Genomic DNA, 124,086 nt, shown 5'->3' with positions numbered 1-124,086 from the left:
TCAAGAGGCGGGAAGCAAAGTGAAAGTGACAAGTCAGCAGCACGTTTAACGCATAAGCCACTTAAAAGAGCCCCATCGTTTATTTTTTGGGCCGCAATATTCCACACCGGGTAAAAGGACTCCATCCAGAGGGAAGACACGGATTGATTAGAAATAAGGTCACGTTAGCGCGGGCTGCTTCCACATTTGACGGGCTGCGCTCCTCGTCTTCTGATCATCGAGCGAAAATCCTTTTTTTTGCTGACATGAATATTTTAACGAGTGATGTTGAAATCCAGTTGCGTGCTGCTTTGTATGAATGTCAGGGACAGCGCCGAGGAGCAATTTGAATGCACGTCAGGATTCGCACTGCCGGAATTCAAGCGCACGGATACCGTACATGGATAATTGAAAAATGCATTTTGATCATCCCAAATTAAGATGACAATTTAATACAACAAGGGTGTCGCATATAGAGGTGCCTTGAGTGTGCTTCACAACCCCGCCGCTAGATGGCGCCAGCAAAATTCACAGCCCCAAAGCCACCATCGATTCAAATTGGTTTCCTTGCAGTGGAAGGATAATGTCGCTTGGTGGTGCTAATGAGTCATTAAGATGGTTTGCCAAAGACAAATTAGACACCACAGAAGAAGACCAGCGAAGGACAAACCTCTGTGTTACTTCTTAAGTAGAGAGAAAAAAAAAAAAAAAGTGGAGAGCAAATATTTTTTATATAGCACAAAACTGTTGGTTGCAATTTTTCTTCGGAAAAATATTTTTGGGTGTGCTTCTTAGATGGGCTGGAACACATTAGAGTGGACCCACACTGTTTGTAACCCTACTTTGAACCCCTTATTTGAAACCCTCCTGATCACATTATTTGCACCTGAGTCCAGTCTTCTAATACCAAGTCTCGATCCTCTGCAATGTTTTGAAGAAGACAAGGAAGAACACATCCAAATTGCCTCAGTTCTCTCTTTAAAAAAAATCAAATCAAATCAAATAACGGCATCCCAAAATGATTTATATGGCTGTAAAACAGAAACGGTTCAAATTAAGTAAATAACGAAAACATTTTATCTTGCGGCTCGGATAATGGACGAATGGATAAAAGGCTGATAATTTTCAGCTCATACGCATCTTTTTTTTTCTTTCATTTTTTTCATGTTTGTTGGATTTTGTCTCCATTTTGATTACACACTACCAAGATTGCTTGTGGCGGTCAGTTACCTACCGCTGTACGTACCGGGTTTCATTTGGTTATTTATATTTATTTATTGCATTAGTAATAAGAGTACGCCACGTTCCGATTTACGTATAAATTCGTGTTAGATAGCCGTCGTAGTTGGTGGACTCCTTGTGATTGATGACGAAATGGACTGAAAATAAAGGAAAAAAACATGGAAAAAGACAAAAAGTGCACCAAAAAAAAGTCATTTTTTAAATGACAAACTGACCGATAAAAACAGCAAAGATGTCAACTGTTTTTTGTCATTGATTCACTTTGCAGTATATTGTTGCTACAGTGCCAGTCCTGAGGTTGTGGGTTCAAAATCCCGGCTCCGGCATTCCTGAGTACTTTGCATGTTCTTCTTGTGTTTGCTTACTTGGCCTTCCTCCCACATTCCCAAAACATGTTGGCTTGTGAGTGTGAGTTGTTTGTGCTCTGCGATTGGCTGGTGACCGGTCCAGGGTGGAACCCGCTTTGTGCCCCAAAGCCACCTTCAACCCTCATGATGGTTGACAGTGGGCTCACCCTGTACCGGTCGGTCGCCAGTCAGTCAGCGCAAGAAGACCGAGCGTCAGCCTGCTGTCTAAAGTCACAAAAGCAGAAGCAAGAAAGTGAAATAAAGGCACTCTCTGAAACCTGGTTTGGCAAAATAATTTCTATTTTTTTTTTTTTTATTAAAGCAAATGCAAAAAGCTACTGGAGGGGATAATGATGATGATGATGATGATGGACAGACAGACAGCGTGCCAAGTGAAAAGTCCCATTCGGGACGGTCGGGGACATTTGCGGCTTTCAAGTCTGCCAGCGCAGACCGTTGATCTTTAATAGTCACATATCCAAATGAATTACAAACACAAGCACAGCTACAGTATGACCCGGGCACAAAAACCAGACACCACGCACAACAAATTGGGAGCGGCGGAGCCCGGCGGAGCCCAGCGGGCACGGCCCTCGCACGTTTGAGGCCTCGGCGGTAGCGACGGCTTCAAACGGGATGTTCGCCGCGTTTGGGGCTCATCCCCGCACTGTTGCGCAAACTATACCAGGGAGGGAGTCAAATAAAATACAAACTGTTCAATTTAAAAAAATGTACAGAAATTACAGAGCATTAAAAACTCATACCTGAAAATGCAGCCTGCATCAAGTCGAGTGCCAAGAGCCCCAAAAAACAGCACTTGCCTTGAGGATTTGTATTTACATTTATACACTGGGGCGGGCTGGGCTGGGGGGGCCTAATATGTACACTGAAAGCAAGGATGACGAAAAATCTTCTTTGTGAGCATTTTGGTGAGAAGATGCTGGGCTAAAAGCCTTTTTTTTTTTTTTTTTTTTTTTTTAACCCCCCATGTTGTCCAGGCTAACATTCATCATTAAAAATCCTCATAAGTCACTCTCAGCCATTGTTTTTTGTTGTAGTTGTGTTTTTTAAACTTACAGCAGTGCCAATGGCTCCTTCCAAAAAAATATGCCCCCATGCCCCCCACCCCACACACACATGCACGCACGCACGCACACAACAAAAATGTGCCTCTTTGCATAGATTTAATGGGGTTTGTGTTTCTTCTTCTTGTGTTTCTTGTCCTTCTTCTTGCTGGAACATTTGACACAAAACCACTGCTGGTCTGCGGGGGGCGCCGTCACAATTCCCACGCAAACCCTGAACACAGACCAGAAGACATCATCATAGTCTTAGTCGTTGTCGTCATCGTCATCGTCGTCACTGTCCGCAGCAGCGGCAGCTTTCTTTTTTTCTCTAATGCAATCATTTCATGTTTTAGGATGTTGAATTTGACTGATTTGATAGCCGTGAGCTACAATCATCCCTGTCATGAAAACATTTCACTCTGTGTGTCGTGACTCTACCAGTTTCACTCTGCAAAATTTTGCACGCCATTTCCATTTTTTGGGGGGGCGGGGACACATGTGTATGCCTTCAAATATACATCATCATTGTATCATTATACTTCATCACTTTATACTTGCAGTGTTGCAGAAATGTGCTGCACTGTACCACAAGGTCCTTTTTTCAACATTTTGGCTCCCAAAATCATTTGGGCAGGCAAAATATCCCAAATTGTTCCACATGGCAAATGTGTCACTGGACAGAAATTCAATCATGGGGCACTTGCACCGGCAATCTCCGAAGTTAAACGCAACTCAAAGTGGACCATCTCGATACCCGGTGCCGGTCCAAAAATGTTTACTACGTTTTTGAATCTGAGATGCAAGTGAACGTGTCGAGATGAATATGCCTGTTGTTTGTTCGCCAGCACATCAGCTTTCATAATACAGTGGCACCTCTACTTAGGAAATTAATTGGTTTTGGAAGAAATGTCTTCAGTAGAAGTTGTGCGTAATATACAAAAAAAACAAAGAGTAGAGTATAGAAGAATAGAGTAAAGGATAAAAATGATGGTGGTTGACCTTTGAATTGCTGTCCTCATGGCTTTTTGCCCTCTTTGGTTCATGTTCTCTCTCACAAGTGCTTTTTGCCTGGCGTTTTGTAAACGACTGATTTAATAACGTGGCGACTGTCATATTCTTTGGCGAGATCAACCAAACGCATCCCTCTTCCATACTTTTCTATTGTCTCCTGCTTTGTTTGTATGGACAAACAAACGATTTTCTCCTTTTTTTTCTTTTCCTCGTTTCTAGTTCGGAACACCTCATGGGCCGAGCGGCGAATGACGAGGACGCCGCGCTGACCTTTCTATCACATATGTATCTATCTACCGGTCCATCTGCACGCACACATAGACACATACGGAAGAGGTCCCTCCCATTAGCCAACGGGACGCCGGGAGGATGCCCGCTAATAGCCAATGGCAGAGCAGCTACGAGTATGTTGCGTTCAGGAAACTCCGGAGCTGCGAGTATCAGCCCATACTGTATTGTTCCCTTTCGTATCCTGAAACTTCTTTCGGAACGAGAGGCGATGTTTTCCCGTCGAGGCGTTTCGTAACTTGAAAATTTGGCATGAAGAGACGTTCGTAAGTAGAGGTACCGCTGTAATAGTAATCGTAATAATAATATCACGTCGCTCGCTGGTGAAGGGCCGAAACCTCCTCAGTGACAACTTGGTAAATGTCATATTTTTTCAATAGTCAGTCCACATGTGTGGAAACGGATTTTGGACCAATGTAAGGTGTTGAAAAACGGCTTGCTCTCTTTGATGATGACCCAATGTCAACAGGCGAACCAACATAGCGGTTTTGGGGTCTCCTGGGACTATTTTGAAGGGGCAAAGATTCGGCCCGATGCCAGCAATACGTATTTCATCAATGAGCGGCAGGTGGACTTTTTTTCTGCGAAGCGTCATCGCTCTGAATTCCAACACATGGCAAATACGCTTTTCTAAGTCAACATCAAAAGCAAAAATGAAAATCGGGCTTCAAATTTGCTGGGCGGCCAGCGTACTCGGCACGTCGCACGTGAGAATCAAAGCTGCGTACCAGTGATACCAGTCGTCGCAGTCGTCGCATCCAATCATGGGGCTGCCGTCGTCCGGCTTGTCGCATCCGGGACAGATCCAGATCTGATTTCCGCTTTCGTCTCGAATCTGAAAAGGGGAAGCCAGGGGTGCCAAAGGTCAAGGTGGGCGTGGCCCCGTCGCGGCGCCCTGGTGTTTGCGTGCCAGTCCACTCACCACGTACGTGCTGACCGTCTCGGTGACCACGCTGCGAACGGGCATCTTGAGGGAGGCGGCCGGGGACAGCAGCGGGGCCGCCGCCGCCGCCGCCGCCGCCGCCAGCAGCGACGACGACGACAACAACGACAACGAGGAGGAGGGCGCGGGAGGCGGGGGCAGCGGCGACGGGGGCGGCCCGCCCGCGCACGGCAGCGCCGGCAACAGGACGGGAGGCGGCGGGGGCGAGCGGGGCCGACCGGCGGGGGCCGACTTGGCGGCGGGCGTTTTGGGGGCCGGCGCTTTTGCTTCCGAGTTGGGAAGCACCTTGCTGATCACGCTGGAGGGGGCGACAGGACAACAGAGGACCACTTCATGGCATGTCGCGAATACGATACGGCAAAACAAACTCAGATGCCAACCACTCCGACGCAGCGCAACTACCACAGGGGTTATGAATAAAGAGTTTGCTTCGCGACGTGCTCCATGCGTAACGTGCCTCGAAATAACTTGCGTTGGGAATGGGTGGCGCTACGTGACTAAATGGACTCGGAAATGGAAGATTATTTTCTTGAACGGAATTCACTTGACATGCGTCGATGCCGCTAAAGAGCCAAAGCTCAAAGCGGAATAGCCAGTCACTTTTGGGACACAGGTGTCAAACTCCGGTACTCGAGGGCCGCTGTCTTGGGTGTTTCCCTCCTCCAATACACCAGAGTCAAATGATCGGGATGAAAACGAAAACCATCGGGCTCCCGCTGAGCTGAGCCGATCGTTTGAATCGGGCGTGTAGGAGGAGGGAAACATCGAAAGCATCCAAGATAGCGGCCCTCGAGGACCGCAGCTGGACATTCGAGTGACATTTAAATTTCCCCATGAGCTGTTTGTAATTGGTCTCATTTCAAATGAAGTTTGAAATAAATTAAATTAAAAATAAACTCATTTGAAGAAAGCAAGAGTTTAATGAAATGAGAAATAAACCATTTGAAATGACCGTAAATACAAATACCAAAAAATGACATTTTCCAAATGTCATTTCAGAGATGAAAAGGAAAAAAAAAAGTGTCCGGGCCATTTTTGGGTGCGCTTGAGCCGACAGTCCAACTGTGGATTCTCTCGTTTCGTCAGATTTCAAAGACGTCACGCGAGCTGAGCCAGCGAGCGGCATCCGACCTCATGCACCAGCGCGGCCGACAGAAAACAGCCCAGTGAAAAGGTAACAAGGAGAGAGAGAGAGAGAGAGAGGAAAAAAAACAAATGTAAAAGGGAGCCTTGAGCCGGTCTTACATTTTGTCCTGGCCTCCCACACGCAGCGTCAGTCTGGGAATGACCGGAGAGGGAGTGGCCAGCGCGGCGGCGGCGGCGGCGGCGGCAGCGGCAGCGGCGGCGGCGGCGGCAGCGTCTGCCTTCACCTGTGCAAACGCAACACAACACATGCTCGATTGAAAAGGCCCGTTAGAGCAGCTGAACTTTAGGCGGGGCTATCAGAGGCCCGCCGATGACTCCGTCCGTCCGCAGCATCTCTGGAGTAGGAAAAGAGGCCAATGATGGGCATTTGCAATCATTGGGTCATCGCCTACTCCCAAATTACAACAACAGCACGAATTGGAGCTTCTACTTGACGCATCAAAAGAAAAGTCATTCTTGGAACACCACTCGATTAGGTTTTAAAAAGCAAAAACACTGCATGTTCACTTCTACGGAGCCGCCTTCATTAATTGCCCGCACGGCGCTTTCCTTGTGCTTCCCGGTAGTCACATTCCGGTAGTCACATTGCAAATGCAGAATATTCTGCCCTCTAGTGGTTCAACGCACGCTGGCCAATGAATGCCACACGACGCCCGCCATTTCACCCACCGACCGAGTGACACGCCCAGCCTGTCTTGTGCGTGGAATCCGGGACGGCAATTTTGGTTGGTTAACTAACTGTTAACATTTAGCACCTTATCCCTTTGCGTGACAAGTATGTCCTTGCGCGGGACCTTTTTGGACCGTAAAGATCTCGACTGGCGTATACGTTTCAACGAGCCGGAAGTAGAAGTCTTTGTGTCTTCTTCAAAGAACCTTGCGTTATTTTGCAATTGTTATTTGACAATACCCGAAAAGGTCTTTTAACATTTTGCAATAAAACGCTATAGTAGTGTTTATTACTCAATCTTAAATATTCTCCCGAGGTCCCCTGGCTCGCTCCAGTTGATAACATCATCATCATCATCGTCGTCGTCGTCATCTTCATCACATCACGACAGTCTTGTGTTGTCGCTAAATGCCATCTTGGCTAAACAATTGGAAACGAGATCCTCCAGGCCGGTGAGTGGACGTGCACAGAACGCAAGGACGGAAGCGTTTGGGCTAGTTCAGATGAACGCGCACACTTGAGGCAAAAACGGAGCCAGTAATAATTCAGTAACTCGATACAAACGTCCGCGTTTCTTTTGCGATACACGGTGCTTAAGTTCTGATCAAGTGGGCGACTTCGCCCCCAAAATAATGAAAATGGAAATGGCGGCCAGAGGTTTAACGCGACACCCCCACATTTGGGCCCAACCTCGCTGTGAGTTTTTGCGCATTTTCAGCAATTACTTTGAATCTTTCCAGGGTTCAAATCGCCGCCTCGTTTCTGAAGGCCAACGCCGGCCGGTCACAGGCCTCCAAGTCGACTCTAACGTCGGGCGTGCTTTGACCAGCCAAAGGCGTTTTGGAGGTCCGTTCAAAAACAGAAAAAGAAAAAAACAAAGAACGAGAAGCGCCGAGCCCTAGCGCGGCACGTGACTCATTTTGAAAAGTAAGAAGCAGAAAAAAAAAGCACAACAAAGACCTTCTCCAATCTCAGTCTGTCCTTCTCTTTCTCCTTCTCCTTCTCCCGTTTGTCTTTCTCGCGCTCCTTTTCTTTCCTCTTGTCCTCCTTCTCGCGCTCCTTCTCCTTGGCCTTCTCGCGCTCCTTCTCCTTCTTCTTCTTCTTCTCCTTCTTGTCTTTCTTCTTGTCCTTCTCCTTGCTCTTGCCGTCCTGGAGGACGGGCAGCACGGAGGGCAGGCGCTGGCAGGAGGAGGGAGCGAAGAGGGTGGCTCCCTCCCCCAGGGCGATGGGGGTCAGGGCGCCTTGTTTCTGCCGGTCGTCCTTGCTCTTGTCTTTGCCCTTGTCTTTCTTCTCCTTGTCCTTCTTGCCTTTTTCCTTGTCCTTCTTTTTGTCCTTGTGCTTGTCCTTGTCTTTCTTGGCGCCGGCGCCGCCATCGCCGTCTCTGGCTTTGACCTTGACGGAGGCCTCCGGCAGCGCAAAGTCCCGCTGGCCCAAGAAGTCGTCCTCCTTCAGGCCAAACTCCTTCCAGAGAATCTTACCATCCTTGGACACGTCCTTGCCCTTGTTCTTCTCCTTGTTCTTCTCCTTGTCCTTGTCCTTGAGCTTGCTCTTGTCCTTCTCCCGCTCCTTGTCTTTGGGCTTCTCCTTCTTCTTCAGCTTGGTCTTCAGCTCCTTCTTCAGCTTCTTCTTCACGTCCACCGCCGACAACTTGGTTTTCTCCTCGAAAACCTTGAGCAGGGGTTCGGGCGTCGGGGGCGAGGCCGAGCCGGATGAGACGTACTCTCCGCGGTTGGGCGGCTGCGCCGAGGGCCCGCCCTGGTGCACCTTCCGGATCACCTCGTTGATGGAGTCGTCCAGCGTCCACTTTCCCTGGCCCAGCTGCAGGTGGAGCGGCGCGGGCGCGGAGGCGGGCGCGGGCGCGGGCGGGCCGGCGCCCGGCGGCGCTTTGGGCTCCATGATGGTCAGCCTCCTGGGGCTGGAGAAGCCGTTGCTGTCCGAGTCGGAGCCCGAGGAGAAGGCGAAGGGGTCGGGCCGGCGCTCCGAACGCGCCTTGGCGATGACGGCGCTGATGGAGTCCTCGATGGCGCCGTTGTCGGGCGCCGCTTTGAGCAAGGGGCCCTCGTCGGGCTCCTTGCCGTCCGCGTTGTGCCGCGCGTGGATGTTCTCTTTGCCCATGCGCTCGCTGAGCAGGGACACGGGCAGCTTGTGAACGCCGTCCGTCTTGCTCGGGGGCTGAGGGGCTTTGGCCACCGCCGTCTTCGGGCTCTTGGGACTTTTGGGACTCTTTGTCCTACCTGGAGACTTCTTCCTCTCCTTGCAGGTTTTCGGGGGAGAATGAATGGGACTGCCACCCCCCGGGGCAGGAACGAGCCCTTTCGGGGACTTAGTTCTTTGTCTCGCAGGCGATGAGACTTTGGGCTTCCTTCCGGAGGCGCCAAGGACTTTTTGGTCGGGGTGTTTGGGTATGGTCGGCTGAGGTCTGAAGGAGGGCGGGGCTCCGGGCGGTGTTTCGGGCGACGGCGGGTCAAGGCTATCGTGAGAGGGCAGCACGCCCGGCGGAGGCACGCGCTGGGGGTTGAGGGAGGTGAGGGGCTCCCGGGGCTCGGCGCCCCACTCCGGGCTGAGGCCGGGGAGCACGCGAGGCCGCTTGGACGTGGGCATCATGCCCAGCGCCTCGTCGGGACTGTCCAGGGGCCTCTTGAGCGGGTGGTTCTCGTCGTTGACCGTCTCGTCCTCGTCAAATTCGTCCTCGTCCTCCTCCATGGCTACCTGCATGGCTTCGGCTGAGGTGCCCATGTCGGGAAGGACCTCCTCCTCCTCCTCCTCTTCTGGAAAAGAACGGGGACACGTGTGTCAGGCGGGCTAGGTACACGAAAAGCGGGCCCGGTTTGACCATTTTGGCTCACTTGTGTCACGCTCGGCGAAGGTCTATTTTCTCGTTTATTGAATAGTTCAGAGCCGCCGGAAAGTTGCGACTTTCCAAAGACAAAGGATTCGCTCGTCCGGCCGACTCGGCGGCGTGCGTGCCGGCCATCGCGTTCAGCGACTCCACAGGGCTTTGTTATTTCAGCACGTTTACCAGCGAGTCGGAGCAGACGCAAAGTTGATACATTCGGCCGGCGAGCCAATGTGACTGCGGCGGCAACAAAGCGGCCACGGAAGTACGTCCGCGAGCTGTTCTCTCGCTTTCTCCCCATCTCGGTGGCTGCTCGGCGCTAAAGGCTTTCCCTTCCATTCCATTCACTCTTTCTTCCAGCACTTTGTTACAGTCGTCGAGCTTCTCGAAACACGTCTATGTCCACCCGGGCCTGCGTGCGCACAGTCAAACAGCAAACGGCTCATTCAGTCCCACGCGCTGCCTCGATCGCTTCGCGGACGCTTGGATAACTGGAGCAATTAGAAAGGCAATGCGTCACGTATGATAACGTGATGGCATTCCGGGAGACGGCGAGTATCATTTCAACAGTTTGATGGCGTCAATCTTATCCATAATCAAAACCGCTGCTTTTCGTCACAAAAGGACAGAAACAAACTCTCTTGACTCACTCTTCCCACGCGTTCTGATGAAAATCGACAATACGCTCGAGGTATCGAACAACTGAGCCGATCATTTGACGTCCACGGGGGCGGGGGGGAACTCACCTTCTTGTAAGGACACCAGAGGCGGCATGTAATCTGGAATATAGTCCTTGCGCTCTTCGGCAACAAGCGCGCCAGACTGAGGGAACTGCAGCACATTGTTCTTGCCGACGGGGAAGGTGGGCAACTGTTGGGGGAAGGCCACGGGTTCCAGGTTGTTGACATAGTCGTCCAGTTCACTCAGACTCACACCCAGCAGCCGGAAAGCCTGACTCACATCGTCCAGGACAGGATCCGTCCTCCCGTCTGCCATGTCAATGCAAAAATGCTAATGTTAGAACAACCACGCTAGCTAGCTGTACGCGGGCTTTAACTTTAAACTACGACACGTTTCGCTGGTGTTGGGTGGAATTTTTCTACCGCCAAATCGCCACTCTTCAGGAGACCCCAAAAACGCCATGTTTCTTCAATCATTAATATGGCATCGTCAAAGAGCAATAATTTGTACAATTAACACTCAGATGTCTGGACTGACCAATTGTGAAAAAATATGAAATTGACCAAAATTGTGACGGGAATGGAGGCTGCGACCCAAATCTTTTAGAGTTTTTTTTTTAAAATCCATTTACAAACATTTTATTTGAATCGTGTACATTTTTTAAAAATACTAGATTGATTAGTGGAATGTGTTTTTCAAAGATTAGATAGATTTAATAATCACAAACACTTTATTTGAATCATGTACATTTTTGAAAATATATCATTTAAGAGTAGAATGTGCAGATATAGATTTACCAAACATAGGGAGTGAGAGTAAAGCGTCGTCACAAAAACAAATAATGAAATAGAGATGCCTGAAAAATAGCCTGTACTTAGGTACAGTAACAAAGTATTTGTACTCGGTTACAAGTCACCACTGCTATTGACCAAGTGTCATCTTCAATGGAAAAATGTAATACTCAAGTAAAGTACAGCTACCCGAAAAATGTACTTCACCTGCCTATTGAGTTATTGGTCACATTGACCTGGTCTAAAGTGTTATTGTTATTGTCATCGTTTTGTTTATTGTGTGTGTGTGTGTGTGTGTGTGTGCGTGTGTTTTTTACGTGGATCTCGTTTCTTGTGGTAAATGCTATAACAGAGGCAAGTTTATTGTTAAGTTTGATGTAGTTCTGTCTTTTTTTTTTATATTTATTTTCACGGCAACATTTTTTTTGAGTTTTAAAAAAGAAGACAATGACCGATATTTAAAAGTGATTGGATGAAAAAAGGATTTTCATGCAATGATCCGTTGTGTAATGCTCTACGTTTGGAGACTCGTCAACACGCATGAGTGAGGGAGTACGACAAAAAGGTTCGGGGGTACACAAGCCCAAAACTGTTGGGAAGCACCGGTGCACAGTGCTGCACTACTTTCCCTAGAGGGCGCTAGTCTGAGGACAACAACGTGATCGCGTACTCAAGCACGAGAGCAAAAAAAAAAAGAAAAAGAAAAAAAGAAAAAGAAAAAGAAAAAAAAACCCGCTGTACGTAGAGTGGTAACGGGGTCAACTCGAGATGCACTTACACAGCTCGGAGTAGCGATGGCAGACTCGGCCCATCTGCTGGATGTATCGCTGCAGCACATCGGCCAGCAGGTCGCAGGCGGTTAGCTGAACGGCGTCCCAGCCCAGAGCCTGGCAGATCTGCGCCACCGACACACGCAGCAGCGAGCGGCCATAGCTCTCGCACATCGTCGTTCGCGCTCCTTCAATCCCGCTCAATCGCGTCTCCCAAGCTCGCGCCCGCTCGTCATGGTTCACCAAAGGCTCGCTGGGGCGCGAGCAAAGCCGCTCAAGGGGCCGATTGGGCGCATCTACTTCGCTAGCTGTGCTGGCGCTTTTGCCAGAGTCGCCATCTTGAGTCGCTCGACAGACCCATCCCCGAAATGCTCTGTGCGCATGCGCGAAAACACTGGCGGGCCGAGTGGGCTGCGGTCATGATGCGTTCGGACTAACTGGGAATCCGGAAAACCCACGGGCCAATTTCTCTATTTGCAACTTCCTTGGTCTTCGCTCCTCTTCTTACATGCTAGCGTCTCCCACTACTGATCTATTTAGGAGGTCAACAGAGGAGTGATGGGGAGGAGGAACAAATGTGTCGAGAAATGAGACGGTCCTTCCTCGATGACGCTCTTTCATGGAGACGGCAATTAAAGATGACGTCACGTCATTGACGTGCGTCACAAATCAGTCGTCTCCGTGTCACAATGTCCACTTTATGCTGTATTTGTCAAGTGGAATTTTAAAAGGCCAATATGGATCAACCCCGCACTCTTCACAAATTCGATCGCGAGTGGGCTTCTGAAGGAGAAACAAAACAAAATGGAATATGATGGATTCATAAGCAGCAGAAATTGGGATAGCGAGTCTATACAGTCTTTCTCTTTAGAGAAAACACAATATGTATACACTACTCACAAAAACTTGGAGGACATTGCACCCAAATTTTAGGTTGAACCTGAAAAGCACTAAGTAGAAACTTGTGCTTTTATCGACTTTGGAATATCTAACTGTTGAATGTTTCAACACTAGAATTACCTCATGTGGTTAAGGACGACACAGTTGCTGATGCATTTCCGTCAGTCGCTTTACTGCCATGTGGCGTAACGGAACTGCCCATTCATACAAGAGTTTCTTTCCACTACGACTCACACGCAGACGACTCCCCTACATTGAGCCAACATTCCAGATGAAATGTCCCTTTAGTCTTTGTTTACATCACAAACGGCAAGCATCAGGCCCGTCCGTCCCAAGCAGCCAATACTCAAGAGTTCCACAAATACCACTTTTTGCGCAACTCGCCCTTTCTCAAAGTCTGATCTTTCACTGAGCGACGAATGCTTGCAAACTAGAGCATTTGGGTTTTCGTCAAAGTTTGTAAAAAGCTGCAAACAGATTTTCTTGTTGCAAAGAAATGTTGACCATCTTTTCCTTGAAAATGTATTATCCTGCTAACAGTGGCAAGTGTTTGCAAAATAGTCGTGAGCGTTTGCAAATGGTTGTAACACATGTCGCCAAAGTTCTTTTTGATTTGTCAATTCTAGCTAGAGACTACTTGACCATGGTTCCTTGATGAAATCGATCCACTGAGATCATTAGCAACCGTCGTGCCAGGCAAGAGGAAACAAGGTACTAAGTGGGAGGCAAAGACCCCGCAGGGGACTTTTGGGGAAGTCGTGGACATCCATGCCGAGGAATAACTCCATTCAGTCTAGGAGGGTGCTGCAGAACCTGGCGCCGCTGCCGCCGCCGCCGCTTGCTGCTCAAAACCGCTGATGTTAACTTGAAACATGCTAGCTCCTCTTCCCCATTGTCCTCTGATGAGGGTGATAAATAACATAGCCGGTCCCATGTTGGTTTCGAATGCTGGGGAAGTTTTGCAAAGTCGATGCACATAATTTGTTTTCGCGGTCCATATTAAATTATGTAACGGACCAGATCATGACCACAGTCCTTGAGTTTGGCACCTGTGGTTTAGTCAATGATTGGGCCGATACAGGCGGCACGGTGGTCGACTGGTTAGCACGTCCGCCTCACAGTTCAGAGGTCGTGGGTTCGATCCCGGCTCCGGCCACCCTGTGTGGAGTTAGCATGTTCTCCCCGTGCCTGCGTGGGTTTCCTCCGGGTACTCCGGTTTCCTCCCACATTCCAAAAACATGCATGGTAAGTTGATTGGACTGTCTAAATTGCCCCTAGGTGTGATTGTGAGTGCGGATGTTTGTCTCTGTGTGCCCTGCCTTTGGCTGGCAACCAATTCAGGGTGTCCCCCGCCTACTGCCCAAAGACAGCTGGGATAGGCTCCAGCACGCCCGCGACCCTTGTGAGGATAAGCGGTATGGATAATGAATGAATGAATGGGCCGATACATTTCCAAGGACGCCCTTCTGTGACTCATGTTGTGATTTTTGCCATTTGGCTCCATGTTAGAGAACAGCAAGTTGTGCAAAAAGTATTGAAACATTGAGCGGTTTACAGACATTCAAAAGTGGCAAAAGAAGTTCACCTGTAAAGGTAAAAGTGCATTTTAGGTTCACACCCCAAAACCTTTTGTGAGTAATTTATACAAAAAGCGACAATTGTTCACCGAGTTTGAAAACAAAGTTCACCTTTAAAGTTACCGAAGTCTATTTTTTTTTCTAGGTGAGTATTTTGCAGATGACCTTTTACTTGTACCTACATTTTTAAACATATCTATATTCTCAAATGATGAAAAATGACAGACTGCTTTTCTTGGTTGTTAATAAAAAGAGGAAAAGTATTTTCCGTGCAGATAATTATTTAAAATGACCAAAACAGGTATTTTATATAATTGCCAGTAAACACATAGTTTTACTTTTGTTCTTAAGTACTTTTCAGAGTCTGTATACTTTTAATCAAAAAGAGGTAAATCAGTACTTGGATTTTTGCCAGTCCTTTTTCTTTCTTTTTTTTTTTCCACAAGTATATGTACTTCTACACGCACGAACTATCTGTTGCCTCGCCTGCCTTCTTTACAACGTGATCGGTATAATTCCATTTAATGCACTATTCTCAACGCGGGTCGCCACTTTTGATGCAACGAGCCACAATCGTGATCCCTCGAAACTTTGTGACGTATTGCCAGCTATGAGCTCTTGTTTTCGGGGGGGAAGTGAACGCAGCATAAAACTCACGTGATCTCGCCGACGAAGAAGAAATTACAATAAAACTCAAGTAAATCTGCTAACTTGCGTTTCGTACTTACGGTTGAAACTTTATAAGATTACATCGCTGATAAGAGCTCCGCCGAAGTTACGCTCCGACAAACAGTTGAGACTTCAACTTTGTACGTTTAGCTGCATCGTCCATTTCCTGTTCTTCCTCCCGCCGCGTGACGTCAAAACCGTCGACTACGACCGGAAGTACTCACAATCTATACTTACGTACAGATATTTGCGTAAAAAATACTAGTAAAGTAAAGTACTAATTCGACTCCTTAAGTAAAAAAAAAAAAAAGTATAGGCTATGCAATTTTGGGCTTGAAGCAAGCAGTCTCATGGAGAACTGTGCGAGCAAGTCATTTTTTCATTTGCCCAAAGTGATGTTTTGTTCCATTGTTCCTGGTCCATCCATGACCCTTATCTGTTCCATGTGTTGAGGTCTTACATTGCTAGTGTATCGTTAGCATTTTTTGGTGAACAAGCTAACAACATCATCGGCGACTATTGAACTAAAGTCTATGGTCCTGGGTCTGGTTCAAGTAACTGGTCTTCAAGTACTAGTAGTCAAGTCAAGTTTTTTTATTTGCAATATCCCCCCACTAGGTATTGTGATTAATATTGCATTTGTGGACCCACACATTTTCAGCCATTTAAGGAGGCTGACATCTTATGGAGCAACTGTCAAAGACAACTGTCGATGTCAAAGAGTCCATGGGCTCCCCTTGAAGGTCAGTCACGGATTGTCTGGGTTTGCTCATGTGACGTTCCTAGGGCGAGCCATGGGCAATTTGATGTCAATTTCAGTCGACAGCAGGGGGCGAAGCTGCATAAAATGTCAGCCCCCTTGGATGGCTGACAACGGGTCTTCTGAATTGTTATTCCACAGGCGGCATGTTTATCAGAATACCATGTTTAGACGTGTAGGGGCACATAGAGCATATTATTGCAACCAAAAAAAAAATGGACTTCTGCTTTAATCATAATCCTGGTCCATCCCTGTCCATGACCGAGGCCTCACATTAGTTGCAGGGACATCCGTTTTGCTAAGGAGCGAACAATAGCATCGCATCATTTCAGCTCCTCAAATCCTGCGCAGACCAGCTGTGTGGAATTGTCCAGCACATGTTCAACCTGAGCCTGAAGCTGGGCAGGGTCCCCCAGCTATGGAAAACATCCTGCCTGGTCCCGGTGCCAAAGACCCCCCACCCGAAGGAGCTCAACAGCTTCAGACCGGTGGCGCTGACGTCTCACCTGATGAAGACCCTGGAGAGACTGGTCCTTGTCCACCTGCGCCCCCTGGTGAGCTCCTCAATGGACCCACTCCAGTTCGCATACCAGCCTGGCATCAGTGTGGATGATGCCATCATCTACCTCCTCCACACTTCACTCTCCCACCTGGAGAAGGCGGGGAGCACTGTGAGGATCATGTTCTTTGATTTCTCCAGTGCTTTCAACACCATCCAGCCCACCCTACTGGGAGACAAGCTGGAGCGGGCGGGGGTGGCGCACCACCTCACCACATGGATCCAGGACTACCTCACAAACCGGCCACAGTATGTGAGGACACAGGACTGTGTGTCTGACGTGCTCCTCTGCAGCACGGGGGCCCCACAGGGAACTGTCTTGGCTCCCTTCCTGTTCACCCTCTACACCTCGGACTTCAACTACAACACCCCTACCTGTCACCTGCAGAAGTTCTCTGACGACTCTGCGATTGTCGGCCTCATCACAGGCGGAGATGATCGGGAGTACAGAGAACTTACTCAGGGTTTTGTGGACTGGTGCCAGCAGAACCGCCTCCTGATCAATGCGGGGAAATCCAAAGAAATGGTGGTGGATTTCGGTAGGCGCCAGCACTCTTCACCTGCACCAGTGAACATCCGGGGAACAGATGTTGAGAGAGTCTCAACTTACAAGTACCTGGGTGTTCATCTGAACAATAAACTGGACTGGTGCGACAACACAGACGCCCTCTATAGGAAGAGTCAGAGCAGACTCTTCCTCCTCAGGAGACTGAGGTCTTTTGGGGTTCAGGGGACACTCCTCAGGAACTTTTATGACTCGGTGGTTGCATCGGTCATCTTCCAGGGAGTGGTCACCTGGGCAGGCGGCGTCTCGGCCCGGGACAAGAAGCGGCTGGACAAACTGGTCAAGAGGGCCGGCTCTGTCCTGGGCTGCTCCCTGGACTCTGTGGACTCGGTGGGGGACAGGAGGATGTTGGCCAAGCTGTCATCAATGCTGGGCAACCCGGACCACCCCCTCCAGGGCACCCTAACAGCACTCCACAGCACCTTCAGTGACAGACTGTTACACCCTCGCTGTGCAAAGGAGAGATTCCGCCGTTCCTTCTTGCCTGCTGCTGTCAGACTCTTTAACAAGAACATTGTGTAGTCTCTACAAACTGGCGGTCATTAGTGCAATTGTGCAGTCCTGCACCTGAGCTCGTATCGTGCAATACCCAATATTCCCCACTACTGTAATACTGTGCAATACTCAACATTCCCCACTACTGTTAGTCTAGTTTTATTTTTATCCAATGCTGTTCCTTACATTTCACTACAGCACTGCAGCACTGTCACTTAGAGTATTTTTTCCTCTGTACTATGTACAGGCCGAAATGAGTGTTCCTCATATTTTTTATGTAGATGTAGGTTGGTGTGTATACACATGTGTATATACACATGTTACCGCGTATATCTACATAGGTTTGATTCTAAATGTTTGCCGTCAATGTTATACATTAATGGCCACATTATGCCGCCGCCCCTGTGTGACCTATATCTTTGCTACTGTAACAATGAAAATTTCCCCACTGTGGGATCAATAAAGGCATTCTTATTCTTATTCTTATTCTTATTCTTATAACACAAATACATGCATGGAGTCAAATAACTACCCTTGACAACCACATGACTTTATCCTGAGTTGGCGTTGTGACTGAATTCCTGTTCTTTTCTGTACTGCACTGTCATTGGCCAATATGCCTCTCGTAGGTGTGGCTTAGCTGCTTCATTGGTTGTCTGTTGCCAGGGTAACTGATGATGTCAAATTCCAGCTCCCATTTCTTGGCACGAGAACAAGCACTAAGAAATACATGAAATGTTTTTGGATCCGCTTAAGATGGATTTAAATTGTATTTCAGGGTTGCACCTTGTTTAAAAATAAATTAAAAAAAAAATCAAATAGACTCTGGACACGGCCGCACGGCGGTCGACTGGTTAGCACATCCGCCTCACAGTTAAGATGTCATGGATTCGATCCCGGCTCCGGCCTCCCCGTGTGGAGTTTGCATGTTCACCCCGTGCCTGCGTGGGTTTCCTCCGGGTACTCCGGTTTTCTCCCATATTCCAACAACATGCTTGGTAGGTTGAGGCTCCAGCACTCGCTGCGAACCTTGTGAGGATAAGCGGCGTAGATGATGGATAGATGGATGGATGGACGGACGGACGGACTCTGGACACCCTGTACTCGACTGACAAGCACACCTGCTAAAGACGCCAGACATTTCTGCTACTTGTGAATCCAGCATACGTGTATATATATATACACACATGTCTTTTATTCAATGAAATTAGTCAAAATATATATAGAATACTGCATTTTAAATCAGACCTACACAAACAGTCAGAAAAATATTTTAAATCTTTGACAAACCATTAAATATAAATCTATATAAATCATACATAATGGCAGCTTGGTACTACTCATCACACAACTCATTAGCTTAGCTTAGAAAGACGTGAATACAAAAAAAAAAAAAAAAAAGGCACAACAAAACAGCAATACTTTGTACCGAATATACAAATTTTGCTCGGCTACAGGTAGTATGTTCTCAGTGAATTAAGTAATGAGGTTTATTGTTTGAATTGAGTTGCCAAGTGCAAGTGCGCACAAAAGGCTTGAGGTCAGGCGGGACATGCGTCACGAAGAGAATCGCATCAGGAAAGAGTCAACGGTTGCAGTCAGAATTCCATTCTTCTCAAATTCGGCAGCTGTCCTATCTGGAAGAAGAAAACATTTTTTGAAGGTCTGTGTTAAAGCTACCCCTTTAAAATAGAAAATGTAACACATTTTGTAATCAACGGGTGCCGTGATACTTCCGATTTACCGCCGCTGACCTGTATTGAAACCATGACAATATCTTGTGTGCTGTTGTGCCACGAGAACGCCCCAAAATTCCTTCAAGAAAAATCGAAAGTAACCCAATGATACAGGTATCTGTTCATCGTTACAGTGGTTTCCAAACTTGGTAAACACAGCCGAACTAGGCGAGATCCTCCTGCGTGCATTGAAAAAAATGTACTTGACTGTAATTGTCGATGGCAGTTAACGGTTCGAGTCCAGTTGACGAAGACAAACATCCTTGGCGGTGAATAAGTTAGCCAGTCGCTCAAGGATCATGTCAACTCTGTCCGAATGTTATTTTCGAATCAGCTTATCTGTTCAAATGTAAATCATGGCTATCGTTTGCTCAAGTTACCTTCAAATATTCCATCTGCAGCGGGCGAGAAGGCAGCTAAAATCCATAAAAGCCACCAACCTGTTTTCTCAATCGCTCTGCCTTGGTCAAATGACAGTGAAGAGTTTGCTTGTTTTTTAACTAGTGGTGGAAATGACTCGTTTTGTCTGGCACCCGAACGTTATGTGTGACAGCATGACGAAATGTCGCTTTTCACCATGAACGTCACATGTACGTCTTGATGTTATAGCTCAGATTGCATGCTTTTGTCTTGCTTTCAGTTCAGCTCAGCGCTAGTCAAACGCTTTCAGCCACCCAGTGGTATCATGTCGCTTATAATAAAAAAAAATTAAAAAAGGTTATACAGTGCCACAATAGCTCACCAGTTACAAACACAGGAAAACGGGCTGCAATATTCTGGACCTGCAAGTGCATCAGACACGCAAGATAGTCAGGATGATCCCTGGACTTGGCGTCACATTCATGGTACGGCAGAACCGTACACAGTCCTGTCTCTTGAGACAAACTGAACAAGTGCTTCTTGGCTTCTGCTTCTGCACTGAACCTGGACGTGGGAGGAATCTTTTAGCCTTCAACAGGTCAAGGAGTCACGTTCTAAATTTTGAACAGTTGAGGACCGACCCTACCTTGCGTTCTCTTTGAATCGCCGACTGTCTCTGTAGTGTAACAACCACTTCCACTTTGCTGTTTTGTTCAGCTCTTGCAGGACTTCCAACAATCTTTTCATTTTGTCTAAACAGTCAGCAGCAATCAGATAGGGGTGCATTTTGGCATAATCAAGATAGCAATGTCAAGTCACAAATAGGAAAAAGAAGACATACCCAGGCCGAGGGATTCCAGGGACGGCCTATCAAACGTCACAAAGCCGCCGCTGAGAAACAGTTCCTGATGGGTGAGATTCACAAGATCGTGTGGTTCGTCAATGCCGGCAAACAGCACTTCCGGCAACTTTTTCAACTCGAGTAGATGCGGAACCTGAGATGACAAGAGACGTCAAGACTTTGTGCTTCCAAACAGAGGTACTTCCTTCAGTAGGCAGTTCCATCATTCACTTGATACCTCGGAGAGGTGCGTCGAGATGTCTTCATTCCTGACGATGATGAGCAAAGACCAACACGCTTCAGCGAGGAAGAACTGGCTCGGCTGTACCGCCGTGTGGCCTGCCGCTTCTAAAGAAGCCTTTGCGAAGTCGAAAACAAAGTTGTGTAGATTTATTTTCTTAAATCGCCGGAAATGATTGACAACTGTTTCGTACCTTTGTTTCCGCAAAGAAGGAATCTTCTGATGTTACTAATATGTAGAATCTGTAGTGTGTTTTCCATGATTTCATCCTGGAAGTTGGTACATCCAAGTGATCCTCATCTGGTTTGCTTTTTAACGGCATTGTAACAACTAAGCGATCCGAAGGATCAGGTGGTAGGCTTTCGGATTTTGACGCTGCCTGGGTTGGCTTTGCGAGCTTGTCCTTGGTGGCGTTGGGGTTTGAGGGTGGACCGGGGGTATGCGTCATCATCTGACTGCATTTATCTGTTGGGCTTGACTTTATGTCTATCAACGGTTGAATACTAGGGTGAGAAACATCTGACGAGACATCATTTTGAGCATCAGAACAATCTACTCCCTTTGGTTTATCATCCAAGGATATGGGAGAGGACCTGTAGTCAGACCGGCCGTCTGGAATAACCGGCTGGCTGCTTTCACCCACCTTGAGCACTGATACTCTGCACGGCGACCGTTCTATGATGCTCTTTGGAGAACCGGTTCCCATGAGAAACTCTCTTTCTGTCTGATTCCAAACAGCCTTTTCAACCGAACACTGGGGGCCTGTGGGTGGAGTGTTTTCTCCAGAAAAGCCCCCTAAGGGAACTACAACTGCAAAGTGGACATCTTTCACCTCTCGCCCTCCTTCACTTAATTCTGCATCAGATTCCAAATGATTTAAAGCTTCATACTGAATTAAATGACTTTGTTGGTGATTTTGAGCAATGTTAGAAACCTTTTCATCTCCTTCAACGGACATGGTGCCATCTGTGTCGCCTGCCGCATCAGGCTGGCTGGTTTCACTAACTTTCAACCCTCTGCATGGCGACTGGTCTACATCACTGTTGGCAGAAGTTGTGGAAATAACAGGCTCTGTTTCAGTCTGGTTCCAAGCGGTCCTTTTAATCTGAGTCTGGGGGCATGTGGGTATAGTGTTTTCTCCAGAAAGGCACCTGAAGGGAATTATCACCCCACAGTGGATTTCTTCCACCTTACAATTTTGTCCTTCCTCAATTAATTCCACATTAGTTCCACGTTTTACAGTTTCACACTGAATTAAATGGTTTTGGGCAATGGTAGAAGGCTTTTCATGCGCTTTTATGGATTTGGTCCCATTGGTACCTCCTACAATATCATGCTGACTGGTTTCACCACCCTTTAGCACTGATATTCTGGACATTGACAGTTCTAGGATACTTTTGGGAGAACCGGTTCTTGTATGGTTATGAACAACCTCTTCATTCTGACTCCGGGTGTCTGTGGGATTAGTACTTTTTCCTGAAAAATCCCAGAATGGAATCATCACCCCACAGTGGCTCTCTTGAACCTTAGTTGGTCCCTCTTCAACGAGTTCTAAAGCTGATCCCAAATGTTTGACAGTTTCACGCTGAACTAAATGAGATTGTGGACTAATTGGAGCAACGGCAGCCGCCTTCTCGTCTCCACCTGTACCTACACTAAAAGGGAGCGTACCTTTTGCTTTGTTTGAGCTTTCTGTCCCACCTGTTACTTGCGGGGGGAATACCGCCATCCTCAAGTTTACCAGAGAGATATTTTCAGATGTTGAGGCCTCATCAGTAACACCCACTTTTGACACAGAGGCACAAGTGTATCCCGAAGTGGCGCGATCCGCCATTGCGTTACTTTGACACACCATTGTCGACTGTAATTCAGTATTAGTCTGGGGTAGCCGATTTTCTAAAAAATCTTGATGAGGTTCTGCAGTGTGCCCTCTTCCTGAATCTTCGCAGGCAAGGACAATAGATAATGGCTGATCGCTCAAATCACTACTATCTTCAGCAGTTGAAATGCGGGTAACCTTCTCGTCAGATCCCTTCACAAAGTGATTATTTCCTTTGCAACGATCCTGTGTCAATCGAAGGCTCTCATTCTGCTCTGCTTCTGGTTGATCCCTCGCCAAGACATTGAGGTCGCAGAACGTATTTGATTCTTTGTCGTCGGTTTGACGCACTGGAGGGGAAGCGTCGCCCACTTCTTTGTAAAGCTCTTTTTCTGTGAAAGATGAGCCTCTTCCATGTTTTAGCAACATGATCAGCTCTGTGGCATCTGCATTTGTAGATCTGCCTTTTAAAGCCGTCTCATCTGTGTTAGATTTGAGTAACCCATGGTCCATTCCAACAATAATGCCGTGATTCTTTGTTTCAACGGAGACCTTTGCCATCTCTCCTTGTATGAGAGTTACATCCTCTTTTAGAGAGGGTGCACCAGTGGCCAGCGCGCAGTGTGCTTTATTCAGAATCTCTGCAGAGAGAATCGTCGTTTGGTAACTCTGGAAGAAGAAAGAAAAACACGCTTTGCTCAGGGTAAGACAAATCGTTGAAACGAAAACTCTTTGTTTTTGATATAAAAGTATGATCGGAACCAACCTGAAATGTTAGTTGCTCTTTTAGTCTTGTTGGTGAGCTGGGTGAGTCAGCCGCTTTTGGACTGTTGACTTGAGGATCTGAAAGGAGAACCTCGAATCTATTAGAGTTCCCATGGGACAAGTCCAGAATATCAGATTCTCGATCCAAAGAGGAGGACCCGCTAAGGTCTGAAGTGTTGGAAACGGAAAGTTCTGAAGTCTCTTCCGCACCCAGTGGAAGAGCAAACGGATCCACCTTGAGCTCAGACTGAGCCTGGGTTGTCATCTTTGCTTCTGAACAAATACCCGCATCTGAATGCGGCTTTGCATTGTGGTCTGAGCCCAAATCAATAAACCTTGCTGTTGAGCGGCTATAGAAGAAACCAATCCACATGTGGACAATGAGCTGCATGTCTTCACTGGTGTCTCGAATCGAGAAATCCCAGGGGCTGCAAAAAGAGAAACATGAGACGTGCACTGAAATCAAGCAGTTAAGACAACACTTATCATTTGTGCGTACCCATGCAAGGCCCGGATGATGGTTCTGTCCTTTGGATCGCTTGAAAACCTGCCGTCTCGACCAAAGTCGTACTTTTCTTTCCATTGCCGCGTCACTTGGATAGATCCATCTTTGCACACAACGCTGCGGTAGCGTTTGAACACATTCATCCATTTCCTTGAGTAGTCTGAAGGCTGACAATTCTTGTTTCCATTTAGCTCTTCCAACCCATCGGAGGCCTGTGGTGTTCTTGCATGTGGCCTATGAAGCAATCCAGTAGAACCACTTAAAGGGGACACCTGGAAGGGTGTTCCCGGTAAACCAGGGGGTAAAGAGGCAGACACGGGTAAGGAGTAAGCATGTTCTTTACACAACAAACGAACCAACTCAATGCCTTCCACCAGAGGGCTTGATGGCGGTGTGGGTCTCGGCTGTCCTAGCAGAGTATGAAGAACCGACACTTCACCGGCACCAGGGATATTGTTGGGATCGTCGTTCTTTCTCAAACCTGACTGAGGCAGCCTCTCAACCTCTCGGTCCGATTGTGACGAAAGCTGCTCATTATTGGCCCCCAGTGCCAGATCCGCAAGTAAATTCAAAGCATCTGTTGATGGGCTAGAGGTTGGCATTTTTTTCCTGACAGAATAATCCCGAACACAGTTTTTGACAGTTTCGTTGGCACCAGATGGGTGTTGAAAGTGCATCCACCCTGTCAAGGAAAAAACAGGACAGTCAAACGCATGAAAGTGATGAATGGTGAAAATCACCATGAATGAACAAAAAAACAAAACACAATAAAAACATATGCGTACACTATAAAAGTAAAAGTTCTGACTTACAAGTCTTTTTAAAGTGTTCCCGTGAGATGTCGATGTGTTTCCTGAGTGTTTTAATTCTATTCCACTTTGGGTAAATGGAGGGAGGCCTGCATATGATTTGCCCTTTCTCGCCTTGTGCCTCCAACATGCCTTTCCTTATACGAGCGTCTTTCAGCCCCCTTCGCTCTAACCTATTTGGCATTTCTTCAGAGTCGACAGACGGCACGGTCGAGTCTTCCGCGGCCTTCGCCGCGGTGTCGGCTACACTGGTGATGTCGGCTACACTGGTGATGTCGGCTCTTTTTTTCTTCAAACGAGGCTTCGCCTCAGCACTTGGATCTTCGGGATTTTCATCTAAATCCAGGTGATGTTTTGTTGTCTTCCTCCTCGCGAGGACGCACGTCGGTTTATCCTTGGTAGAGGCGGGACCGGTGTGTTCATGAACACCCTCTGGTTGAACTGGATCTTTACCATCCTCCGTGTCTCGAACTGTGCAGTGGACTGGACTTGCTGTCTGGGATCCCATTGTGGTCCCGCAGGCTGCCAGTTCTGGAGCCACGCTGGGCCGCCGCTCCGCTCCAGCTGTGTCAGGAGTCGTCGTAGGGGTTGGGAAATGTTCAACATTGGCCGTCTCCTTGAAAGACTTGGCCGAATGAGCGGTATACCTTGAGCCGTGAGGAACTAAGACTCGTCCACATTCACTTGTGACTGGCTTTAAGTTCCAACGCTCAGATTTCTCTCTCAGGGGATCTTCCCGGTCAATCACGCCGGTGCTATGCATTGTCCGCTTTCCTGGATGTGTCTCTTTTGCTTTGACTGACTCAATAGTAATAGTTCTAACGTTACGCCCTTTCATGACCCACCTTCTGAGCTTCTCCCAGTCTATATCTGAGGCTGCCTTTTTTTGCTCAGCCTCACTACTGAGCCGATCATCTTCTGAAGGTTTTTTGAATTTTTGTAACCTGGGAGTCTCAAACGATGCTTCAGCTGCCTGTTTTTTACTTTTGGAATGTTTCCGCAGCAGTTTCCTTTGTTGCTTTTTTGTGGGAGTAGCACTCTCTGGACAATCTGAAGCCCTTCTACGTTTGGCAGACAAAGGCTTCTTTGTGGGGACAGGACCGATCGGACTCTTCTCCGTTACACATTGCTCAGAGGTGAAGCTCACAATTAGCTCTGCTGGAACGTCAGGAGTCTTGAGGGCTTTCACGACTGGATCATCGGCTTTGTTCTGCACTTGCAAATCATTTGGTGCGACTGTTGCCACAGCATTTGCTTCACCAGTGCCTGTCCCTAACTTTACAGGATTGACTGTGCTTCTGTCAGAGGTGAAGCTCACAATCAGTTCTGCTGGAACGGCAGGAGTCTGGAGAGTTTTCACGTCTGGATCGCCGGTTTTGTTCAGAACTTGCAAATCATTTGTTGCAGCTGTTGCTCCGGCTTTTGTTTTGCCAGTACTTGTCGTCTCCAACTTTGCAGGCCTGAGTGGACGTTTCTCCGTGACACTTTGCTCAGAGGTGAAGCTCACAATTAGTTCTGCTGGAACATCAGGAGTCTCTTGGCTTTTCACTCCGGGATCATCAGTTTTGTTCGGCACCCGCAAATTATTTGGTGCAGCTGTTGATTCCGTTTTTTTGGCTTCGCCAGTACTTGCCTCCAACTTTGCAGGAGTCTTTCCACCAATCAGCTGATCTTCTGATCCGGTCTGCAGAGGACTAGCTAGTACCGCCTTAGAAGATGACAGCAAGTCGTCTGTGTCATGGATAGCAGGTACCAGAGAAGGACTCGGTGCCGGTCCGGGATTTAGCATCACACTGCAAGTCTGCGTGTGGTTTGCCACAGCATCACACAGTCCTTTGTTTTGATCGGCGTTTGTTTTCTTGACGTCGCCTTCTGCTAAACGCAGAACTGGCAGAATTCTGAGAATTTCATATGAGATGAAGCCACAAGGTTTGGGCTCTGCGATGATCCAAGAAAAGCACATTTAATTGAACTTGCATGTGACAGTGCCAAATTCTTTGCACCTACAGTGACTTACCCTTCATCGCCAATGCCCTGAAAAAGGAAAACAAATGCTTAAATATCTTTCTTTAATTGAGCAGACTGCACAGTGGAACCTGTAAAGTGCATTTTGACTTTACGGGGCCCCGTAGGGGCTATCATTTTTGGAAAACGGTTACGGCATGAGAAACCTCTTTAAGAGTCACTCGACCAGTATATTTTCCTTTTATTTTGTTGTATTGCTACTCAACACACGCGCTGACTTTCAATTGTCACTAATTGCATGTCGAGAATGCATCTTGGAGGTTCCACTGTTCATCACCCCAAAGTACGATAGATTCTTTGTGTTCAATCACCTTCTTTTTTTGTACGAAAAAGCTACCACAGCAAACGGGCAAGTGAGGCTGGGCGAGGGCGCCGTTTCGTTACTTCCGTCATCAAGCAGCTCATATATGTAACACTGCGGAAAGCAAACGAGAGGGACAAGGCTTGGGATGGAGTTCCACTAAAACGCCTTCACCGTGCTGATCTCACAGCGCCGCCGCCGCCGCCACCATTACTTGGGTTCTCTCAAATGCCAGAGAGAAGCTGGTCCGGGTGGTCACAGAGGCCAGGTGCCGCGACACGTGACAGTCAAAGCCGGCGGTGGGGGCAGCCAGATCCTCCGTGCCGTTCTCACAAACTCTTTTGACTCTCCCCTGCGGAAAGGAGAAGGGCTTGCGCAATTCATCGACATGTCAACTGACGCCTTGTCAGCCGCCACCCGCCCGATTTCCCAGTACCGTCGTCAGCTTGATGATGGCGATGTATCCCGATTGTCCGTCCTGCCAGCGCTCGGGGCCCAAGCAGTCAGAGAACATTGAGATGTAAACACCTGAAAAACAACATTGAAATACAAGTCATGAAAAGTCCGACAGTTTTTGGCCTTATTTTCCACTTGATCCCACTCCACTCTCAAGTAGATCGTTTTAAAGGAAAAAACGTTACATACATACAACTTGTTTTCAAATAAGTGCCATAAATTCAGTTGTGATCCGTCTAGCAAACATCTGATAGCCTGCATCTCGGGTGCATCTTGGGATCAAATACAAAGTCCGTGTTTTACAACACAAAAACCGGTATGTGAATATTCTCCGCATGCATCTACAGAGTACATGACAAATACCGTAGATGACTGGAGGCTACTTGACAGGAGATTTGTTCATTTCCACACGGAGTACTTTGAGGGCTCATACACTGGGCAACACATCTTTACTCCATTTTTTTTAAACCACAGATGCAAGTCAACTTTTCTGGATGAATTTTTTGTATTGCTTTCCGAATCCCTTGTTTTTTTCTCTGGCACATTAGGTTTTCATACTACGAATAAAAAAATGAATATATATATATATATATATATATAGAAATATATATACACACACACACATAGTATTGTACTTAGTCATATTCATGAATTAATGGTTGGTTCAGCAACAGGTGGATATTGTTCTCTGAAATGTCCTGAAACATGTATGATGAAAAATGAAATATTAAGAGAAAGCATTTTGTCCTTATTTAAAATGGCATTTTTGTGCTCCAACTGGTCGTGTGCTCCTATTTGCCCCCGTAGCACTGATGAAACATTGTGGCCCCCTCCAGCATTGAAGATGTCCATCCATGAGCTAGACAGACGCAATTTTCGACGAGGAAGAGGATATCAATGAGTGAGTGAGTGAGTGCGTGCGTGCGTTTCCATGAGGTTGAGATGAGAAAGCATACTGTACGTCAAGGCAACACCCGATAACCGGTCGGGTGACTTTCCTTACTCATGAAATGGCCGTTTTAGCAAGTTGCTTTTTTGGGGGGTAAGCCTGATAAATATTCAAGACCTTTCAGGGAATGTTGATGTTTTTTATGCATTTCCGCGTCACAACTTGTGCAATGCTGATTGTGGCAGTGAAGTGGGACACTTTTGCCCGACAGCTGATAGCACAGCACTGGACTTTGACAGCTATGCTACGGCTGCTCATCCCATGTGACTTGGGAGTGAGCCTCCACAATATCACAATATTTATTTATTTATTTATTTTTTTAAATCCAACCTGGGCCTCTTTCGTATGCGGATCGAAATCTTTAGTAGACGTCGCCGTGACGTGACGTCATGTTTTATCGACGTCTCCGTCAAAAAAAAAGAGATGGAAAGGCGGCGCCTCATTTCCCGATTTAACGTAACGAAAAAAATGTAATTGGGCATAACGCCGTGCCGTGTGAACTTTGCCTCAGAGAACAGCTGCCCGTGAGTGCTCTGTTTGTATGCGTTGCTGCTCCATGTGTGCTAAAGTAGAAGTACGCTAACATACATTGGTATTGCCTCTTCCAGTTGGACTTTACTGCCAAACCTAACCTGAAACCAAGAGAATTACACTTTGTGTATTTTGAACAACCACATAAATGTCCTTTTCAAAATCTGCCTGCTCAATGCTAAGACACAATGCAAAACACCATAGATGGGCTAATGAATCAATGTTACAATGTTCTAGCAATGGATTGTTGAACGAAAACGGTGTACGTATACTTCATCATGGGCGAGAAAAAATAAAAATCAACAAATTGTACTGCTGCTTACTGAGTCAGATGTGAAACTCTTCTTCGTGTGTGTATTGTATTTGTATTATACTGTGCCCTGGTGGCCGAAGCATGCACACTAGAAGGAGTACAATGTGTGGCTGGAACAGATTCATGGCATTTCCATTCAATTCAATGGGGAAAGGTGATTTCATAAACAAGTGTTGAGAATTCAATTTGTCAAGGCACCCCTGCATATGCAAATTTTCCTTCAACAAAGTTTGGCATTAAGCAAGCAGACTTTTGTTGGGCAAAATGACTTAGTTTAACATTTCCGTGTTTCTATACAATGATAAATTCTATTTTGGTTTGTTGTTTTTACAGTAAACGTCAACTTCTAGTGACAAACAGCTTGAAGCAAGCACACCGGACATCTTCTCAGGAGCACCTGTGCAAGCTATTCCCGTCTCTGCTCTCAGACCATTCGTGCAGGAGGACCAATGCTGGGATTTGAACCCAAGACCTCCTGACTATGGTGCTGTTGAGCTAACCACGAGCTCACCGCGCTAGTTACTTGTAAAGTGCAGTGTAAATACAGTCTTTTTGTTTATGTGTTTGTTTGCTCGTTTTACCCTTGAGGGGGTCTCCCAAGCTGGAACAGGAGCTTGTCCCAGTGAGTACTCCAGTTTGCCCAAGTGAGTTGGCCTGTGAAAAAATGAAACAAAAATTTAAATACAGTAACAGTAACATGAACAAGGAAATGTATTCGAACGGATTTAGCACCGATGTTTGTACCTTATTGACGTCATCAAACAGCAAAAATCCGTAAGTCTCCTCCAGGTCATCTTCTGAATATCCCGCTTGATTTCTCTTGGCTCGAAAAGCAGCGTACTGAAGCGGGATACAAAGATGAATGAATTCATTTGTGACTGACCCTCAAATTGTCAACATTTCGTGGGGCTTTAGACCCTAAAATGACATTCACCTTTTGGTTCAAGACTGCGTTTTGAACGAAGGAAGCCGATTTGTATCTGAAAGACAGCTTGGACTCTTCGTACAAGTGCGCATTTTGGAGTGGAGCCAAGATTTTCCGTTTGAAAGCGTCAGAATATTCCGTCACTGGTATTAAAACACCTGAATGTGAAGGGGGGGCAGAGTTCACATTAGGGAAGAAAGAAAGGGCGAGCTTGGAGAATTGCGAAATGCACAACAACTTCTGTGCCCGTTTGGTCTCACGAGTCGTACTTTGATGGCAATGAACACAGAATGAGGCGATCAAGTAGCTTCTCTTTTGAGGGAAGGGGCACGCCAGTTGGATTGACGTTTGTTTATGAAGGCGAAAGTGAAAGTTAAATGTACTCAACTCGAAGCGGAATCGGTTCCACTTTCCATTTCGGAACTTGTCAACCGTAACGTCGTCCTCGTGTCCTTTGTCGAAGACCAATGGTTCTTGTTCGAAACATGACCCTCCTCAAAACAAGTCACATTTAATCTACTCCCAACCACCCAAATCTACTTTCGCTTCGCGCCCGCCTGTGAGAGGAAGACAAAACAAAACCAAAAAAAAACATTGTTGCTCGGCAGCTTCCCAACCAGGAAGTGGGGATCCGGGCCACGTAGCACATATAAAAAAAACAGCAAAAAAAAAAAAGAAAAAAGAAAAAAAACACACCTTCGATTAATTCCACTTTAGCTCGTCAATCCGACGCGAGTGAAAACAAATTTTGTCCCGACGGAGAGCGACGCGAGGACGAGGGACAAGAAACGAAAGCAAACGTGCTGCCAGCAGCAGCAGCAGCAACAGCAGCAGCATCCATTTTGAAACTTGTCAAAGGCAAACTCGAGCGTCGTGACTCGCGTCGAAGCGATCGTGGGAGTTGCTCAATTCCCACTCAAGTCCTCCCCAGCCAGCCAGCCAGCCAGCCAGCCAGCGCTCTCCACTTTCCGACCGGCCACATCGAGGCTCGCTCATTCCACATCGATGTTGACAATTTAATGCACGTTCACAATAGAACGAATCCTTCACGTGACTGACTGCTTGCCTTCAGCACCAGTGGAAACTTTGGATCCAATTTAAATGGTTTGATTTCGATCAAGTGGAGCTGCACGACACCCACAAACGACAAGAATAAATCAAATAAAAAGCAAGGCGAGGCAGCTTTATTTCGAATATGACTTTACTACTGCGTTAGAGTAGGTTAGTAATAAATAGCACCACTACATGTTCCGGCTTGTGTACAAATGATATACAGTATGCTACATTAGTGCCGTAAGATCAGAACTCCTGTGACCGATAAAATAATTACTGCCAAAAGATTGCAAATATTTGGCAAAAAAGATAAAAATAAATTAAATTTTAAAAAAAAAAAAAAAAAAAAAAAAAAAGTGACAAAAAAATCTGAAAAAAACCCTGACAAACTTGAATACAAATCAATTACTGGAGGGCCAAAAATGTACCTCTTGCAAAAATTAGGATAAAATGTAAATCTTGCAAAAAAAAAAAAAAAATAGGACAAAAATGACACAAATCTGACAAGTGGCAAAAAAGAAACCTTGCTAAAAGATGAGACAAAACTAACAAAATTTACCCCCCAAATACTGTAATGGTTGGCAAAAACACTTTTTTTTTTAAAATTGCGCAACAATAAACAAATCTATAAAAGAAACCTATGAAAATCTGACAAGCGTTGAACAAAAATACCAAAATTTGGCAAAATGGACAAAAAGCTGACAGAAATATGACAGAAAATGTTCCTTTCGGCAATTAAAAGGCCAGGACCCAGGAGGCAGAGAGCAGTAATCCAAAAAAGATTTATTTTGGCATAAAGTAACAATACAAAATCATTGGGTTCAAAAGTAGGGAAAACTAATATATATTCAGGAAAACAAAGTAGCAACTAAAAATCACCCAGGAAGACAAAGTAGCAACTGAGAATCACCGTGCGCAGGAAAATACATTTAAACAACAAAAGGGAGTAACTAAATTCACCAGGAGTTGTCAACTCAACAGCAAGTAGCATGGACGTCAAGGAATCATCCGGCACAGGAATAAGGGGAGAAGCTGGTTGAATAACGTAATAAGTATAATCTATAATCTATATATAAATAATCTAATTAGTTTGATGCAGTTCAGGTGAGTGTGTGAGTCTCTGCTGCAGAGTTAAGCTCCCCCTACTGGCACTTTCCGGCACTGCACAGAGAAGGAAGGGGAGAAGCAGGAACTGCGGCGCAACACAGCAACAGCGAACACGGACCACGACAAAAAAAAGTGTGCAAAAGAAGAAGGCACGTTTCTGCTCAATCAGTTGTTTTTCGTTTGCTTGTTTCAACATACGTGAAATGACGGCGTAGAAAGTCGGCTTGCTTCGTCGCGGCTGTAGGAATGAAAATAGTCGCAAAGCGAGGACGTCAAGTTGCATGCGAATTGACTACATTACCCAGAGTTCCTTGCTTTCGCCCTCTCTCACTTGATTGTCCAACGGAAAAGTAGTAGCAGCGGCGGACGAGCACACGCACACGCACACGCACACGCACACGCAGACTGTGTATTTTGCAGCAGCGTCGTCCGGTTCTGCCACTCGACGCCTTTTGGGGGTCGCGATGACTTCCATCGTCCGCTAAATGTTGCAGTTGACGTTCGAAGATGACGACATGGAAATAACGCGGAGCAGGCCGTCCTTGTTCGGAGACATCGGTAAGCAGCTTAGCACTCAGCAAATTGCTTACTTGACAACTTCTGCACACTCGACACTAAATGAAAACTTCAAAGCTCGTCTCCCGCCACTTGCGACAAAGTCACGTTGAATTCAGCTCGCAAGTGCATAGTGTGCAGTGCGAGGCACACGTTTTGAAGCCCGTAAAGCATTAGCTTTGACTTGGTGCTCAACTGTCTACTTTATGACGTAGTTATCATGCATTGTTCCAACACTTGTGAAACAGCAGCCCTGCTTTGACTTATATCAAATGTTGTAACATGATGGCAATGTCATGCAAATAAAACTGTTTTTAGAAATGGTTTACAATGGTAAAATAAATAAGGCTGTCAAAAACAACAACTGGATGCCAATAAGCAAATGAAATTGCAATATAATGACAATACAATTGTAATTCAGTAATGCGAGAATAACATTTTAATCAGAGATATACATCGACATTTTCAAGGAAAAAGTTGCAAGGTCTCAAAAGTTAAGATGCTTAATTGAAAAAAGTTAGAAATGAGTCACAAAGTGGAAATGTAAAATAATGAAGACGTTTTGAGAATAACATGGAAATACTTATAAAATGTATAAGTAAAACTAAAATGAAATTGAAACTGATCAGAATTATATTAAAGTCTTTGCAAGAATAAACATTTGATAAAAAATACATTTGCATTCTTAAGGAAAGTTGTAATACAAATTCGACCTTTTTCCACAGAAAATAATGTCATTAAAATTTTGGGGGGAAAGAAAAGTCATAATGTTTTAACAAAAAGGCACATGTTGATAAGATTGCAAAAGTAAAGTTCTACTTACTTTAAGTAAGTTAAAACTACTCACATAAATGTAAACGCCACAGTCCGACCGTCGAAAGGCCTAGCTGGAGCAATCCGACGTTGGCCAACTGTGACCGACGCTCACCCCGTGGCGTTGGGCCGACTGTCGGCACGTCACGCTGGCAAAGCACGCCGCGACGACAGACGGCGACATAAGATGTAATAGCCTTCCATACCCTCGGCGGCGGTAGTCACCATTTCTCATGGTTGGAAAACTCCCACCGGAAAGCTGTTGGCCGGGGGGCGGATTACAAAAACGTAAACAATGCATTCGGCTCTATTCTTCGCTCACGATGAACTCCCACGCAAAGTGAATCCTCACGTTCTTGACACGGCGGTATGGTCAAATATTTCAATGATACTTCCATTGTCAAGCCTCGCTCTTGTACTTGGAAGAAGATGAAGGCAGCGGAGGCACGCTCACCGTTTATCCGCATTAGTCACTCCCCGCTGGTGCTCCGAGCGCTGATTTGCTAGCTGACAGCCAATCGGAGTGAGCAAATGTCATGACAGCAATTCAACATGCTGAAACGCCCACCAGACGCTTCCTGACGGGCTCCGACGGTGGCCGCTACGCCAATCGGACGGCGCATTCAGACGGCACGACGCGTCGTCGCCTCGGACGGCGCTTTGGTCGATCTAGGCCTTAAGGCAGATACGTCCAAAGTCCGGCCTGGTTGTCAAATGCGGCCCCTGGTCAAATTTGACCCGGCCCGCAGCCTCTCTCATGAAATGAATAACGTGTGGCCCCTAACCCCCCTGCCCCCCCCCCCCCGCATTTACCCCTCACCGAACCTGTCCCTCTTTGCAAAACGTTTGGGCAGCCCTGGTCTAAAGTGACAACTATAAATGTTGTCAAAGTTGACATTTCTTTCTTATTGCTACTTCATTTGACGCTCAACCGCAATCAAAACATATTGTTAAATGAACACTTCTGAGCATTTTTATCTGGACTAAGGAAAAGTATAAAAAGGCGCATACAAGACTTGCATTGTTGGCGTTTGCAGCTCACGGTCTGGGCTTCTGGACGGAGCGCTCGGCGGTGCACGAGGCGGCGGCGGAAGGCCGAGCGGCGCGGCTGCGGCAGCTGATCGGCGACGGGGCGGCCGTCAACGCCGCGGCCGTCGACTCCATCGCGCCGTTGCACGAGGCCTGCATCCAGGGACACGCCGGCTGCGTCGCGCTGCTGCTGGCCGCCGGGGCGCAGGTCGCAACGCCCCACTTCAACTTTGCACTCTGGCGCCGCTCGGCAACACGACACCACGTGGATTTACAAAGCTGAAAGTGTTTTCAAAGTGGAAATGTGCTTTGGTTTCTCTGTCAGTTTCATACATGAGCTTTTATGCTTTTTAATGTTGCACACTAGAAATACCCTGTATGATTAAAAAAAACCAAAAAAACAACAACCTCAAACTAATACTAAAACTAATAAAAGCTCAACTAAAATGAAGCATTTTGATAAAAATTCAAAAGGAACAAACATGCGCTAGAAACAAATTCAAAGTAACTGCACATGATGTGAAAATCCCAAACGATTGGAACGGTTGGCGAAAGTCGGCGCGGCGAGCTTTGATGTGGCGCCAAATGACGCGTGACTCGGCAGGTGGACGCCCGCAACATCGACGGCAGCACGCCGCTGTGCGACGCCTGCGCGGCCGGAAGCCCCGAGTGCGTCAAGCTGCTGCTGGAGTACGGCGCCGCCGTCAACCCGCCGCTCTTCACCTTCTCGCCGCTCCACGAGGCCTGCCTGCGCGGTAAGACGCATTTGGCCCCCCGGCCGGACTTTGGACATACACTATCTGCTGCTATATACAGTATATTTAAATCCCCCCCCCCTCCCCATATATACAGGTATATATTCCACTAGTTTCGGGAGTATGGCTTGATTTGTTTTTGTTTTGTTATTTCAAAAGGCAATTTGGATTGCATAGAGCTGCTGATCAAGCACGGCGCCTCCATGGAGGCGCACGACTGCCACTACAGAACGCCGCTGCATGTCGCCTGCGCCAGCAAACATTACCACTGCGCTAAACTGCTCCTCAACGCCGGTCGGTCTTCCAGGAATTTCAAAATGTTAAAAAGCTACGCCGGGTCACCTTGACTTAGCAATGCTGCGATTTAGCAGGGTTTTTTTTTGCATTGTATTGAGAACTAAAATGTGAGAATTTGTTAGCGAGCTTCACGTGCACGAGTGAAGCGCAGTTAAGTGATGCCCTTGCATGTGAGCAAGGAGAGTCGCAGTTGCAGATGTATTTGCTGTTAGTTTGGTCAGATTCTTTTTAAAAAAATTTTTAAAGTAATTTTCATATTATGTACGAGTTTTTTGGGGTTTCTTATGGTTTTTTTCTTGATTTTTGTAATTTCTTACATTTTGTCTATTTTTGGGGGTTACGGTTTGCCCATTTTTGGTGGTCTGACTTGTTAGTTTTTTTTTTTTCCAATTGTTGTCAACTTTGTCAGTTTTTAGTTCGTTTGTCAGATTGAACTTTTTAATCAGAATTTTACAATTTACTCTGTTTTTTTTTTTTGTTTTTTTTGTCATATTTCTGTCCAATTTTGGTAATATTTTTGACGTCTGCTTTATTGTGACAGTTTTCTCATGTCAGTTGTTTTGTTTTTGCTACATTTTTGTATTTTTTCTGTTTGGTTTTTTTTTTGGCGGGGGTGCATGTTTTTGTCCATTGTTACATTTTTGTTGCATTTTAGTTGATATTTTGTAGGTTGGAGTGGGTCAGATTTTTTGTCATTTCTTTCCCCTCAAATTAAGTCAACATTTTTTTTGTAGGTTTTTGTTAGATTTGTCATGTTTGTATCAGGTTTTCCCCTAAATTTGGTCAGGTTTGTTCCCTGTATCTCGTCGACGTTGTTTGTCCAAACGCGGCTGACGTTTCCTTGCTTTGCATCGCTTGAAGGCGCGAACGTAAACGCGGCCAAGCTCCACGAGACGGCGCTCCACTACGCCGCCAAGACCCGCCAGGTGGACCTGATCGAGCTCCTGGTGGAGTTCGGCGCCAACCTCCACGCTCGAGACAACGCCGACAAGAAGGCCGTCCACTACGCGCCGCTCGGATCGCCGGCGCATGTCTGCTTTCGCTTCTACGAAGGTGCGTCGTACGCAAGGAACGTCCGAGCTGGACGTTGGTCGTACAATTTTCGTGCACTGTTGCCTTTGCTCAAGAGTGTCCCAACATTTCTTTAAAAAATTAAATGATGTCATTTGTTTGCCTTTAAGTTATACGTTTTTGTCAGAAATGTGTCCCGTTTTTTGGGGTGAGATTTTAAACTGTCAAGGTATGACTGCATATGCTAATTGCTAATGCTATCAAGGAGCATTGCCACTGTTGGGAGTGTTTTTGTGTACCTGTTGTGCTTTGTCCCGCAGACACGCCGCTGAGCCTCCAGCAGATGGCGCGCGTGGCCCTGAGAAGGATCCTGGGCGTGAAGGCGCTCCACGTTTTCTCTCAGCTGGACTTGCCCAATCGCATGGTGGCGTTTCTGTCGTACGCGCCGCCTCCCGTCTTCGACATCTGACGAGCGTTTTTGCCCGCTAGCGTCGGCTATGTCGACACAAGCCTCTGCATGATCAGTAGTAACACGTCCATATTCATTTGCTTTTGACTGACTGGCAACCAGGCCGAGATGACCCAAACTCACCATCGGTGAGAGGTGCTTACGATCCAGGCCACACCAGCAAGAAGTGAAATCCATGTTCGAGAAATACCCTATTTAAATACTCCCTCGACATATTTTTTTGTTGTTGTACTAGTTTCTTAATGTCGTTGAATACCCTTCTAAAATAATCCAAACATTTAAATACAGATATTGAAAGAAAACAAGGGTAATGGATAAGACCAAATATTGTACAGTCTTACCGTGATCCCTCTGTGTTTAAAGTAAACAAACCCAGCTTTGTCCAAATTAACAAACTTAACTCATTTTGCAATATCCTGCCCGAAGATGTACATTATGAAATGAACCTACAGCCATCGCTATCTGTAGGCGTAAAAACCAGGATGAAAGAGGATTTTGCATGATCTTCAGTTGGGGGGGAAAAAAAGGGGTCATCTTTAAATGCTTCCAATTTTCACTCTTTTGCTTCCAAATTTATAGAGTCAAACAGTGTGCCATGTTTTTGGAGCACCTTTCAACTTAGGTTAAAGACAACTGGGGTTATTTCATGCCCATGAGCATGTTCTGCATTTTTTAAAAGAACTGCACACCTTGTGTTGTTTGAACACTGTTATTGCTGGGTAAAATGTGCAAAAACGATATCAAATTTGTGTTTAAAACACTTTCAAAATAGGATTTATTATCAAGATAGTTTAGAAAGAATAATAGCTGCAAACAAAAACAAATTATTTGAGCATAAGAGGAAATGGAGTATATTTTTTTTCCCCCGAAAGTGCTTATTAACATAATTGTTACTGGTATTATTATTATTATCTTATTATGACAAGGTCAAGGATGTTCGTGTGAGTACGGGGTTGATTGTTGTGTGAAAAAAAAAAATTGCGATGGTGAGGGGATTAGTTTGTTTGTCTGTGTGTGTTTATATATACATATATATATATACATATATATGTATGTATATATATATATATATATATATACATATATATATATATATATATATATACATACATATATATGTATATATATATATATATATATATATATACATACATATATATGTATATATATATATACATATATATGTATATATATACACATACATATATATGTATATATATATATATATATATACACATATATATATATATATACACATATATATATATATACACACACACACATATAAATATATATATATATACACACACTGTATATGCTGTAAATATGTACATTTGTAAATGACAAATGTTTCTACCTCTAGGTAATTTGTGTATAAATAAAGCTCCTGCTACGTGATTGTTTTGGAGATCATTGTTTATGTTTGGGATTTATACAGAAAAAAATGGAAGCAAAGATTGGCTCACTTGCTATCATTTTGTACGGTTAAGTACTGTATTGCCCATGTAGCGAGTAGTGACAGTACAAACGCCAAGCAATTACTTATACATTTTGACAGAAACCAAAGAAACTAATAAGTAATATTGTTTTTAAAGTGACAAAAAAATCTAGGAAAACAGACACAAATATGTATATAAAAACGCTACAAATATGACAGCTGTTACAACATTCCCCAAAAATGCCACACAATGAAATAAAAATCTGTGGGTCAGATAGATAGATGAGAAAAAAATGCTTCCAAAAATGTGCCATAAGTGAGCGACACAAACGCCACGCACTGAGTTGCTAGAGCAAAATCTGTCTAGAAAGTGACAAAATGTGAACGTCAGATCAGTAAATCCCAAATCAATGTACTTTGCGTTAAATCTACTCGCAGCAAAAGTCTCCTTCGAGCCGGATTTGAACCAGCGACCTAAGGATTTCCACTGGGCGCCTCTACAGTCCTCCGCTCTACCAACTGAGCTATCGAAGGAACGGCGAAGGAAAACAAAGCGCTAAACATCAAGTTGTCCTACAGCGGAAGGCGGCTGCAAATACCAGCAGCGCTCAAAGCCTTTGAGGACGAGCGCAGCGGGGGACAAACTCCATTGCTGTCCCTCGGATGATTTGTCATCGAAACCAAGTGTTACGCCGCGTTGGTGGAAGGTGGCAAATGGGACTCACCCCACTCGGATCGTCCCAGTTCGAGCCGAATGTCAACAACATAGATGGCTGATTCCGATCATTTGTTTGCTGTTCTGGTTCAGCGCAAGGCATTTTGACCTCCGGCAAACCTTCAAGGCATTTCGCCCCTTTTCCCCAAATAGCTTCAGCCGAACGGCAGGCACGTCTTCGCGCCGCCCGTGCAAGTCATGTTGCGTTACGTCACGCGAAGGTATCTCCAATAGCTACATTCGTGTCATAAATAAATACAGGAAATCTCGTTTTTCTACTCTTGCAAATGATGTTTTGACATTCACTATCTGTGCAGGGCGGCGGGTCAGCCCTTGCCGAGTGACGTCACATTGAAGCCGGTCGGCGAGCTCCTCGATTCGAGGTCGGGCCATCCTGAGCGCACCACGGCAGCATTATCCGATAAGATTATTTTTGGAGAGTCGTCCCGACCAACGATTGTCGGGAGGGGAGATTCGGGGCTAACGTCGGGCCGATGAACCAGGCTTTAGTTTCAACGTTGGCGCTTTTCCCGATTCCCCGGTGCAACACTGGGCCAACTCCCATTTCCAAGATGGCCAAAACATCCCAGAAAGGGAGCTTCACAGACCGAACGCTCTCATCTCTCAAGCAGTATTAACGGATGTTTGGAGTTTGACCACTACCGCACTAAACTTGGTCTCGTGATGCCAAAGTATGAATGGCGTGACTAGGAGGATTTTTTGGGGGGAATTCTAATTGAAGCAGGAACCTGCTCAATGTCGTTTGGGAGCAAAGACAAGCAGTCACACTCATTTCAAGGACGTACTAGCAGGTTTTTATTTCCTCAGACATGAATACTCATGTTTGCTACTTCTAGGTTTGTTTGTAAAAAAACAAAAACAACAAAAACACCCGAGGCTTCCACGATGCAAACCTGCTGTCTGCAAAGTTGCAATGTCATCAAATTTACATGAGAAATACGAAGTGGGACTAATTGACAGACATAGAAAACCCGAAATGTGACCAGACCAGGGGTTCCCAACGGCGGGAAATGATCCAATTTCACTTAGTTGGTCTGAAAATCATGTAGCCACCGCCTTGATTGGGTTGCATCAGGAATTGCATCCGACGTAAGAAAAACTCCTCCTAACAAGTCATGCGAGTGACTCGCTGTGACCCTGGAAAGCCCAAAGTCACTTGTCCTTCAATCTTGTTGTTACTCTATGATGGTGACTGGCAGAAGAATGCCGCGCTCTTCGTCTCGATGGCTAAACTTGTGTAGACGCCCGCTGCGTTCATATAACACAATTCTAGCTAAACAGGCCCACAGTTCACACCGACTAAGTGAGCAAATAGAAACAAGACAAGGTCATCATGAGTTCAGGTTTTGTGGGAACATTCTTGTTTGCTGACATGCACTGACATCTTTGCTGATGCAAAGCTTTTGCCTCGGTTCAATAATCAAGCCCCGTCAATATGACAACATTGATGGGATCTTGTTCTGATTGGGCCCCAATGAGTTTTGAGGCACGCAAGGAAAAGAAATAAAATGAAACACGGCACACTACCAGACAGAAAAATCTGCCCCCCCCCCCAAAAAAACCCAAACAAACCCTAGTGGTCTCACTCAGAACTACAGTGGGCTAACTCCATGGTTGCGTTTTTGTTAACAAAAATTGAACCAGGCAGAAGTTTTACATTAGAAAAAAATATTCTCAAAGCACACCACCAAATTAAAAATGTCGCAAAAATGGAGAACCGGACTTGACTTTCAAATAGGTATACTGTATTGAGATGAAATCATTATTTCAGTATAGTTTTTTTGCTGGGATTTTTCTCAATTATTAACACAATTATGACTTAGCCCACTCTAGGTATTTGTTGACGTTTGAGGCACGCATTTTATAAATCTTAAATTAAATTCTGCCACAAGGAAGTGGAGTGGGCTAATTCCATTGTTGACCCAAATTTGACTTTAGATAAAAATGTCATACAACCAAACAAATATGTCACTAAAAGTGGCTGTACAAGGTAAAGTAACATCTGCCATCTAGTGGAAGAGCATGAAACTGTCCTGCCTGTCACCACATAACTGGCATAATATAGATGAAGAAAAGAAAAGGATTTTTTTTTCATAGTGAATAAATAATTTTCAGACCTTTTAAGTGAAATTGAATAATTCCTTGCAGCATACACTGGTTGCGAATCGTAAACTTAGCTGACACAAAGACATCCGACTCACTTCTGACAAACACGGACGGAAACAACTGGACTTTTTTTTTTCTTTTTTTTTTTGTGTGGTTATTTTCTTTTATGTTCAGTCTGCTAAACGCATTTAAAAACATGAAATCAGTGGTTGAGCCATTCACCTCTAGACTCCCGTCTCTTTCCTGTTGATGGAGATCCGAGACCTTTGCGGCCTGAGCTGAGGTCCCGGCGCCGGCGGACAGTTCTCGTCTCCGTCGTAGACGGCCGACGAGCGCCGCTTGACCCGCGCGGTGCCGTCGGCCGCGGCGCCGGTCGCGGCGCCGTGCTGCGCCATGGCGCCGCGCAGGCAGTTGAGCCACTGCTGCTTGTGGTAGACGTCGTTGACGTGCAGGGTGTGCGACTGGCCGTGGGACGGGTCTGACGAGCTCACGCGGAAAAAGTTCTTTGCTGGAGGGAAAGGGGGGGATAGACGTTGAGAAAATACTATTCCAAAAATATATGCTGTATATAAGGACTTGCTGCAGATGGATGACGAATCTCGGATGCTCAATTTGGAGTCAAATGCCCAGCTCTGACAATAATAATACAGTAGCAATAATATCAACAACTATTTGACTGCACGTGTCTCACACAAGATTGAAAAAGTAACAGTGATGGAGTCTTGGGTCTGCTTGCCCAAATTGTGAAAAGCACCAAAACGCCAAGCAATCGCCACACCGTATCGTAACTGTCCCGTGAAAAACACGCATGTTTAAAAATGTTCACATTCGTGCGATGTCTGTAATGCGGAGAGACCATTCACGTAAAAATAAGAAAAACGACCAAAAAAAAAAGACATTTCTTACAGGACAGCGACGATATTTGAATTCTCCATTTGTCAGCAAAGGCTGGAAAAAAAAAAAAAAAAAAAGAAAGACTTGCTTGCATGTTGACGTGCAAGTGTTGCAAGGGCACCTTTGTCGGCGGCGTTGGTGAAAGCCCCCCTGAAGGAGCCCCCCAGGCGGACTTCTCCGTCCTGCAGGTCCTCCAGCGCCAGGTCGCGCACCCGGATGGGCTGCCTGTACACCTGGAAGCAGCTACGCTCGTTGCGCGTCACCGGACGCGTCAGGACCAGCAGCTCCGAGAACAGGAACACGTGCAGCCTCTGCCATGACGACGTCGTCGTCAACGTCAACGTCATCGTCATCGTCATCATCATCATCATCATCATCATCATCATCAATATGCTGATAGCGCCTCATGTTTCTTCCAAGGGCCGCGCACAGAATAATATTATTTTGAATTGATCTGGGATGAAACTAAAAATGCCGTTCATAATCTGTTGATTATTTTGTTCACAAAAATGTTGATCATTGACTTCCAAGTAGAAGCAGATGCGCGCAAATGTCTTACTTTGAAAAAGTCAACGGCAATCAGTCTGCTTTCATGAAGGACTACAGAAATGTAACAATATTTAGTGTTAGGAGGCAGAAATTTGGAGAATTTGTACAATTATAAATTTAACAAGCCATCTGAACGATTCATCAAAAACAATTAGCGATACATACGTGCGATAGTTGATCAATCAATGAATTGTTGCACCTGTAAATGTATCTAACGTGCCATAGCCAATCAGTGAGTTTAGGTCGAGTGTGCGAAGGCACACACAAACGCAGCAGAGGGGGACCGAGGCGCACAAACGTCATGGTTTGGACGCCTGTGCTCCGTGGAATTGAACGGCACGCTCACCGAGCCGCTCTTGTTCCTGAGCTCGCCGTGACACAACAGGCTGCTGCAGCTGTCGATCAAAGGGTCGCGCTGCTTGTCGTCCAGATACTCCAGCTTGCTGACGTAGTACTGACACTCGCACTCGCCTTTCCTCAAGTTGATGTCGGACAGGATCTCCTGGATGATCGTCACCTGCAGGGGCAAACCGCACGACAACCGACACATTTCAAATCATTTTCACACAACTGCTATTCCTGTGGAAGGATTTCATAGGACAGAGACATTGATGTACACTGATTTTTTCTTTAAAGTCAGCAGGTAGAGAAAATATGACGTTTTTGGGAAGTGCCGGCCTGTGAAGCCCTTTGAGACTCTTCTGTGAAGTGTCAAGGGAGAGATACGATAGATACAGCAACTGGACTCTTGAAGAAAACAAACCATTTTAAAATGGATTGTGACAATAGTCATCTTTATAATTAACCGCACTGGAAACGGACACTTTACAGTTTGACCTTGAAGTGTCAAAATGAAGCTATAGAGATGATTCACTTAACTATACAGCGCCATCATCGTTTTATGCTTTACACAAAAAAAAAAAAAAAAACACCAACATTTTTTTACTCAGTGTACAAATTCAATTCCTTTTTACTACTTCAATTACATTTTGGCAGTATTCAATTCAATTCAGATAGCATGCTAGCTTAAGCATTGCAAAATTCTCGCTTTCAAAAAGTCTCCATTTAAACTAACTAATTCAAAAAATACATACGAGTAACATGTATTTTTGTTGTTATTGTAATCTAACTGATGATTTTCTGTGTTCTGTTTTGTTCTTGCGTTTGTGATGTTTTTCCTTCTTTGTCAGTCTGAGCACTAGAAAAGTATTAAATATTAAACGTTGTACTTTTCTCTAGTTTGACGTTTGCACTGAAGTCCATTTCCGCCATTTCTCAAATCAGTGCGTCGAATCAGCACTTGTGCTGTTAGCAAAGTTGTTTTTCTGCGTTTCTGCTCCAAGTACTTTTTCCAAGCGTGCTCTCGTACCGCCCTCTCCAGCTTGGCGACGTCCGGGTGGTCGGCGGGCGTGTGCCTCAGGATCTCGCGCAGCAGCAGCGGGTACTTGACCAGGCGCGAGCGCGGGATGTCCAGGAAGCTCCACAGGTCCAGCTTGCGGCTGAAGGGCGACTCCAGGCAGCGCTGCAGGAAGTCCTGCACTCGCCGGTCCTGCTTTTTCTGGTCCAGAAGCGCCTTGGCCGCCAACTGGTTGCTGCAGTAGTTTCTGTACGCGTTCAGGCCCGGAAGCTGCGGTGCGGGACCGCCTCGTCACGTCACGTCACCTCACCTCACCTCACGCTTTGCTCGCGCGCAAACAAATAGCCAGCCTTGCTTGCTTGCTCGCTTTGCATCACGCTCACCCAATCGATGACAATTTGTCCGATGTGAGCCACCGTCCCGTCGGGGCTCGTTCCGTCAGTCAACTTCATCAAAAGATCTGGAAAAAAAAAACAACACACACACACACACACACACACAAATCAAAGTTGCTTGCATCTATATCAACTTGTCAAGACCCGACAAAGGCAAATTTGGATGTTTGCAATTCTCAGAAAATCAAAATGGCTGGAGATGTGAGTGACCCAACTTAAGAGTGTGGCTGATTTTTTGCTTTGATTTGCGTGTAAAAATTTCTAGCGATATTCACAGGCTTATTTTCTTTATGCTTGGTCCAAACTGACTGCAGCCTCATGTGGCGAGGGCTGGGGGCGGCCCAAGGCACGCCTGTGTTCTAATCTCAGCATGTGTATATGCCACACCTGTGAGGCAGATGGACTGTCTCGGCTCACTAACAGATTTCCAGCAGTCTTTAAGAGGAAGGGGCATTTTGTGTCACCTTTGAGCTCAGATTGTGAAAAATGGAAAAGACTAATGAGGATGGTGATGTGGCTTGTGCGACTGACCCTCATGCAGCGGGATGTATGCATCCAGATCCCCGAAGATGTGCGCCAGCTCCTCCCCCGTCATGATGGCCAGCTTGAGCATGGGGTCGTGGTACGCCTGAGCCAAGCGGCCATGTCACGTTAATAACAAAACCATAGAATTTCTTTTTTTTTTCCCCCCCCTCTCCTCCTGGCACACTCTAACCTTTCGCGCGAGCTGGAGATCCTCGATGAGATCCTGCTCGCCCCTGAAGAGCTCATAAATAGCCTGGTGAAGAAGAGCGCTTGGGTTACTTCGTGTGACCGAGATAATTCCTAAAATGTCCACTCCTCCGTATACCCGCATAGTGATTTGGGAGTAATCGGGATTTTTCCACTCTATATCGGAGCACAGTTGACACCGTCGCGGTATCGGATATATATATATATTTGTATATAGTGGACTATATGGTTTACTTCTCAGTCAAAAAGGAAAATGTGTTTTCCTCATCGGATCAAGGTCAGCCGGCCGACCTTCCGAAATGAGTATTCAACAAATAAATACAATATCGCGGAAATGGAAAATGATTTTTCTGCATCGGCCCAAAGCCTCGCAGGGCGGACGGTGCTCCCCTCGAATTCATTCATGAAGGATTTTCAAGCCACGGCTTTGTGTTTTTTCCAGTACGGAGGCGAGCGGAAATGAGTTGTGCGTCTTCAGTGTATGTTGTGCCACAACATTGTAGGCAGCACTCAAGTCTGAAGAGAGGCGCAGGAATTGGCAGCAAGGGGAGACAGAGAAGGTCCCCAACAAGTAATCTTCCTTGGCCTTACAGCGCAGTGAGAAATGATGCCGCGGAGCGTAGACGACTGTTTGCATGCGTTGCTGCTCCGTAGCAGTTGATGGAAGCTTGAGCATTTGCACTTCCATGAGCTCATCCTTTGCGTCGGGCACGATAGCATTAAGCTAGTGGACTTTTCAGGAAACGAGATGACTTTGGGTCAACATTTTGGCATTACACAACTCCATTTTATTCATACGGAGTAAGTGCCCTTGAATACGTTAGAATGTGCACGCTTGTTGCTTTGTCGTGTTTGCAATGTTTTTCTTCTTTCGCAGTGTGAGCATTAGGACATTTTTTTAGATCATATAATTAACAGTAAAACGTACTTTTTGCACTTAAGTCAATTTCAGAGTTAGTACTTTTTGTATTCTCAAGCACGAGGTGGGGCTAAAGCTATTCCAAAAAAAAAAAAAGAAAAAAAAAGAAGATTTGTGTTCACTCTTTAGCGCAGATTTTGACCTATCGAGGGTGCATCTGAGTCGTACCTGCTGCGATTAATTGCGGTTCAAGCATTTGCATTTGGGGATGCATTGACGATAACGTCCACTCACTAAACATTCCGACGGCACTACAAAACGCCAAACTGACTAAACAGGTCCCGATCAGGTGGATGGGGTGGGGGGGCGTGAATCGTAAAACCGCGTGAGCAGAGTACAGCACCTCCTGTCTCTTGATCTCCTTGGAGGAGAAGGCGCTCTTCTGGTGAACGTCCAGCGTCTCCGACCACAGCATGCTGCTCCGGCGCTTGGTGGGCGTGGGAGCCGCCGCCTTGCTGCCGCTGCCACGCAGCGACGCGCCCGGAGACTTGCCGTCCCCTCGCAGCGACATGGACTAGCGACACAAGCGTTCGGTCACGTCTTATCAAGTTGGGTGGGACGCACACGTACCACCAATTTGCCTTCCCTTCCCATCGGATGGCTTTTAAAGCGGAAGTCGAACCAAACACTTTTTTTTTTTCAAGAATATGTTCCCAGCAGGCCCACGAGTTGAAACACGGCATTCTGATTAATAGTGTGTTTGTGGGAATATAAATTAAGTAGCAAAATGCGCCCCTTTTGAGCCATCTCGGGGGGGCGGCCATTTTGCCACTTCTGTCGTCTCAAAATGACATCACAACCGCTCAGGGCTCAGGTAACGACCAATCACGGCTCAGCTTCAGAAAACGGGTCAGCCCTGATTGGTCGTTACCTGAGCGACTGTGGTGTCATTTTCAGTCGACAGAAGACAAAATGGCCGCCCCCCAGAGATGGCTAAAAACGGCCGGATTAACTCTTATTCCACATTTATCAGAATGCCTTGTTTCAACTAGTGGGCTCGCATAGAACATATTCTTGAAAAAAAATATGTTTGGGTTGACTTCCCCTTTCAAGATAGTCCCGATCCATTATCCTGCGGTGCGGGATGTGTGCAGACTCTGTGATTTTTCCGCCTTTACCTGGATGGTCTGACCGAAACGTCGCACAGCTCCGTTCTTGGAAGGAGATATGAAGTTGACGAGAGAGGACACTCTGGCCAGTGGCCGTCCTTTCTTGCTTGTTGGCTCCTGAGAAACGCAAAAATGTTTTCTCGCTAGACACAATTGCGGTTAATCAAGGACTTTGGAGTTTGAACGTTCAAAAAAGGGCACGCGTACTCCAAAGTGGGGCCTGCATATAATGTGTAGCGGTTCTAATAAGAACTTCAAGACTTCAAAAGTCACGTGCGCTCTCTCACCTTGAGGTCGAAACTGGACAGGCTGACCGTGTCGTCTTCCTTGTCTTTGCGTTTTCGCTTCTGTGGCGACAACAATTTCGACGATGACACGTTGACAGATTTATTGCTTCAGACAGAGTTTCTCATCCAAGCTTTGGCTATGCTGCATCATCCTTTTTGGGTGGATTCGTACTTACAGGGGTCAATCAAACATGTCAAGCTAAACTGCTTACTTCTCGCTACCTCCGATTGTGGCCAATTAGAAGTTCAGATCTGATCTTGTGATGTAACGCAGACATCAAAAATAGCTTTTAGTCTTTTCATTTTTTTTTTTCTAAAAAAAAAAAAAAAAGTGAATTTGTTATCAGAACACTGCAACTTTCTTCTTGAAAATAGGCCATTTTTTTCATTTCTATGGGATCTAGGAATACGGGCGGCAGTTCTTGCTTAATTGTCGTTACGTCTAGGAGGGGTCCTTGGAAAATGTTCTCCTCTGGACCCAAAAATTCCATGAAGCCCTGATCTGGCTTCGGCGATACACAGGTGATATGGTGGTGGCCACCATGCTCTTTATTTAGCATGTACTCACCAGACTGAAGTCCCAAGGTGTCCCTGGAGTGAGAAAGGTGAAGGAGCTTCCTCTCTGCAGTAGAGGTCTAATGAGTGAGACAAAATCATCATTACAGGACAGCACACTCAAATACACTTTAATACATCCCACGAAAGGAATTTTAAAAAAGAAATATGGCACTAAACTGTATGATACATAAATGAAAGTGGAAAGAAATAAATTTTTACAAATTGTAACTCGCGTAGACATCCAGATTGTGTGGGCATGGGGCTGGTGTTGACAAATGGATTTCAAACATCCAGTGTTTACATGCACCATGCTGCTGAGATGTTTCAATGAAAAAAGAAAAGCAGCAGCAAGCAACAGCCTTGCTATTGTGAGTTACAGTGTGATCTCAGTGCATGGCACCCACAGGGAAAATGTGTCCTACTTTTTTTTTTTCAATTCAATTAAATGCGATAAATCTTACATGTACTTTTTCAGAAACCTTGCACACAAGTGGAATGTATTATTTTAGCAGCATAGTGTGTCTTTTTTCAGAGTAGGCTGGCCAATAATGGCTTTAGAATAATGTGCTTTATTGTTTCCAACAAAAATACAATGTAGAATTGAATAGATTTTCCCCTTTGCTGATAGAAAAGGCAAATGACAACAGCAAAATTCAAAACAGGTCTTGAAAGGATACCCCCTTTCCCTGGCTCAAATTTTCTCTTGGGTACAGTTGTACAGGTGTAAGGCATGCTTGCAAAAATATTTGCGACCTGGACACACGTACCTCGGGTCAAACGTTTCCAACATGCGGACAAATGACACGTATTAATATGCACCTTATGGCAAGTTCAGCCCCATTGAGACGGCCTTTCACCAAACGCAAAACAATGAGAAAATGATTCTGCTCATGCAATCCATTTCTTCGCTCATCTTACTAAAGCAAAAGCATCGCTAAGTTGTCAACACTGACTGCGCTTTTGTAAACTAGACCCTCTCTGTTTACAGCCATGTTGTTAGTGTAAGTAGTGTACGTCAATAACAGGTAAAAAAAAGTTTTCTTTTTTTTGCAAACTGGTGTGTTTCGATTAGGATCGTTGCGTTTGCATGCAACTTGAAATTATTGGTAAAAAAAAAACGTGCCTTTCCTCAAAGATTAAAATATATGTTTAAAATTATTTTGCAATTTATTTTGTTAATACGACTAGGTAATTAGTAAGTTAATAACCACGAGAAAATAAGCGTTATCTAGATTTGATGGAAAAAGCTGCGCTGTAGTTTGAGGCATGTGATCGAAAAAAGTGTGGTTTCCGGGACGCGAATGAACGCGTCCTTTACCAGCTCACAGCCTTGCACAAACACGCAAGTCCTGTTTGTAATCTTCTTCGAAAAGTATCTCGACTCTCGGAATGGCGCTATAAAGGGAGCGGCGGTTCCGTTTAAAGGCCTCTGCGTACTTTTTGGAGTTGTTTCTGCGAAGCGTTCTCGGCGAAGGCTCAGCGAGGCTGCTGACACTGGCGGTGGACGATCTCGAGGACGTCCGACGAAGCTTCGGCTTTTTGCCCAACGTCGCTGCTACCTTCACTTCTTCGCTCTCTTCCATTCCGCGGCAGACCTCCTTAGGTTTTAAAAAGAAATCCTTTTTGTGGACAGAATAACGGAAATGGGCAGGAAAACAGTGTCCAATTGTCAAAGAAAGGACGACAACAAAACAGACGACTCGAAGATGAATGCACACAGAGTCAGCACGGCGGAAGTTTGAATATGGCGGATTATTGGAAATGGACCAATCAGAGATGAGCTCCCCGGCAATGCCGCTTCGGACCAATCAGAGAACAGCTACTAACCCTGCTGCCATGCGAACAATGCAAGTGGGAGGAGCCAAGGAGCAGGAGCTTCAAAACCGTTCACGTTACAAACACAGCGGGACGGTAAATACTTCGTTACTGCATTTAAGCAGAAGCCCATACATATATTTTTGTAAAAACAATAACAAAGAAAAAGAAAACATGTCAAAGTAGAAGTACTGATTCATTTTCTTTATTGACATAAAAATAAAACAAAAAAGTAGACTCCGAAATGTATATACATTTTTTATACAATACTGTACAATATAAATATTCTCAGGGAACAATTGTGAACGGACAAAAAAAATTCCCCAAAAACATTTTAAATCAGCAACTTTAAAAAGTAACATTCTAAATTAGCAACTTTAAAAAAGTACTGTACTCATTACCGTATGAAAAAAAATGCTCTGTTTTTTTTTAATTTTTTTTATGGGGCTTGTTGATGTTAGCTTTCTGTAGGAATAAAATTGTAAAATTAAACAACCACACCAAGCGGGCCTTTGCACTGCCTAAAACAAACTTAAAAAGACACGAAGAAAAAAAAAATCTCAATTTTCTGCATCAATGGTCTTCCACAGTGTTGGATATTATCGTATTAATATTGTGTGAGCAAAGCCTGCAGTGCTCAAGTCAGACAATGAACAAACATGTCTGACATTTAGCAGAAAATACAAATAAAGCAAAAAATGTGTGTTGCTTGAATGTCTCATTTGAATTTGTAACCCGAGACAGCAAGAGTAAAAGGAAAAAAACCCCCAAAAAAACACATAATCACTAAATATGAATTTGACTTCAGGTTTGTTGTGCTCTCAACGGGTATATTATTGCTTTTTTAAAATACATTGCTCTGGTTTTAATCAAAATGGATTATATATAAAGAATTATATTGTTAGCCACACAAAAGCACGACACTTTATAAATATGGCCACAAGCCAATGAAAGCAACCTCAAGTCAGACAGAGATGCACAAATACTCAAAAAACAGCAGTATAAGGATTACGACACAACTTTATTCATTCATTATTTTTGCTTTTAACCCCCTACTCTGTATTTAATATAACATGCCTATAAAACAGCACTGAATCACCATTGCACTTTTGCCAAGAGGAAGAATTCCAGTTTTGTCCGATTAGCTGTGCACAAACGGAACGACTGTGAGTCTTCCATACGTCCCATCCGACTTGAATGCATCCTTTGGGCCCCCGTGGAGTGAACACACACAAACAACGAAAGCAAGACGGCAGCAGCTGGGCCCACATTAGTTGGATGTACCAAAAGGTGAAGTGGGTGACCTACTTTCGCCACTTCTACTTTATTGACGTTGCCGCGCGTTTCATGTTAGAAGTTGCGAGTCCGCCTCCCAGAACCCTGATTTCATATGGTGCTAGAGACTCGGTACAAACATCTACGTCACCAAATGAAATCAGTTTCTGAGTGCAGTTCTTCAGCTCAGAGTCAAGTCAAAACACGCAAATAGAAAGTCTTGTGATTGTGTCCGTGTAATAACAGCGGCGGGCTATTTCCGCTTGGTAGCTGGGCCTTCAGCGGTGACTCGCCTGACTTGATCCACCGCTTAAAAGGACCTCGATTGCGTCACCATTATAGAACGCATCGATACCAAACGTGCAATATAAAAGAACACAAATGTGCCACTTGGTTCATTCGGACCGGATCCTCAACTGACAACATGACAAATCAAATCAAATACATCCTACTCTCATCCTGATCATTACAGCCACATACACTTCCTGGAAGTCAGGCTGTACTTATGATGGCCACACGCACGCACGCACGCACGCACGACACGCCGACGCACATAAAAAGCTGCTGAGATACACTTGTGTGCTCTCAAGAGTGGAATCGATCCTTACTCTGATTCTCTGATGCGGACGCTCTTCAGCTTCCATTCAGGTCAAGGACAAGCGGCCCAAGGTCGGGATGACATCACTGGCGTGTCGGAATGCTTCCTGTCAACGCTGACAGAAAGAAGATGGGAGCGTGGAAAGGAGACGACCAAAAGGAGAATTCGTCAGGTCTCAGCTGTGGGGGACCACCAGTGGACAAGTTCACTTTCACATTTCCATCTTTGGAAAATACACTAACATGCTCACCCCGTTAGATTCCACATATTTTTTTTTTTGGGGGGGGGGGGGGGGGGGGGTTATGTATAAAAAAGGGATTTCAACAAATCATAATAAGATTTGAACATTTTATGGTCACAAAGGGTTTTTTGCTTGACTTCAACTTTCATTTAAGGCGGAAGTCAACCTAAATGTTTTTGTTTTTTTTTCAAGAATATGTTCCCAGCAGGCCCACTGGTTGAAACAGGGCATTCGGATTAATTGTGCGTTTGTGGAATAAGTGTTAATGCACTCGTTTTTAGCCATCTCCGGGGGCGGCCATTTTGTCACTTCTGTCGACAGAAAAGGACGTCACAACTGCTCGCAATGACCAATCGCGGCTCAGATTCAGAAAAGAGCTCAGCCGTGATTGGTCACTGTGAGCAGTTGTGACGTCCTTTTCTGTCGAAAGAAGTGACAAATGGCCGCCCCCGGAGATGGCTAAAAACGAGTGCATTTTGCTGCTTCACTTATATTCCACAAACGCAATATTCATCAGAATGCCGTGTGTCAACTAGTGGGCCTGCTGGGAAAGTATTCTTGAAAGAAAGATGTTTGGGTTGACTTCCGCTTTAAGAAAGAATAAAAAGAAAGAGCGATGTAGCAAATGTTGACCTGTGGAGTACAGCTGCTGTTTTGGGGTCATCATCATCATCATTATTCTTCCTGGCGTCACCATCGGGCTGAAAGAGTCGGGCGCTGCTCACTGCAGGCCGGGGAAGAGGCGGAGCCGACAAAGACCTCGGTGGCCGACAATCAGGGCTACTAGCTAGCAAGGGCCAAACGCTATCGGTCGGACTGGCATTCAGCAGCCAAATTCCCCAAAATTGTTCCCCGTCGTCCGGTATCGTCATTTGCTGGCGTTTCTGTCGCCTGCTGCGCTTCCGGTACATGTCTGTAGAGGTTGGATTTCTTTCGTCCAATCAGATTTCAGCCTCCAAGTGTTGCCGCGTCACTCTAATCTGCCCTGAGCCTTCCAAATCACGACTGCCGGCCCAAGGGACGTCAATCGCAATGACGCGGTTTGGTCAACCGATCCCATTGCAAATTTGTCCTCTGGCTCTTGATGACATCACCACTGGTCCGTCCTCTGATTGGCCGGTCAGAACAAAACTTGCTACCACAACTAAAACACCTCCGTAGTGATCCTGACTCGTTAATGCATCGAATAATTAGCCTTATTTTCTTCCCCATGTTTTACGCTTTGTCGTGTTACTAGATCAATATTAATGACATAAAACAATTGATGCTTGAGATGTAAATATAATCCTTTAATTGGTCGCCACAGGGGAAAATGAAGGAATATGTGCAATAACGTAACATAATGCGAATCAATGATTATGCTCGGAAAGGCGCAAGGAAGTGAGAACGCTGGAAGAAAAAAGCTCAAAACAGGTTTTGCTTCCTGTGAGTGCGGACGCACCGATCCGATCTGCTTCAAGTCCCACCGAAGAGAGGCCAACGTGAGTCAGGCCCAAAAAATGACTTTGAGGGAAACGGCGTCAAGTCGATCCGTCGGGATGCTCCGCTTGAAACATGTCGGGGAATGAAAGACGCTTGATGTTGCTCCGGCGGCAAATGCGCTCAAAGCTGGGCTGCTGTCGTCCTTGTGATGCTTGAAACTCGATCTTGGGCTCACTCATGTCAAATCAGGCTCAGTCCAAGCGCAAGACGAGTCGCGAGCCAAGCAACTGACTGGCACTGAGTGAGGGCGAGGGCGAGGGCGAGGGCGAGGGGCTGCGCTCTGGCAGGAAAGCCCACTCGCTTCACGCCGTGCGGCATTTTGCACGCTTCGGACTCTTCGGCCACTCCCACTTGAAGTTGAGGACAATTATAAAGCGGCAGTTGTTTTTTTCAGAAAGTACAACACTGTCGAGTGCATTTTTTCTCGGGATAAAAAACACATTAACATTTTTGTGGCGAGGCTAGAACAGATTAATGGCATTTCCTTTCATTTTGATGGGGACAGATGATTCGATGACTTTTTTTTTTTTTTTTTCCCCACATAGCTCCACTTGACTTTTGACATACTGAGACTAAATCATTTTCTTTGCAGGAATCAAGGGGGTTTAGGAGTTATACAAGGGTCCTACCTGTATGCCCTGTGGTACCCCTGCCAATTGGTGGTGGACTGCTCCACCACTGTCATCAGGAGCCACTTCTGAAATCAAATCGTCACACAGTACATGCATTCAAGACAAATCGAAACACATACTGTACCATACAATAGATGACTCCTTCCGTCCTTCCTGGGAAGACGCCGGGCCATGCTTCGCCGCTCTCCAGATGAACGCAGCGTACGTGTGTGTGTGTGTGTGTGAGTGCCCGTCTGAGACGGAGAGGAGGGCTGCTACAGCCTCTTGTTACCTTCCGCTTTCCTCGAGCTTACGGTCAGTGAGCTGTTCATCCTCTGCTTCACCACTTTAAGTGAGGCAGTGAGTCAACGCGCTCTCTCTCTCTCTCACACACACACACACGGAGAGAGAGAGAGAAGAAAATGTGCACGCAGAAGACGGCACATACACACGCACCGAGCGTGACAAAGCATATTTTGCCACCGCGCGCCGTAGCAGGAAGTAAACAAGTACAAATGCTCGGTCGGTGGACTTAAGTTGGTTTTGCAAGATCTGTTCTCGAGTTGTGTTTTCCGACAGGAAATTTTGAAAACAGAAGTGTGTGCGTTTGAAACATAAAGTGAATCTCACAACGGCGCATTTGAAAGCAACCGCAGCGCTTTGGCTCTTAAATGCGAACACAAAATGGCGTCACTAGAACGCTTTCAGCCATGACTCGAACGCAAACTGTGCAGCGTACTCACGGTCATATATTCTTGATCCCCTGTGAAGAATGACTAAGATTCATGCCGCCCTGGCGAGCTGAGAGGAGTTGAGACAGCTGAGCGAACACAATCTTCTACCGCCCCCAGGTGGCCAGGGCACGCACGGCAGAAAAAGCAGCGCAACGGCCATTCGATGCAGGTGACACAAAAATGCTTGAATTGTTTTTCATTTCATCATTAAAACAAAGGTCACCAACCTGCGGCCACCCGGCAGCCCCACATGAGTAACCCGCGGGACTGTTTTCTAAAAATAGCTCACCAGTCACTGGTGATTTTCTAGGAATGTTGCAGAAGTGATCATTTCCGGAAGAGATTTGTCAAAGTGTTGCTTTGGTACGTATGCATTTCCTCCTGGGAATGGGGTGGGGGGGGGGGAGTCAATGGCTTCACATAAATGAATATCATTCATTCAAATTTTGAAACTGGTAGTCCTTCGCATTAATCTGTACCTGAGAAGTAGTTTCAAAAAGGTTGGTGACCCATGATTTAGAGTCAGTACTTCTTTTTTTTTGTTTTTTTTAAACCTTCCACGCAGAATTCCAATCCGCACTCTTCAACCATGCAGCATATCTTCTTTTCCTATCACAGTATATGGCATCGAGAGTGGCAGCGCAGTGTGTACTTTTGCCACTTGTGCTCCAGGAAGAGGATGAGGCGCGCATGCAGTGACTCACTCGCTCGCTCGCTCGCTCGCTCGCTCCCTCCCCGGCCCCGCGGCCACTTCCTGCGGCCCGCTCAAATCAAAGGCCGAGAGGAGCAAGTCACGTTGCGGTCGGCTGACTCAGCGCACGGGAACGAACGAGCGGGAAGCGCGCGAGCACGAGCGCGTCATGCGGGGGCGGGACGTGCGGGACACGCGCGGCTCTCCGGGCGCCACGCCGCAATTGCGTTACACAGTCACGGCTCAGGAATGGCGGCCGAGATGCCTCCGCCGTGAGTCGATCGCCTGCAATTCTCACCTGCCGTCGGCGCACACAGACGCCATTGCCACTTCCCGGGGGGGATTTCCCATGCAGTTGGCACATAATACAACATTTCCAGAGGTGGCAAAAGTGATGAAGTGCGAACAGATAATGTGAGATCACGTCGCAAAGCATCTTTCCCCACTCAAATGCCATTTCTTAAAAGAAGAACAACAGCACTCGATACCTTACGAAAACATCAACATTCTTATTTAGACATTGAAAAAAACGGTTTTGCGATACATTTCTTTTGTTTGGCTTCAACAATTTTGCTCCCTTTCACCAAATGTAGACACTTTCAAATGCGGGTTAAAAACATGTATTTTTCTCATGCGCCTATGCATGAAATCTGCACTTTTCTTTTTTTTACAATTTCTCTTCATCAATCAATTCCTTATTTTACGGTTTAAAGCCTATGGAAATGTGTAACCACCTTCCTACTACAATTTTAAATGGAATTTAGGCCCATAAAATGCTTTGATTCCCTTTGGTTTTCAATCTAATTGGAGCTGCTCTCAAATACCATGGTGCCAGTTTCCAACATGACATTAATGCTGCGGTGCCAAAGCACTACTTTTCTATCAGACCGGTTGGGACGTTAGTAAGCTTTTCAGCCAATGCCGCGTATCGGGAGGGCAAAAACGGGGGCAAAAACGGATAAAAACCCCGCAAACTCGGTGGATCCAAAAGAAGCGGAAAGCAAAAAGGCGGGGCATCGCTCTCCCGTGTGTCGAGTGGCGACCGGTCCGGCGCGTACCGCGTCTCTCGGCCCCGATTCAGACGGGATAGGCTCCGGTCGGAAGCGGATTTGCCGTAGCGAAAATTGAAAATCGAAAAGTACAAGACTTGGTTAACCCCAACGGGAGATCCTGAAAGCAGCGATTGGATGGCGCAACAGTTTATTAAAGACATTTTTAAGGCACTTGTGACACCACATACTACAGCGGAAGAGTCCGTACTTGAATCCAAAGTGGCCTCAATCTTAAACCCGCTCTTACAAGGCTTCAAACGCGATCACTTGCGACGGGCACGCCTTGGTCTCAACATGAGCCCGAGAAGCAGAGAATGCCTTAGCGCAACTGCGAAGCACCTCGCAGTCCGCGTGATGGAAGCGAAGTGAAAAGTGCAACAAGTCGCTGTCATCAGTGCGCCAATGATGAACCCGCAGCGCCGGCTCGACTCTGTCGAAGGAAGAAAGCGGTCGGGTAAAAGGTTACGACACCTCATGACGGCCTCACAAATTGCCAAATGGTTCCGTTGCGGGTCGCTCCTACTTTGCGCGCCTGCTGCACACAGCGCAAGTAGGCCGAGGCGGTCGCGGAGCAACAGAGACTCCTTCCTGCTTGCTCCCGGTAACATTTCAGAACTTGACTCTGCAAATCTCCACACACGGGCTGGACGTTGTAGCGCCTGACATCAAGAAGAAAGCCAAGAAAAACAAAACAAAAACACATTTGTTGGATTGCAACGGGCCGCACAGTTCCGCCACAATGTCATCGTTTGTGACCGTCAAGCCAGTTTGACACCAAGTTGTACGGCCGCGTCCCGATTGAGGGTTGCGCGCCTTGTGCCTTGGAGGCAGTACCACGTTTTGCCACAACAGCACTGAGCTCAAATGGAAGACACGCGGCATGATTACGAGTGTGAATGAGAGGCAAAGAAGGTCCTCGGTAAGGCTCCAGTAAGTCATGATGACAGAGCAGAGAGAATGCAGAGTATTCTTCTTTGTCGTTTGGATGCGTTGCTGCTCCGTTCGTTTAACTACTCTTTGAAGAGTCAGAATTAGCGTCATATCGGCGCTAACATCCAGAAGCTCATGTTTGGCATTTCGCGTCATCTTATTGTGAAGCTAGCAGATTGTTGTTCTGTTGACATATACACACAACTTTTTTTGTTGTTTTCGCTGACACTTTTACAGGCAACTGTCACAAGGCCAAAGTCTGAAATTTGGATTTCTAATTAACCGTAACACCGACGATCATCATTTCTGCTGGCTCATCCGTGGCATTTTGCATGAGGCGTTAGTATTATGTCTGCAAGCCGAAATGAACTGTCTCGGTTGAACAATTTGCCGTTGAAATGTGGCATGTTTGTGACACTTTGATGTGATAAAAATAGAAATAGAAATAAAATAAACAGCTTGACGCTACGAGCGAGTTTTCTTTTCGTTTCCTCAAAGTGGTGATGTTATACGATCGTCTCTGACAGTCTGAGAGTGACAGCAGGCGCTGGAGAACATTGTCAAAAGTGCGTTTCAATAAGTTTGAGTACGTTTATACAGTAAATAGTATCATGTGTTGAATGCACGCGGGAGGGGTAAAAGTATTTAAAAAAAAAAAGAATGATATGGTGTCTTCTTGTGATTTTTACCGACTGCAGGTTGGTCTGCAGCGTTTCACCAGTGTCACAATCTTTTTCAGTTGTATACATGGACACCGATACACAGTGCAAGTTTTTTTCGGAATGAATTCTTACCCAAAACGTCTGTGTGTGTCTTCTTTGCCTTTTTGGAAACTCTCAGCAGTCGCTTTGTAGAACTCGGTGCACTGGAAATAGACCACAAACATCGTTAACGTCGCAAAACACAAGGACCAAAACCATTTATTCATTCATGACAAAATGTATTCATTCATGTTACATTCATTATTAATTGAAAACAAACACACACACACACACACACACAAAATATATATATACATATATATATTTTTTTTAAATAATAGCTTTAAATAACCATCCATTTTTCATTACAATGGGCAAGATTTTCTGGTCGCTTGGTGGTTTGACCGTGCAAAATCTCTTCTCTGAAGTATGGCGCCCTCGAGTGGCCCAACGTGGATGGTGCAGATCCAAACAAACCAGCACGAATTGAAATGTGATCTTACCTTTGCTTGGAGTTTGGCGATGTGCTCCTTGTAGAGAGCGTCTCGTCTCTTCAAGGCTTCCTCCTTCTCCTCCAGCTGGTGCGCCTGCATCGGTACAACTCGGTTACTATGGCAACATACATGAAGCTATCATTTGACTACTCGCATACATACACCAGGTAAGGGGAAATCACACTTTGTGTCAAAGGATGAATTCCTCAGGACATATGGAAAAGCAACTTTTTAATAGCTTTAAATAACCATCAAGTATGAAATTCCACAACAAAGTACAGCGGTACCTTGACTTACAAGTGCTTTAACTTGAGAATTTTCTGCGTTATAAGGCATCTTCTAGTTGATTCTTTTGCGTGGCATTTTGAAAGACAAAATGATATGGTTTGGTTTCTCTACAATAACAAATGTCTACGCCTTGTTTTGTGTCGGATTTACAGTAAACTTCAAATGGGAGTTTGAAGCTTGCACACTGGACCTCTTTGAAAAACGGTGGGAGCGAGTCTTCTATTTGTTTCCTCAAAGTGATGTCGTTTCGATAATCGCCCATTTCTTGACCGTGGCAGAGTGAGAACCAAAATATTTTTATATGACTTTTGATTATTTTTGGGATTTTGATGATTTTGACTTTTTTTTTTAATATCACATGACAGGTTTTCACTTCTGGCCTCAGGAAGGTATCCCAGCTGATAAACAGGGATTGACTGTATGGGTAAAGTGAGTTAAGTTGTAAGTTCGGCCACACAAAAGATTCAACTCCAATGTCAAGGCACCACTACCACGATGCCCGCTTAATATTGAGACATGTGGAAAGTGTTACATCATTGTTGTCAGGGTCTGACATTAATAGTGGCCCAATGTGTCAGGCCACCGCGTACCTTCCAGATACCGGCCCGAAATATATATAAATGTATGGCCCGAGAAATAAACACGATGAAATCACCACATTCTTGATTTTTACACCAAATTTTCATTTTATACTAAGATGGTATATATTGAAACTGCCCCACAAAACATTACATGTAAAAAAAAAAAATAATAATCAAAAAGTACAAGAAAGAAGTCACATTTTTGCAAAGGCTTAATACACTAATAAATACAGGCCATTATAATATAGCATAAAGACGCTAAATATGAAATCATCATTCTGTATTATATCACAACGACGGGTGGGAACGATAATCGTTTTTCGATGCATCGTTCGGCGTATTCAAAGATTGTGAATCGATTCATAGGTAGTTATAATCGATATTTAAAGTAAAAAAAAAACAAAAAACAAAACGAAAAGCATGCGCAAGTGATTGAGTGCGTTTGTGCGTCAGACGTCTGTGCTAGGCTAAGCTAATACGTGACAAGATGGCGGAAACGGCAAAAGCTCACTCATACGAGCGCAGAGCGAAATATAAATCATTGCTCCTCCTTGTGTTTTTTGTTTTTAAAAAAGGGACCCGGGTTTTACATGGACTATAAAAGGTAAGCCAATGTAGTGATGCCTCGGAATCGGATCGAATCGTGAAGTACCCATAGCTTCCCACCCCTAATCACGACTAGTTTGCTTTGTTACAGCTCTAGCTGTTATGAAATGCGCTATATAAATAAAATTGTATTGTACAAGTGTAAACTTCGAGTAGCTTTTCGAGTAGCACTCCAAAAGGCTAAATGTCGGATCCTGCTTGGCAAATGAAATGGGGAAAAAAATTGCCAAACACAACATTTATCCTTTCAGCTTGAGCAGCCGGTTAGAGCGCATTCGAGTTGAAAGCGAGTCAGGCGTGTTGTGTGGACATTTGTCTGCCGTCTTACCTTCATCTCCATCCACTGAGGCGAGAGAGCAGGGCGAGAGAGGAAAAAGACCAAACAAAGACGTTAGCTTGGGTCGTCTGTGGGGATTGTCAAACGGAGGCGGAGATGACTCAAAAGGCGTCTGGTGTGACTTTTTTGCGCGTCGCTTACGTGAAGTCGCATGAGCAGCCCGTCGTCTCCCGCGCCGCGGCGCCCATCGGCGACGGCTCGGCCGCGGCCGGCCTCGCCCGCCGCCTTGTCGGCCTCCAGCGCCGCCTTCACCCGCTCCGCCACCTCGGCCTCGGCCCACGATTTGGCGGCGGCGCGGCTCTGCGCCCGCGTGGCCTCCAGCCTGCCGCAAAGGTGCAAACACACTTTTGGCGTCGGACGCCTTCTCCTGCTCGCGATGTTCATGCGCTATGGCAAATGTTGTCGGGAGGCAACCCTTTGGACAAATTCTCCTTCCCCATTGAAACAAATGAAAATGTCAAGAATCAATTCCAATCTCCGGCAAAAATGTAACTGTAATGTGGGTTTTTTTTGTTTTTTTTAAGGGAAACAGTGCTCTGGCATGTCACACTTAACTCGATGAAAAAAACGTAATGAAGTCGAATGTCAAGAATAGAACAGTTTGCGCATCGTGATTACATCATTGCAAGTCCACCCGGTGCCTGCGATTTGGACTCGGCATAACACGGTCATGAAGATGCAAACGAAGAAGACTTTCGCAACCACTGTAAGTGACGCCGTAAACGATAGCAAAACTAGCAATTTTGCAAAGAGGAGAAAGAATATATGCCTGTGAGTATTGTTCAATGTGCTTCATAAGATGCCATTCGCTAGCCCGTCTCTGCGGTTTTGCGTTGAATGTTAGCATTAAGATAGCTGAGGGCAAAGTCACGTTTTGTTATGTTTTGTTTTTTTCCCCCAAATACATCATTTGTAATTCTTTTTGTCTAAAGTTGAGTTGGGCAGTAAACTGGGAGTGGCAGCGAGCAGGTTAACGCCTCTTTTGTGAAGAATTGTTCACTGTCCAAAAAGCTGTGTGTCGCAAAGTCACTTCCTGCCACCGTCCAGCGCTCGTATCTCAAATGTTTGCCTGTCGTTGGGGTCACTCATACCTCAAGGCACAAGTGGCCTGCGGGGCAGTTACGCTTTTGCCCGACGAACTTTGGCCTCGCAACACGTAATCGGGTGAACGTGTGAAAGAGGAAAATCTATCAACGCTGGACATAAGTTGGGAGACACCATCCATGATTTTCAAATGAAGACAGCAATGAGTCCAATAAGCGACTTTTGGCATTTAGAGCTGAAAAATAACGTTTAAAACCAGTGTTGTGTTGCCTCTGTGTTCTTACTGCAGCTGCAGCTCCTCCCTCCTGTGCCGCATCTCCTCCTCAAGCCTTCTCTCCATGCCCTCCTTCATTTTGCACCTCAGTTCCTTCTCCAAAACCTCTGGGGCAAGCGCAGAAGCTGCTTTTGGCAAAGAAAAGCACAAGAGTAAGTACAAACTCTCCTGTCAACTGAAAGACGTCAGGACGCTCACCTGCCGCAGGGGGCGCCGGCGGGGCAGCGGCAGCCGGATCCTGGGCGGCCGGAGGGGGGAAGCTTTCGTCGGGTCCCTCACGTGTGGGCACCGCCGCGGCCATTTCCACACTGGGACGACGCGGTGGAGGCGGCGGGTGGACAGGAGCGAGAAGAACCCAATCCATGTGTGGAGGAGACGCTGTAGCTGGAGGGAGAAGAATGGACGCTACAGCTGGAGGAGGAGGTGTAGCGGGCTCAGCTGGAGGTGCGGGTACTGGCTCCACAGGTGGAGGAGGAAGAATGGACGCTACAGGTAGAGGAGGAGGTGTAGCGGGCTCAGCTGGAGGTGCGGGTACTGGCTCCACAGGTGGAGGAGGGAGAAGTGTAGAGGGCACAGGTGGAGGAGGAAGAATGGACACTACAGGTGGAGGAGGAGGTGTAGCGGGCTCAGCTGGAGGTGCAGGTACTGGCTCCACAGGTGGAGGAGGGAGAATGGACACTACAGGTGGAGGAGGAGGTGCAGCGGGCTCAGCTGGAGGTGCAGGCACTGGCTCCACAGGAGGAAAAAGAGGAGCGGGCTCAGCCGGAGGTGCGCGCGCCAGTTCGAAAGGTGGAGTCGGCGGAGGAGGGGCGTGAAAGGTGACACGCGGAGGAGGGCCGAGCTTTCCAGGGAGGTGGCCTGGTGCGGGAGGCGTTTCCTGAGGCGGGGCGGGGACGAAGTCAGGAGGAGGCGTCAGAAGAGGCAGCAAGTGCTCCGCCGACGGCGTCGGGACGGGAGCGGGGGCGGCGTAGTCGGCGCGAGGGGGGCGACTCGGAGTTGGCGACGGAGGATCGAGCGGCTTCCGTCTCATTCGTTTGATGACTCCGTCCGACAGCTGAGCGCAACATGACATCACGGTCTTGGTTATTATTAGCGTTCAGTGGTGCAGCTTAGCATTGTTGACAGTGAAGCTTCCATCACGCAAATGTTGGACTTCACGGGTAGCTTATGAACTTAATTGGTTCTGTGGCTGATTTTGAAACTCAATTTGTTCTTATCTACATTTATGAACAACTTCACACACAAAATGTTGCCTGGGCAATAAGAGGGAATGCAAATGATGGACGCAGCGTAAGCCAACGTGAAGGGAGCGAGCGACTCTTCCTCTTCTTTACCTCCTCTATGGGAATGCGATCGCAACCTGATACACTTTGAGACCCCAACAGGCCACTGGTGGAACTGCTGCCTGACAACATTAGGACTGCGACGATTTGATGTGAAAACAAAAGAGGAGCTGCAGGAATCTTTTGATTGACTGCTTTTATGTTTGGGAGGGATGTATTTTGATTCAAATTGATATTTTGTCCTATAATGCTCGCTCGTAACTGAACTTTTGACTCAGCAGAAGGGAGGAGACAAAAAAAAATCAATTTCGTAACTTGTTAAGTTCGGAACTTGCTGGGATTGCTCATGAGTCAAGGTACGTACCACAATATTAAAACGTTATTTAAAATCCACCCTGCAAACATTGCTTTGAAGCAGAAGGCAGACTTACAACAAGTATTTTAAACATACTTTATAAACTCATCAAAATGAAACATTTGCATTGCTCAATTTGAACCACGAGATGCAATTTTGGAGGGGATAACTCAGATCAGTGAAAGTCATTTTTATGTTTTTATTTGAGATTGGTGCAATATTTCAAAAACACATTTCCTTTGCACTAATAGTATGTGACAATCTTGCTCTATAGTTAACTCGAACCCTGCACCTCCGCGGGTCTCCCGGGTTACGGCGTCAAACAAAAAGCAATTGAATGCAAATTGCTAATTGCATCCATGAATATAAACGCACACAAGTAATGTGGCTCCTCACAGTGGAGATGAATTAACCAATTGAAAATCAGGCCCGTCCACTCACCCGAATGCCCTCCACCAATGTGACGCCTCCACCTTCCCCTTCGCCATGGTGGAGATGACTCGGGCTGTTTCCACCCATACAACACACACTTGAGTTCCACGAGGGATTTAATGCAGAGCGGGGATCACAACCAGAACAAATGTCACATCGAAAAAAAATCCAAACCAGCCCTCAGCAGATGCCCCCCGCTCACACCGCTGCGTTAGAGTAACGTGGCCTCCCATTGGTCGAGAGGCCTGGAGACGACTCAACCTCGCACCTCCTCATTGGTGCTTTGCCTTCCCACACATTGTGACAAGGAGAGGACGTGCCGTGTCATTTAAACCGTGACCCCCTATTGGTCAAGAGCTCAAATCGCTCAATCTCGCGGCATTCGATTGGTCCTTCGCCCTTACGCCTCAAGTAATCGAAGGGAACGGCATGTCCCGACGAATTCATGCCCCAAAACCCAACAAATCCAGCGACTTGTGATTTGTGGCCATCATGTTCACATAACCTTTGTTTGAACAATGCGAAAGAATATATCTTGGCCACCTGAGATATCTGGCGGACGTGGACACAATGCGAATGTCAACATGGCTGCAAAATGAAAACATTTTAGGGGCTCTGCAAGCTTTTCTTGTCAGCACAATTTGAATCTCAGCTCTTGCCAGTGGTGGTCGGTCAGGGCCAGAAGCACTGAATTACATTTACAACTGAATATTACCTCGGTGACAATGTTCTGATTTAGTCCCAAAAGTCAAGTCTCTTCATTGCATAGCGTTTCTCTTGACTGTAATGTCTATAGGGATGTTTGATATATATATCTATATATATATATATTTTTTTGGTCCATTTCAATTTCTGCCTCCATGTGTTGCCAGTGCCACCACAATCTAATCTGCCAAGGGCCTTCCGAATCCAGTAGTTCTGGCCCATGCAACAGTCGGACGCTTTCTTTAACTAATCAAATTTCAAATCCTACCTAAGGTTGTGGCCAATGATTCGTGGAGTTGAACAAAAATGTAATTCGGTGTTCTGAGTGCCATTCACTAAATATGTTGAAGTTTATTTGAGTCAGAACCGCTAACAAAAACATATTTGTGACTCAAAACACTTCACTAATAGAGACATTTGAGTTTCTATAGGTTGTGTGTTTCAAACGGGGATGATCCTTGTATATGAAACGAAGCCGAGTAAATAAAGCACTGAACTCTATATGTAAAAATGAAATTTTATTGCCAATTACATACAATACCCATTTTTACACGTTGGTACAGTAAAAATAAAATAGGTCCCCTCTTTTATTACCTTAGTGTTTGCATTGAGAAGAAAACGAACTACGTTGCATGAAGCTCATGTTTGCATGATTTGTATGCTATCAAAACAAAACTGGAAAACCTAACAATCCTATTTGGACTAAGGAACTGAAAGTACACAATCTGTTTTCAAACGTGTGGCAGTAAAAGTACAAAGTGGTCCTAAGAATAAATACTCAAGTAAAGTACAGATACCTGAAAAGTCGATTTAAGTACAGCAAAGTACTTGGTTACTTCCCACCACTGCTTTTAAAATGGCAAACGGGCGTGGAACGTGGCCAGTATAAAAGGTAAATATGTCCGTCATGGACGCCGTCACTCGGCCTTCTTCCTGGCCGCCGTTACGCTGCTCCACACCTCGGTGTAGAGCAGCGTGCCCACGAAGACCACGGCCGTGCCCGCCCAGTGCCACGCCGTGAAGGGGTTTTGGAAGTACAAGATGGAGAAGATGAGACTGAGGAACTTCCTCAGCGTCACCACCAGGGTGACGCTGAGCGAGGCGCACTCGGTGGTCAGGATGAACACGCCGCGGATGCACACGTACCTGAGGGCCGGCGGTTAAAGGGAGCCAACGAGCGGGAAACAAGACCCACGGTGGAGGGAAAAAAAAAAAAAAAAAAAAAAGGATACTGCGTGATGACGTTGACCAGCAGGTAGAGCCACATAACTGGAACATTCAGTTGGACAAGCGGAAGAAGCACTGGAGCTGCAAAGGGAATATAGTTGTTTAAGGCGCAAACAAAAGGAGCTTCATAAAAAAAAAATAGAGTCACCGTGTACTTTCAGTGGCAGTTTTGAAGAAGGTCCAGTGTAAAACTAATTTCTGTAAGCCTGTCTATGGAATATCATATTACCCTGTAGCATTAAGCTAGCAGAGTCTCAATAGACAAAATAATAAGGTACGGTGAAATGTTTGGTGTTTACAGACACATACAGTAGAATGCTTCGTTCTCGTTAGTTTTCTGTCAGTTTGCATGCGCTGATGTTCTCTGTCTGAAAGGAGCAGATGTTTGAATGCTTAGAATGACCGTTATACACACTTATTATTATTAGCATTATGAGCATATTGTACACATGTGAATTTCTGTGAGTCTGTCTACGGTGTTTTGTGAAATATGTTAGCATTAAGTTAGCAGGCTTTCATTTGATGACATTAAATGGGTTGACTGATCATTTTGGTGCTTAAATGCACAGTGTTTAATCCTCTGGTTTGACGAGCAAGTTTTGGAGTAAACTTCAACGACAACAAACAGCTTGAAGCAAGCACGCTTTGCTTCTTTATTGGGGAACTGCACGAGCGAGAGTCTCAGTTTCCTCAAAGCGATATTATCCGATAGTTTTCCATTTCTTGACAGCGAAGGAACAAGAACGGGTGCTAAGGAATACTTAAAGTGTGTTGAAGTTGAGACTTTTCATATTAGTTCAATTTTGTGTAAAGCTTGTGAGCAGGGCAAACTCTTTAAAACACGTTTTTTATGTTCCCTTCATTGACAAATGTTCATCTATCGAGGTACTTTACAACCTTAAAAGCAGCTCTTTTGCTTTTCATTGTTTCTGCACCAATGACAAAGTCTGCTCTCCTACTACAGAGAACGACAAAACTCGAAACTTTTCAAGAAAGTGACAGAAACTTCAATAATTTGACGTAGGAACATATTTTCGAGAATGTCGAGGAATTTTATACGACACTCATTGAACTACATAAAAACCTCCAAACGACCTTTTTTTCTTGAGTGACATGACTTTTTTCAAAATTGTCATTTGTTTGCATCTGCTATTCTATTTGCAGGCAGGGCTGGAGTCAAATGAAATGTTGACAACTTGGTTTCGCGGAAGGCCCCAAAATGATCCGAAGTGCGGGTGGGACTCACAGCTGTGACTGAAGTGGACGCAGTGGTCGTAGATGTCCGTGGAGAGGAGCAGGAAGCCCGGCAGAGGCAGGAAGTGCTGCGAGAGACACGCCCCCCCCACACGCACACACAAAAACGGCGACGGCAAGTAGGAAAACGTCAATGATGATGACATCGGTCGTACAAGACAAAAACTGCAGTGCAAAGTACTCACGTTATAAAAAAGTGCCTCTTTGGAGTGTTTCCCGTACTTCTTGTACAGCGTCTCCTGGAAAATTCCCATGCGCGCCGACATGAGCAGAGCAAACGTCAACATGGCGATTCCTGAATGGACAATGACCAATCCGTTTGTCAGGGGGGACAAACGCAAATGACCAAATGACTTTCCAGTGGCCCGCCAAATGACTGAAACTTCGTGTTTTTTTTTAAGTTTTTCCCTTCTTGAAATTCACATTTTTTTCTTATCGTGATACTTCCTTACAAAAAATCTCACAGCAAATCAAATCCTCATAGCGTTACAATTTTGTTTTTGTAATGTTACATTTGTCAAAAATATTTCCCTTGCCTCCTGTTTTTTTTCTCTCCTGAAATTGCAACTCACATAATGACAACTTTTATCCACCTAATATTCCAATTTTTAATGGGCCATTGTGTTGTTCTTCTTAGAAAATGACACCGCTTTTTTCTCATATTGCAAATTCATTCTCAAATATGACAATCTTTTTCCTCATAATATTGCAAATGTATTGTTTCACTCGAGCTTTACTGCAGCCAAGGTTAGTAGAGTTAAGATATAGTTAAGATGTACCCAAAGCTACAATTGAAAACGCATTTTAGTTTGCTAAATGAAATAAAAATGCTTTTACAAAAAAATTCTGAGTCTACCATCTTCTGTTTCTAAAACTAAGTAAAATTCCCCTTTTGTTTTCATCTTGTCAACTGATTTCATACATGAGCTTCCAGGGTTCATTTTGAATGTATTCATTGAGTTATTTTTCTATGTCTGCAGCAATAGAGGAAGGACGGTTCAACAGTTGTTGGATAATTCTACTTGATTACACATTAATTAGTGATATTTTGTCATCTTGCATTCGACTCATACTCCACATTTTAAAGAAGAACGTGAAAACAATTCATTCCTGACAGAATGAACACACACACAAAAAAAAACAAAAAACGAACAAACTTGCTTTAAAAACAAAAGTCAAAGCCAAATGAAAACCGACTACAATGACAAATGCAAAACCATTTGAACCCTGACGGCAACTCATACGTGATGCCGGACAGGGCTTTGGCCCGAGCCCAGAAACAGTGAACGAGAGTTTCGAGCTTGGTCACGGAATAAAGTGAAAGGTTAAGTCAAGGCACGACGGGGGAGTTTGGTGTGATGTAAAAGCGTTGCGGGCAAGCTCACCTACGAGCCAACGCATGAAGGCATAAAAGCTTTGCTCCTCCGAGCCCTCGTTGGCCACATTCTGCACAAACACAAGACAACGAGCAGCTCACGCACAAAGGCGCTTTTTCACAACGTGACCGACCGCATGGCAATCGACGCTCTTCCGTGTCAACCGACTCACCACTTGCTTGGCCGACATAATGGTGCAGATGAAGATGCCGGCCGAGACTAAAGCGATGGACAAATATTTGCTGGGCGAATACCTGCGGAAAAGACCAAGACACATCCCGAAAGCCGTGTGCGAGGCGGCGAGCGGGCCGAAGCGTGCGGGGTGGGTGCCCACCTTTTCTTCAGGATGATGATGCCCAGGATCATGTTGGCGATGAGAGAGCCCTGCAACACATCACACCGCGGTGATGACGACGACGACGACGACGACAACACTTCATGGGGATACGTGACGGGACATCGGCTTCTTTCATTGTTTGTATTACGGCTGGGATCGAGTAGTCGACGTTGAGATCCAACGCGTTCTTACTAGGGATGGACCGATTATCGGCCGGGCCGATTATCGGCGCCGATATTCTGCGTTTTGACGAATATCGGCATCTGCCTTTTTAAAACATCTGATGCCCGATAATAATTCAATTTAAAACTGTGTTTAAATCAAAACAAACATATGTGAAAGTTAAATTTTCCATCATTTTGAAATTTTGGAGAACTTCATTTACTGCCGACTACGACCGTGGGTGCTTCATGAACTTTTTGTTAGAACTTGATAAAGCTGTATATTGTCAAAAAATGATCGTAATAATAATACAAAAAAACCCTACATTATGCAAATCTGGAAAAATTGTTCAATAAACATATGCTTAAAGACGTTTCAACAAAGGTAAGACTTTTTATTTATTTTTTTTCAGATTTTGATGCCAATATTGTCTTTTTGACGAAAAATTAATATCGGCTCCAAATATCGGTTATCGGCCGCCTTGACTGCTAATAATCGGTATCGGCCCTGAAAAAAACATATCGGTCTATCTCCAATTCTTACCGATCTGAAGATCATGTGTAGCGGCATGGCGATGTTGAAGTTGAGAGCGTAGTTGTTGATGACGCTGACCGTGAAGAACATGGTCACCATGATCACGTAGTTGCTGGCGGGGAAGCAGAAAAGACGACAAGGACGGTGACTACACACAAGCGCCGGCCGGCGACGCTTTCAAACGGCTCACCTGACGGGGATGGCGGGCTTCTTGGTGCCCAAACGCGTTTCGAAGACGAATCCCTCCAACGCGATGAACACAAACTGCGCAAATGTGACGATGTTGCCACATCCCGGGAACTCCCTGAGAAACGCAAGGAAGCAACGATCCAAACTCGTTGGATAGGGTAGTAAACATCATCACAAAACCCCAACACTCCGTGCTGCCCTCCCAAAAGAATCCGAAATATAGATTGGTCCATCTTCTGATTGGATTGGTGATCAGTTATCATCAACAGTTGTTGTTTTGTTTGTTTTTTTAACTCGCTGATTGGCTCCAAAATCCAGATAGTGTAAAGCCCACAAGTACTGTCATGTCCTCAGATGTGGACAAGGACAGCCAATTTATGGAATGGGACAAACAGTCAAACACCCAAAAACGAAATGATAACACTTGCAAGCAGCTGCTGTAGGCCACAATTCATGCTCCTGACATCATTCATTAGGCCGCGCCCCAAAAAGTACACATCCAACACACGAATTCCACAGTCATTTTGCACAGTCATTGCGCTTACAATAACTAATGTCTTTACATTCTCTTATGTTTTTACAGCATGCAGTTCTGTTTCTTGACTAAAAACGTGTAACATCTTTTTTTTTATAATTTGAGTTACAAAGGCTTGGTCATGTGTCACATTCAACTCGTAAATGGAAGTCCCGGGGTACAGTATATATATATATATATATTTGAATTTGAACGATTGACTTTTGTGTTGCATTGCATGGTCCAAAGTGCAGCAAGTCCATGCAAGTGTGTGCGGTACTAACCTCACAAGCAGCTCTAGAGACACCACATTGCTACAACAGCCCACAAAAACCAGAAGAATGGCAAAAACGGTGCCCATGGCGAGAAGTTCTAAAAGGCAAATGTTAACCAAACATGCTGTCTGCCAAGCTGCAATTGAAGTCCTCTCGAGAGGCCGGCTGCCGCTTGCTTGTACGCCAGTCGCCAACCCTCCCAAACACGTCAAGTCCTGCGCGTTTCCGGGTTCCCAAAGGCTCATGGGAGTATGAGTTCAAGATTCGAAAATTAAAATCGAGCACAGCTAAACATCTTTCGCCACTGTTTGCTGGTTATTAAAAATAATACCGTTTTAGTCACAATACTAAGTCTAGATATTGGTATAATTCCTCCAAAAGGTGGAAAAGCGCTATACACGTGAAAGACCCAAGAAATATTTTAGTAACGTGACGTCAGCTAATCTGAAAATTCTATCATGGGGGTGAAGTGAAAGACTCACTCTGCCTGAGCATGTGGGGGTTTCTCTACCAAGCACGCTACCAAATTGCTATTAACGCGAACAACTATTTGAATATACCGTAATGCCTCGATACTGCCACACAATGTACGCATAAAAAAAAACATGAATAAAAAACAATGAATGGTGAACCAGCTGACACCAGAGTGGGCTGCGCCGACATGTGCACGATTAGACGATCTTGGCTGGCGAGGACGTGGCGCAAGTGAAGTGCTAGCTAGCTAGCTTGCAACTGTGTGAGGAATCAACAGTTTAGTCCCCGTTAACGTCAAACAGTCCCGTGAGCTTGGCCACCTGAAATAGACACGCCTGCAGCGGCCAACATGATCTCACTCACGGACTCGCAAAGTAAGAGCAGTTCCGGCGGCGCTTCTTTGGGCTTGTATTTTGCCGTTAAAAGCCGGTTTAGCTAGTTGGATGCGGGTAGTTGACTCAAACGCTATTGGCCGAGGGCCTCAAAACGTCACTGCAAAGGCGGAAGTCAAAGATGCCACATTAAACTTGTGTTATTAACAAGCATGAAACTATCGGTTCATATTATATATTTATCAATTCATTTGAGGTCATAAAGTGTATTCGATAAATGTTTAAGTATATGGGCCATTTGTTGTCGTATTGATACTGTATTTTTATTTTTATTTTTTAAAATTTTTACTTACATTCCTTCATGTAAAATGCGGAGTATTCCCCCGTTTCTCGCGGGAATACGCCACACCACCTGCTATAGCTGAAACTCCGTGATATACAGAGACCTTTAAAAAAACAACAACATCGTTTTACATCCCCCACACGTTTAACACATTTTTAAAAACACATTTCAACATATGAGGGTATCATTCATATTTTATCACATGCCTTCATGGTCGGACTGTCATTTTTTCCCCTGCAGAAATCGGAATGGGGCTGACGGGGTTTGGCGTGTTTTTCCTCATCTTCGGGATGATGCTGTTTTTTGACAAAGCCCTGCTGGCCATCGGAAACGTGAGCTGATCTCAAGTGTGAGCGTCTCACTCGCGTTTTCCTCATCTTCTACTTTGACGTCCTTTCAGATTCTGTTCGTCTCGGGATTGTCTTTCGTCATCGGCCTGGAGCGGACGTTCCGATTCTTCTTTCAGAGGCACAAAGCCAAAGCCACCGGCTTCTTCCTCGGAGGCGTGTTTGTCGTTCTGATTGGCTGGCCCATCATCGGCGTCCTCCTTGAGATCTACGGCTTTTTCCTTTTATTTAGGTCCATTTTACAGACCAACTAGATATCATCTTGCTCTGCGTTGCGGTCTTCTCAAGTTGTCTTTCTCCATTTCCGACAGGGGATTCTTCCCGGTGGCGGTGGGCTTCATCAGGCGAATCCCGGTGCTCGGATCCTTGCTCAGTTTACCAGGGATCAGGACGGTAAGTATTCCAAGCCACGCTAACCAAAAACCTCTGTATTGCCCTGACCAGTTTTCTGAAGCTGGGCTATGTTTGGTTGCCCTGAGCAACTGTGAAACTTTGCTGCATAATTCCTATTCCAAACACAATATTCACCAGAATATCAAGTTTGGACTTGTGGGGCTGCATATACATAGACAGACTTCTTTGAGTAGGGAAATACCTTTTTGTTTTTTTCCAGCTTTTCCCATTCTTTACTAATCAGCTGCCGAACACTTGGCATCCCCGAAAACACTGGTTTCTAACCACAAAGCGGAGAAAACAAGCATGTTTGTGAAAAAGTCCGATAAGTCCGTTCTCGACGGCGGTTGGCTGACTCCGACCGATTTGGACCACGTGGGTCGATTAAATACGCAGGACGGATACTCGGGGACGGAGGGACGATGCCCAGCTTTGCATATGACGAGGAAATGCGCCTCGAGTCACGCTAATGATGCCGTAACTTTTCCAGCTTTGAAGGTGTTGGCATTTCTCTTCCTCCAAATCAGCAAGACAAGTCGAGATTGACGTCCTAATCTTTATGTTCTATTTTCTTTATCTTCAAAAGCTGTGCTGATGTCAATTCCCAAATGATACAATGGCGTATGTGAGTCATTGCGGTCATGTAGAAGCTTGAATTTTGCAGACAAGTAGTCTACCCGCTCACCGTGACTGCCCAACAATGATACACTCTTGCCTAAAAGTCATTTTCAGGCCTAAACCTCCATCAAATGCTTTTCTAGTCTTTAATGACTTCACCCTTCTTCTCTTTCAGCTGGTGGATAAAATTGGTGAGAGCAACAACATGGTATAACGCCCCCAAAAGGTTTTGGGGAAATGTTATTGCCACTCCAGAGCTGTGACTGATGCGACACATGAGGCAGCTTTCCTCAATGAGGAGTAAACTTTTTTTTTTTTTTTTTTTTTTTTTTTGGGGTACTGTGTCTAGTTTCTTGTCTGTTATTTGTGGACTGACCCTAATCGGGACCACTGGACTGACCGACGCAGGATTCCAGACGTCTCAATGGAATTGTCAAACTTAAAAAGAGAAGTGTTTGTTGTGACTTTTTGTTCCTTTTTTTACCCCCTCATGTTTTTGGGGGGGTTGAAATGCTGTACAGGTCTTCAACTGCAGGCACAGGAAATGATGATTGTGTTACTGATATTTTTGTAAGTACATGCTTGAAATAAAGTGTCTCCTGAAAAAACAAAAAACAGCTGTTAATTATCTTGACAGTTTGTTTGTCAATCCATCCATCATCCACCAGTAGGTTGACCATATGTACACACCCCTGTTCAGATGCTATAAAAAAACAGAGCAAGAAAAATCATTTCAAAACGTTTTCTGCAGCCACTGTGACCTGCAAAATAACCTTCACAATTCAATTGGGGAAAAACAAAAATCTGAGAGCGCAAGTAAAAAGTGAGGCAATGCGGTTGCACAAGTGTGCACACCCTCTTCTTATAACTAAGTATGTGTCTGTACAGTCCCATTCAAACCTGTCACCATTTGAAAGGGCCTCTGATTAACCCCAAATAAGTTCGGATGTTCTAGTAGGCTTTTTGTGATATTTTTATATTCTCCTCTCTTTTATAACTCCCACATTTGCAGTTTTTTGGGCGCAGAATAAAGCCAAGTGACGCAGGCACGTGTACACATCGACCCTTAGTGGTGCTGCAGCGTCAGCCTTTTAGCCCTGGATTAAAAAACGTTTCCCATTGTTTTTTTCATTCATCGATACTTTTTGGAAAAAAAACCCCCCACCAAATATGACCCTTTCCTTCATCAACTGCCCCTTTAGTTGTCCTGATATTTGACAGACATTTTTGAGTTGGACAGGTTATATGTCACATGAATGGTGGACAAACTTCTGATGTGGTTTATCTTGGTGTCTTCCTCCATCACAAAAACCTTTTATATTGACTGTAGCTTTCTTTCAACTCCTCTGTTTATCATGTTACTATTTACTGTGTTAGTTGTGCTGACTGAAATAAAAGATGCCGTTTTTTTCTTAATAGTATGAATAATTCTGGCAATGGGTGCCCCTTTTTTTCCCCCTTGAGCACCTGCTCGCAAAAATGTCTGTGCACATGCCTCACCATGTCTAACATGACACAATGACATAAAATGTACTTACAGTAACATGAGTGCCATTTTTGTTCTGGTCCTATTCCAACTTAATTGCTGTAATATTTGCAGGTGGCCATGTTGGGATGCGAGTGAAGCAGGAAGGTGACTGCGGCTCTTTTCCTGACGTTTCTTGCATTTTGTCATCATGCTGACGCTGCACCGGCACCGGCGCTCCGGACCGCGTGCTGGATGTAAACTGAGATGCCGCAAGGACGAGCAGGAGGCTCACATTCTTCCCTGCCGCATAGACACAGAGCCAGAGATACAATGCTGTCCACAAAAGTATTTGCCCCTTCTCAAATACTTGTTTTCTTTGGCATACTGTCCCCACTTTAATGTTCAAGATCCTCAAACAAATGTAAGTATCAGAGAGAGAACCAAACTAAACATAAAATGCACTTTTTAAATGAGGATTGGGTGTATGAGGGGGGTGGGTGGGGGGTGGGGGGGGACAATTCAAAGCTGCATGGCCCTGTGGCTTTTTAAGGTCGTGCCACAGCAATTTGTGGTTCCATCGATGACAAAAAGTCATCCAGGTCCCGGAGGAGGTAGCAGCCCCAGACCGTCGCATTACCACCACCATGTTATGTTCCATATGTTCAAGTACGCGTCTAACCCTAAATGCAACAGAGGTCTAATTGATTTGATGGACTGATCTTGTTGGCTGAGAATTGGGCGTCTTTTTAAGGAGGAAGAAAAAGGGACAGCACCAGCGTCTGGCTTGTCTGATCTGACAAAAGACATCCCAGTAAGACTTTCTTTCACTTTGGCTAATTTAGCACTTTGGGGTAATTAGTTCACAACATTAGCACAGCTTTAGGAACCTCTGCTAATAAAAGAGCAAAACTATTTTGTGTCCATTTTTTTTTTCATTTGTGTCAAGTTATCAAAACGGGTATAGTGTCATATTGTTGAATTTAAAGACCGTAATGTTAATCTGATTTCATCTAACAAAAGACTGCTATCTTAATGGTAACAAATAAGGTGAAACACCATAGATGGCTAAAGTAAATTAGCATTGATGACGCTAGTGAAAATGTTGAAACACGTGCACACGACAGTACTCACAGGCATGTGTTCTTTCTGCTCTGTGGGAACAACTTCTCTGCCTCTTTTTCTTGTTTTGTGTTTTTAATTCCACTCCATCTCTTCCAGTAGTGCTCAGTGCTGCCCATCATGTTGTGGCGCATTGTGGTACTACACTGTAGGCGCAAAAGCTAGCCGCCAGGCCTCTCAGCACTCCTTGACTGAGAGGAAATGAAGGCTGTGGCCTTAATTATTAAACAAGTGTGTCAGCAACCCACCCCGATGGAGGTAATGCAAAGAGGAAGTGGCTCAGCCAGAACGGGCCTCCGATGGGGGGGGGCGTAGTTGGAGCATGTCGTTGCCAGCCCACGGGAGCTTTTCACTCTTCCAGCATGGGTGATCCAATAGTGCCCACTGAGCATTTTTTGGGGGGGTGTCGTTAACATGGAAAGGCTGCAGGAAGCACGGCAGTCATGAAAAATGTCAAATAGGTTTCATTCCTGCCTTACTTCTAGATTCAAAATCATTTTTGCCCTATTTGATGTCATTTCACAAGAACAATTCCTACGACTTCGCAAGACACGAGCCTTACAATGTTTTGAGCTATGTGTAGCGTCAGAGGATGACTAAACTTGTATGTTGAGGCACCACCGTATGGTGGACGCCGCTCTTTGCCGAGGATAAGGACCGGGCTGTGAAAATCTGCGCTAAAAGTTGTTCGAGTTAGTAGCAGTTTGGTAGCGTGCTAATTGAGGCCAAATCTAAATGCATTGGGAAAACAACAACAACAAGAAAAGTATTCTTTTTTTTAAACCCCACGGGAATAAACCTCCAATAAATGTTTCCCATGGAAAATGGGGGTTCCCCCATCCCCTCCAAAAAAACCCAACAATTTAAAAAGATGTGAAGGAATATTTGTGAAATATTGACTAGCGATCCAACTGCACATTGATTTAAAATATGTGTATGGTGTGAATGTCATTTTGCAGTGGTGCAGATTTCTGGTTACCTTGTATACAGTTCTGACTCGTGACACAGTTGAGGGGCAAAATATTCTCAACAATGTTCAGGGAGGGCCCGCTTGGCCAAGCGCCCGCCCGCCTTTCCGCCTGTCTGCGTGCAGAGCGAGCAGAGCGCCTTTGCAGAGGACGAGGCTGTCACGTTGCGTCGAGGTCACCGTACAGGACGCAAAGCAGAGAGACACTCACCATCTGCCGTCCAACGTTCTCGCAGCATGGCCACAAGTAGGAGTGAATCATTCTGCCGCCTCGAGAGTGTGTGCGGATGCGTGCGTGTGCGTGTGTCTGCCCACACATATTTTGCCCGCCTGGCCACATCTCCTCAAACGCTTCCTCGTGGTGGGAACTTGTTACTGTTTTCAGGTCAATTTTTCAGGTTTCCGAATGAACTCGAGTATTTATTTTTCAAAGGTCTTTCTACTTTTACTCAACAGATACCGACGTGGCCCCTTGCGATACGATTCCGTAACGCCCTTTGTGCAGTCTTGGCCTGCAGTCGAGGCTCAGTCCCGTTACACTAAATGATCATTATTCTTTTTTTTATGATACTTTGTATGTGTTTATTTTCAAACGACAATTTCTTTGTTGAATCCATGTAATGTCAACATGCTATTAGCATGAATAGCCAAGTCCAGAGTATGCGTGCTTCAGCCCTCAAATAAGCAGCGTCAACATCTGGCGTATCAGCTTGGCTAAACAAGTGGCAGAAATCAAGCTGAATATTTCATGCGGACAGCTGTTAGTTAGTCAGTGAGTTGCATGGAGATGATCGATACGAGTACATTTGTCTTACATGACAAGTGTATTGATTGTTTGAGATGCTGCTGAGAGGGCAAAACGCTGATGGCGGCGGCGGCGGCGTCAACGATGAAGCAAGAGAACGGCAGCGGCGCTAACTAGAGCTGTCGTAGCATTGGAGGGGATTCTTACAACTAGCTTAGCATGTTAACTGCTACAGAGTGAGACACATTTTGCTGCTGCTGCTGCTGCTGCTGCTGCTGCTGCATTTAAGTTCCCCAACTGTGATATGTTAGTGTTTGTGTTTTTGGGTGAATATTTCTTTTTTTTCTGTAGAGAAAAATAACATCATCAATGTATCCATAAAGATGACCTGCTATATTGAATCCGAGATGTGAGGCAACAATGGTTAATTTGGTCAAACATCGCAAAACGTAACGGACAATGGAAAGAAATAAACTGGAGTTCGAAAATGTGTCACAGGAGTTGCGTGTAGAACGAGTGCCAGTGTTGTCATTTGGTATTTCGTCAGCCTCACTCGTTTTGAACTTCCTGACACTTTTTTTTTGGTAACATTACGACTTCCTTCGCATAGGATGATGAGGATGTTGACCAATTCAAAAACAAAAGAAACACCAGCAGATCCTTAAAAATTTATTGGAGTAAATAGAAGACAAAATCATGAGTGATATAATAAAACCCAAAAAACCAAAGAAAAAGAATGAGTACCCTTGCATAGATCTCAGACCATGCCTCTGTCTTCACACACATTCATTCGCATAATCCTCAGTAAACACAACATGACAATGATGCTTGGATACAATCACTTTGCTTTGCTTGGGGCGTGAAAGGAAAACTTCCAATGTCCTTATATTGTTTTTGCTCCAAAGGGGCCTGCCGCCAGCCATCACATCTGCCCAACGCACGCCAAGCTAGCTCTCCAAAGCACAAAGCGGCGTCGTTTTTTGTGTATGTGTTGTTTTCATTGGAGACAGTTGAGTGTGAGCAACGACTTGTAGCCCTTAAACGTCCTCGCTCGCCTCTTTTTGCCAGCGAAACCCTGAACGGACGCCACGCTCCAAAAGCCCACCGCCGTCCGTGCGATGAGGTCACAACTCCGGCAAGGGGGGTGGGGGGTGGTGGGTAGGGGGGTAACATACGGAGGCAAGGGTTTCTTTGTCCAAAATGAGAAGAACAATAAAGGAAAAGAAAGCATGTGGTCATTGTTGAAAGGCAAAGCTCATGCAGTCTTGTGTGGACCATGCAGCGCGATTCCTCAAGAGATACAATACAATCGTAGCAGCTTTAGCGGTGGGAATATGCAGAAAATAACAACCGAAAAAAAACCCCAAAAAAACCCTGACATCTCTTCTCATGTCTTCCCGGGTAACGTCGCACTCACCCATGTGAAGTGCCACAACAACGGAAAGCGGACAAGATACTTGGCCAATATGTCCGGCCACGTGCTGATCTTTTTGCGGCCGATTTGCGGCATTTGCTGCTGTTTGCGGCAACCAATTGTTTGCAAGACGTTCTCAGACTAGTTGAGCAGGTGATGGTCGTCACAAAGTGCACGTTGGCCCTTAGCCGAGCCGCCGAGAACGAGAGCGGCCGAACTTCATTTGGAAAACGAAGGGAGGGTTTGCCTTTTTCAAACAAATCACTTTTTGTCAGATTGGCTAAAACTAACTAAAAGCATTTTCTGATTTTGGGGGGGAGCCATTATTGAATTTGCATTTTTTGTTTTCTTGGCATTTGTCATGGTGTCAATTATTCACATATTTTTGCTAGTGGCAGTCAGGTCAGCAAACAGCGGAGGACGGGCGCAGTGTAAACCTGACGGGAAAAGGATCAGTGAGAAGCTCAAGCCTCTCAGGCGCCATCCTGTACCTCAAATTTCATTTGGAACAAACTACCGCGCCCGAGAAAAACAACCAATCAGAAGCAGGCGGTGTGACCAAAGACCGGGAGCTTTGCTGAAATGAGAACATTTGAATACAATGAAACTAGAAAATGCCCATCCCTGGTTTGCAAACAGGCCAACAAAAAACATGAACATTCAGAAGCAATACAAAATGAGCAACATTTCTACTTGAGCCTCTTTTGGATTTTGAATTGATAGCCCATGGCAAAAAGTAAAACTGTAAGTTAGTGTTACTCATGACTTATTCTGTTCCGACACCAACATAGCAGACGTGGCTGATGCTGTGCTAATGCTAATGCTAATGCAAGCTGAGTGTTTTTAATTAATAGTAGCGCTGCGATTTTGCGGAAGCTGGATCTGACTTTTGATCCCTACGACACACTTTCCTAATCACATGTTTGAAAATGGTGCCGGTGCGCATCAGTGAGTGAGGGAGCAGTAAAATGAGCAGCTACATTCAACTCTTGCGAGCACTTTGAAAACTGCAAACTCCGCTTTCAAGTGCACAAATGAATGAAGAGGAAGCTTATGTGTCAGATGACTACTGGTCAAAATGCGGCTTTTGTTACAAATTTGGACATGGTCCTCCATGACTGCATTTGGCAATTAATGTCCCGTATCCGTCAGCACAACACGGGGCCAACTCTCGTTTCCAAGATGGCCACGCCCATGGAATTTTGCTTTGCCTCTGGTGAGGTTCAGAGACCGCTAAAGACTTGGGGCCCTAGTTTGGTGCCCAGCGCAAGTCCAGCGCAAAGTGCAGTCTAACGGCGCGCTTGGGCGGACTTTCTCACTTTGGGCGTTTTTGGAGGTGGGTGCAACACAGCCTTGTAAAAATATATCAATGATAAATGATAATAATGATAACAATTGCATTCATTGAATTGATTTGCACAAAGATTCAGAGGGTCGGACGTCAGCTGAGGTCATATTTCCGAAGGACATATGATGACATCCACCGCACACAATCTGTCCATCGAAGCCAGCAAAATGGTCTTAGACCAGCTGCACCACAACTTAGGCCCGCTTTCACCCGGTCTGAGGTCTACTTCTACTTTTAAAAATCCGCGATTTAGACCCCACAGATTTGATTGATGGCAGAAAAACGTGGAAGCTCTCTCCAAAATTGGAGTTAGCCCACGCTAGCTCTCAGTGGCTCAACTCTACTGGCAACACGTGCAGCAGCGCTTCACCTGAGCTGCGGATGTGCACGTTTTAGCAGCTCTCTCGTCTGCGGCCTTCAAAAATAGATCGCTTTTTGCCTATTTTTACACACGCGCACACGGGCTCGAGGAAAACATCCCAGACACAATGTATTGCTGTTCAGAGTGCATGTTTTGTTGCGGGGAATTGGACGCATGAGAGCACCGTTCAAAGTCAGCCACGGGAGGGGAAAGAATGAGCGCTCAAAACGGGACACAACGGCATCGTTGCTTTGAAGTCATTTGTGCAAGGTTGAGCGGGTCTGAGTCAGCGTTACAGTACAAAGTCAGGCGATGATGCCAAGACAACAACCCCCACCCCGGCCCAAAACGAAACATCCGGCTGACAATACTCGACGAAGCAGAGGGGGAAGAAAAAAACTCAATGTGTTCCCGCCCGGGCACCATGAAGGGCAGCCACTGCAGCAAGACTGGCACATTTTCGCACAACACTGCAGCAATCCAGCGCTTTGCAGCGATTGGAGAAAGGTGCCGGGAAAAAAAAGGTCCTCCGCCTCCCTCCTCATTATTACTGTGATTATCAGACTTATTTCATTGTTTGTATTATTTGTCTCTGTTCCAAACCAGCAGCACAGATGGGTGAGTAGCTAATATATATATATATATATACACATACATATATATATATATACATATATATATATATATATATATATATATATATATATATATATATATATATATATATACATATATACATATATACATATATATATATATATATATATATATATATATATATATATATATATATATACACACACACTGAGAGACACGGCTTTACATTCTAAGGTCAAATTACAATGCTACGAATTGAAAACAATAGTAAAAATTTTTTTTTAAAAAGCATAAATGACAACAAATTGATTTGAAAAGAATTTTGCCTGAATTGATGTTCATGACACCCAGCCTTGCTGCAGTGAGTCGTATATCTACAATGGTTAAAAAAGCACAGCATACATAAAGTCATAAAAATGGCTAAAAGTGACAAATTGAATAGTCGAATAATTTTACAATATAAAATAAATAGTTAATGTCATTCTTCAAAATGACAAACTGCAGCCCAAATTAAAAGGGTGTGCAAAGTTGACACTCTTGTGTGCACTTTAATGCCCGAGAGCTGCAGTGAATGACGTCAAGCATTTGTGTGTGCGTGGGTGTGCGTGAGTGTGGGGGTGTGTGTGTGTGTGTGTGTGTGTGCATGCGTGTGCGTGTCACACACACGCCTCGTGTTGCTTTTGAGGAACCAACGTCCAAAAGAGTTCCTCCGGACGGAGAGTCGGAATAATCTCTCTCCAGATCAACATTCTGATTGTGCGTAGCGTCAGTGACAAAAACAGAAAGAAAAAGCCATGCAGCCGGAGGACGAGACGGTGCTTTTCCTTTTGCTTTTTTTTTTTTTTGTGTGTTTCCTCTTTAAGTGCTCGTGTGAAGGCGATGGTACTTTGGGACGCTCACATTCAATATTGCACCACTGCAGTTTGGAGCGTTATGGCTGAAGGAAGGAAGGAAGGAAGGAGGGAAGGAGGGAGAGAAGGAAGGTCGGAGAGAACAAAGTCACAGAAGGGAGGAAGAAATGAAGGAATTAAGGCAGGAAGGAAGGAAGCAAGGAAAAACAAAGGATGGAAGGGAGGAAGCAATGTACCAAGGATGTAAGGAACAAATGATGATGAAAGACGGAATGATGGAAGGAGAGACAGATGGAGAAGGAAGTAGTGCAAAAGAAGGAAGGAAGAAAGGAAAGAGGGAGGGAAGGAAGGAAGCTCTAAAAGAATAAAAAGGAAAGAAGGAAGGAAGCGAGGAAGGAAGCCCTGCACTGAAGCTTGCATGCGCCTGTGCAGCAAGTTTGCGAGGACGTGACTGAGGTAGAGACCCTGTTTGGATGGCCACAACACAAAAAGCAAGCAAGCAAGCAAAGAGAGAGAAAAAGAAAGAAAGAAAGAAAGAAAGAAAGAAAGAAAGAAAGAAAGGAACGAACGAAGGAAGGAACGAACGAAGGAACGAACGAACGAACGAAAGCCAGGCTTGAAGATCCGATGGCCGAAATTCGGTTCGTCGCCCCGAAGCCCAAAGCAGCTTGCGGCTTTGTTTTGATTTTCACTCGCTCGTCCGGCTCGGGCTCGGGCTCCTTCTGCTTCTCCTTCTGCTTCTCCTTCTGCTTCTCCTTCTGCTTCTCCTTCTGCTTCTCCTTCTGCTTCTCCTTCTGCTTCTCCTTCTGCTTCTCCTTCTGCTTCTGCTCCTCCTTCTCCTTCCGCTTCTTTTCCTTCTCCGACGAAGACCTCAAGCGGCGCGGCAGGACCTGGCGCGCGGCACCGCTCCCGAGAGGCACTTCCACCGGTCCCGGCGGCGAACGGAATCAAAAGGCACTAGCAACTCACGTGGGAAGGATCGCCGTCGTTCCCAAAAGCCGAGGGAGGCGCTCAAATCGGGGCTGGCGAAGCAAACCTGATGCGGGGATGGAAGCGAATGTTCCGGCGGAAGCCGGGCTCATGCGCCGCGCTCTCGGAACGATGCTCGGATGCCGTTCGGAAAGCGCTGACTTGGGTTTGTTGGAGCGCGGCTCGGGGCATATGGGAATGCGATGCAAATTTGGGGGCTTTGCCTGACCCGAGAGGGACAGCGCAGAGTGCCTGAGTTGCGACAAGCTGCTCACTCGCGTCATGCATTAAATACGCCAGGATACAAAAGGAGCCAAAGTCGACCGGTCGACCGCTTACGTTTTCTCATGCTATGATCTCGTTTGGCAAGCGTCCCCTTGCGGCGCCACGTTGCGCTCCTGCGCTCGGAAATACGTCACGTCCAGCCCCGGTCCGCCGCACTCGCTGCCCGAAGGCGGGCGACGGCCCTCCCCGCAGGGCGTCCTCTCGGCGAGGCCCAGGAAGTATACTTGTCTGCGCGCATGCGTCGGCGAAATGGAAAGTCAGTCATCATGCGGGAGGCTCGGGCTGCTGCGCCGCCGTTCCGGGAAGCCGGCGCTAAAGTTTACGGTCGTCCCGCTATAAGGTGCTTTTTGCAGGAAGGGTGAGATCGGGGACAAAGCGGGGCGGGCGGATCCGACATCTACCGCAACTTCCTTTTCAAGGTTGCGATGACTTTGTTTTCTCTGCGTTCCATGCATTATATTGGCCGACGAGACAAGAGTGTGCTCTGCATCCTAACGCGCCTAGTTGTGTGTGTATAGGTGGGGTTATCCATAGTTGTTTAGTTAGGGGTGGGGGTGGGGGGGGGGGGGCATTTGGGGCTACATACTAGCGGGGTCCGAAGAATGGATCAGCCCATCTAAATGCGGTCTACTCTAACAACGTCAGCTTCTTCCGGACGGCCGTCACCGAGCCCGGGCGAAGCGGGCACTCCGCTCCGCTCGGCTCGGCTCCGCCGCGGTCGGGCCGCTAGACGTCCGTGAGCAGCTTGTTCTTGTTGACGCAGTTCTGGTTGGCTATAGTGCAGTTGCCAGTCCTGAGGTTGGCCTCCCGGAAGTTGTCGATGCTGTTGTTCAGGTCGCCGTCGATCTCCATGTACTCGGACTTGCTGACGAGGGAGGAGCCGCGGCGGCTGGAGTCGGTGTCGGACGGGATGTTGGGATTGCTGACGTTGAGCAGCTGGGCCTGCTCCTCTCCCTCCGTCTCGCGGTGGTAGAAGTAGTTGAAGTTGGACACGATGACGGGCACGGGCAGCGCGATGGTCAACACGCCGGCGATGGCGCACAGGGATCCCACAATCTTGCCCCCGATGGTGACCGGCACCATGTCGCCGTAGCCCACGGTGGTCATGGACACCACCGCCCACCAGAAGGCGTCGGGGATGCTCCGGAAGAAGGAATGCTGCTCCTCGGCCTCGGCGAAGAAGACGGCGCTGGAGAATAAGATGACGCCGATGAAGAGGAAGAAGATGAGCAGTCCCAGCTCTCGCATGCTGGCCTTGAGCGTCTGGCCCAAGATCTGCAGTCCTTTGGAGTGGCGGGAAAGCTTGAAGATCCGAAAGACCCGCACCAGACGGATCACCCTGAGTATGGCCAGAGAGGTGGCCTGCTCGCCCACCCCCTCGGCGTCGGGGTCTTCGGCCAGCTCGGTGCCCAGCGTGATGAAGTAGGGGATGATGGCCACGATGTCGATGGTGTTCATCATGTTCTTGAAGAAGGCCGGTTTGCTGGGGCACGCCAGAAAGCGCACGATCAGCTCGAAGGAGAACCAGATGATGCAGAGCGTCTCGATGACAAAGAAGGGGTCGGTGAGGATGTTGGGCTTGTGGTAGGTGGTGACGTTGCCCACCGTCTCCAGGTGGCCCATGGGCTCCTCCTTGAGCTGGGGCAAGGTCTCCAAGCAAAAGATGACGATGGAAATGAGGATGACCATGACCGAGACGATGGCGATGCCCCGGGCCGTGCCCGAGCTCTCCGGGTGCTCGAAGAGAAGCCAGATCTGCCGCTGGAACTCCTTCTCGGGCAGCGGTCGCTCCTCCTCCCGGATGAAGCCCTCGTCTTCCCGGAACCTCTCCATGGCGTCCGCGCCCAGCTCGTAGAACTTGATCTCCTCGGAGAACATGTCCAAGGGCACGTTGACCGGCCTGCGCAGCCGCCCGCCCGACTGGTAGTAGTAGAGGATGGCGTCGAAGCTGGGCCGGTTCCTGTCAAAGAAGTACTCGTTGCGCAGGGGGTCGAAGTAGCGCATCCGCTTCTTGGGGTTGCCCAGCAGCGTCTCCGGGAACTGCGACAGGGTCTTGAGCTGCGTCTCGAACCTCAGGCCGGCTATGTTGATCACCACCCGCTCGCAGCACTCGTGCTCGTTGTGCTCGGGGGGCCGGTAGGCGTCCTGGGGGTGGCCCGGCGCCGCCGAGGTCTCGTCCGCGTTGTCTCCCGACACCACCGTCATTTTGGACGACGGCGCGCCGCTCGGGGATGCGCTCGGTCCTGACGGGCTCGCCGGCCGATTAGGACCGATTAGGACCTTCTCGGCTCCCTGCGCCCCGCGCGAGTGCTTGCGCTTGCGCTTGCGCTTGCCCTTGCGCTTGCCACGTCCCCCCACCCCCGACGCACGCGGGGCTGCTTGGCGGAATTTGCCTCAGTGCGGCTCCACTGCGGTTCTCGCTGACTTGACCATTGCTGCTCTCCAACACCGCTGCTTCTGCCGCCCGGGGAGAGAGAGAGAGAGAGAGAGGAGAGAGGGAAGCAGAAGGAGGGGGGGGAGGAGGAGGTGGGTGGGGTGGGGGGCGGGGGGGGGGGATAATGGCATCAAACAGCGAACACAGAAAGATATTTGCCTGCTCAGCATTTTCTCCACTTTACTTATTTATTTCTCGACTTCTCTCAGGCTCAATTAGCGAGGCGCTTCCACATGCACGCATGCAGTATAGGAAAGGCTTTGCAAAAAGTGTCCCCGTCCGTCACTGCACTTGCCTCGTCACTGCATGACACGCCGCTCAAGTTCGGAGCTCGAAAGGGCAGACGCAGTTTTTGACGCATCACATTTCAGAACGCAGCTTTTTTTCTTTTTTTTTTTTTTTTGTAGGTGCACAGGCGTGGCGGCGTTCTGTCTTTTTTTTTTTTTTTTTTTTTTTTTGGGAATTCAAGAGAGCATGCAGTACGCCACTTGTGCGTGCGTTGCGTGTCTTACCTCGAGGTGACGTTGGCGGCTGAGGTGCAGGTCGACTCAAAGCTCAAAGCACCCATGTGAAGCCTTTCACATGGCAGCTCCCGTCCGGTGGAGGGATGGAGATGGGGAGGGGAGAAAAACTGCAATAATAAGAACCGAAGCAAAACAAAACAATCACATGGCTGCCGGGATGCAGGAGGAGGAGGAAGAGGAGGAGGGGGAGGAAGAGGAGGAAGCATGCAGGCTGGAGCTCCCTCACAGTGCACTGCGGGAGGAGATGTGGCTTTTTGCGCGTGGATGTGTGTGTGTGTTTTTTTTTACGCTGCAATTCCAAAAGGGGAGGGTGGGGGAAGGTGAAGGATGGAAGGGGGTGGGGGGGGGGTGCGGGTGGGGGGGGGGCGCTACATTAAAGGAGCCATACATCAGCAGAAACCGGCGGAGAGCCAGCGAGTGAGCAGGATCCCATCCACTGTATGTGTGTGTGTGTGTGGGGGGGGGGGGGGGGTCTTGTCGAACGTAAAAAACAGGGCGAAAGAAGAGGAAGAAATGCACAGCTGATGGACAGAATGCTTCCTCTGCGGCGTTTTCACACGCAAGTGGACGCATGGATGGATGCGGGGGGGGGGGGGGGGCGAGGAGGAGGAGGAGGAGGAGGAGGAGTTGCAGCTTTCGACGCAATGCAGAGCGACCCTCGAAAGCAGCAGCAGCAGCTTAAGCACAAGTCGTGCAACGCAGAGGCAAGCAGGCGCAGGCGCAGCACATGCGGCGCAAAAAGGCTCAAAAGACAAAAAGTCAAATCCATCGATTATGTTTGGCGGGCGCCTCGGGACCACATGGCTGCATGCCATTGACTCATGTGCGCACATTCAAACGAGGCTAATTGCGGCCATAAAAAAAAATCACCTGCATGTGAGGAATTCATAACATACTTGTTTCTTTGATAGCACCCTATCACTATACATTAGGAGCCCAACTCCTGTTTGTTTACATCATACCGATGCAGTCAATTACATTTACACTTTAGCATTTTTCGTTTGACTGTATTGTTGAAATGATCGTTTATTTCATCCCAACCAATGATTGCATGCTTATAGCTTTGCTGGACAGAATCACTTTTTGGACCATAGCGTTTGTTTATCTCTGGCCAAATGTATTCATTGACATTTCTATTGTAATGTTGAAGTTATATTCATATTTGGAATAATTCTTGTCACATCTCACCGTGCTCAAGCTGTGAAGAGAACTGGCCCCTTTTGTACCTTCATGCTTTTTGACTATTTCATATTTCAGACGCATTTTATTGTTAACATTGTTCCTTTCAAATTGATATTGTTGATTTGAGTGCATCACGCTGAACCTGTTCTTTCCTGTTTGCAGTACAAGCGCATTTTTGTACAGTTACAATGTGCTCGGACCATCTTGTTCTTTTTTTCTTATTATTTTCATTCTTGTATTTGAGTGGGGGGGGGGGGAGTGCGTCCGTGCGTGTGTGTGTGTGTGTGTGTGTCCTTGCTGACTCACCGGAAAACCGTTGGCAAAAAGGTGTGGAAATGTGCCAGGACGTAATGTTTCCTCCAATGTCATTTTCAAGTCAATTGCTCCTCTCCCAAATTGGGGGCAGCTGTGTCATTGGCGCTTCAAGCTGTGCTCACGAGGAGCAATTCGATGCTCCGCCACTAGAGAACGCAAAGTCCCGTTTTTTCCAACCGTTGCCTTCATAAGAGCATCACCATTTCAGAATGTCTCCTTTTTTTGGCGAACATTTTTGTTGACGTCAATTTTCGCATTGTCTATTTGCTAAAGGAGTTTGTGTGTTACTTGGACCAGCACTTGCGACTGTGAAGGGCCTGGGCAGAATATCTTAACATGGCAACGCATCAACGCTGAAGTCTGATTGGGGGCGGGGGGGTAACGTCCACATAGAAGGCGCCGAAAGGAAGTGACTGTTGTGTTAAGAATGCATTCGTACAATTTCACCAAACAAACATTTTGTCCCTGATGACTCAGCATTTATTTATTTAAAAAAAATTAAATTAAGTTCACATACAGGTTAGAAAAATAAATACTATATATGATGGCATGTACAATGGCAATCCTCTTCAGCGTTCTCAGAAAGTTCTTGTTCGTTTTCAACAAGCTGCATAGAAAATATTTACAGCAATATTTCACCCCCCCCCCCAAAGTTTTTCATCGTCTGTCGGGGCAAACCTTTCCAGATGTTCTTCTTGTGAGATGTCTCCATGGATCACAAGAAAAAGTCAAGCTTCAGCATCTCCTCCTGAAATAGAACACACCCGGAAAAAAATGAGCTCGTCAGCAGACGTACATGCAAACAAGAAAATATGTGAACTTGCTGCCAGGTTGGAGCACGACTGGGTGGACATTTTTAGCTAACGCTAGCATTCCACGGTGCGCCTTCAGTAATGTAGCAAAGCGAGTCAGTGAGCAAGTTAACTGTGTGCTAGTTCATATATATATTTCACATTTGCGAAAGATTTTTATATCGATTGTAAATGCATTATGACAGAGTGGGCAAGTTAAACGTGACAACATCCAACTTCAAACATGATGTGATGATAAAAATGATGAAACTGAAGAATAAATATTTGTTTTCTACCATACTGCTTTCAGCCTCCGATGAAGAAAGACAAAATGCATGCAAACTGCAAAATATGTGCGCTTGCTGAAGGGTGGACATTTTGGGCTAATATTAGCATTTGATGATCTCATGGCCTGCTTTCAGTTAGCTAGATAGCTAACTGTTTTGACAGCAAACATCCATCCATCCATTATCTGTACCGCTTCTCCTCACAAGGGTCGCGGGGCGTGCTGGAGCCTATCCCAGCTGTCTTTGGGCAGTAGGCGGGGGACACCCTGAACTGGTTGCCAGCCAATCGCAGGGCACACAGAGACAAACATCCGCACTCACAATCACACCTAGGGGCAATTTAGAGTATCCAATCAACTTACCATGCATATTTTTTGGAATGCACATACAGTATAATGCTTTTTTTACTTTTGTTCCTTGAACTGTTGTTTTGACTGCATGTCTGAAGTGAACGCTGCAAAAGTGCTTCCAGCGGGTATCCACCGGGTGGCGCTCTTCCCACACTAATATCCTGCACGAGCGCTATCACGCGCTCCAAAACAGCCTAAATAAGGCGCCTAAGCACTCGTAACGCTTCTAAATCACGGCATACGACATCGTCTTTGCAAGTGAGCTCCCGTCCTTGGAAAGATCCACGCGCAAAGCCGTGAACGCAACTGCGCTCCGACGCAACAATGATTTTCAGCTTTATTTTATGGGGTGCGCACACAAGAAGAAAAATGTTCGCTCTTGTCTTGGACTTTGCAAGTGCACCTAATTTTCTGACCTGCAACTTTATAAGGCGAGGCGTGTAAATTGTTTGACAATTTTGGCCTGCAGGAAGGAAGGAAATATTAGTGAGATAAAGAATTGCGAATTTTCTGAAATAAATGGTTCATTTATACTATTAAATGTATTATAAAAATGCACACACACACATTTCAGCTAAGAGCAGGTTTCTGTTCACTCCTGTGGCGCTTGTCCTCGTTAGGGTTCACGGGTGAGTTGGGGCCTTTCCTTCCCCAGCCAGCTGTTGGGGTAAAGGCCTAGATGGACCAATCCGACGTTGGCCAACTGTGACCGACGCTTCCCCCCCGTGGCGTCGGGCCGGCTGTCGGCACGTCACGCTGGAAAAACACACCGCGGCGACGCTCGCCAATAAGTAGCTTCTGCGCATGCATAAGATGTCATCGGGTAGAATCTAGAATCACGAGTGCGATTGTGCAGTCCCGCACCTAATCTTAAGGCCCCGATACACCAAAACCACGTTGACCAACGGCGACGGACGCTTCCACCCCGTGGCGTCCGGCCGGCTGTGGGCACGTCACGCTGGCGAAGCGCACCGCGACGACAGACGGCGACACAGCGTGTAATACCCTTCCGTACCATCGGCGGCGATAGTCACCATTTCTCACGGTTAGAAAGCTCCGACCGGAAAGCTCTTGGCCGGGGGGCGGATTACAAAAACGTAAACCATGCATTCGGCTCTATTCTTCGCTCACGATGAACTCCCACGCAAAGTAAACCATCACGTTCTTGACACGGGAAATACTTCCATTGTCAAGCCTCGCCCTTGTACTTGGAAGAAGATGAAGGCAGCGAAGGCGCGCTCACCGTTTATCCGCATTGGTCACTCCCCGCTGGTGCTCCGAGCGCTGATTTGCTAGCTGACAGCCAATCGGAGTGAGCAAATGTCATGACAGCAATTCAGCATGCTGAAACGCCCACCAGACGCTTCCTGACGGGCTCCGACGGTGGCCGCTACGCCAATCGGACGGCGCATTCAGACGGCACGACGCGTCGCCGCCTCCGACGTGGCTTTGGTCTATCCAGGCCTTAAAGCCTTGACCGGACCGGTCGCCAGTTCCAATTGCAAGGCAGCCCAACAATTCCGTACAAAAAGGAAATATACGAGCAGGCAACGGTGCCATTGTGCGTCATTCACAGCAGTTTTTTTTCCAATTCAATCACAAACATTTTGGAAAAAGCGCATTCTCCTCCCCAGAGATGCAGATTCTGAAACGTATTTGCAGATGGCCACGGAACACGTTGCGCCAGTCCGACTCGGAGCAAGCCTTCACAGGACGACTAAACGCTGACGTCATTGCGGGCCGGCTAGCCGGTCGGGCCGAAGGAAGTCCGAGCCGACTCACCGCGAGGCCACCCGTTCCTCTCATACGTCGGTCAGCTTCCCGGCGTAGATCTCGATCCGGGTCAGGCTCTCCAGGTCGTCCTCCCGGTAGGACTCGGTCTTGGACAGGGACTGCTCGCTTGCGCTGGGGTTGAAGTCCCCGGACGAGGCGTGCGGCTGCCCGCAGGTCACGTGCACGTACTGCAAGCGATCCTCCTCGTCGTTCTCGCGGTGGTAGAAGTAGTTGAAGTTGGACACGATGACGGGCACCGGTAGCGCGATGGTGAGCACGCCGGCGATGGCGCACAAGGAGCCCACAAACTTGCCCCCGATGGTGCTGGGGCACATATCTCCGTAGCCCACCGTCGTCATGGTCACCACCGCCCACCAAAAGGCATCGGGGATACTGGAAAAGCCAGATTCGGGGTCCTCGGCTTCGGCAAAATACACCGAGCTGGAGAAGAGGACCACGCCGATGATGAGGAAGAAAATCAAGAGGCCCAGCTCCCTGAGGCTGGCGTGGAGGGTCTGGCCCAGGATCTGCAGACCCTTGGAGTGTCTGGAGAGCTTGAAAATGCGGAAGACGCGGACCAGCCGGATGACCCTCAGGATGGCGAGCGAGGCGGCTTGCTGGCTGCTGCCCTGGTGCTCGGCCAAGTCCAATCCCAGCGTGATGAAGTAGGGCGCGATGGCCACCACGTCGATGATGTTCATGATGTTCTTGAAGAACGCCGCCTTGCTGGGGCAGGACAGGAACCTCATGGTGAACTCAAAGGAGAACCACACGATGCACAGCGTTTCCACCATGAAGAAGGGGTCGGTGAAGGGACTGCGCACCTTTCCGTGACCGCTGGCGTTGGCGTGGAGCTCCTGCGCCGGCGCGGGGACCTCCCGGAACTCGGGCAAGGTCTCCAAGCAGAATATGATGATGGAGATCAGGATGACCATCACCGAGACAATGGCGATGATCCGAGCGGGTCCGGAACTTTCCGGATACTCAAACAGGAGCCAGAGTTGTCTCTGGAACTCGTTGTTAGGCAGAGCTCGCTCCTCCTCCCTCGTCAGACCCTCGTCGTCTCGAAAAAGCTCCACGGTCTCCTCGTCAAACTCGTAGAACTTGATTTCCTCCAGGAAAATATCCACGGGGACGCTCACCGGTCTGCGTAGCCTCCCCCCGGACTGGTAGTAGTACAGGATGGCGTCAAAGCTGGGCCTGTTCCTGTCGAAGAAGTACTCGTTCCTCAGCGGGTCGAAGAAGCGCATCCTTTTGCGGGGATCCCCCAGCAGCGTGCTGGGGAAGCGCGACAGGGTCTTGAGCTGGGTCTCGAAGCGCAGGCCCGAGATGTTGATGACCACCCTCTCGCTACGCTCCTGCTCCTCCGAGTCGTCGGCCGACAAGGGGGCCGGGGCCGCGGCCGCGGTCTCCCCGCCGTTCCCCCCGCCGTTCCCCCCGCCGTTCTCCTCGCGGTTCTCCTCGCGGTTCTCCTCGCGGTTCTCCTCGGACACCGCCGTCATCTTTTTCGCCCTTTGCAGGCTCACCGCTCACCTCTCACCTCTCAGCTTTCCTTTCTCATGCGGACTGTCACGTTCACGTCAGCTCCCGCGGGGATCCCCCCCCCCCCCCCTGACCCCAGAAAGGAGCTGGTTGCCGACGCCGCTACGCTTGCTCCGCGCGGTCCTTTGGTCGGACTAAAGCCTGGCCGTGTCAGGCGGCTCTCCCCCTTGCATAGGTCACGCCAGTGGGCAGAGGCGGCTATCATATTCACACCATTTTAAACTGCACGGCCCTCCCCAAGTCGGAAGAGCAGATGACACCGGCCGGCTGCCTCTGCCTCCGTCCGTCCGTCCGTCCGTCCAACGCTTCGCTTCAGTCAACACGGACGGAAGCTCCCACTTTTCACGCTCTTTCCAGCAAGCCTCCGCAGCCGTCTTCTCGCTCGAGCTTGTCCAGAGCCCCGTGACAAATGCGCCCCCCCCCCCCCCCCGTCCCCCCGGGTTGCGAGCCCCTCATTCATGAAATCATGGCGCTATTCCTGTCGCAAGGGGAACCCGCCGGTGTCCCCTCGCTCACACTTGAAGAAACAGGACCACCGCCGCCGGCCGGCATCGGCGCGATGAGCTTATATTTAATGTGGCCCAAATAAGCTCAAACGGCGCGAGACGCGATCCGGCGGCCGCTGGCCGGCCCGCGCCAACGGAAAATGCTGGCTCGACTGATACTCGAGACGCAGGGGGCAACGTTGTCTTCTTCAGGAAGCGCAGGGCCAAAATAACATTTGCCGGTTGCAACCCGGAACACGTTTTTTGGGGAAGACAAGGGTCCTGGCTTTTAGGGTCCCCACAAGGATCCTAGCATCCTTGGTGAAGCAGCATGCGGCTCACCGCTCAATGTGATCCTCAAGCGTGTATACTGCATGGCTGTAAATTTCTCCTCTTTTAACACGAGGAACGGACCGGCAAAACAATCTTTTTTTTGTGATAACGTATGTAATATTGCCACAACAACAACAACTCGGTGAAGCAGCATGTGGTTCATCACCCAAGACGGTGCGTACTGCATGCCGTGCACTAGCTCTGCGAATCTCTCCTCTTCTCTCTCGCCTCCATTTCCTCCCCTGCGTTGATTGCCCTCATTTTGAGAGCGTTGCCACGACAACGTCCGTGCGAGGTGAAGCAGCACGTGGTTCATCAGCCAAGATTTTGCCTCGGCATGTACCGTATACTACATTCCGTGTGTTTGCTCTGCGCAAGCTCACCTCTTTCTCACATGAAATGAACTAGAAAGACAATGCGTTTCCTCCCGTGTTACCGCAATGACATTCGTAGTCGGTGAAGCAGCATGCGGCTCATTGTCCAAGATTGTGCTTGACCTCGCATTCTGCATTTGCCGTGTCGGCTCCGGACAATAATAATAGCGCAGGGCTGTCGGTCAGTCGGTGTTGCTGTTTACGTGTCATCACACATCCTAATAGTCCAATGCCGTGTGCGCGTGCATGTGTGCGTGTGCGTGTGCGCGCGTGGCAACAACAATAACAAGGCACTTTTCGGCGACAGAACGACCAGGAGTCAAGTGCCAGCGAGTGGCTGCAGTTGAGCAAAGGGAGCGTCTGGCTCACGGCGAGCGTCGCCAAGGGAACAAAAAAAACAAACAAGCTGTGGCATGGCCACGTGATTTATAATCCATTGCGGTGGGGGTGGGGTGGGATGGCGGGGGGGGGCGTCGATCAGGCGAGGAGAGGGGCGGGCGTGTTATATCGGGAGTCCTCGGTCACACGTTCATTCCAGTGTTTTGCTTCGCTGTCAATCTGACACTTCGAACCCTTTAAAAGAACTTCATGAGGACTTTGACTGAAATGAAACAACTTCACAGCTTTCATTGTTGTGGGAAATTCAGATTCCATTTGATGACAGATGACACAAGGCACAATTAGCCTGTGAGCTCACCTGTTGCCACTCATATAAGGTAACAGAATTGCACGGTGTACATTTACAACAACTGCATTGCTTTGCTTTAGACATGTCACTTTAGCTTCAGGCCATCAAACAATGCAAAACCCCATAGTCAGGCTAGCAAGGTTAGCATCTATGTGGCAATGCCAAAACCCTTTTCAGCAAGATATTTTGAACGTGTAGATGGACAATAAAACACTTTACAAACGCATGCATTCTTTATCATCGGCAACGAACAGCCAATATGACTGAGCCCTTTGGTTGAGTCCAAACACATCCATCGTTTGAAGGGGGGGTGGGGGGCATATGCTGCAGGTGCACATTTCCCAGAAGCTTCCACACGTGTGCGAAATGTAGACGGACGGCCGTGCGCATGTCATGACGCGGTCCCCCGGGGGACACGCGGATGCCGGGGAGGGTGACGTATATGAGGTGCGCAGGACACCCCCCGGCCCACAGCTGCCACCCCCGCTCTTGCTGGAGCATAATATCAGCCAGCAGCGGCGGCGCCACTTGGTTACAGTGCCACTTTTGGCCCACGAGTCAATGAGCCACATGCTGCTTCGCCTATTAGGAAAATCAACAGGGTTGCTTTTTTTCTTGTTCATTAATATTGAATGAGGTTTTAGCCTTAGCGAAGTGGTTAGCCACCAAGTATGAGGCTCTCAAGGCATTTACATTTGTTGACAAATCACTTTTGAAGTCTGCATTGAGCGCACACATTGTGGGAATCGCTTGTCGCCGTGAATCCATATTTCAAGAAGGTCTTCTGCTATCCTCTGTCAAATGTACCCTTTTTTTTTCTTCTTGGGCATATAGGCAGACCCCCGGCGTAAAAGAAGGCCGACCCACGGCCGACCTTTTATGTATTCAAACTTCCATAATTCAGTGCCGGTAGCACTTAAAAAGATTCTGACAGTTGAGGAGAAAAATTCAAAGTGTTCTCTTCAAAAAGAGAGCAAAACTATGCCGATACTCTAAATGGTTCAAGTACAGCATCCAATTTACTTTGGTGCACCTTTCATTCAGGTGGAATTGCAAAGAGTATTTGTATTTGCAAACAAGTATTTGTGCTTTTACTTGAATGCAGAGTTGGAGTATCATTTCACCCTCTGTCAAGGAGGAAGAAGCTCAGTGGCCACTGAATCTACGACTTTCGTATGATTCCGGTTTATGATTTTTTTTCTCATCTCATTTTTGTCACACTTTTTATGAGTTTACCCCCGCCCCCCCCAAAAAAAAAAAACAGCACAGCACTGGTCATTCATTTCCTGCACTCAAAGCGAATTCTTACAAAGACTTTTATAAGTTGTGCATAAAAGAAGTGCCATCGATGTAACACATCCGACCTTCAAAATAAAAGCCCCCGGTCTTAAATCCCCTTTTGCGCCGGTCACGTGGTGGCTTCCTGAACGGTCGCAGCCAATAAACAAGCCAAATGAGAATGAAAACAGCTCCTTTGGTCATGGCTGTCTTAAAGAGCAAGTCAACGCAAACATATTTTTTTCAAGAATATGTTCTATTCAAGCCCACTAGTTGAAACAGGGCGTTGTGATAAATGTTGCCACCAATCACGGCTCAGATTCAGAAAACGGGTCAGCCGTGATTAGTCTTTGTGAGCAGCTGTGATGTCATTTTCAGTCGACACAAGACAAAATGGCCGCCCCCGGAGATGGCTAAAAACGAGCACATTTTGCTGCTTAACTGATATTCCACAAATGCAAAATGAATCCGAATGCCGTGTTTCAACTCGTGGCCCTGCTGGGAACATATTCTTGAAAAGAAGATGTTTGAAGGCGCCATCAAGAGTCGTCAGTAAAGCTCAAATATTTCGTTGAGAAAAAAACCTAACTTGATTTTGTTCTTCTTTTATATTTAGTCCACACGGTTTGTTTTTGTATGTAAAGCTATTTTTAGCCGTCTGGGAGAGATGAATTTGTTTGGCATAATAGGGGAAATTGCTTTGGTGTGACTGATTTGGAGTTACACTTGTAACGGACTCATCATGAAAAGTGAGCCTGGGTTGTTTTGTTTAGTTTTTTTCCCTATGAAACCGCATCTGAGCTTTAGAAAGAGTTGCACTTGTAAGGTTGTTGGCGGTTGTTGGCCTAAAAATAGAGCAAGGACGAGGCTCCCGTCCGAGACATTAGCTAAGCGCGGCGGCAACCGGCCGAGCGTCGAAGCACACGGTCAGTGTGTGCGTGCACTTTGGGAGAACTGACCACAATGCTTTTCGCCGGCGACAGGTTCCTTTCGGGAAGAGTCCCATCAAGCATTCCACCCAAAATGTTCATTTCTTGGATTGGTTCCCTGGAGGTCGAAGAATTAAAAATGTGATAACATAAAAATACAAACATCCTAAAAATGATGAAAACATTGTTTTAGTCTCGTCGCCTGGATAGACAAGCTCGGTAACGGTAATGTACTTTCTAATCTCCTGAGATGAAAATAAAATACTTTTTTACCAGGATAAGCGAGTGCCATTTTAAATTCTTCCATTGCCATTACCAGGTATCGGTATCAGGCCGATACCGACCTATTTGTGTACTCATAGAGGATGCCGATCCCAGCCACCGATACTTAACGAGGAACTCCCCCCAAAAATATGACGTTGAGTAAGTCCTCCTCAGCAGTAGTTGGCACTATACTGTGGTGGCTTGACACAAGAAACATTTGGTTCACAATGTTTTGTCACAGTGATAAATGAAATATATTCATACAGTATATCAAAAGTTATCGTACTTTACCTACTGGTATCGGTCTGAATAAAAGTATTGAACATCCGTAGTTATTCATTTTCCAAAGTCTCCGAGGGCCACATCGGATGGATGAACGATGGAACGGCCAACTCCAGACACAACCTGTGTTCCCGCATCAACGCTCATATTAGGCGACGCAGCATGCGGCTCACTTTGCGGTACCTCGCTAACAGCGTTTTGGTCCGGTGAAGCGGACACCCCGCCCGGGCCGAGCTCTGTGCCGCTTCGCCTCAACTTTTGCTAGCCGCTGATTTTAGCGTGCTGTCACGGCTTGTTTTTTTGGGTTTGTTTTTTTCTTCTTCACCCCGCTCTGTTAGCTAACGAGGCGCCGGGCGAAAAACGATGTCCGAGAGGGGGCGGGCTTCCTTGGAACGACCCGGCCATGTCCTTGTCACACGCGCGGCCTCCCGGATTAGCCTTCCAGGCCCTGAAGAAGCCTCGGCTGCTTTTAGCAGATGATGTCGCGCTTGATACGAGCCTGCCTGGGGGGGGGGGGGGGGGGGCGACGGGAGGGGAGGGGGCTTGTATTTGCAGACTTTTGACCTCCTCAGATGCTGTTTTTCCTTTACAGTTACAGGTATAGCGGGACCTTGACTTGGATGTCAACAGTTGATTGCTGCAACCTGCACTCTTACGTTGTTGAAGGCGATCTCGATTGTCCGCGGATGATTTGCTAAACTTGAAGAGCACACGCTCTGCTCTTTTGGAATGGCTATCTGTCCCCGCGGAAGTCCGAGGCGAACGTCCCGTGTTTAACGCCACGCATTCAGTCCGCGTCACGTCACCTGACTGCAATTGCGCTCGATGACCTGGCGGTGAACATTGGAGCCCTCTATGAGAGACTCTTTCCAAAGGAGGGATTTGGCCGCCAGGCGCGATGCGTCGCTGGACTTTATATTTTCAGCTTTCGACGGCGCTGTAACCGAATCCCGTCCGAAGGCAGCGACTTTGAGGCAGTTCTATAAATAAAGCGGCCACACTTGGCGACACGGCCCGCGGCATGATTAGCTCATGGCAGCGGCGGCGCGTGTAGCCACGACTATTTTCTCCCACTCACTCACTCACTCACTCACTCACTCACTCACTCACTCACTCACTCCAGGAGTGCGTGTCAAGAATGCGGTCTCGCAGGAATCCACAAACTTCACCTTATATTGTGCGCGGGGCCGCGGACGCTAATGTACTCATGAATTGCCGCTTGATGAGTGCAGGGGCGGCGGCGGGGCGCGGGGTTGGCCGTTAACGCGAGTTGGCTGGCGGGCACATCTGCCTCAGTTCTATTTGACGGCGTTGACTTTCAATTTTGTGCCAGTTAACACCGGCAATTCCTTATTTGCCTGCGACATTTAGTTCCCGTAGAGCTACACGGTCGTGACAGCGGGCCCCGTTTGACGTGTAGGAAGGTTGAAATGGGCAAATAGTCACAAATGAGCTGAGGCTACGGCTAGCTGTTAGCTTAGCGTCCGTTTTTATGGCTAAAATTAGAAAGCCTTAGTCATTCGTTTACGACCATCTAAATTTAAAAGGCATACAGTGAACTTCTGTTTGTCACGGGGGATACGCTCTGGGCTCAGCCAAGATAGGTGAAAACCTGCGAGAGAGAGGGACCAGATACAGACAGTTGTAACCGGTCCTAGAAGCTGCCAACACCTTTCAACCTGTGAAAATACACACTTAATCGCACTTTTGAAAAATTTACCTTTGCGCCTGCTCTCACTTCCTCACTGTCAAGAAATGGGAGTACATTGTGCACCTCTTATTGGTCACAAACTGACACATAAAACCCAAAAGAATTCCACAGATTTCAACAGCCAAAGTATGCTAACTTAACACTAACGCATAATGCTGTAAACTAGTGAACATCCTTAGCATAGATTTTGACAGCGATTATAGACCTTCAAACATATATTTAAACACGAAAATGATCAACCGCATAACGTGACGAATGCTAGTTTTAATGCTAACCTGATGCGTTTGGGTGCTTTTCTTCCTCAAAATCAAATCACCTGAAAGCCGTTTGCTTTGAATGATGACGTTGCAAGATGAGTTTGAATGATATCAAAGCGTTTTGGCATCACAGTTTGATGTCTATTTATGGTTCAAACTATCAATGTAGACAATTGTCAACATTTTTAGTGGAGGGTGTTCATTTCTCGGAAATCCGATGCTCAATTCTGTTTGCGCCGGCCGGGGTTTTTCGCCAAGTCGCTCGACATTTCCTTTTTGAACTAGCAAATGTCCTTTTTCTAAATTGAATCATTTCACAAATGCAACTCATTTGGATACGATTGCTTACGCGCCTTTGATATTTTATGCTCGGAAGGCGACACAATGCATCACTGAAAACGATCCTAACGAGAGCAGCGTTGATTTTGTGGCGTGACAAACCGACGTTGCCTATTTGTGCGCGCTCTCACGTCTCCCGAATGACATGAGTGTGACCAAATAAATGCGGCGGCGGCGGCGGCGTCTGATCTGACATTTCGATCTGTCATCTTTGAGCACTCAGTGCATTGTGAGCGGCTCAGGCGGAGCTGCGGCGCTGTAATGAAGTTTCATTTTGGCTGCGGCTTTGCTATCGTTGTTCCGAAAATAGGCCCGGGCAGTGGGAGCTAAAGTTCATGTCTGCTTCGTTTTTTTAATTTTTTTTTATTTCCAAGCCTATCTCAGAGGGTCCGCAAAACAAAATCTTGAAAACATGACATCAGCATCCAGTTTTATTTTGGATCAAATTAATGTAAAACATTGGCAACACCAGTGACAAATATACAGACGAAACATTTTCAAGAATAATAAAAGACAAGAAGCTGCAATTTATGTTGTTTCTCTTTCGAAAACACTCCTATATCTTGAGCCCGCGACCCCCCCCAAATCACATCTAGAAGGAGTCAAAGTGTCATCCAGGGTGGCGCTGATCTTGCGGGGACGGCCTGGGGAGCGTCCGCAACGACGCTGCGCATATCCACCCGAGCTCTGCTCTTTTCTGCAGCGGACGACTGCGCGCCGCCAGTCTGGCGCGGAAGCCCTCATGCCAACAAAGTTGACGTGGCCTTCAACAGCGCCCCGCGGATGATAACTGGATGCCTAAATCCTACCCCGGTGTCCTCGGTGCCGGTCCTAGCGGGGACGGGCCCTGCTCGCCTCCGACGGGGGGGCTGCTGCCCTGGCCCCGGCCAGGAGGGCACAAACGCATGACTGGCGCAGACTGAAATCCCGCCAACCCTACACAAGAGCTGCTCAATTCCACATCCAGAGATGCTCGGCTGGCAGCAGCTGGGAAGCAGGAGTGGCGGTCAGCGGGTCCCGCCGGCATCCACCACGACATCTGGGATCCAGGAGGCGGCGCCGGCAATGGGCCATGTCGAAGCGACGACCAACCGGGGTCGGTGGCTTTGAAACATCATCGAGGAAGTGCAGGGGCCTGTCGGACGGCGCGGCACCATATCATCACCGCTTGCCCCATATACAGACCGCCCTCGGAAGCCGGCCTCGTTGACTTAGGACCCCGGATGCCGGCATGGCTACACGACACTCGGTTGGACCTCTGGCGTGACACGAATGATGATGATGATGCACAAACTTGACCAAGAAAACACGGAGGAGCCTGTCCATTTCTGTCATTCGGTCTCCTGCCACGCATTTCTCTGCATGCCTGCAAAATGACATTGAATTTGGAAGGACAAAGGACAGGAAGTGCAGCACCAAATCTGTCATTGGGTGTGGCGGCCTCTCAATTGATGGCCTTTACTTTGCCGCCTTTCTCAACATGCTCGAGGCTGGCAGGCAAAGTCGCTTTTCGGGGCAGGCTGGCGCTTTATGTGTCCTGCCGAGCACTTTTTGGAGAGAGAGCCGGCCGGCCGGACAATGCGCAACATGGACACGTGCGGTCCGAGCGGAGGGGGGGCGGCGGTCCTGCGCGACGGACGCTTGGCCGATGTTGCGCCGGAAGGTGCGCGTGGACCTTCTCCATCACCTGCCCGACGTCTCCGCCGTGCGCGCGTGATCACCCTTGATCATCTTCCCAAAAGCCTTCAGCGTCCATTCCAGGCGTCCCCCAAAACGCCAATGGACCTGGCTGGACTCGGCAAACCTTTGACCAAAAGTGCAGGCGCTCACGCTCAAATTGCGACACGCACACGCACCATTGGTTCTTGGTCGCCTTCTTTCGCAGGCAGACACAACTTGAAATGATGCCTTCGAGTTGTTGTTGGGTGCTTCGGGGGAAATACTCGTTGTGGATAAAGTGACGTTTGATGAATAAAGACGCAATTTCATTTCCTTCAAGGTGCCGGCCGTTGGAAAGTCATTGTGGCCAATAAAAGTTGGACCGAGTTCTTGTTTGCTCTTTGAATCACTTTGGACACATTTTTAGTGAACTCGTTTGCCTCATGTCACGCTTTATATGCAAATGTGTTTTTTTAGAGTAATTATACTTTATTTCAAATAAACAGACTTGATCACATGCACGAATTAATATATATCGCGTATAAGGTCTATTTGGTAGTTTTGTGCTCAAATTGTCTCAAAAATGAATAAATAAATGGGAATTTGCCACGTCATCAAATTACATCAATCTTAAAAGCGAGGCTTGTATATTTCTGTGGGTGTTCTTTGACATGATAAATAAAGGAGGCCCTTATGAAAGCCTTGCCTTCATTTGACCCCACGCCCGTGCGGCCTCATGGGGGAGAGAAGGGCAGATCTTGTTGAATCATTTCAAAGAAGCTGTTCCACCGTCATTGGTGAGTTTGTCATGACCCGACCCGACGCGACCCCATGCCATTGACGACGCCGATCACGCGAAGGGACGCGTGCTTGTTTTTTTTCCGACGCCTTGCAGAGAACGACAAGGTGAAGACGTTGGCCTGTAAACCGACGGCAGATTGTGCCACCCTAACCGCTGGCACAACATGCTGTGACAAGGACTCGTGTAACAAGCCCTTGACATGCTACGCCTGCACCGGCACCGGCGCTGACTCGTGCAACAAGTGTACTGGAAATTACTCACGCTGTCCGAAAAAAGCGTGTGGTGCCGGCATCGACGGATGTTTCACTACCCCGGGTAAGTTTGGCACGACGGTGCGGCGAGTGCCTGACGCGCCGGGTCACGTGATCGTGGGGCCGCTCCTTCAAGTGCTTGCTTGCTTGTTTGTTTGTTTGTTTGTTTGTTTGTTTGTTTGTTTGTTTGTTTGTTTTTCCGACGCCTTGCAGACACCGCCGACAAGACCAAGATGACCGAGTTGGGCTGTAAAACGGCGGCTGCTTGTCCGGCCACCGCTGGCACAAAATGCTGTACGGAGGAATTGTGTAACGGCGCCCCAAAGTCCCCCGGCGCCGCCAACGCGGCCAGGCATCCTTCCGCGCGTGCATGTGCTCACTTGCAATTGCGTCCCATGCAATAAAGTGCGTGCGTGCGTGCGTGCGTGAGTCCGTCTGTCTTTGCCGGCCACACCCACAGTCCACGTGCCACGTGCCTCCGCCAGGTGCACGCACACGCACGCGCGGAGACTGCAAATTCTATTTCTGTAGCACATTTCATCCACGAGGCAAGTCGATGTGCTTCACACAAGCAAAGACAACCAAATACGTTAACATTGAAGCACATTAGCAGGAAAACATTTCAAAGAAATAAAAGTGAAAAAAAAGATTTCAAATTGTCTAGAGGACCTTAAAGTGCAAATCAGCCCAAATACATTTGTTTCAAGAATATATCTTCCCAGCAGGCCCACGAGTTGAGTTTTTCTTTGATGATCATGTTTCACAACAAATCTCAAATACAAACAAAGCAGCGCAGTGTTACAGGTACAAAAGCTAAAAAGGCCCCAAAAAAACAAACAAAAAAAAACCACAGAACAAGGGGCGTTGTCAGAAGCCATCAAAAAAAGGGAAAACAAAAAACTGACGACACAATATTGCCTGAAATCAAAATCAGACGAGAATGCTTCAAAAGAACCCCTTTTTTTGCCTTCTCCGGGGGCGGCCATTTTGTCACGTCTCTCAACTCAAAATGACATCACAGTTGCAACAACCAATCGCGGCGGCTCAGCTTCAGAAAACAGGTCAACCGCGATTGGTCGTCGCCTGAGCAACTGCGATGTCCTTTTCTGGCCACAAAAGTGACAAAATGGCCGTCCCAGGAGATGGCGAAAAAACGGCCGGATGAGCCCTTATTCCACAAACGCCATACTTGATCAGAATGCCGCGTTTCAACCGGCGGGCTTGCAGCTCGGAACATATTCTGATTCTGGAAACAAAAATGTTTGCGTTGACTTCCTTTTAAGGGTTTGTTCACCGCGCTTCACATCTCCCGCCCTGTGGAGCGTGCGTGCGTGCTCGGTGGAAATAAAAAACAACTACCTTAGCGCCAACAATCGGTGTGCCCTCTGCATCAACATCAAAGTGCGTCGTCCACGGAGAACCAAACGTTTTCCTCCGTCCGCCCCTGATGCAGGCCAGCGCGCACCTGTTGCAATCAACTCAACGATTGAGCCTTCACGAGGCTCAACGCGCACACACACACAACACGCCCACCGGGTGGCACTGTTGCTCATTTTAAAGCAGTGCAGGTCGCCGAGCTTTTTTTTTGCCGCGGACCGGTTCATACAAGTTCGGCGGAACTCTTACGAGATATATTCCCCGTCCGGGCGGAGGGAAGAAATGAGGGAAGAAACTTTCCAAATGCGTCTCTTATTTGACGCATTTGCTACAGGTTGTATATTTCATGAGTGTTACGCGACGGAGACAAGGTGACGTGCAACGGAGAGAATCCGGCCACTTTTCAAAATAAAATGGTTTTCAGTCTCGGATAAGAAATAAACCGGAAGTACTGGACTTTTTTTTCTCTTTTCCTTCCTTTTACCCGGTCCAAAGTGGCCTGCCACCCGGTGCCGGTCCGTGGTTGGGGAGCCCCTGTTTTCAAGTACGTGCAAGAGACGACGTTCAAGAACAAAAAGACTCCACAGCAGTTTTGTGAATCGTGGTGAGCAGACCTCATCAAAGTGCGTTCCTAATGAAATGGCCGGTGCGAGTGCGGTCTCCAAAGGAATCACGTTTGAACTGAGCTGCGCGCATGCGCACCGTGAAGTCGCGCGTCGGCTCGCCGCTGGAGAAGCTTGGGCAATGGTCATGCGCGGCGGGCGGCGCTCAAGCGGAGCTCCGAATTAGCGGCTTTCGTTGTCTGACTTGGCGCCGCTGCCCTCGGCAAAAGTGTTACAATGCTCAAGTCAGTCAAATTCCAGCGTAGGGCTACTGCATCTTAAAACGTGTTTTGTTTTCTCCTTAATTGAGACAACTGTTCTTGTGATTTGGGCTAAACAAATAAAAGTTGATTTGATTTGACTTAGAAGACATCTATAACTGAACAGTGTGGACATGCAGGTGACAATGCATTTTTTGTTTTGTTTTTTAAGCTGAAAGAGAATGTAAGAACACAAAGGTTAAAACTTAGAACACAGCCACAATTGAACAGTATGGACATGCAGGTGCACCTGACAATGTTTTTTGCTTTGTTTTGGGCAGAGCGTGTCCGTGGGTGGGCACTGTCCCCCGCCTCCCACAACCGCCCCCCAACCCGTGTGCAATCTCTTTTTTACTTGACATCTGGTGAAGGGCATGTTTTTGGAATGTGGGAAGACCCACAAAGCAAATTTGGCAGAGGAAGGCCGGTTTCAAACGCCTTGCCTCAGAACTGTAAGGCGCGCGTGCCCCCGACCCGTCGTCCCCCCACAAATCAAAGGTGCCCGTCGTCAATTAAAGGAGTGCCAATGAAGAGTCCAGAGAGCTCTCAAAAACTGTCTGCAGACACACTGGCGACCTGCGGCCGCACTCTGTTCCGGCGCCATCCGAAGAGCCACGCCGCCCTCCTGCGGCGGTATCGCTTGGACAGCAGCACGTAGAGCACCGGGTTGACGCACGGGTGCAAGTGCTGCAGCAGCGTGCAGACGAAGTAGAAGAGCTCCCAGGCCCGTCCGTGGCGGTAGAGGCCCAGGTAGACGCACAGCTCCAGGACGTAGCCCGGCAGCCAACACGCCGAGAAGGTGGCGGCGGCCGAGAACACCATCAGCGAGGCCCGCCGCGCGTTCCTGGCGCCGGACGCCGACATCACCGGACTCTTGTGGAGAGCGAGAGCCAGGCGGACGTAGTTGAAGGCGATCACCAGCATGGGGATGAAGTAGAAGAGCGCAAACTGGCTGAGGACCACCTGGTAGTGGTGCTCCTGGATGGTGGGCAGGCAGAAGGTGACGCCGAGCCGGCCGGGGCTCAGGCTCTCCTTGGTGGCGAACATTCGCAGGGGCACGCTGATGAGGAAGCTCAGCGCCCAGACCAGCGCCGACATGAGGACGAGCAGGTCCGCGGCCGGGGGCCGGTAGGGGTTGCTGACCATCATGGCGCGAGCCAGCGACACGGCGCACAGCGAGTAGGTGCTGGCCGCCAGGCTGAAGGCCGACAGGAACTGATAGACCTTGCAGGACACGTCGCCCATGGGCCACGAGCGGCTGACGGCCGAGTGCAGGGTGAAGGGCATGAGCAGCAGGGCCAGGAAGTCGGCCAGCGACATGCTGAGGAGCAGGATGTCCTGACGGTTCTCGCGCAGCGTCTTGTACTTGGCCAGCAAGGAGAAGACCAGCAGGTTGGCGCCCAGTCCGATGCCCAGGATCACACCGCACGTGCAGGCAAACACCAGGGCGTAGCTGTTGGGAACGGCCATCTTTTTACCTCTGGCCTCCACTTCACCTGTTGTCAAGGGAGACATGTGGACATTTCGCGAAGGGGTTGAAGCGACCGAGGCCGCGGTCCGTTTCAGGTGGCGGAACCCGAACGATTCTCGCTGACCTGAAGTGAAACCGTGAAAAAAATACAAAGGAAAAAATTGCCGGCTTTGCCAGAAATAGCCTACCCCAAAAGGGGTTGTTTTTTTTTGTCTTTGTTTTGTTTGTTTGGATTCCCTTGAGATGAATCCAGCTGAACCTGCGGCGAGGGTTGTAACACAAAAGACCAGTCTTGGACCTTGGTCTCAAGAGCGCGTTTTGAAGGCCTCGGTCTAGCCGTTGACTAAACCCCCCAAAGTCTTGGTCTCGTCTCGGGATTTCCCCTCGTGACCAGTCTGCACCGGCACTGATCTGGCGTCGGTGCCTCAAGTGTGCGGAAACTTTTAGGACTAAATGTGAGCTTGGTAGCACCGGGAAAGTGTGCCAATAAAAAATACCCGCAAGGTCTGGAAATTGGAGGTACATATTCCAGTGCATACTCTTTTGCGAGCTTAATGGCATAGTTGCTTAAGTCACGTGTCAAACAAAAAACATTTTTTGGTTTTAGCAAACACATTCGGGTTTTGATCGATGTTTGGACAGTAAGTCAAAAATGACAGAGGCAGCGATGCCATGAGGCCGGCCACGCAAAAATGAAGAGGAACTGTCGGCCTTGCATCAAACCGAGTGTCCAAACTAGAAATCATTTGGCAAATGGACACGGGACGCTCACCTTTTCGTCATCGTCATTCTCGTCCCTTCACGGAGAGCAGTATTTGGTTGCTTGCTCCCTCCGCATAGCGACGACGACAAAGTGTTGCGATGCATCCCGTTGCCCTGGGAAGGTGGCGGGCACGGCGGCCTCTCCTCTTCTCTCCTCTCCTCTCCTCTCCTCTCCTCTCCTCTCATCTGCGGCCGCGGCTCAGCGTGTGATTGCGCAAAAGGCGGAAGAGCAAACACGACTTGGCCCCCAATCGTTCTGGATGAGCGACTTTCAAGAGAAATGGCCAAAGAGCAGCTGGTGGAAGGGAGGAAGGATGGAAGGCAGGCAGGAAGGAATGAAAACAGGAAGGATGGAAGGCAGGAAGGAAGGACGGAAGGATGGAAAGCAGGAAAGAAGGAAGGAAGGAAGTCAAGAAGGAAGGATGGAAGGAAAGAAGGAAGGAAGGAAGGAAGGAAGGAAGGAAGGCAGGTAGGCAGGACAACCACCTCCTCCTAGAGGAGTCTCATCAGCAATCCATGTAGCCCCACTTCAGCCCCTCCGGCGTTTTATTTGATATTCGACAATATATTTACAAATGATGTTCTCTGCCCCCTATGTCTCAATCAAGCCCTCCTTTAGAGTCGGGTGAGAGAAAATCCCGGGGCCGTCACTACAACTTCACAACTTCACACATGCCTAAACAACCCCAAATAAAAAGGAATCCAAGTCAGCATTCTCCCCGGGGATGCTCATTAGTAGCCGTTTCGCCGGCGTGCGAGCGCTTGGATTTGCTAGTCAAAGTTGGCTGGAGCAAGTTTTGCGCAGCCCAACCAATCAGAGAACAGAGAAATGCCCACGTTGGCGTTCCACGGGCCAGCAATGCCGATTAGGAAAGGCCCCGGGGCGGATTAGATTGACACACGGGCTGACACCTGACGACAAAGGAAAAAAAAAACACACCACCACCTTACTGGAGCCAAATGTAGCCAACAGAAAGACTCTTCATCCGGAGGCCTTCATTGATTGTCGCTTTTATTCCTTCCCCCATTGTGGCATTGGATTGATTTTTCTTGCTTTATCAGCCTTTTGCGATTGCGCGTCATCTAATGGCCCACGCTGCTTGGCGCCGAATCGAGCTAAGTGCGTGCGAGGCCTTCACCGCCCCTCCTGTTTTACTCCAAGCGTGTGTGTTGTTAACAGCTTCAGGTGCTGAGGAAGTCAACACAAACACTGTTGCTTTATTGTGCCGCTTTCAGTCAAACACACTGCCGCCCGTTGTTGTTGTTGTTCTCGAAGAAACTTTGCGAACAACTCCAAACACATCCATCCATCCATCCATCATCATCTTCCCCCAGTCACATGCTGCAGCCTCCCCAGAAAAGTCACTGAAAAGCTTTGTCAGATGTTTGCTTTTTAACAAGGGGAACAATATTGGCTAAAAGTGTACTTTACGGAAACATACGACCTGTTTTATGAAGCTATTTGCTCTTCTTGTGTGGTCATTCCGCGTTCGATTGTTGGTTTGTTCGCCCCATTGTCATTCACAAAGGCACTTGTAAGCCACGTGAAGCCATTTCACACGTTTCCAAAGCAATCGTGACTCTTTTATTGCCGTCTCTTAGCACCCTCTCTTGGTGGAACGTCGATCCTGCGGTTCAGGCGGTGAGTTTTTGCACAGGGCCACGTCTTGTTGTAATGGACGGGTTGTAAAAGACTCATAAATGTTCGTTTACTACTTTTGACAATTTTTTTTGATTTTACTGTCAAAATACTGTTCTCGCCATTAATTTGTGATTCTTATGCTGTGCGCTTTTATTTTGCCGCTCTTCTGGTAACTCAGGAAGTGATGAACCACAAGCGATGTCTTGGCTTTAAGGAAATGCTTCTATAAAAAAGGGGGGGGGGGGGGGGGGGAGGTCTGTGACGTGATACGATGCTGATTGAATAGTAATTGTTTTTCCTTGCTGCTCGAGGTTAAGGACTTATATATGGATGAAAGCACCTGGCTGGAATGGGAACAAGCCTTGTTCAACAAGGTATTTGTGCCGTTTTATTTCTTTCATGTTTCGGGTGCCTTTTTGTTATTGGTTTCGCGGCTACGCTAATGATAGCCTCTCGCAGGTGATCAGAATTGCATCCTAGCTAGTGCTGCCAGATTCCGGTTGTAACTCGTGTTTTCGAATGTACGACTGAAGTTTTGTTGAGTGACCGTCTACTTTTAATGTTTCTCATTTATGTTTATTATTGTATGTTTCATGCCGTAGCTCTTACGGTGTGTCCATGAGAAAAACGGCTTCACTAAAGAATCAAAGGATCAAACTTTCATCAGTACGCTTCACCATTGTCTGGCTGGGTCCGCGACACGGGTTAGTCTCGAAAGCACATTACACTCTAAAAACAGTTGGCTTAAAAAGTAACACAATTTGGGGTCAAGAAAGAAAGTTGGGTCAAATGGACCCAAGTTGTGGATCGCTCCGTTTTTGACCCCAAATTGTGTTACTTTTAAGCCAACTGTTTTTAGAGTGTAGGATTCCGATTCTTGGCAAGCGTGCAACGCGAAGCTCATGACAATCGCCATCCTGTGCCCGGAATAGGATGGGAGCTTTCCACGGACAGACAGGCCGACGGCATCCACCGACCCTGCTCCAAAGTGGCCCCTTTTCCGGAGAGCCCCGAAACGTCCCTTTTTTGTTCCGCCGGCAACATGGTTGCGTCGTCATCCGGGAGAGCGAGGCATTCCCAACGCTTGACCTTAATCGGTAGCTTGTCCAAAGTGACAAAGTCGCAAATTTGATACCCTGGCGAACGCAAAGCAGCGACATTGGGGAAAAGGCCCCCCGAGCTTTTTGCGAATGACAAAATGCAAACTATAAGGTCATGGTCAACTTTATTTTCCCCAAGGGACCATTTTTTTTTGCAGCCAGCAGTTAACATGAAAACACATGAAAAATCCACTTCCGCACAAACCATATGCAAGGTGTACAGTGTTATGCCGTATTATTGAAAAGGGCAATGGAAACTGGTATGAATGAGTTCTTAAAGTAGGAAGTCAATGCAAACATTTTTTGTTCATGAATATGTTCTATGCAAGCCCACTAGTTGAAACAAGGCATTCTGATAAATATTGCATTTGTGGAATAAATCTTAATCCACTCGTTTTTAGCCATCTCCGGGGGCGGCCATTTCTTTGGCTCTCGCCGTGCAACCGCACAGGAGGGCGAAGGCTGAGAAGGGAGGTGACTTTATGACACGGAACCCGCAGACCTTCTCGCTCCCCTTCTCCTTATCTGGTTGAAAGTGACAAGCAGAAGCGTGACAGGCGTGAGGATGTTGACGACGGCGGCGGCGGCGGCTCCGCGGCCGCTTAGCCGCGTGAGGAAAGTTGCGCTCGTGTTGAAGATGAGACACCTTGTTCATCCCGGGAGGGAGAGCCCGTTTTCCGGCTTCAGTAGGTTCGGGAGTGGAGGGAGGAAAGATTACAATCTTTGCCATCTTTGAAGTGTGTGCTAGCCACGAAATAAAGGAAGAAAAAAAAAAAAAAAAAAGAAAAACAACCTCACACAGGGTCACAATCCGAGCTGGGCATTTGGCTCAAATTTCTCATTCGGGGTACCCCTCCGCCGCCGTTCGCCATTTTGTCCGGCCGGACCAACTATAGGCCGGTCTGCCTAAGATTTTCCGTCTACCAACTTCCTCTAGTTGCTACTCGTCTTTAGCCATCTCTGGGGGCGGCCATTTTCTCTTCTGTCGACTGAATATGACCTCACAACGACCAATCGCGGCTGAGCTGTTTTCTGAATCGGAGCCGTGATTGGTCGTTGTGAGCAGTTGTGAGGTGATTTTCAGTCGACGCAAGACAAAATGGCCGCCCCGGAGATGGCTAAAAATGAGTGGATTAACACTTATTCCACAAACGCAGTATGTATCAGAATGCCTTAGAACATTCTGGAAAAATAAAAAGTTTGCGTTGACTTCCACTTTAAAATACATTGAAAATGAGTTGAACAAAGCTTTCCTGGCTTCTAATTTCCAAACTAGGTATCCATCCATTTGTTGTGTCTATATGGTAAGGCGATCACGCATTTATATGGGTTCACAATTGTAACGGCCCTCCGAGGGAAAAAAGAGGCTTCCGACTACGCGTAGTTGCCTGGTTTTGCGCAGGGTCGCGTCTATGGCTTATGGCCTGCAAAATGGGCGTCGGCCACGGAGCGGTCCGGCACCTCGGCGGAACGCCCAGCTCCGGTCGCAACGGGCGGAAGGCAAAGAGCGGCGCCGTCCCGACCGAGCTTTCCCAACTGACAGCCGGAGAATGAAAAAGCACAAGAAAGTCCTTGGGAGTACGTCTTTAATGCCTGATGAACAACTGGACGCATGTACATGAAGCTCTCAGTGCAAGTCAAGAACACGAAACGGCGTTCTCTCCAAATCGACGACGGCGCCGCGAGAGTGGCTCGGACCAGGCGTCCGATAAAAATGACATCCGCGGCCGACGACAATGAGAAAGCCGCGCCGTCCGGGCGGCGGCGTCCACCACAAAAGAACACGTCCGCGATACGGCTAAAGTGCATTATGGGATTCGGTCAGCAGCACCGCAATACATTCACCAAATAAATAGACACGTTCCAGATGAAATAAATTACGGCGGCGCAGTTGGAGCCGATGGATTCGGCCGACAGTTTTGTCAAGCCGCTCCCAAAACAATCGGGAACCGCCAGCTGTTGCCCGGTGCCCGTTTGCCAAACAACAACAACAAAAAAAAAGGCCAAAGGTCAAGATGAGCCCTGCTCTGTGTCTTGCAGGTGGAGCCTGCGTCCAGGTCTTCAGGCCTTTGGCGGGTCACACTACACCCGCACCCATTTCGGGCCCGATTTTAACATGTGCTAGATGCCACCGATGATGGGCCCCGACCGTGATCCAAGTAGATCAGGGAGGGGGGGATTAACTCTCTCAAGGCGCACCACATGTCATCGTAATCAGTCATGATCATCTGATTTAGAGACACCAGAAGAAAAGAACACTCTTAAAGTCACAAGCACAAGATAACTCCAGAGAATCTGTAAGAGACATTGGAGTCGGGCTTTTGGCGTGATTTTCCGAAGGGAGGGCAAAACGCTCAAATTCGACTCCGTGGTCAGAATGCCTACGCGCAAAAATGAGAAAGAAGGCACACAAATCTGTACTACTGAACAGGTTTAACATTGACGATGATCGGCCCAAAGCGTTTTGTGAGCAGATGAGGGAGGAAGAATTCCATTCTTATCAACTCTTGACACACCACTTCATTATCGCTCCGGTTAATCTTTTAGAGACATCCAATCATCGGGATGAAAAACGCTCGACGATCAGTTTTAGGCGTTCTGAATACACAAAATGAGGAGAAAAAACGTGCAATGTGATGCTATCATAAATTTGGAACGGATTGAACATTCACCGTTGACCGTCCATTTCCCGAGCAGGAAAGACCAGAATAGTCTTACCCGCAACATCTTTCTTGGACAGCGGATAAGCGGGCGTATGGTGCAATTGTTTGGAAGGGAGAAGACGTATCAGGCAAATCAGGCCTGAGCGTCGCTCGGCGTTAAACATCAAATTTGTCAAAGGAATGTTCGCCCCGCCTGGGGATTGGTTACGAACACACTGAATGAGATCGTAAATACTGAGCGGGTGTGATTCCCCCTACGCCGGCGGACTCGGGATCATCTTTCAGAGACGCCCGATAATCGGGCCTCCGGCGCCATTGGCGGCGCGAGGGAAAGTGGGCAAATTGGGCCCGATGGCAGGCCCCCGCCTTTTAGCGCAGCGTGGCTCCGGCACGTCCGGACTGGCTCAGTGTCGAGTCGGGGCCGAGCGGGTCCTCCTGCGCTTCTTGTCGCCCTCCCTGCGCCGGCCCAGCCTGGCCTTTTTTTTCCTCTTGCTGGCCGCCTTGAGCGGCCGGTCCTTGTAGGCCAGCGCCTTGTTGGTCTCCTGCGGCAGCACGGGGCCCTGGCGCTCGGGCCCCAGCCTGTGGGCCAGGTCCTTGGTGGCCTCCGGGGGCTTCCGGCGGAGGTCGTTGCCGCTGAAGTCGGGCGAAGTGGGCGGCGGCGCCCGTTCCTCGGCCGTGTGCACCTCCTCCAGGAGCTCCTGCAGCCACAGGCGACGCTTCAGCTCCTGCATGCTGCGGCCTTTGTCGTGCATCAGCTGGGCGTGGCTCACCGACCGCCGCCTGCCGGCAGAGGGCGACCTTGGGTCAGCGTTGAAATGGACAAAAGGCTCACAGAGGAGATTTGACACGTCTACTCTTCCGCCCGTTCGTTTTCATGCTGGCCGACGGCGGGAACGCATCAGTCGACGTGGGTCGGAGCGCCTTGTATTCTTACGCGTTGTTACGTCGATAGTATTCAGATTGAAGTTTCCGTCCCAAGTTTTCGCGCATATTTTGTACCAACAGCTAGTTGGCAAATTAGACACCCGTCAAATGGCGATGGCAGGCAATTGGCCGTAGGCGGCGACGACAGCAACGCCGGTCGTTGATCACCACGCCAAATGCAGCCGCGGTCTGGTACGTGCATACGCTGGGAAAAAAATAAATGCATGGAGTACTGTACTTGAAACAAGCTAGGAAAGTTGTCTCACTCAGAAATTCAAAGCGCATTTTTACTTGCATATCGTCGCCGGCCCGTGAAAAACACTTATGTCCAATTTTGGGAAAAAAATTTCTATGCGGTGTCTGTAACGCGGAAACGCCATTCACCTAAAAATAAGAACATTGAAAAAAAATGTGTTTTCAGTCACGTAACAGCGACGAAATTCTCAGTTCGATTAGTTAGCGCGTCCGCCGCACAGCGCGGATCGATTCCGGCCTCGGCCTTGCAGCACCTTCTCTCCGCGCCCGCCTGCGGGGGGGGGGGGGTTCTCCGGCGACTCCGGTTTCCTCCCACATTCCAAAGATGTGGTCGTTGCACGCTACGGTAGGTTCATTGATCACTCTAAATCGCCCCTCGGTGTGAGTGTTTGCTTGTCTCTGTGTGCCCCACCGATTGGCTGGCAACCGATTCGGGGTGTCCTCCACCTACTGCCCGAAGACGGCTGGCATAGGCTCCGGCACCCCGCGACCCTCGTGAGGAGAAGCGCTTTGGATAACGGATGGATGGCTAAACAAGAATTACTCGAGTAAAAATGACTTTCAATGACCTATTAAATATTATTGATTTATATTTATTTAACCCAAGGTGTCAAATCCAGGTCCCGAAAGTCAAAAGCGTCGCTAAAAACAACCAAATCAAGAAAATCCCCACTCATCTCTTGCAATTCCATCAATTCAATTCTGACAGCATCGTGAATATACAAACAAAAAAAGAAGCAGTTGTGGTTCAACAATGTGGGGAAAAGGACCTTGCTCGATGTAAACGGTTAAATGTAAGGCCATTTTCTGAATAAATCCGACCAGATCATGGCGTTTACATTTGCTTCAATAAATACGCTAAAGAAACATTACATCTTTCTTTCTCTACAGGATTTTTTTTTTTTTTTTTTTTTAGCACTGTAAATATTGCTTTGATTTCACGATTTCATGCCTGCTTTGTGACCTGTGTGCACTTACTGGCAACAACGGCGCACTCGAACGTGGCCACTGACACGCCGCGGCCGTTAAGTCAAAAAATGGATTCTGCCCTCTTTGCTCATCCACCTATCTGCGGCATGCGCACGCTCGCGGTCCACAACGAGGCGCTCTAAAGCAGCGACCGCTGTCCGAAAACACTCGGGGAAACTGAAATTGTGAAAAGCAGTACAACACGATATGCCCACAAGTGAGTAGGCCTACTTGATCATTTGCAGTCTTTGCAGGTCTCCAGCAATTATCTTCAAACGTGCCAAGTCAAAGTTCAAAAGTACAAACTTTTCAAACCTATTTTTTTCAAGAATATGTAACCAGAAGGCCCACGAGTTGAAACACGGCATTCTGATGAATAGTGCGTTTGTGGAATAAAATGCGCTCGTTTTTAGCCATCTCGCCATTTTGTCACTTGTGTCGACTGAAAATGACATCGCAACAGCTCAGGTAACGACCGATCACGGCTCAGCTTCACAAAACAGGTCAGCTGCGTAGTAGTTGCGATGCCATTTTCAGGTGACAGAGTGACAAAATGGCCGCCCCCTCAGATGGCTGAAAACGGCTGGATTAACTCGTATTCCGCAAACGCAATATTTATCAGAATGCCGTGTTTCAACTAGTGGGATTGCATAGAACATAGTCTTGAAAAAAAAAATATGTTTGCATAGACTTCCCTTTAAGTAGAAAAGTTACATTGTATTGTATTGTTGCCAATTATACCCACAATAGATTGGCAAAACAACAACTGCCAAAATCATTTCTCTTTTAGCTTGCATGGTACTCGTAAGTGAGAAAACCCCCCTAAAAATCACTGGACTAGCGTATCTTTGGTAACATTGTGAACCCAGTAGTCAAAAAATGCCAAGTAAGCTAATCATAACGGCAAAACTGCAATTTAACCGCAAACCTACAATTTGGGTTGCTTTTGTCAGATTGAATTACATTTCTCAACAGCAATTCAACAATTGCCTTAGGGAATATTTTGCTTCTCCAAAGGGGTCGCATCACATTTGCTCATTTGGTTCTTTAACTTCCCTGCTTCGTGTTCCTCCAAGTTGCTACTATAGTTGTGCTTTGTCAAATAACTGCATCCCCGGAATGTTCCCTACTCCCTCATCTACAAATGTTCCACTTTTGGATGGCGGACAATCTGGTTCGCTACAAGTCATGAAACGGTGATTCGGGAGGATGGAATGAGTTGAACGATCCTGAATGGGGTGGGGAAGAAAAATAACAAATAAAGTTCAGAGGACAAAGCGCACATCAGTTTTGTGAAAAATAAATGCTCAAGTCAAGTACAGACCCCTGGAAATCCACTTCAGTACACTTACAAAAGCTTTTGCTTGCTTCCCACCAACAACGTTGTTGATGCTGAAGTTCAGTTCAGTAGAGGGCAGCAAAAACGACTTTGCGCGCGAGCCCATGACCACCAAACAGTCCGGCAATGTTTCTGCACCGGGGAGCCTTTTCTGAATCAACCGAAGGCAACTGGCTTCCAATCGGACGCTTCGCCCAAAAGAGAGCAAAGGAAGGAAAGCCGCCTTTTGTGTGACGCCACTTGGCACGCGCGCGCCTAAACGCAACCGCAACAAGCCGACCTGAGCAAGTGGCAGGCGGGCGGGCACTGATGCGGAACTTTGAACAGCACTCACATTCTGCCACCGAGTGCGTCCGCTGGCCTCCCGTAAGGCGTCACTGGAGAACACAGCAAGAACACGGCCAGACTCCACTGATGAAGCAGCACCATGGAGCACATCCTTACACAACTGCAAAACACACCGCTTTGGTTAGGGATTCATCCAGTTGATTGAAAAAAAAAAAAATCAATAATAATAAACATCCGCATGTTTGGACTGACTATTCAGTTCATACAAGTGGGAGAACAACCAACTGGTACTCACATGATACTTTTGTCGGCGAAAACCTCCCAAAAGATCCGAGCGGGAGCTCCTAAAGATGACCCCCCCCGTCCCCCTTGTTTAGAAAACAATGTGAAATGATTTGGGCCAATACAAAGCAGCCAGGTTAAAAGTTGTGTGCAGATCCATTGGCGTGAAGGCAGCCTGGGGAAATCCCCCGCCAGTCTTTTCCACTCATTTGCCTCCCAACAGTGTGATGAAGTGGGGCTATTTATTTCTGCCCGATGTTCCGATTAAAAAAACAAAAAGCAGGATAAAGATAGTCAGCAGAAGCAGACGAAAGCGTGGCACCAGGTCGCAGCCCACCAGCTGCACTCCAACATGAGGTGGTCTCACGAAGGCTGGAGCATCTTCTGTGGTGGTCCGCACAGCAGCTTCTGAGAGGCTTTCTCTCTCTGACTCAGCCTGTGTGTCTGGGAGAAGGGGGGGGGGGCGGGGGGCGCTCCGAACTCCTCTTTGGGCTTGAAGATGCAAGCGCCACACAGTTCAGTGCTTAACACCCTCCCCGGCCTCAAAAGCCAGAGCCTCTCCCCCGCTCCCTCCCTCCCTCCCGCCCTCCCTCCACTTTGCACTCACCTGCACTGACAAGAAGGCGGCGTCCGCGAAGACGATTCCAAAGCAGCCAGCCACTCAAATTTCTCAAGCTCTTTCAAAAAGGATCCACCTGTAGCCAAAGGGCACCGAGTTCGATTGTCGCAGCGTCGGACCTGTTTGGCCGACCGTCTTGAGGAACGCTCCGAAGTCAAGGCTTTCGAACCCTTGTATTGTGTTGGGGTCAAAATTGACCCGTTTTTCAAGTCAATTCTGGGGTCAATTTGAACCCAACACAATACAAGGGTTTTAAGTGTTGCAGACATGAATTCATCCCAAAAGCCGATCGACCATTTCACAATGCTTTTAAGCAACAGATAGTTTTCAATCTGGTGACTGGTATTTGCTGTGTGTCGAGCTAGACTTGAAACAGACTTGACAGACTTAATTCACCATGTTAGAACGTTAGCGATTGCATTTCTCTCTTCAAACACTCAATAAGCACCAGAACCAAACAATGCGTCTGCCACAATGTTGGTCCAGATGTGCGCCACATCACGGCAAAACTATCCATAACTGCCAGGGCACTTGCGGGTGGCGGAACGCGAATGACTACCATTGACCTGAACTGAAACCAGGACAAAAAAAAAAATGCTGCTCGGGTCGCCAGAGAAAAAGGTCAAGTAGCCATTTCTCACTGGGAAGCAAAAGTCTCATCATCGGGTTTTGAGGCATTTTCTCACAGCTGTCATTTGGCGAAACACAAAGGCTAGTCTGTTAGCCAACGTCAGTTGGACAGTGCGCTATCCGTTTCATTGTCAAAAGTGATCAACTGTGCCATTAATCCAAGAAAGGGAAAAGCCAGACCCTCGATGAGCATTACGGACTCTCTTTTAATCAACTCACTCGTTGAAATTGCAGAGGTTCCCTCTCCCCTCCATACAGTTGACGTCGTAGAACATTTACGACTGACCATTCACACATTCAGAAGAATTTGCTGTCTTCTCAATCGCTCTGATCCGACCTGAGACCTGAAACTTTCGGCTGTTTTCCGGTGTCTATTGTATATAGTGTTTTATGTTAATTTATTGATTTCACTTGTTGTATTATGGATATTTTGTGGTTTGTATGTAAAGTGCTTTGTTACAGCGCTAGCTCTTGTGAAATGCGCTATACAAATAAAATTGTATTGTATTGTACCTAGAAATCAAGTTCCAGGTAGAAGTTGGGGCCAGAGAGGTCAGATTTTTTTTTTTATGGATCATTTTACTAATGTATTACAGGTCAGTTTCACACTGACAGTTTTGTAACACGGATTTCCGCGTATGTCGGATTTCGCAGTTAAAGTTAAAATTTACGTCAAAATACTTTGTATAAAAAACGAAATGACATCAAAATAAAAGCATAATATGCTTTACTTAGCATTACTGCTGAGAGGTAAAAGGAGAGGAAGGCGAAAAAGGAAAAAATACTGCCGGCGCGCAGACACAATCGAGACGATCTGTGTCTGCTCAGCCGCAAGGAATGCCGGTCTTTGTAGTACAGGAAGTGCCTGAATGCGGAAGTATGTTGTTTGGCGCGCAACCCGCCGCAAATTCACACGCAGAGGTGAACAGGCTCAGAGACGCAGCACAAAAGCACACTTTTGGAGCGAGGAAGGAACCGGCCGCTTCATTCCTGCGGTGAGTGACATGAATATCGAGTGTTTTATTGACAGTTGAAAGTAACACGCGGAAATGACGTCCATTTGAGTCACGGCGTCGTGCGTCGCTTATTCAAATGTCGGAGCAACTTTGTCCGCACATTCATGTAATCGAGTGATTTAGATTGTTTCAGACATTGAAATTTTGACCTTAACCCGAATATTGTCGGCATGTCAACGTAGTCACTACGGTGCTGGGGACAAAATGGCGGAGGAGGCACGGGCGTCGTAAAATCGAAACGTCGTAAGTCGCGTACGTCGTAATTTGAGGACTTCCTGTAGTGTCGTGTCAGATGAAAAAGGAGGTCAGGAGTGACAGGTGTGCGACCACCAAGGTGGTCATGTGTTACCGTACAAGGCGGGGGGGAGGGGCGGTCTTGGTCCAAAGTACACAGCGAGGCCCTAACCACTCGCCCAAGGGAGAATGACCCTAACCTCAGAGAAACTCAAGCCATAGCCTCTCAGTATGCACCATTCAGTGGATACCGCCGCCCCCCTTGCCTCCTGCCGCCAATCCTTACCTGAGCAAAGCGTCTCACCGCCGCCTGGTTACGGCGGCTTCTGAGGTATCTCTACACTCGGGCTGGGCAGGAAAGCGTGGCCTGAGACAAGAAAGGCCGCGATTTGAGTTGTAAGACCCAAGCAACCCTAACCAAACACAACCGCTATGGTGGACTTTCTTTTCACCAGGATGTTATGTATTACAGTCAACCTCTGTTTAGTTTTAGCGCAGGGGATATGTTTCAGATCCTTGTTGCGGAAATTCCGCAACGTACATTCAAGATGCTCATTTGCCATACAGTATGTGCACTTGAAACCAACAGTAGCGCTGAGCAATTAAGAGTCTCCCTCCGTTGACAGAAGTATAACAGATTAAAAAAGGGCTATTGTAAGAATAAGAATGTATTTTATTATTCATGTGTTGGATTCTTGTGGACAAGGCCCGTTAGCTTTATTAGCTTGTGGGTTTAGCTTTAGCTTTTCCAAATCTACACCCAACTTGCTCGATGTGCTTTGCTTCCACATATGTATGCTAATGGTTCACACACACACACACACATTGACAAAACAAGTTCATAGTGTTCCAGCTACTTTCGCTCCCCTTTCCCTTAGAGCTGGAACACCTTTGTAATCAGGGACTCCGAAGAAAATAAAAAGAGATGAGGCGCGGGAGCCGGGCAGAGGGTTTTAGGAACTGTAATCGTACACTTCCCTGCGCTCTCCTTGCAAGTAAAAAGACAATATTGTTGTCGAGTGTCTTCTCCCCTCATTGTGTGCATTGTTTACTAATGTCTCACTTGGTGTAAACCTGACAGCTATACAATGTAGAAAAGTACAATTTTAAAAAAACAACAGAAAAAAAAAAAGATTTCAGCAGCAGCAAAAAGAAAACTGTATCTAACGCGAAAAGATGCAGGCATTTGACTGTACGTTTTTTAATAAGCAGGTTGCGGAGTTATTGCACAGTGTAAACGTTCAAGTGAGCAGGATTCCAGAAGAGGAATTTTGCACAATGGTGGAAAAATTGTCGTGTCATTTGTCAACCTTTTTCCTTAAAAAAAAAAAAAATCACATTGCTGTGATTCTGATTTATTGTGACTGACTTATTTTTTCTTTTGTAAACTATTCATGAATTTTACAAGACAATTTTTATCCAGGGAAAATATATATATGAATATATATATATATATATATATATATATATATATATATACATACAAATATATATATACACATACAAATATATATATATATATATATATATACATACAAATATTTACAAACCTTATATATCTGAAATACAATATTTAATGGATTAATTTGTTTAATTGTGTGGATTTTTATTACTCCTTCAAAGCAAATGACATAACTTTACCATTGTTTTATGCGTCTAAATGTTTTAAATGTGAACATTTCTGATCTGTTTTTTGCAGACTAGAAAATGCCTGAAATTCCCATTTGATTCTTCCAAATAAAACCAAGCAGCGTGCCAATTATGACGTGAATATTGATTTATGATGGCGGGCACTCCCATAAGTGCAAAATTGTGATGTTGACATCAGCTCCCATCCGTGAGCGCGATGCTCGCACTGGGCGTCAACCGGCAGCACGTCTCCCCATTTCGTGGAAAACACCATCGGGACAGCAGACAACTCCAATGTAAGTAGAATTTAAAAAAATAAAAATAAAAATATTACAGTGACCTTTTATAAGCTCAGCCGTCCTGGTCACTTCCTGTGCGAATGAGCTTTGGACCGCCTAATGGGCGGAAAATAGAAAAGAAGAAGAAGAAGAAAAAAAGTTTCTGGGCCGCTTCCCCAGTTGCCTTTCACGCTGCATGCCAAGTGATGTGTTGTTTTGTTTGGTGTGTCATGGTGACCGCCCGCCACCTACTTCATGCTTCTTCACATGAATATGCCCAACAAGCATTTTTCTAAAGTCACCGCAATGCAAGTTTGGGAAGGTAGTAACTTCGGAAGATTTTCATTTTGGCCCTTTTGACCCTTGTGGCCAAACTTCAACCAGTCAAAACGAAAAGTATTGAAAGTGTTGCTTCGTGCCTGTTTTCACTTTCACGCTGTCAACAACTGGCAAACTATTGCATAACATCACTTTAAGGTGAGGAAAAGAAGACCCAGACTTGTACAGTTCTCCAAATAAGATTAAAATGTGTCACTCCCACTTGAAATTTACTGTCAAACCAAATATATCAATTGATTCACGCAAAAGAAGGATTTCAAATTAAACATAAAGTCTACTAATATAAAACTATATATCAGTGTTTTTCGAGTCAAGGCACATTTCTTTCATTGAAAAAAATCCCGCGGCACACCACTAGCTGAAATTGTGAAAAAAAAAAAAAAAAGCTTATTTTAACAATATAAGTGTTATATTGTTTATATAAGCATTTTTTAACATTGAACAATGACGTTATATTATAACGTCTTGAATAGGAATTAAATAAACACAAAGAAGAAAGTATTTTATAATGTTTCATATTGACACTTACTCAGTATGAAACATGGGCCTGTTTGGATAAACATGCATCTTTAATTCGCTTGTCTCTAAACAAAGACAATTAGCTACCTGCTGCTGCTGCTGCTGTCACCTGCTGGTATGGAAGAGTACTACAAAGTAGTGAAGACATGATTACGCTGCCAGCCGCTAGACCGCACAGGCACACAAATTAGATCCTTTCCCATGGCACCCCTGTCAATATCTCGCGGCGTTTGAAAAACACTGCTACATGTAATACTACAGACACATTTGATATTTCTTATGGAAAAAAAATCCAACAATTAAGATTTTTTTCAGAATAAAATCAGAATTTTTGTGAAAAAAAAAAGTCACAACTTTACTATAATGTTCATCTTGTCTTCTTTTTCGTTAAAGTAGGTTTGAAGTGTCTTTTTTTTCCAACAATGATCTTCTTATTTTGAAGGTTCCCCCGACCCGGTCAGCTGTTTTTAGACATGTCACGAGGAAGCAGTGACAGCTCCAAAGAAGGCTTCATTGACAGCTGAAACTGTCAGCACGGTAAGAGAGTTTTCTCTTCACTAACATAAATTTGAATTTAAACATTTTCATCTCATGAGGATTTGTTGTTATAAAATAAATACATTACATATGAACAGTATGTTGAATGTATATATTCGTCTTGTGTCTTTGATGTTTCCATTCCAACAACAATTTACAGAAAAATATGGCATATTTTGGAGATGGTTCGAATTACGATCAATTATTTTTTTAAGAAGTGGTTAACTCGATTAAAATTTGTAATCGTTTGACAGCCCTAGTGTGTGTGTGCGTATGTGTATATATGTATATATATATATATATATATATATATATGTGTATATATGTATATATATATATATATATATATATATGTGTATATATGTATATATATATATATATATATATATGTATATATATATATATATATATATATATATATATATATATATATATTGTGTGTGTGCGCAAATTTGAACTGTGACGATGTGTGCGCGCAAATTTAACGTGTTAAACTGTGACGATGAAGGTTTCATTTGTCCCCACAGTCATGATTAATGCAACATTTAACACCTTCATACATTTCCAACATAAGACATGACGCACAGGTTCATTTTTTCTTGGTTACGTCCACGCGTGCTGGAAAGTGTGCATCCACCGTTGGAAATGCGTACATCCTGCACATTACCTAACTCGTGTTCAGGGTTAGCCAAACATTTTTCGGCATTTATTTAATCCGAGAGCACCTCCAAGATTTGTCTGCCCCGCTGCTTGGCTGCGTGATATATGATCATCCTCCTCCTCCTCCTCAAAGCGGCTTCTGGGCCCACTTCCTTATTTACAACTAAGCTTTTTTTTTTCATGTTAACCATAAATGTCAGGCTCCTGGAGACAGAGAGTCGGGGAGGTCCGAAGCGGGACAAAAGCGTGTTGTCCAGACTCAGTCTAGAGTGCAGGTACATTAAATCATTATTTTTCAGACAGGAAATATCTGCCAATGCACATTTTGCCTGTGAAATATGTTTCTAAGATGAAATGATTCCAGCTTGGCAGAGTTGTGCTCAGCTCTCAACAGGAGAGTGCTTTCAATCCCGTTCTGCTTCTTTTTAGGCAAAAGCTAAAGCACAAAAAAGGTTTTTTGGGGTTTTTTTTTTTTTTTTTTTTAACCTCCACTTACAGCACTGAGGTGTAATTAACCTTTGGAGCACTTTAAATTGCTGCCATTAACAATCACACAGTGGTGGGAAGTAACCAAGTAGTATTCAAGTCGATTTTTCAGGTATATGAACTTTGCCTGAGTATTTATTTTCGTCCATATGTTCAAAAACAGACATCTGCATTTTCTACTCCTTATTGTCTCATTCCGGATGACGTCGCAACATAAAAAGGACGGAAATAGCAAGAGGGAAAGTCAACCGATCTTTTGCGTTTATGGGAATGGGCAAACATTTCTCTACATGTGTGTACATTGAATACAAACAGTATACACTATACAGTATATATTCACGTTTGTGTGCCGCGGAAATGATCAAATATCAATTTTTGACAAGAAATATATATTTTCTTCTTAAAAAACAGTTTTTCAAATGTATTTAGGCCAAGCACGTATAGTAACAGGCCAAAAAATTCAAATTGTTCTTCTACTAGATGACAGAAGGTATATAATGACCCCGTATTGCCACTTTTTGTGAATCGTTTTCGACGTTTTGCCAAGTGGTGCCCCGTGAGATGTTTTCCAATGTGAGATACACACATGGCTCAATAAAGGTTGAGAAACACTGCTTTAAGCTACCACAGCAAAGTAAGCAAAATAGCAAGTCAGGAGCGGCCTATTGGAGCATCCGAACTTGAGTTGGGGTTAATCAGAGGCACTTTAAATATATGTGTAATGTATATGTAAATAAACACAGATGTGCCCCTCTAGGGCCCATTTATTCAAAGGCGCTTGCGGGTAAAAACTCAGATGTGCCTTTGGTTTAGACGGTGACGATCTTTCATACCCGTCAACCCCGGGGGGTGTACTGAATCTTACGAAAGTTGTAATTTGCCCTTACCTTGTCTGTATATAATCTTACACGTTATTTTCGAATGGCTCATGTCACGCGAACGGAAATCAACTATGTACGCTGTACATGTTTGAAAAAGTGTTTCCACCTGTACAACTTAACAGGTATGCTGTTTTGGGGGCTTGAACACTCCAAAATTGGAATCCACCCTCCGATGTGGACAAGTTGAATACGCTCCACCGTTGCGTTCCCCTATATGTGGCCCAAAACTTAAAACCCCGCTCAGATCCGCTGACATTGCGTACACGTTTACGTCACATACGTAGTCTGAGGGAGCCAGGCACTGTTCGGTGAACAAAGTCCACATATCGGCGTATTTTGTTTGGCAGGACCCCCGCTCAATGCCGTTTTGGGTTTTGTTTACTTTACAGCCTGGAGTGGCTGGTA

At 46.8% G+C, this 124,086-nt stretch overlaps 11 protein-coding genes, 3 long non-coding RNA genes and 1 other non-coding gene across 25 annotated transcripts in view; 4 read left to right on the top strand and 11 right to left on the bottom strand.

Moving 5' to 3' along the window:
• Window positions 1-2,508: 2,508 nt before the first annotated feature.
• taf3 (TAF3 RNA polymerase II, TATA box binding protein (TBP)-associated facto) lies at window positions 2,509-15,123 on the bottom strand. 3 transcript variants are annotated; one of them, XM_086028779.1, is made up of 9 exons: window positions 14,977-15,093; window positions 11,780-12,554; window positions 10,276-10,518; window positions 7,654-9,461; window positions 6,233-6,247; window positions 6,123-6,202; window positions 4,857-5,175; window positions 4,663-4,769; window positions 2,509-2,867 (listed from the first exon to the last, which is right to left on the bottom strand). In XM_086028779.1, exons 2-9 carry the CDS (start codon window positions 11,943-11,945, stop codon window positions 2,753-2,755), a joined length of 2,853 nt encoding a protein of 950 aa, XP_085884905.1. In that variant the 5' UTR covers window positions 11,946-12,554; window positions 14,977-15,093; the 3' UTR covers window positions 2,509-2,752. The 3 variants fall into 3 exon arrangements, with proteins under 3 accessions (XP_085884905.1, XP_085884904.1, XP_085884906.1); XM_086028778.1 differs by having other exon boundaries at window positions 6,123-6,247; window positions 14,977-15,092; XM_086028780.1 differs by lacking the exon at window positions 11,780-12,554 and having other exon boundaries at window positions 6,123-6,247; window positions 14,977-15,123.
• A 3,323-nt stretch (window positions 15,124-18,446) lies between these two features.
• Window positions 18,447-31,274, bottom strand: tasor2 (transcription activation suppressor family member 2). 2 transcript variants are annotated; one of them, XM_086027760.1, is made up of 18 exons: window positions 30,261-31,274; window positions 29,882-30,030; window positions 29,692-29,787; window positions 29,529-29,601; window positions 27,135-27,226; window positions 26,913-27,050; window positions 26,709-26,812; window positions 26,390-26,406; window positions 24,376-26,310; window positions 23,558-24,245; window positions 23,269-23,486; window positions 23,060-23,136; window positions 20,668-22,962; window positions 20,472-20,591; window positions 20,234-20,387; window positions 20,039-20,144; window positions 19,775-19,956; window positions 18,447-18,933 (listed from the first exon to the last, which is right to left on the bottom strand). In XM_086027760.1, exons 1-18 carry the CDS (start codon window positions 30,286-30,288, stop codon window positions 18,854-18,856), a joined length of 6,552 nt encoding a protein of 2,183 aa, XP_085883886.1. In that variant the 5' UTR covers window positions 30,289-31,274; the 3' UTR covers window positions 18,447-18,853. The 2 variants fall into 2 exon arrangements, with proteins under 2 accessions (XP_085883886.1, XP_085883885.1); XM_086027759.1 differs by having other exon boundaries at window positions 23,060-23,486; window positions 30,261-31,273.
• An 814-nt stretch (window positions 31,275-32,088) lies between these two features.
• Window positions 32,089-37,176, top strand: LOC147149400 (ankyrin repeat and SOCS box protein 13-like). Its single transcript, XM_086027761.1, has 6 exons — window positions 32,089-32,590; window positions 34,438-34,637; window positions 35,034-35,184; window positions 35,344-35,478; window positions 36,343-36,534; window positions 36,813-37,176. The coding sequence occupies exons 1-6, from the start codon at window positions 32,518-32,520 to the stop codon at window positions 36,959-36,961; spliced, it is 900 nt and encodes a 299-aa protein (XP_085883887.1). The 5' UTR covers window positions 32,089-32,517; the 3' UTR covers window positions 36,962-37,176.
• A 1,669-nt stretch (window positions 37,177-38,845) lies between these two features.
• trnay-gua (transfer RNA tyrosine (anticodon GUA)) lies at window positions 38,846-38,933 on the bottom strand. Its single transcript is given in 2 exon segments — window positions 38,846-38,881; window positions 38,897-38,933. It is a non-coding gene; the product is annotated as a tRNA-Tyr (tRNA).
• Window positions 38,934-39,906: 973 nt separating this feature from the next.
• On the bottom strand, window positions 39,907-49,801 carry LOC147149398 (neuroepithelial cell-transforming gene 1 protein-like). Its single transcript, XM_086029221.1, has 12 exons — window positions 49,479-49,801; window positions 48,052-48,118; window positions 47,484-47,543; window positions 47,206-47,313; window positions 46,431-46,601; window positions 45,152-45,214; window positions 44,968-45,064; window positions 44,425-44,501; window positions 44,054-44,311; window positions 43,031-43,201; window positions 42,257-42,446; window positions 39,907-41,749 (listed from the first exon to the last, which is right to left on the bottom strand). Exons 1-12 carry the CDS (start codon window positions 49,622-49,624, stop codon window positions 41,466-41,468), a joined length of 1,692 nt encoding a protein of 563 aa, XP_085885347.1. The 5' UTR covers window positions 49,625-49,801; the 3' UTR covers window positions 39,907-41,465.
• A 3,443-nt stretch (window positions 49,802-53,244) lies between these two features.
• LOC147149397 (uncharacterized) lies at window positions 53,245-54,800 on the bottom strand. Its single transcript, XR_015086456.1, has 2 exons — window positions 54,082-54,800; window positions 53,245-53,802 (listed from the first exon to the last, which is right to left on the bottom strand). It is a non-coding gene; the product is annotated as an uncharacterized LOC147149397 (long non-coding RNA).
• Window positions 54,801-56,671: 1,871 nt separating this feature from the next.
• LOC147149396 (uncharacterized) lies at window positions 56,672-64,127 on the bottom strand. Of its 3 annotated transcripts, XM_086027969.1 has the most exons (9): window positions 63,875-64,125; window positions 61,994-62,849; window positions 61,806-61,923; window positions 60,619-60,799; window positions 60,469-60,483; window positions 58,675-58,758; window positions 58,265-58,335; window positions 57,064-57,199; window positions 56,672-56,970 (listed from the first exon to the last, which is right to left on the bottom strand). In XM_086027969.1, the coding sequence occupies exons 1-9, from the start codon at window positions 63,950-63,952 to the stop codon at window positions 56,932-56,934; spliced, it is 1,578 nt and encodes a 525-aa protein (XP_085884095.1). In that variant the 5' UTR covers window positions 63,953-64,125; the 3' UTR covers window positions 56,672-56,931. The 3 variants fall into 3 exon arrangements, with proteins under 3 accessions (XP_085884095.1, XP_085884093.1, XP_085884094.1); XM_086027967.1 differs by lacking the exon at window positions 56,672-56,970 and having other exon boundaries at window positions 56,979-57,199; window positions 63,875-64,127; XM_086027968.1 differs by lacking the exon at window positions 56,672-56,970 and having other exon boundaries at window positions 56,979-57,199; window positions 61,806-61,920; window positions 63,875-64,126.
• A 948-nt stretch (window positions 64,128-65,075) lies between these two features.
• Window positions 65,076-75,623, bottom strand: slc35b4 (solute carrier family 35 member B4). 2 transcript variants are annotated; one of them, XM_086027973.1, is made up of 11 exons: window positions 75,545-75,623; window positions 74,484-74,713; window positions 69,651-69,764; window positions 69,470-69,572; window positions 68,762-68,811; window positions 68,600-68,681; window positions 68,437-68,497; window positions 67,237-67,346; window positions 67,044-67,119; window positions 65,803-65,878; window positions 65,076-65,716 (listed from the first exon to the last, which is right to left on the bottom strand). In XM_086027973.1, the coding sequence occupies exons 2-11, from the start codon at window positions 74,621-74,623 to the stop codon at window positions 65,488-65,490; spliced, it is 1,041 nt and encodes a 346-aa protein (XP_085884099.1). In that variant the 5' UTR covers window positions 74,624-74,713; window positions 75,545-75,623; the 3' UTR covers window positions 65,076-65,487. The 2 variants fall into 2 exon arrangements, with proteins under 2 accessions (XP_085884099.1, XP_085884098.1); XM_086027972.1 differs by lacking the exons at window positions 74,484-74,713; window positions 75,545-75,623 and adding an exon at window positions 70,448-71,389.
• Window positions 70,804-73,562, top strand: golt1bb (golgi transport 1Bb). The gene is made up of 5 exons (XM_086027974.1): window positions 70,804-71,286; window positions 71,828-71,919; window positions 71,988-72,166; window positions 72,246-72,327; window positions 73,121-73,562. Exons 1-5 carry the CDS (start codon window positions 71,262-71,264, stop codon window positions 73,157-73,159), a joined length of 417 nt encoding a protein of 138 aa, XP_085884100.1. The 5' UTR covers window positions 70,804-71,261; the 3' UTR covers window positions 73,160-73,562.
• A 6,156-nt stretch (window positions 75,624-81,779) lies between the features above and the next one.
• On the bottom strand, window positions 81,780-87,672 carry LOC147149393 (potassium voltage-gated channel subfamily A member 1-like). The gene is made up of 3 exons (XM_086028596.1): window positions 87,516-87,672; window positions 86,016-86,134; window positions 81,780-85,526 (listed from the first exon to the last, which is right to left on the bottom strand). Exon 3 carries the CDS (start codon window positions 85,272-85,274, stop codon window positions 83,796-83,798), a length of 1,479 nt encoding a protein of 492 aa, XP_085884722.1. The 5' UTR covers window positions 85,275-85,526; window positions 86,016-86,134; window positions 87,516-87,672; the 3' UTR covers window positions 81,780-83,795.
• A 3,082-nt stretch (window positions 87,673-90,754) lies between these two features.
• LOC147149392 (shaker-related potassium channel tsha2-like) lies at window positions 90,755-92,227 on the bottom strand. The gene is made up of 2 exons (XM_086028217.1): window positions 92,194-92,227; window positions 90,755-92,127 (listed from the first exon to the last, which is right to left on the bottom strand). The coding sequence occupies exons 1-2, from the start codon at window positions 92,225-92,227 to the stop codon at window positions 90,755-90,757; spliced, it is 1,407 nt and encodes a 468-aa protein (XP_085884343.1).
• A 9,373-nt stretch (window positions 92,228-101,600) lies between these two features.
• LOC147149391 (uncharacterized) lies at window positions 101,601-102,339 on the top strand. Its single transcript, XR_015086503.1, has 2 exons — window positions 101,601-101,983; window positions 102,133-102,339. It is a non-coding gene; the product is annotated as an uncharacterized LOC147149391 (long non-coding RNA).
• Window positions 102,340-104,566: 2,227 nt separating this feature from the next.
• LOC147149390 (galanin receptor type 2) lies at window positions 104,567-107,969 on the bottom strand. Its single transcript, XM_086028816.1, has 2 exons — window positions 106,402-107,969; window positions 104,567-105,654 (listed from the first exon to the last, which is right to left on the bottom strand). Exon 2 carries the CDS (start codon window positions 105,626-105,628, stop codon window positions 104,705-104,707), a length of 924 nt encoding a protein of 307 aa, XP_085884942.1. The 5' UTR covers window positions 105,629-105,654; window positions 106,402-107,969; the 3' UTR covers window positions 104,567-104,704.
• A 308-nt stretch (window positions 107,970-108,277) lies between these two features.
• The window catches only part of LOC147149388 (uncharacterized), a 32,227-nt gene continuing 16,418 nt past the window's right edge, over window positions 108,278-124,086 (top strand). For 4 of the 5 annotated variants that reach the window (XR_015086662.1, XR_015086658.1, XR_015086660.1 and 1 more), the window contains exons 1-3: window positions 108,278-108,407; window positions 120,052-120,277; window positions 121,560-121,654. This is a non-coding gene — a long non-coding RNA (uncharacterized LOC147149388). Of the gene's footprint in view, window positions 108,408-120,051; window positions 120,278-121,559; window positions 121,655-122,514; window positions 122,590-124,086 lie in introns of all 5 variants that reach the window. The other variant, XR_015086661.1, reaches the window with a different exon arrangement.
• On the bottom strand, window positions 110,400-115,721 carry LOC147149389 (parathyroid hormone-related protein-like). The gene is made up of 2 exons (XM_086028660.1): window positions 115,618-115,721; window positions 110,400-112,576 (listed from the first exon to the last, which is right to left on the bottom strand). Exons 1-2 carry the CDS (start codon window positions 115,719-115,721, stop codon window positions 112,201-112,203), a joined length of 480 nt encoding a protein of 159 aa, XP_085884786.1. The 3' UTR covers window positions 110,400-112,200.

Source organism: Filicampus tigris, chromosome 4 (assembly GCF_054856515.1).
Source record: "Filicampus tigris isolate MCC_2025a chromosome 4, RoL_Ftig_1.0, whole genome shotgun sequence".
Classification (NCBI taxonomy): Eukaryota; Metazoa; Chordata; class Actinopteri; order Syngnathiformes; family Syngnathidae; genus Filicampus; species Filicampus tigris.
The sequence above is the reverse complement of the archived record's forward strand: the minus strand, read 5'-3'. Positions and strand labels throughout refer to the sequence as shown.

What these genes read in the sequence shown, in the direction of transcription:
- LOC147149392 (XM_086028217.1), bottom strand. Translation starts at nt 92,227, where the DNA reads ATGACGGCGGTGTCCGAGGAGAACCGCGAGGAGA. An exon ending in CGAGGAGAACCGCGAGGAGA is followed by an intron (nt 92,128 to 92,193) that starts ACCGCGAGGAGA and finishes GGGAGACCGCGG; the next exon opens with CCGCGGCCCCGGCCCCCTTG.
- LOC147149389 (XM_086028660.1), bottom strand. Translation starts at nt 115,721, where the DNA reads ATGTGCTCCATGGTGCTGCTTCATCAGTGGAGTCTGGCCGTGTTCTTG. An exon ending in GACGCACTCGGTGGCAGAAT is followed by an intron (nt 112,577 to 115,617) that starts GTGAGTGCTGTT and finishes CTCTGCCGGCAG; the next exon opens with GCGGCGGTCGGTGAGCCACG.
- LOC147149400 (XM_086027761.1), top strand. Translation starts at nt 32,518, where the DNA reads ATGTTGCAGTTGACGTTCGAAGATGACGACATGGAAATAACGCGGAGC. An exon ending in TGCTGGCCGCCGGGGCGCAG is followed by an intron (nt 34,638 to 35,033) that starts GTCGCAACGCCC and finishes GTGACTCGGCAG; the next exon opens with GTGGACGCCCGCAACATCGA. An exon ending in CCACGAGGCCTGCCTGCGCG is followed by an intron (nt 35,185 to 35,343) that starts GTAAGACGCATT and finishes TTATTTCAAAAG; the next exon opens with GCAATTTGGATTGCATAGAG.
- LOC147149390 (XM_086028816.1), bottom strand. Translation starts at nt 105,628, where the DNA reads ATGGCCGTTCCCAACAGCTACGCCCTGGTGTTTGCCTGCACGTGCGGT.
- LOC147149398 (XM_086029221.1), bottom strand. Translation starts at nt 49,624, where the DNA reads ATGGAAGAGAGCGAAGAAGTGAAGGTAGCAGCGACGTTGGGCAAAAAG. An exon ending in ATACATCCCGCTGCATGAGG is followed by an intron (nt 44,502 to 44,967) that starts GTCAGTCGCACA and finishes TTTTTTTTCCAG; the next exon opens with ATCTTTTGATGAAGTTGACT. An exon ending in TCGCCAAGCTGGAGAGGGCG is followed by an intron (nt 43,202 to 44,053) that starts GTACGAGAGCAC and finishes TTGCCCCTGCAG; the next exon opens with GTGACGATCATCCAGGAGAT.
- LOC147149393 (XM_086028596.1), bottom strand. Translation starts at nt 85,274, where the DNA reads ATGACGGTGGTGTCGGGAGACAACGCGGACGAGACCTCGGCGGCGCCG.
- tasor2 (XM_086027759.1), bottom strand. Translation starts at nt 30,288, where the DNA reads ATGGAAAGTGGAACCGATTCCGCTTCGA. An exon ending in CCTGGAATCCCTCGGCCTGG is followed by an intron (nt 20,145 to 20,233) that starts GTATGTCTTCTT and finishes CTGACTGTTTAG; the next exon opens with ACAAAATGAAAAGATTGTTG. An exon ending in TTTTCCTGTGTTTGTAACTG is followed by an intron (nt 18,934 to 19,774) that starts GTGAGCTATTGT and finishes TTCTTCTTCCAG; the next exon opens with ATAGGACAGCTGCCGAATTT.
- taf3 (XM_086028778.1), bottom strand. Translation starts at nt 11,945, where the DNA reads ATGTGCGAGAGCTATGGCCGCTCGCTGCTGCGTGTGTCGGTGGCGCAG. An exon ending in GTGGGAGGCCAGGACAAAAT is followed by an intron (nt 5,176 to 6,122) that starts GTAAGACCGGCT and finishes CGCCCCCTCCAG; the next exon opens with CGTGATCAGCAAGGTGCTTC. An exon ending in TGCGACGACTGGTATCACTG is followed by an intron (nt 2,868 to 4,662) that starts GTACGCAGCTTT and finishes GTCTGTGTTCAG; the next exon opens with GGTTTGCGTGGGAATTGTGA.
- golt1bb (XM_086027974.1), top strand. Translation starts at nt 71,262, where the DNA reads ATGATCTCACTCACGGACTCGCAAA. An exon ending in CTCACTCACGGACTCGCAAA is followed by an intron (nt 71,287 to 71,827) that starts GTAAGAGCAGTT and finishes TTTCCCCTGCAG; the next exon opens with AAATCGGAATGGGGCTGACG. An exon ending in GGCTTTTTCCTTTTATTTAG is followed by an intron (nt 72,167 to 72,245) that starts GTCCATTTTACA and finishes CATTTCCGACAG; the next exon opens with GGGATTCTTCCCGGTGGCGG.
- LOC147149396 (XM_086027967.1), bottom strand. Translation starts at nt 63,952, where the DNA reads ATGGGTGGAAACAGCCCGAGTCATCTCCACCATGGCGAAGGGGAAGGT. An exon ending in TCGCCAAACTCCAAGCAAAG is followed by an intron (nt 58,336 to 58,674) that starts GTAAGATCACAT and finishes GTCTATTTCCAG; the next exon opens with TGCACCGAGTTCTACAAAGC. An exon ending in GACACACACAGACGTTTTGG is followed by an intron (nt 57,200 to 58,264) that starts GTAAGAATTCAT and finishes TCTTGATGTCAG; the next exon opens with GCGCTACAACGTCCAGCCCG.
- slc35b4 (XM_086027972.1), bottom strand. Translation starts at nt 70,683, where the DNA reads ATGAGCCTTTGGGAACCCGGAAACGCGCAGGACTTGACGTGTTTGGGA. An exon ending in AAGAGGCACTTTTTTATAAC is followed by an intron (nt 67,120 to 67,236) that starts GTGAGTACTTTG and finishes TGTCTCTCGCAG; the next exon opens with CACTTCCTGCCTCTGCCGGG. An exon ending in CTGGTCAACGTCATCACGCA is followed by an intron (nt 65,717 to 65,802) that starts GTATCCTTTTTT and finishes GCCGGCCCTCAG; the next exon opens with GTACGTGTGCATCCGCGGCG.